The 135345-nt window shown below is 40.9% G+C and overlaps 9 protein-coding genes across 16 annotated transcripts; 5 read left to right on the top strand and 4 right to left on the bottom strand.

The window, feature by feature from the left end:
• Positions 1-7599: 7599 nt before the first annotated feature.
• On the top strand, positions 7600-14285 carry LOC116314310 (GRB2-related adaptor protein 2-like). 3 transcript variants are annotated; one of them, XM_031732287.2, is made up of 7 exons: positions 7600-7696; positions 7807-7868; positions 9533-9645; positions 10850-10941; positions 11275-11394; positions 12153-12345; positions 13827-14285. In XM_031732287.2, the coding sequence occupies exons 3-7, from the start codon at positions 9568-9570 to the stop codon at positions 14004-14006; spliced, it is 663 nt and encodes a 220-aa protein (XP_031588147.1). In that variant the 5' UTR covers positions 7600-7696; positions 7807-7868; positions 9533-9567; the 3' UTR covers positions 14007-14285. The 3 variants fall into 3 exon arrangements, with proteins under 3 accessions (XP_031588147.1, XP_031588146.1, XP_039466569.1); XM_031732286.2 differs by having other exon boundaries at positions 7605-7730; XM_039610635.1 differs by having other exon boundaries at positions 7611-7696; positions 7779-7868.
• A 15530-nt stretch (positions 14286-29815) lies between these two features.
• Positions 29816-51975, top strand: unm_sa1261 (un-named sa1261). Its single transcript, XM_031732206.2, has 4 exons — positions 29816-29952; positions 43400-43627; positions 48057-48259; positions 49549-51975. Exons 2-4 carry the CDS (start codon positions 43456-43458, stop codon positions 50368-50370), a joined length of 1197 nt encoding a protein of 398 aa, XP_031588066.1. The 5' UTR covers positions 29816-29952; positions 43400-43455; the 3' UTR covers positions 50371-51975.
• Positions 51976-57163: 5188 nt separating this feature from the next.
• Positions 57164-64842, bottom strand: LOC116314243. Of its 3 annotated transcripts, XR_004199011.2 has the most exons (7): positions 64436-64842; positions 61494-63379; positions 60932-61025; positions 60805-60854; positions 59954-60022; positions 59556-59678; positions 57164-59462 (listed from the first exon to the last, which is right to left on the bottom strand). XR_004199011.2 is itself a non-coding variant. In XM_031732207.2 (6 exons), exons 2-5 carry the CDS (start codon positions 63375-63377, stop codon positions 59981-59983), a joined length of 2070 nt encoding a protein of 689 aa, XP_031588067.1. In that variant the 5' UTR covers positions 63378-63379; positions 64436-64842; the 3' UTR covers positions 57164-59678; positions 59954-59980. The 3 variants fall into 3 exon arrangements, 2 of the variants coding, with proteins under 2 accessions (XP_031588067.1, XP_039466552.1); XM_031732207.2 differs by having other exon boundaries at positions 57164-59678; XM_039610618.1 differs by lacking the exon at positions 64436-64842 and having other exon boundaries at positions 57164-59678; positions 61494-63495.
• Positions 64843-66263: 1421 nt separating this feature from the next.
• Positions 66264-90847, bottom strand: LOC116314282 (myosin phosphatase Rho-interacting protein-like). 3 transcript variants are annotated; one of them, XM_031732260.2, is made up of 22 exons: positions 90539-90847; positions 87253-87330; positions 87104-87169; positions 86575-86726; positions 85487-85571; positions 84465-84636; positions 81491-81686; positions 80335-80428; positions 75542-75640; positions 74215-74271; positions 74046-74114; positions 73867-73956; positions 73678-73787; positions 72991-73486; positions 72620-72712; positions 69882-71906; positions 69649-69796; positions 69285-69402; positions 68387-68546; positions 67677-67778; positions 67077-67163; positions 66264-66704 (listed from the first exon to the last, which is right to left on the bottom strand). In XM_031732260.2, exons 1-22 carry the CDS (start codon positions 90665-90667, stop codon positions 66564-66566), a joined length of 4767 nt encoding a protein of 1588 aa, XP_031588120.1. In that variant the 5' UTR covers positions 90668-90847; the 3' UTR covers positions 66264-66563. The 3 variants fall into 3 exon arrangements, with proteins under 3 accessions (XP_031588120.1, XP_039466549.1, XP_039466548.1); XM_039610615.1 differs by lacking the exons at positions 80335-80428; positions 81491-81686; positions 84465-84636; ... (3 more) ...; positions 87253-87330; positions 90539-90847 and adding exons at positions 77335-77435; positions 77871-77996 and having other exon boundaries at positions 66268-66704; XM_039610614.1 differs by lacking the exons at positions 80335-80428; positions 81491-81686; positions 84465-84636; ... (3 more) ...; positions 87253-87330; positions 90539-90847 and adding an exon at positions 77335-77854 and having other exon boundaries at positions 66268-66704.
• A 1536-nt stretch (positions 90848-92383) lies between these two features.
• LOC116314244 (splicing factor U2AF 65 kDa subunit-like) lies at positions 92384-106914 on the bottom strand. Its single transcript, XM_031732208.2, has 11 exons — positions 106791-106914; positions 103841-104015; positions 103252-103355; positions 102013-102164; positions 101817-101933; positions 101143-101281; positions 100024-100103; positions 95946-96068; positions 95786-95872; positions 95391-95633; positions 92384-95257 (listed from the first exon to the last, which is right to left on the bottom strand). Exons 1-11 carry the CDS (start codon positions 106837-106839, stop codon positions 95126-95128), a joined length of 1401 nt encoding a protein of 466 aa, XP_031588068.1. The 5' UTR covers positions 106840-106914; the 3' UTR covers positions 92384-95125.
• A 9-nt stretch (positions 106915-106923) lies between these two features.
• Positions 106924-114981, top strand: LOC116314308 (dehydrogenase/reductase SDR family member 7C-B-like). 2 transcript variants are annotated; one of them, XM_039610627.1, is made up of 7 exons: positions 106924-106957; positions 110536-110701; positions 110853-110965; positions 112385-112595; positions 112664-112756; positions 112973-113122; positions 113214-114981. In XM_039610627.1, exons 2-7 carry the CDS (start codon positions 110539-110541, stop codon positions 113417-113419), a joined length of 936 nt encoding a protein of 311 aa, XP_039466561.1. In that variant the 5' UTR covers positions 106924-106957; positions 110536-110538; the 3' UTR covers positions 113420-114981. The 2 variants fall into 2 exon arrangements, with proteins under 2 accessions (XP_039466561.1, XP_031588144.1); XM_031732284.2 differs by lacking the exon at positions 106924-106957 and adding an exon at positions 108403-108503.
• Positions 114982-115211: 230 nt separating this feature from the next.
• Positions 115212-116900, top strand: LOC116314295 (protein NATD1-like). Its single transcript, XM_031732273.2, has 3 exons — positions 115212-115443; positions 116130-116248; positions 116336-116900. The coding sequence occupies exons 1-3, from the start codon at positions 115290-115292 to the stop codon at positions 116450-116452; spliced, it is 390 nt and encodes a 129-aa protein (XP_031588133.1). The 5' UTR covers positions 115212-115289; the 3' UTR covers positions 116453-116900.
• A 1461-nt stretch (positions 116901-118361) lies between these two features.
• Positions 118362-127132, bottom strand: LOC116314283 (germ cell-specific gene 1-like protein). The gene is made up of 5 exons (XM_031732262.2): positions 126413-127132; positions 124731-124778; positions 123779-123931; positions 120901-121012; positions 118362-119232 (listed from the first exon to the last, which is right to left on the bottom strand). The coding sequence occupies exons 1-5, from the start codon at positions 126714-126716 to the stop codon at positions 118929-118931; spliced, it is 921 nt and encodes a 306-aa protein (XP_031588122.1). The 5' UTR covers positions 126717-127132; the 3' UTR covers positions 118362-118928.
• Positions 127133-128130: 998 nt separating this feature from the next.
• On the top strand, positions 128131-134835 carry rcvrna (recoverin a). Its single transcript, XM_031732289.2, has 5 exons — positions 128131-128186; positions 131204-131292; positions 133057-133587; positions 133859-133970; positions 134066-134835. The coding sequence occupies exons 3-5, from the start codon at positions 133207-133209 to the stop codon at positions 134182-134184; spliced, it is 612 nt and encodes a 203-aa protein (XP_031588149.1). The 5' UTR covers positions 128131-128186; positions 131204-131292; positions 133057-133206; the 3' UTR covers positions 134185-134835.
• Positions 134836-135345: the final 510 nt, after the last annotated feature.

The raw sequence follows: 135345 nt of genomic DNA, 5'->3' as shown, positions 1-135345 counted from the left end.
CTCAGACTTGAAGCAGCTCTGTATTTGTTGTATAAGAAGTTTGATCATGAATATTCAGAACCAGCAGCAGAGAAACATCGGTGGAAATGTTAGAAATGAGTCACAGCTTCTCAGCTTTTTTTTAAATGTCCACATCGTTTTGTAAAAGCACTCTCTGCAGGTCTCGTTGGAGAGGTTTGTGTTCTGCTTTCTTCTGTGATTCTCTCTCTGTCAGGACGTCACGCTGGACAAGGACGCACAAAACTCTCATCTGAGCTTCCTGATCATTCACTGGAAATTCACTGAGGAAGTTGCACATCATGGATTAATGTGGAAGTTTAAAATAGATGCAAAGATTTTAAATTATAAGGCTACCTCGACCTCCTCCTCTCTAGCGGTAACCTCCACCCACTCAGCTTCACATCCTCACTTCTCTGCCCTGATCAGCTGTTACCTCTGAAAGACTCTCTGAAGCACAGGCTCAGTCAGTTTGGCCAGAAAGCCCTAATGCCTTAATAAATAATGTCTTAATACATTTAAAATAAACTTTCTGCATCTGACATTTTAGTTTATCCATCGCTGATGTAGTTTTCTTGCATAAAAAAGGTCTCTCCTCATAAAGTATAAAAGAGTAAAAGTAATGATAGAAAGGAGAAAAAAATGTATAAAAACGAATAAATAAAATTTTCCCACACAGAGTCATTTCAATGTGATAACATAAGCTTTAAACATATCAATAACAATAACTTCACACCGTTACGCTCCCTTAGCTGTAGTCACCTGGCCGTGGCGTATTCTGCAACCTGTAGATCCACCACACAGATCCAGCTGCCATCCATCATCTGGATCTCAGTGATCCTGAGATCCAGATGATGGATGGCAGCTCTCCTCCACACGTCTCATCCAGATCTGGCCAAGTGTCTGATTCAGCAAAAGAGTCGAGGTTTGTGCCGGCAGACAGGTGACGTATTTGGAAAAGAGCTGTGGGGAGTGGCGGCAGGTCCACGTGCCGCAAACCGTGCAAGGTGAAGGTGATGGAGAGGCGATGATGTCAGAGGACAGAGAGAGCAGGTGTGCTCTTACACTGTGTGTTGATCTGCACACAGTTATTGTTACATATGTGTGCATGTTTATTCATTTTCATGACATCTTACTATCATATCATCTGTTTCACATTAACAGCAACACTTTTATGGAACTTCTTCTCCTGCTTTGCTCTTGTTTTTTCATCCTAATGATGCTTTAATCCATTAGCCTACTTTTTTATGTAATACACTCTTACTCAACATATTATGAAATTATTGCTTGCATATTTTTACATAACTCTGCTTCCTTCTTTTCTGCTCATTTTTGCCTGTTATTAATACTAATTTCATGCTGTGACAGTTTCGTTTTCCTTCTTCTCCTCGATGGATTAATTAAAGATTCAAATGAAGTCATCTCTACGCTGATTAGATGAAACTGAACTGAATTGAAGCCACCAGGGTTTAGATCTTCATAGCTGAAACTGTCAGTTTAAATTCTTAAACAATAGTCTGAAAATGGTTCTAACTGGACTACATTTAACATGTGGGCATGAAAACAATCATAACTCTGCTAAATAAAGATGAGGGAGTCTTTTACGGTGCTGAAACACTGTAAGTGCTGTGTTGTTGCTTCCCGTCTTCTCCTCTGAGACTCGTTTGTATTCCCCTTCGGTCTGACGGTGCGGTCGTCTTCCTGTCCGTCCGTGGCTGGCCTTTTGAGCCACTGACTGCTGATGTCATCCCCCAGACTTCCTGTATCAACCACGCTCCTTATCCCAAGTCTTTTCTACCACCTTATTTTACAACATGAGGTTTGTTTGCGTGGCTGTTTCTGGGTCTTTTTCATTGTCACACATGATTCTTCTGTATTGATATCATGTTCTTTTAGTGCTTAAGGACACATATGTGAATTTTAACTGAATTTAAATGTGGATACTGAGTTTCCTCATTTGTGTCCTTGTACTAGAGTACAGAAATAGCTCCACAACTTTTTATGATTATTAGTTTGGCTTAAATAAAAGCCTAAAATGGGCAACACAGGTACCAGTGTAATTTTCCATAAAAACATCTTATTTGGTTGTCCTGCCTTTAGCGAGAAAGACTAAAGAAACTGACCTCATTAATCTGATTTTACTCCTTGTGAAATTCCAGATCAGTAAATGCAATTTTTCATGAGGGAAACACAACATGTGGCTACAAGCTGCTCTTTGCATAGAAATAAAGCTTTAAAAGGGGTTATTATTTGCATTGTTTTTAATGTCTTTATTTAATGTCACTGTAACTCTCGCATCTTTTTTTTAATGTCATGTTTGCATCTGTTATGATCTGTTTATTTTGTACACTGTCATTTTAAGAGCTGTTTTTTGTATTCAGTGCCTCTTTTTATAAAATTAAGGAGAAAAAATAAGGAAATGCATTCACTTTTGGAGTCTGCCTCCAGTGGCCATTAAGGGAACTGCAGTTTGTGGCTTCATTTTTCAGATTTGGAGGATAATGCTTGAAAACATCTACAAATCTCCTTTTTTCAGATGCTCATATTTCTTATTTATAATTGTAATTGTTCATTTTTTATACTACACTGTAAATATTGTTCTTGCTTTTGTATTTATGTTGTTCTTGATGTGTGTTATTGTTGGTCTTCACCGAGGTTTAAGTGCCGGATGTGCAGCAATGATAATAAAAACCCTTGAATCCTTAGGGGTCACGTCCATCTCATCCTATGTCACACCAACCCTCTGCATGTCCTCCTTAACTTCTTCCATGAGTCTTCTCTGAGGTCTTCCTCTTTTCCAGCTGCTGATATAGTCTTCTCGAGTCATGTCATCCCCATCTCTTTTATCTTTTATCCAGAATAATCTGCAGGTAAATTAAAACCTCATGTCGGACTGTCTTTGGCCCTTTTTGCCAGTAATGTAAATTGATGGAAATGCGTTCCTGTTGTTTGTTGTCTCTGGAAGCATCCGGTGTATTTCATGAGTCCATTATGCTCCGGCATGAATTAGTGCCAGCAGCTGCTGAGCAGCAGGACCACAATAAAAGGCTGAATTATTCCTGACAGTGAGACTAATGGCAGCATTTTTCTTGCCTCACAAATTCAGTATAACTAAATTTCACTTACAGAGATGGATTAGCTGTTTGTTTACTGAGGCTTGAAGTGCAGCAGCTCCCGCAGAGCGGTGATCAGTCCACTAATCAAGTAGATAAATTAATAAACATCTAAGTTTCTGTTTCTGCTGAACTTCACTGGAGGAAAATATCAAAGCTGGCCTTGGCAAACGCACATGATGGCAGGCTGACGTGGCACAGAGAGGGCGACGTGTGCAGAGTTTTACCTTAAATAGAACAAAATCCTCTAGTTTGGTGCCAGAAAACAGCACTTGGCACACTGAGTTAACCAAAAAGGCAAAAAAGGCTGCAGACTGATCACTGAGAGCAGCTTTTACTAAACAGTAACAGCCAGATTTGGATATGTAGAAGTGATTCGAAGTAGAAGTACAGGTGACACGTCCCATTCTCTACCCAAATATTTCCAAAAGCATCAGATATATGTTTACAGCTCATAACCCTATATCATATTTGATTTGTGAGTTTTTGTGAGTTTTTCAGACTTCTACATTGTCAGTGTGATTTATGCACCTGTGCTGAGAAAGGCAGACTCATCCTGCGTACATGATGTCAGTCAAGACCATGATACCCATAGAAAACTGCAGATTTGGGTCCTGTTTGGATCACACACCCATTGCTATCTGGAATAATGCTCAGTAAACGACTATATTGAAAGTGGGATATCTGCTCTTGTGAGGTAATTATATAATACCTCATAACTTTGTAAAAAAGTTTACAAAGTGGACATAAGAAATTATTTTTGTTGGCGACTGGCAAATAACAAAATGGTGCATTAGCGCCACCAGCTGGTATGGAAAAGGTCCTGTTTGCAATCAGCACACCTGCTTTATAATTGTTTGGCTAGACCAAATAACACATGAGGGGTAAACACACTAAAAAAGATAATGACTAAATAGACAACTAAGCCAACTAAACCCAAAATCACCCCCATGACATGCAGCACATGGTTTAACCCAATAAGGTGGCTTCAGGATTTAAGGGGTCTCAGGCAGCTCACAGGTGTTCCCTTTGTGCTGTTTAGGAGAGTCTGCACCTCCAGTCACTTCTGCAAACACTGTGGTAAGTTTTTAAAAAGTGGGTTGTTTGTGTGAATCTGTGAATGTGATTTCTATTGTTTGGGAGGTGGGCTTACTACAAGTCAAATTTTCTAACTGCTTAAATGTCTGATTGCAAATGAAGTGCACCTGTGTAGGTAGATGAGGTGTTGGGCTTCATTTGTTCTCATGAGCATGTGTGGCTATAAATTATAGTTTTCTGGTTAAGTTATGAGCAGTCATATCTGACTCTTTTATCCCTGCAGGCAAAGCACTTCATGGAGGATTCTCTCCCTGACGGCACCTCTTCTCGTCGCTGTCTTTAACCTTTCTGATGCTTGATTGGCTCGCAGATAAAACCAGAGGGGGACATGGTTTTACACTGTAAATGATGAGCTCAGCTTCAAAAAGGGTGAGGCACTGAATGTCAGTGTATAAATCAGGGAGTTGCTGCTGTTATATCTGAGTCTTTGTGCTTCTATACAGACTCCAAGCCCTGAAGACGGTTGGTGTAAAATGGACGAAGAGACGAGAAAGATTTCTACTACAGTGAAATGCAGACTCCAGCGTAAGAGGCTAAATGCTGATTATCAAGTAGAAATGTACTGGCTGTAAACTGTGTGTTAGAGGCTATGAGGCTTGTGATTATGTGTTCAGGTGGTTCACAGAACAGCAGCTGCAGCGCTGCAGAGGAGCTCCTGAAGACCAAACATGGGAGAGTTTGCTCTGAGGATGCTGGAACTTCACTGGAAACTTCTGCATTTGTCAAGTGAGTTTAAAAACTAAAGCCTCAATGGTTTGACAGATCCTGGTTTGATACATCACTCTGTGGTTTCTTTCCACAGATGGCGTCCATGGTGCAGGCGATGGACTAGCACATCAAGGTGGCTTATAGCAGGACAAGGCCCCAGTGATGCTTTTACAACACCTACATATGACTCTACAGGTGCACTGGCTCTCAAGTGTCCACAGCCAGCAGGCTATTGTCTGCACTGCATGTCAGACTTCCCCAGAAGACTGGGTCAGTGCGTCTTCCATTTACAAAGGAGCAGAGATGGGAGCTTCCTGAACCTCCCACACAGGAACCGCAGTGTTATCATTCAGGGTGCCGTCATGGGGTTTTATCAGATGATCGCATGTTACATACAAGGTGGTTTCTGGTATCGGTAACTTGAAGTACCTTCCTCAGCCAGGAGACGAGGTTTGGAGCTCGAAGTTTAGCACTTAGTACTCTCCAACTACTCTGTGGTTGGTTTCAGGCACTTACCGAGTCCTCTTAGGTTAGGATTAGGCTCTTATTCCTCTTTGGTTAGGATATATTTTAGCACTACAAATCTCTCTAGGTTGGGTTAGTCTAGACTCTTCCTTTATTCAACATAGGCACTTACCGAGTCCTCTTTGATTAGGATTAGGCTCTTATTCCTCTTTGGTTAGGATTTAGGCACTTAACCAGATCCTTAGGATTTGGCTCTCCAGACCCCTCCTTGGCTGGCATGAGGAACTCCAGATTCCTCCATGGTTGGGTTTGTTACTCTGCTGCTACAAGACACTTTGTGTGTAACTGAAATACCAGCGGCTTTAAAACTGCTTTGACTCTCCAGAAAGGGACCATGCTAGAAATTCCAGACCTGTCTCAAAGCTTGTTGGAATCATTTGTGGCCATGTTGCTGATGAATGGACTGTCCATGTTTTGACTAATAAATAATTTTACACCTCTAATGTGCTTTCTTGTGATTCCTGGAGTTTACTAAGGTGACTGGTTCTTAAATGACTAAATCGTAAATCAGTCCAGCTCAACTTCTAGAACTTGTGGCTCTATTACATAGATGCATGTCAGAGCTGGGTCTGTTACCTGTTGAAACTTAAACCTGCTTAACTGGTCCACTGCCACCAGGGTTTGCTTGGTCAGATTTCTGCTGCTCTCCTTTAAGGGATCATAGTCAAACTATGAGAACCTTTAATGATGGTGAACTGCATTTACACTCAACATAGACAGTTGTAGTGAACTTGGCAAACTAAACTGGCTCAGCTCCAAATCAAAAGGGTTTTTATATATTCAGCTGGTGCAAGAGTGCATAAATTTTCACTGTACACAGTCTTGAGCTGAAGTCAAAGCTGAGTGCACATATGTAAGGCTAATGCACAGCCTCACCACTGGTGTAGTTGTGTTCTTGGTGAGCTGTTGTGACAGTCTTAAACTAAAAGTAATGCTTTGGTAGTTGCTTCCAATAAGTTTGTCTGTTAGTGGTGCTTTTTGAGGTATTGTACCATTTACAATACTCAGGTTATCTTTTCCTCTAAAGGAGTCTAAAATGTTTAGACATTAGGTCAATGTGCTACTAAAAAGGAAATCTGCCCTAAAATATCTGAAGCTGTAATCTACAAGTAAGCAGAGTAGAGGAACAAAAACAGGTGAGTTATTTTGGGTTGAAGTTGTAAGACTGAAGTTTTCTCAGATTGGCCTGGTGCTTCTAAACTAATGTTAAATTAAACGGTTTTGATTTCAGTCTCTTTTGACTCAAATGACATTTAGTTTTAATCATCTAGACATCTAAATGCTTTTAGATTTCAACTACATCTAAAGGTAATTCAAATATAAAGTGTAAACGTCTGTACTTGGGAGGCTTCCCCTTAAAGCATCTTGCATAACATTAAATGCAAAATATGTCCATGTGTCTATTCTTTATGAGACACCGGAAGCTAGTTGTACAGTTTCCCAGGGACAGATCAAATCTAACCTTACTGCACAAGGAGCTTACTCCTGATTGGATTACTTCCAAACTTATCCCGCCTTTCTACACCCTTAATTAACTCTAATAGGGTCTCACCCCTATATTTTCATCTCATTTTTATTTGCTGACTGAAGTGTCAGGACATTTTTTAGTTATCGTCTTGTTTTCGTCAGCAGAAAAAAGCCATTGATGAAAACTATAACGAAAATGATTGGTCAGCAAAACTTACATTGCTCTGTACTTCCTGTTTTTGTTCGTTCTGGTCCTTTCAACATTAAACAGAAGCTTCAGAAAAAACATCTAAATTCAGTCCGAGGCTGCTGAGCTATGAGGCTTGGGCTGTGGGTGAATAGTCCAAATAGTCACTTTACAATACACAGCAGATGTTATTCATGACTTTTTTGTTTTTTGCTATGAAATTGTCCATAGTGTAATAATATATCTTCAGAGTTCAGATGTGGGTTTACAGCCTGATGTTCAATGAACAATGAACAGAAGATATCCTTTTTTCATCTGAAGGTTGTGAAATTCTTTCATTACAGCAGTAAACAAAAGTAAACAAAAAAACGAATTAAATGAATAAAGGGGGATGTGGTTCAGTTATATGAAACACAATGTTACCAAACAAACATAAAGAAACCTACTTAACTGATCCTGCAGCCTTCCTTATACACATACTTCAGGTACCTCGCATCCTTTGCACCCACACTCCCCACAAGCAGGTGGTGGTAATACACCCAACTGCCAAAGGGAAGAGGAGGAGAAGAAGCAGCCACACCCTTTGATGCCACCTGGAAAGGTCTTTATCCCTACCATGACCTCACACCTCACTGGTAACTCACAGAAACAAAGAATGTAATAATTTCTGTGTAACCCTGCAGGCTGAAAGTGTGTGCCTCATCTAAACAGGTTAAAAGCATGATGGTAAAACTTGGACTTTGAGTGGCTGCAAATGAAATGAACCTGTGCAGGTAGGTGACCATGTGTGGCTGCCGCCATGACAGTCAGTGACTTTTGTCTGTTTAACTGATTCTTCATGCGGACTGTTTGAGCTATGGTATTTTTCTTTTAACTGTCATTTCCATTTTAAGCTCCCAACTAAGTTTGTCCACTCATGTTTTTGTTTTTTTAAATTAATCTGCCCACTGGTTTGGGTTAATGGTTTAATTTACAAAGATTTAGCCCCCATTTAACCTCTAAACCTTAATGAAAAAGCAGAGACAGCTGGAAAAAAAAGTTTTAGACTTGCAGGGATTGAAGCAGGAGTGTGAAGAGCATTTTACAACTCTGCTAATTACTGAATTTAAAGGCTAAGATATCTTTTTTTTTTTTTTTTTTTAGGTTTTCATTGGAGATTTTTCCTCTAATAACAGACTTGTCTACCTTGTGCTGACCACCATGCCAACCTCTAATCAGTGAATTTTTAAAACGCACAAAACTTTTTACATTTTTCCATTCAAATGTCTTAATTATTTACATTAGGTCTCCCAGACATGGATAAATGGGAAATGCGAGGAAACATATGTGAACACACAGTATATGAAGCAAAAATTGTTTATATATTTTAATGAGTTTGGAAGTCAATATTTGGTTTGACCACCATTGTTCTTCAGCACGGCCTGAACTCTGCTGGGCAGCCTTCTGGTAATTTCTTTTTCATGTGTGGTTCTCCAGGCTTCTTGAAGGACATTCAAAGCTCTTCTTTGGATGTTTCTGCCTTTTCTTCAGGTCTCTGTCAATGATGTTGATGTCTGTGGAGGCCGATCCATGACTGATCACTGTCACGCTGATGCTTCCCAGCTGGTATTATAAAGTGGATCAAAATCTGATAGAACTTTTCTGCATTCATAATTCCACCAATCTTGACTTTTTGCCACTTTTTTTCTCCATCTATTCAATTTCATCAAATTTATTTAAGGCCACACCGCACACAATGCTGAGATATGCTTTTAGGAATCACTTGTTCAATTCAATTCAAAGAATTGAGAGACAAAAGCCAACAATTAAATGACTCTAAGCACTATGTGGTAATGAGAAATTAAAACAGGAAGAAACCTCTGGCAGAACCAGGCTCATGGAAGGGCAGCGATCTGCCTCAACCGGTTGGGGGATAAGGGAGAAGAAAGCGAAGCGAGAGCCAGGTGTGAAAATATTGTTTTATGCCTGTCAAACTGTGTTAACGGATTCAGCTTAAAAAAAAAAAAAAAAAAAAAAAGGGAACAAATTGTGCTTTTTCCGACGGGCTGCTGGTAACAAAGTTCCTAAAGATGTAATTTAAAATTGGTTCCTTGCTAGGTTTTCTGTTAGTTGTAGACACAACACTGGTTAACCTCTTGAGTTAGGAGGCTTTTTATACTTGAATGATTCATAGGTTAGCATTAAGTGGCTTAGCAAACAATACAACTTTCCTTTGAAACTGGTAAAAGAAAGGACTGGAAGTGAGTGTAAAAGCAGCCAATGTCAAAAGACAAACTTTGAAAAGCCTGAGGAACTATTTCTCAAGACCACTTTAACAATTATAAGAAAGTCTGACTGCTTTGAAGACAATGTAAAGAAATGCAGCTGGGTTGAGACTTTCATTGAGGGCTGTTTATTGGAGCCCTTTCTCTGATTGAGCCGCTTCTTCTGTTCGCAGTCTTTTAAACCTTTCAGACGCTTGAGCCCCTCCCAATGGAAGCCAGAGGAAAGTTTGACTTTACAGCAGTAACAGATGACGAGCTGGGCTTCAAACAGGGCGACCTAGTCAAGGTCAGTGTGTAACATGAACCAGCTGTGCACAGTTTTGATTAGTGAAGTCCTGTTGTTCTTGTCTTCATAGTAAAAGCTGTGCCTCAGCACTACAAGCAACACATTTAACAGGGGCAGCTTTTACTTTGAAGGCAAACTCTCTCCTTTACTAGTTTGTGTGGCACTCTTCAGTTTCACAGCTGCTTCGTGAGTAGTTGGTGAGTATTTGCAGGTAAGTTGGCACCTCCATTGCAACCTGTGGGTTACTACAGCAACCTGCTAGCAACCAAAGCAACTCAGTGAAGAACTCTAGACCTCTTTGTGACCAATTCCACCCAGTGACTAAAAACAAACACTGGTCAGTATGTACGACCCGTTTTTTTTAGGGTTCTCCATTAGCTAGTAGTACCTACTCAGCCAGGGTTCCAAGTGAGGTGAGTTGAGCTGAAAATGCAAACTGCATGCCACTGATTGGTCAGAGAGTGACATCACTGGATGAGCCATGAAAGCACCATATTCACAAGAAACTTTTGAACCCCCATCCATCCATCCTGACATCCAACTATACTTTTGAAACCCGGCAATGAAAATGGCTGCACACAATCAACAGGTACACCATCTCATGGTACGTACGATGTCATGGGAATTTTGGGCCGGGTTGCTATAACAACACCACCAACACAGAGGTGGTAATTTAACTGTAATGGAAAATGACCAAATGCTAAGTTGAGGTGAGTAGGTGCAAGTGGAAAAGAGGCATTAAATTCTAACTCAGCATTCCTCCCATCTTTTATATACAGTCGATGTATGTTGCATGTTTGAAACCATGGCAATCGCCACCTGCTGGCCAATAAAGAGAGTTCAGGTGACTTTCATTTCTAGAGGATACCTCCAGTCTGTCCCAGCTTCTCAGTCTAAACTGTGGCTTTGTTTCTTTTCCTGTGTGTTATTTTTCATCATGTTCTGTTCTGCTTAGCTTATGACTTAGTGGTGACTCACAGTTTCCCCTTTATTGCAGTTGATGATAATAACCGCTTTCCCTGCTTTCATCACAGCAATCGGACTTCACTCCCACAGATGTCCTACTGTGTTAAATTTAAAAACTGTCTGGGATGTTGTCTCAATAAGTGGGTTGCTGGACGGGAGGTTAAAATGCGATGCAGTCCAATATAAGTAAGAAATCTGATACTCCTGTATGAAGTTTTATCTTTTCGCATCTGGACAGATTATACATTATGACAACATCTGGTGTAAAGCAGAGATGAATGGAGAGGAGGGTCTTGTGCCACGTAACTTCCTCGACATTCATTTTCCAAGGTAAGAAACAGATGAACATTAATCCGCTGCAAAAGCAGAAATCCTTTTCATTCTGTGTACAAACCATTTAAAATGACTACAAAGCAGGAATGAAGATGCCCAAACGTCAGGTGCATATTTTCCTTCAGTAACAGGAATGTACCTGAAAAGTCTCTATTTACTTTTGAGCTTAGATTTTTATTTAAGGTCTTAAAAAAGCCCAAATTTAGATTTTAAGATTGTACAGGAAAGGCCCAAAGGCAGGATAGTTTTTCTTTTACAACACTGACTGGTAGGTGTGTGTACTCGCATGTTTGCATCAGATAGTCATGAGCACAGGACCTGTTTCTGCAGATGGTTTCGGGAGGATGCCACTCGTGGAGATGCAGTGGAGTTCCTGATGAACAAACACGTGGGAGAGTTTGTGATCCGAGGGTGTCGGACCAGCCCAGGAAACTTCTGCATTTCTGTCAAGTGAGTCAAGTGTGTCTCTCAACTAAGTATTACACACACTACATTGTACCTGATCATTTAGACCTTTTTTTTTTTTTTTTTTATTGCCGTAAAAGGGAGAAATAAATAATAAGAAAGTTGAGAAGGTCACACTGGGGAAAATGGTGGTAATAAAGAAAATGATTCTGTTTGTTATGAACTGCCACTCGCAGTTTCCATCTTCAAATTCATTTTTGATACATCAAGACGGTGTTAAAATGGAAATAAAACTGAGTCAGTCTGCTATTAGTCTGCAATTGAATGGGGTCAAATTGGCCATTGTGTGCAATCTGGTTGATATAATATGGTGAATAACTGTGATAAACTGGCAAAAATCTCACATCTGTTGCAGTCTGCACACACAACCCCAACTTTAACTACTTACATTCAGTGTCCAGCCAGAGCTCTCTAATAAGGATGTATAATTTTAAAATGTGGTTTTAATGTTGTGAGACAGACTTAAAGTTCATACATTCTCAATTTTTTTATTTTCAGTTCAGTTCAAAGACATTTGTTTGTTTCAGTTGTTCTAAAGCAGTTATGCAGTCAAATGTCAACCATTCACCCAAGCACCAACGAGCCATTTCCTGTATTTTTTCCTCTTAGCATTTTACTAAGCATCATTTTTATTCGCGTCTCTGTCACTTAACATTATTTCAAACCTAGTTTTAGTTAAGTATAATAAACTTGGTGTGAGTGATGTACAGTAAAGTTATTCTGACTCTTAAATCTATTCTCAGGTATGAGCAGGGCATGATGCATTACAGATTGCTGAGGGACAAGAGAGGTCATTACTTCCTGTGGAGGGAAAAATTCACCTCTCTGAACAAACTGGTGGACTTCTACAAAACCAACTCCATCTCCAAAAGCAGGATAATCTACCTCAACATCAATGGGATCCTGGACCAAGGCGGCCCCTCCGATGCTCAGCCAGTGAGACATGATTGCTTTTATTGAAAACCTCAGATTAAAGAGCAGTTTATCACAACAAGCAAGTTACGAGGCATTTCAGTCAGTTTCACCTGTATAGTCCCAGAACATCAGTTGTCTCAAGGTGCTTTACATTTTAAGGTAAAGACCAGTCGATATCCTATGAGGAGCACTTACAGGATGGAAGAACTCCCTTTAGATAGGAAGTGACATCCAACAAAGGCACGTTCAGGGAGGGACCGCCGTCTAATGTGACCAACCAGCCAGTAACTGAGGGAAGACTCTCACAAGTTTCAGGCATCTCTCTCACTTCTTTCACTCAACAGGATGATGTTGCATGTTGGTTGTTTTGTTTGCGCAGTGGAAAGTTAAAATGGTGCCAGCATATCACATCTCATTTATTCATATATTCCAGTGTTGCAGCTGTCAAGTCAATTCACTTTATGGAATTAACCTGAGAGGACAAGAGACTGTCTGTGCACTTTCAAACTCGGTTAGCTTGCCTTTTGATTAATTAGATATTTTGGATGAGGTGATCACACCAGCAAACATTACAACTTTAAACATCTGGAACACCATCCTGGTGTAGATGCAGCACAGAAGGACTGATCGGGATGACCTCATCCAGCCTAAACTGTGCAAGCCTCATCAAGAAGAAAAGTTTCTGGGTGCTGGTTCCAGCAGAGAGGGGTCTGAAAGCTGAAGGCTCTGCCTCTCATTCGACTTTTAAATATCCTATGAACCACAAGTAAACCTGCAGTGTGACAGTAAAGAGCTCTAATGGGGTGATACTGTACTATAAGGTCTTCAAGATAAGATGGGGCCTGATTATTCAAGACCTTGTATGTGAGGTACAGGATTTAAAATGTGATGCTGGATTTAACAGGGAGTAAGCATCTGGTTAGATACCATGTTGCTAAGATTTTTCAGGACAGAGAACAATAACCTTTGTCTCTAAGACATTTCTGCAGTTTAACTACTTGGTGTGTATCATCTGGCTTCATGGATAGAGCTGGGTATCATCTGCATAGCAATGAAATGTGTGCTATGTATGCTACCTGAAGTCTTTGCCTCCCATTCTACTTTTGAAAAGTCTGGGTATCAAATTTAAATGTATACTTGTGCATTAAGCAGCACAGCATACGGCGTAGCCTACACAACTGGCTGACTCTCATCTGCATCTTCATTTGTAACAGTAGTTGTTTTGGTCCATTCTCTTCCAGCTCATTTGAAAATGTGTAAATATAAATGGTCTTGTACCTGTTTAATGTCTTTTGGTGATATCAAATTCTAGTGTGACCAGTTCACCACAGGAACAAGATCAGTTAGTTTGGTTAAGTTTTAAGATTTTCTTCCTTCTTGATGATTTCATTGTGAAAATCAGTCACATTGGAAACATTTAATTCCTAAGGCTACATTTTGAAAGGGCTTCATTCATCAGTTGTCTGTCAGGTATTGATCAGTGTTTGTTTTTCCTCCCACAGACTACGTCTTGTTTTCAAGTGATGGCGGTGTGCGACTTCCCTGCTATACAAGATGACGAACTTGGTTTCAACGCAGGAGACGTCATTGAGGTGCTGGATATGTCTCATCCTTTTTGGTGGAAAGGGAAGCTGAAAGGAATTACTGGACTATTTCCTGTAAATGCTACAAGACCACTGTGAGGAAATCCGCAACTGATGCTGTTACTACACCTGCTTACGTTCGGACTCGGCCTGCAGGTGCACCTGCCCTCGATTAAGAGTTTCTAAACCTTAATGAGAAGCTGGCTTTTAGATAACGCTGCACATCAGCCTTCAACCAGAGGAGTGAGTCAGTACAGCTTTTTATCTAAAGGAGCAGAATAACGATGAATGTCTGCTCATGTTTTAACACATGGATGTATGCCCTACACACACATTTTTTTACCTTTTTAAATAAAAAAATTTATGACCAAGATTAAATCTGAACTCATTATGAGGGGAGAGTTTATTCAGTTTTCTTATTACAAAGTTGATCCCCATCAAATCTATTCTGTGATATTCCCTGTTACTCATTTCCTCCGACTTCTGTAGTTGTATCCAGCTGATAGACTGTACATTGAAGATGGAAATGGTTGGTCTGAAAAGCCTAAAGCTGCATTCTTTCTAATAGCCACCAGGAGGCAACACCTGTGTTTGGGGAAAAACAAACCTCTGGCTGTATTCTTTCTTCTGCCCCATCCATGTTTTCATGGTGGAAACAAAAACACAAAGGTTGCAATATGCTTGTTAAGTGATGATGTAACAGCCCTGTATTTATAGGTCCAAGCATCTCCTTCACTGAACAATGGCCTCGTCTTTTAAACACATTGAGAGGCTAAAGAGAGAGTAATGTGTATCTGCAACCAATCATGTCCCAGGCACCACAGAAAATATTCTGTCTCTGTTAAGGAGCTGAAGTTTGCAGATGTAGGTGCAGAGCTTGCTGCTTGTTTGTTTAGTTTTCTAGCAGATAAGCAATTTGATTTTACTTGATATATTTTTTTGTTAGCAAGATTATACCAAAAACATAAACCCAGCTAGGTCAGTGTTATAAAAGTGTTGTTGAGGTGAAGTATGGACAAACAAAAGAACCCATTTGATGTGATTCAAAGTCACTTTACTTAAAAATCAGCAGGGGGGGGCATTTACATAAGTGGAAGTTCTCTACAGGCTTTTAGTTACTATTGGGCCCAAGAGAAAACAACACATGCTGTCAAAATGAATTAGTAATACCACTTCTAGTGCTACCAACGGCTGTTGTTATTGCCTTTTGATTAGTTTTCGGAAACAAAATAGGCCACAAAATACTCAGAATTTCAATTTTTAAAAGTTATGGCGCGTATAAGGAAAACAAAATACTAAATGGAAACATGAAGGTTTTAACCTTGTAATTTAAACATGTTGCTTTATTTCATATCTTACTGTAAACTATATGTGCATTTTTGCATGGTATTAACCATCCTCACTCCAGTGGAAACATTTTTGAGAGCTGTGGCGTTTCTGGTTCCCTCGGACAGAATCGTGCAGATGCAAACTTCTCTCTTCCAAAAACTGTCATCACTTTCTCTGCTTCACCTGGAGGTAAACTCTTTTCTAATATACAGAAATTTGAGGTGGTAGTATGAAGACTGCACAAGTCTGTTGGTTCAGAATGCTCTGATATGATATTCACAGTGGTAAGAACAAAATAGACTAGTGCGCACGCCTTATAAATCTAATGGGAATTTCACGCCCACACTAACCAGGATGCTGCAGAAGAATATGTGATGGCCAACCACAAACCAGTTTCTCTTTAAAAAAAAGTATTTCTTCTGGCCCATTCTGCATTTATTATCGTGGTCGTTTCTATTATTTTAGTTCTATCCAGAATAAGCGAGCCTGAGGTTGGCTTTAAAAAGTAAAAATGGAAATTGACCCGCGATCTTGGGACAACCAAACTCTTGAAAAGGTGACTATGAAAATGTTCCTTAGAAGTTTCTTCAAAGTAAAGGTTAATTCAGTGCTTACCTCGCAGTGGATATAAATAAATAAGAATATGAAGAAAGAGGCCGACGGCAGCTTTTAATCCACTGCTTTGATTCTGCAGCTGAAGATGGATAAATGTCAAACTGTGAAGCTAACAGCTGAGGAGCACCATGACCTTACCTGACTGCCTTGTGGAAGTGTAGCTATATATAAAAGAAGTGTTTATTTAAAAGGTTACAATGAACCTGCAAACATACGTGAATTAATTTTCATTCTCATGTTCAGTTATTTCAGATATATCCATAGATAAACAGTGAAGGTACTTAAATATTGTAATTTAAAATTATAGAAGAAAAAATAAACCATGTAAAAGGGCTGAAAACTCATCTTTGCGGTTATTTAAAGGTTCAACAAATGGAAGAAGAAAATATTTTATTTTCATTCTTTTATGTAAAAATGGTAAGATTGATTCATTTCAAGATAAAATAAAAATATGTAGTTTATCGTTTATGTTTAAATTTAGGTTTTTAATTTGTTTTGTTAACCTGTGGCCTGACCACTTTTCTCATACATACACTGACCATTGTACATTTAAAAAGGTAAATATTAGTAATCTAATTAGATTAGTAATCTAATAATTGTATTTTTCCTGTCCATCCAGTCCCTGCTCTCTTGGAGCCTTACATCCTCTCTCAGGAGATTTTAAAGCCCACCCTCTTTATTTTTATGTTTGGCGCTGACTGACTCTCACCCTCCTCCACCTGGAGTGTCCTCAGGGACGGAGGCAATTAGGACAGGAATCTCTATAACAACATGTCTTCCATGAGGCTAAACCAAGGCCAAGTAATAGAGCTTCCCACTCACTCCCTCACCTGACCCTGTCCATTTGCAGTCCTGAAGGAAATCCTTCACCATGGCAGCTCAACAGAAACGGCAACAAAGAACATTTTAGCAAATGTAAGTTTATTAAACATTAATATTTTATATATGGTTTTCTTATAGTCCCAGAAGGCTGACCTACACATGCAGCTCCAGGTTCTCCAGAGTCGAAGGACAGGAGCACATGTCAATTACGTTAATGTCTGAATGCAAATGTAGGAAAACTGGCAATGTTCCCCAGCAGGACACACAGCATCTGACAGAAATTATTATAGCTGGATGCCCTATTTAGGGTTTAAAAAAGAAGAAGAAGAAAACCAGCAGGGGTACTACAGGCTGATTAATTATAATAGGCTCTGCAAAGGAAGAGAACTAATTAAACGCCACACTGGCTGAATTCTTGGCCCTGGTGAAAAGGTAATGTTCACCTCTGAGTGTAATGAACTCAACAGTCTGCGCTCCACTCAAACAAAATGGCACGTTGGAGTATTTTTTGCTTAATAATGCCAAACAAAATCAGGTGAATTAGCAAACATTGCAAAATGAAAGTAGCTATATGTGCTGAATCCTGATGTCTGAGTTTGAAAGTGACATCTGTGTGAAAACAAAGCAGGCTCCACTGCTTGGGGTTCATTTGTATGTAGTGTAAGCAGCAATGTTATGTAACCTCCATGATGTCTGTAAGACATAAAAAACAAGATGCTCAAAAACCAGATGTGCGTTTAACTTACTGTGAACATCAGACCTGTTTATGTTCAGTCTGTTGTGAATCTTACCAGAATATTCAGTCCTTAAACCTCATTAAAAACAACATATTTTATTAAAATCCAACCGTCTGTATTTCTCTGCTTGTAACATTTCTAGAAATCTGACTCATTTCCCCGTTACAGCACCAGACTAGACCACAGATTAGTTTTCGAGCTGCTGTACTCTCTTATTTTTGAAATAATGTGAGTGGCCTTTCACTTCATAAAACTGCATTGTGACTCACCGCCTACAGCACAAAGCTCCTCTTATTATTTATCAGTCTTTGAATAAAGCTGGTGGCCATCCTCTGGACTTCAGCTCAGCTCGGGCGTTTGTACTTTTTGTCTCCTACGTGAAACTTTCAAGGTATTCCTGAGGGTTAGATTTGATTTTCTATCTGAATGCATGTTCATTCAGCAGGGGAGACTGTGCCAGGTTTGTCTCATCCACACAAATATGTCTTTAATTTGACTGGCCGTGAGGATGAAAGAACCTGGAGCCGTCCTTTTTAGAAATGTAAATCTGTTTGCAAGGTCATGGTTGAAGGAGAGAAACAGAGCTGCTTGTAGTTAGCTCTTACTCGGGACAAAGCAGCCACTTAAATTTCATCCATCAAATGAAACAAAATTGTGGAATAATGTAAGAATTTGTAACAACAAGGTCTGAAGCTCTCTAGGTTTTATAAGCTGCAGAAAATTATGTCATAATATTGCTTGTTTCACTTAATTAAAAGCTCCTGCTATAACCATAATGAAACTGTAACTTTGATAGAAATTCAAATAAAAACCTCTCAGGACTCATAGATAAACTGAGCCGCTGAGAATAGTTCAGTAAACTCCAAACTGCTTTGAATAACACCAAAATATTGAATTGTGATAGATCAATAGAACTCTGAAACACATACAGTCCATCAGTAGTTGTTATATCATCATGACAGAGAAAAATATCAACCATAAAGCCTTCTTGTATCCTTAAAGGTGACCTGCTCTCAAAGGAACAGGGCTGGTTTTTTATGACTGGTTTATAAACCAATCATAAATCCTTTTTAAGAAGAAGAGACCACAGCCAGAACATATCTAGGAGAGTCTTTCCACTTTCTGTTAACCCCATTGTGCAGAAAATTGAATCATTTCAGCCAGAAATGCTCACAAGATAGTTTCCAATGAGTTGGAGTGAATGGAGCTAAATGGCTAAAACAATCTGGTTCTAGTTTTTCTTCTAGGTTCTCAGTCGCAGTCGTTCACAGCCGTCTCTAAAGCTTGAAAACAGAAAACAACTGGACTTCTTTAAGTCTGTGAGGTCGTTTTACCTCTTATCCAAGGGGCTTCTTCAGCTCCAGCTCACTGGTAGAGATGAACTATGTTGCCAAAAGTATTTACTCACCCGTGAATTCAGGTGTTTTAAACACTTCCATGACCACAGGTATATAAATTGGATCATCCCCCCAAACTATTCCCACAAAGCTGGGAGCATGAAAGTGTCCAAAATGTCCTGGTATGTTGAAGCATTAAGAGTTCTTTCACTGGAACTAAGGGCTGACTCCAACTCCTGGAAACAACCCCACGCCATAACCCCGCCTCCACCAAACTTTACACTTGGCACAGTGCAGTCAGAGACGTATCGTTCTCCTGGCAAACACCAAACTCAGACTTCTCCATTGGGTTGCCAGACGGAGAAGCGTGATTCACCACTCGTCTCCACTGCTCTACAGTCCATTGGTAGCCTGCTTTACACCACAGCATCCGACGCCAGTGATGTAAGGCTTGGATGCAGCTGCTCGGCCATGGAAACCCACACCATGAAGCTCTCCACACACTGTTCTTGAGCTTAATCTGAAGGTCACATGAAGTCTGGAGGTCTGTAGCTACTGATTCTGCAGAAGGTTGGTGACCTCTGACCTTGCTCTGTGATTTTACATGGTCTACCTTTTGTGGACAAGTTGCAATCATTTCCAATCGCTTCCACTTTGTTATAATATCACTGACAGCTGACTGTGGAATATTAGGTATTGAGGAAATTTTGTTTCTTCACAGTTACACGCTGGAATTCACTGAGCTCCTGGGAGCGACCTGTTCTTTGTAGAAGCCGTCTGAATGCCTAGGTGCTAGATTATACCTGTGGCTATGATGTGATTGGAGCGATTTGGATGGGTTACTGAACACTTTTGGCAATATAGTGTATGAGTCATTAGTGCTTTGAAATCCTAAAATCAAACAGAGGAAAATAGTTAGTGCTAAATGAACTTGTGGCCTTTTCTATTTGAATAAACAAGCCCGTTTTATCCACTTACATGAAGCTTTTACTGTTCAAACCACAAACGGAGAGAAGCATGACATAAAGCAGAGTTGTTTACCACAGCGTGTGACGGTGAATCGTTCTGTCTCTGCAGTCTGCTGATAATCAGACGGTGTTAATATTCTGAGCAGTGAGCTGCAGGGTCAGGAGGAGCTGCCATCCCCGCTGCTGTGAACACCCTGAATATCCTGTTCTGCACGCCTGACCAAACTTATGAGATTCTGCGTGTTTGAGAGGAAAATAACACGAGCATGTCCGTGCACTCACATTCGTTAATTATATACCGGCACTTAAAAAAGGATGTGCTGAATTATACTCATGAAGAAAAGCAGGTATTAGCTTTTCAGCCATGTGATGTGCATCACAGAGAAAACAGCTTTTTCTCAAATTTTGTCATAAAATTTGTGTGCCACAGCAGGACCGTGCCAGGAAACCAATCAATTTAAATGAACTATGAGGCCAGAATTTGGCTTTACTCAAACCTGTTCCAGTAGAGTTCAAAAATGGAAATATAGAGCTTAACAATAGACTGTAAATTATTTAAAGTGATGACATTAAATGGCTTAAATCTACATTCTTTCTAATGTCCAGCAGGGCTGACTCATTTACAGGCACAGCCTCAGACACTTACTTTAAGTTAAAATAGTTACCTCACTTTTAATTTACTTTTTACTGTAATAACATTTCCAATTACTGTATTTAAAAAACTGCCATACTTTTTTGGTTTCTAGTGTTTATTTTAATGTGGAGCATCCTGTCAGGTGGATTTTGAAAGGTTAATTAAAATAGGAAGAATAAAATGCTAATCCATATAGCTGGACTTGTGTGTGAACATCCCGGCAAATCATTTAATGCAGATTTACTTCAATCCATCACCTCCCTGCACAGATACGAGCGCAGCGCCTGATACTGTTTATAGCCTCAGGATGCTGCGGTGTGTTTCAGCCAAGAGGATTTTAATCATTTTAATCCTCCTCCTCTCTGGATTGTTAACACGAGAACAAGCTAGAATATTTATGTTATTGTTCTTTGCGAATTTAATGATTATCATAAACCACTTCAATTAACAGGACGGTTTAGGATGGAGGCAGCGGCAGGAGAGCCTCGGAGGATGGGGAGGCGATGAAAATAAATATTCTCCCTCTACGCAGCGATGTCATCAAGGAGCCGCTCGGGAAAAAGAGCCAGAGAGAAATTAACGCCAAGCGAGAGCGGTGTCAGAGAGCAGTTTATCTTCCTTCAGTGCACGTGTCCACGCCGTGTTGTGTCTGCTGCACGAGCTGCTCTCATTCGCTGGTGTGTTTTGGCCTGTGTGGTGGGGGCGCTGCTGTCTGCGCTGGTGAAAAGAGCACATGGCAGATGTTCGGTGTGGCACATCCCACCACCCTTCACCTGCTCTTACTTCTGTCCTCTGCACATGTGCAACAACGGGAAGCAGGGAGGGGATGAAGGATGGAGAGTTCTCTCCAGCTTTTTGTTCCATTATCCCACGATGTTTGTAACATGTTAGCGAGGATGTTCTGAATATGAAAGTCAGAGCTGGGGATTTAAAAAATAATAATCTGTGGATTAGTATCTGAAAACTGTGTCTAATTGAAGAGCTGCAGAGAAGGAACACTTTGCAAACATTTGATCAGACAATTTGTCGTAACACAGTGCTGTGAAAAAGCATTTGCCTCCTTCCTGACTTCTCATTTTTTGATATTTGTCACACTTTAATGTCTCAGACCCTCAGAAATTTGAATGTTAGACAAAGATAACCTTCCTGAATATAAAAGGCAGTTTTAAATGATGATTTCCAGGAGAGGTCGTCCTCCCAAAATTACTGCAAGGGTGCATCAACGACTCATTCAGGAGGTCACAAAAGAACCCAGAACATCTAAAGAACTGCAGGTCTCACTTGGCTCAGTTAAGGTTCATTATTAAACAGTAAGAAAGAGACTGGGCAAAAATGGCATCCATGGGAGAGGTCAAAGGAGGAAACCACTGCTGACCAAAAAGAACACAAAGATTTGTTTTTCTTTTGCCAAAAAACATCTGGATGATCCTCAAGACGTTTGGGAAATACTCTGTGGACTGACAAGACAAAAGCTGAAATTTTTTGGAAGGTTGGACTTCAGTTACACCGCATTTCATGAAAGAACATCATATCAACAGTCAAACATGGCGGTGGTAGGCTGATAGTCTGGGGCTGGTTTGCTGCTTTAGGATCTGGGCGACTTCCCATAACTGATGAAACCATGAATGGTTTGTGAACTAAGGACCAACTGCACTTGGGCTATTTGATTCTGTTCATTGTTGTCAGTGTTTGAGTTGTGATGGACATTGTGGACATCAATGGTCACCACTTCATGCATAATGCACCTTCTATGTGTATGGAGGTGTGCAGGTATATGTGTATGTATATGTATACATATGTATATTTAGTATGTACATGTGTGTGTGCATGTACATGTCTATACATAGGAATAGTAGTGGTAGAATAGTTATGTTAAGCTATATAGTTTATGTCTGGCATATACTGTGTATGCTACCGTTGTATATAGTGTATTATCTTAATTATTTTTTATTTGTTTGTATTTTATTTGTATTTTTTGTATTTTCCTTCTGATATCTGTACCTGAGCTGAGGTAACGCAAACATTTCCCCGTCGTGGGATCAATAAAGTCTTATCTTATCTTATCTTATCTTATCTTATCATCTTATCTTAAAAAACTTACATATTAACAATTATGAAACTGAGCTCATGCCTTATTGTTAGTCAATGATATGAAATTAAATGCTAGTTTAGGTTTGGGAGACGTGCAGCTGCTGAGACTGAAGAAGTCACTTGGCCGAGTGAGGAAATGTTTCTCCTACTGAAAACTCCAGAAAGTCCAGATGAACAGAATCATCTTTCCGGGATTTCCTTATTTCAATCATTGGGCATGCACCAAGACACACCAGCCATCCCACCTCTGAATGGCTAAAAAACAAAAGGTTTTGGAGTGGCCTAGTGAAAGTCTGGACTTAAATCCACCTGAAATTATTTCGAATGACCTTATATGGGCCGTTTATACTCAAAACCCACCAATGAAGCCAAATTAAAATCATTTTACTAACAGTAGGCCAGTTATCACAAACAGCTGATTGCAGTTCTCGCTCCCAAGGGTGGCAGTGTTAGCTTTAGGTGGCAATTACTTTTCACACAGGGTCAGGTAGGTTTGGATAGCTTTTACTCTGGTTATGTTTGGGTAATATTAAATCTATCTGATGGTCTGAAACGTGGCTAATATGCAAAAAACAAGAAATCAAAATAGAGAGCACTGTACACACATGTTTTGGACATAACTGTTGTTTCATCACATTCCCATGATGGCTGTAGTTAACATAGGATTTATTAATAGGTCTTTAAAAATGTGGTGACTAATTACCACACACATAGCTGAAGTTTTATAGTAATTTTTCTGTAATCAGTCTTCACATCCTCCCAACAACAAATCACTTCTGCAGCACAAGACGGCAGCGTTGTAGCTAATTTATGCAAACGCAGCATTTCCAGTAATTACACAACAGCAGCAATCTTCCACCTGATCTTTGCCTCGGCCTGCCGCACTCACACAGATTGCCATCAGACTGGGAAATTGAGTCTGGTTATCTGAGGAGAAGCTCGAACAGACAGGCCGGCGAGCGACTCCCCTGCGTCTGACTCCTGGTGAGATTAAAACTGCTGGACGTCAGCCCACAGGGGATTCAGGGTGCTCCGTGGCATTCTGGGAGATTGCTACCGTAACCTTTACTGAAGGAATCCCAGTGTTTAGAGGATTTTTATTTTGCCCAGCAGTAGCCAGAGCAGTTCGGGTGAGGTCAAACGTGAGGCACAAATCCCTCTGGGATAAATGAATGCTGTTTTTCTGCATGCAAATGTAATCCACAGCGCTCAGGTTTGATTCACCTGCTGACAGATGGCGTGTTTGTTTCTGCTGCATGCAATGTGGAGCAGCAACTTCCTCCCAGCTCTGGGATCTCATTATTCCTGCCCAGGGAGAATTGATCAAACAACGCAGTCAAACACGCCGCTGCAATAATGAGCCAACAGCAAGCTAATTATCTGCTCTTAGACCTCCTGCAGGAAAATCACCTCAGCGTGCCCAGAGCTGCTCCTGAGTGCCCTCCAGAACAGTCTGGGCTTCACTGTCAGCCAGCAGGAGCTTTAAAGCAGCTACAGTCCAAAGGAAAGGGACGGATCACCTTCAGGATGACAAGGGGACAGCGTGACAGCTGGAAACCAAGAACAGAAACTTCTAACGTGTTATACCAGAGAAATGTTTCATTTTTGACTTGAAATCCAAACAGCAGTGCTTCCAGTTGTCACGGCTGATTAATGCACCTTTTAATGGAACTGAAACGCTTTAACACTTGGAGGCCTGTGCTATGAAGCAGGATTTGGGGCTGAGTATCAGGTTTAATCCTGGATTTTCTGTCTTATGGAGGGAGTTCACTTACTGGGCTACGTACATAGTGACTTATCCCGCAGACCTAACCAAAGTACAGATACACTGACTGATCAATGATTCGTGTTAAATAGAGGGACCAGTTTCATAATCCACGTTTCAGGTTTTAGGACCAAACATATAAATATACTCATCCATTTTCTGCATCCCTAACATGCATATTCACATGACTTTGCACTGCTGTAAATTTACTGCACGCAAAGTCATGTGGTGGTAAATTGTATAATGTATAAAACGTATCTCTACAGCAGAGAATCTGTGTAGCGCCTGAAACATACCATAAATTAGCTTATAAAGGTGTTTAAGGTGCCATATAATCTAGACAGGTAAAAAGAGTCCAACCATCCAACCTTAAACTCAGTATTCCTGGCTAACCATTAATCTTTCTTTAGAGTGTTTGAGATAAGAAATCACCACCTACTGACCAATCAATTCCCCAATAATTAGCACCACCGTTACTAGAAGTTCCCTCGGACGGTCGGCAGTACTTAAAGTGTTGTACTCCTTTAAATAGAGTCTGTTTGACACCACCAGAAGCAAACTCACAATTAGACCTCTTAAAACATTAATTTCAGGTGTGGAACCTGCATAACATGCCAACACACTGAAAACATCAACCACTCATTAACCACCCAGTCAATGGCTTCCTCACCTGTCAAACCCCCCCCCAAAAAAAATAATGAATTAAGAGTTGGAGAAATCTGTTTATATTTCATGTCTCAAAAATTTTTTATAGTGTAAAATGGAAATTTTAAAACACCAAAAATTGGTCTTGTTGCTAAAAATGCTATAGCAGTCAGGAAATGGACCAAATAAGCCATTTTTTCTATTTGGCACTTCATGTGTAAGTTGGATATTTATGACCGGTTGATTTATATCTTTTTACTCTATATCAAAATAATAAAGTTCTTCTGTCAAAAGCTTTAAGCTCTACAAGCTGTAGTAATTTTATCCAGTGTAAATCATAAAATAACAATATAAACTTAAAAACGGGCTGCTAGGCTGTGTGTTGTTTCCTACTTATTGGTGTGATTTCTGTTTTTACACCATTTTTGTAACTGCAGTGGAAAGATGAGAAACAACATATCGGTTTACAGGAATACGTTTGAATTCATGCAGACGCTGTTATGGAAGAGTCCAACTCAGAATTACATTTAAATTAGTAGGAATAGGATTTCATTTTATCCTCTATTTGCTCTTCATGATGCTGCCAATAAATGAGAGAATTAATATTTATCCAGGCTATAGCAAAAATAGATGTTATATTACGATGATATGGTATTAAGACTGTTCATGTTGTCGGTATTGGAAAGACTGTTTGGATTCAGTGTGGCTGCTGCTGGACAGAGCGTGTAGGAGGTAGGACACAGGACGCCCACTCGCTCACTCTGAATGCACCAGACAATGACATGTGGGCTCAGTCGGACATCACGTGGACTTCATGCTGCAGAGCTGGCAGGTTAAAGACTTGAAGTATTTGTCAGTAATGACAAATAACCCTACCTGTTTACCCTTTGCTTTGCAGAAAAGCATTGTTTGAGGAAAAATGTAAATTATTTTTTAGGCTGGGTCGCTTTTAGTGCTCAAATTGCCAAGACATTAGAGAATATTTTTTTGAAACTTAAATTAAACAGTTTGAGTAAGGGTTAGCATCACTCAGCACTTTTCCAGCTCTTATATATTTATTCCCGTACTACACTGGAGTACCTTTGGTTAAGTCACAGTTCAAAATAATCTGTATTCATCTAATGGGACCTTGGTGCAGCCCCAAGCTGTTGCTCCTCCCCCTTTAAGACAAATTTCTTAGGTTTAAACAGCAGGTGGGTGGGGCTTCTGTGCATGAATAACCATACTCAGATTAACCTCTCTTTATGACCTCACAGAGAGCACCAAGTAGAATAAACTGTCAGAAACCGAGTGTTTAGAGCTATTTGAAGCCTGAGCTTTTGACTCACAGGGATTACATGTTCATATGCTGCCCTCATTATTTAAAAATCTGGCCATGTTTAATGGGAATCCACCATTTTAACAATCAAAACAGCATTAGGGATCCACTTTGTGATGGAAAAGTAGCTCCTGAAATGCTGTACTATACCTTTAATGTTGTAATGGACCCTGTCTTTGAACGTGTCCTCACACCTTCACACTTCTGAGATTACTTACTGTGAGGACACAGCGGTCCATGGAGAAATTTCCTCTCCTCTTCCCCTCCTCGTCTTCAGGGATTTGTCGTCTGATTTAAAGCATCGTCAGCTTGTCAGTTTTTACAACCGTTCCCATCCCGGGGAGCGAGGAGAGCAGCTAGTTTTTCTCATATAGCAAGATTTAAAAAGTGAGGGGTAAATTTAAGACATGGGCTGCTAAGAGAAGCTGTTGGATACACAGCACTGACATGTTGACGGCTGAATAATCAGTTCTGGGATTATCTCAGCAGTGACAGCACAGTGCAAAAGAAAAGGAAAAAAAAAATCAATGTTCTTTTCCATCAACACTGTTGTTGTTTTTGCTTCTCCCTGGCTTTCGAGTCACCCGTCTCCCCCCAGAGACTATTCCCTCTGCCTGCAGAATAGCAATCTGCTGTGGTGACACAGCCGATGAGTCAGGAGGCCGTGAATTAAAATTATCGTCTGACTTCATCTCACCCAGCGAGCGTGCCGTCACAGGTGAGAGCGGTCGTGGTGATGCTCTTAAAGCTTTCGTTCGTGTCCAAATGGAGACGTCTGACATTGAGGAATAATTATAGTTTCCTGATGTTTTGAGGGTCACTCCAAAAATCAATCAGTCCCTCCCACCTGACCGCCTCAGAACTGCAGCTTCCATCCAATGATGTCATGCAAAAATGTGACCTTTGTTCCAGGACTCATTTCTGAGTTACACGCCCTCAAAGTACACTGGGTGGGTTGAAATTTGGTGCTTTTTATCACACTTTGTATCAAGAAAAGAAATCCACGTGACCTTTACAGGGCTAAAAAGTACATTTAAGCTCCGATGATCAGTTAAGCTCCAACTTAAAGAGACACAATCTGAAGCAAGATTCTTTTTTTATCAGCAGACAAATTTTTAGCATCAGTATCATGGGCCCTATATCATAGGCCATGTCTACATATACATGGGTATTTTGCAAAATGTAGATTTAAATGCATTTTGATTACATGAAAACAGAGCTTTTACCACAACTTATGCCAGTGTTTAACTCAGTGTTTAAAATCTGAGATTTTGTCTCCCAACGTCAACGTGATGACCATTATTTTCATTTTTATGTCAGACTGTGTGCGGTTTTTGTTTGTTGGCATTTGGTTGTCCAACATTTCTTCACAGTTAGTTTTTTTCTTTGCATTTTTTGTGTGAACTGAGATATTTTTACTAAACAATCCCACTTTTAATAAAGTCCCGTGTACGTGTGACCATGGTTTCAATAATGTCCTTGATGTAGAGGAACAACAACAAGCATTGGTTTTCCCATAACTGATTGGAGACAACTTCAAAAAGTGCATTATGTCATCATGTGGGGTAGGAAGATGGTCAAAACACATTACGTGTAGCATATGAAAGATTTTGATAGCAGCCTCGTCTTCTAACCCCACAGTTTTATAATATAGTCATGTTTAGTGAGTTTAGCCTGTGATATCACCTTGAATCACTTTTTGAGACCAGCTTCTTTGGTTGATTTTGAACATAATCTTCAAATTTGGAGTTTTTCAAATTGCTTTAAGGACACATTGAAGGAATAAACCTTTGAATCAAAGAGCACATGGAAGCCATGTTTTCTCCTGTTGTGTTAATGTAAGTACATGTCAGTACATGTCATTTAGGGATTAAGTAGGCCTTAATTCACCCTGGAGTAATTTGCTTTTTTTACTGTCACGTTTTTCTTATACACGTGTGATTACATTTACAAAGCGGTCTTCCTCTAACACACTTAACAACATCATGCAAAGGACTGTGATGAATATTACTGCTTCCTGATAGACAGCATCAAGGTTCTGTGGTGATTGATTATGGATTCTAAAAACAGTTTAGTTTTGTCAGCATTTTGAATATTTTTTTTATATCCTTCATTTACCCTGTACTGCACTAACAGCTGACTGTAGTCTACAGAGAGCCTGGTCAGGTCAAGAGTAGATGTTTTTACAGCCCTTATCACAGCAAACTAAAGCAAAATTTCCATGATCATTCACTTACGTTTCCCACTGCAGGAATACAACAACTAAACACCATCAATGAGTCATTACTTTTTTAAAAGCACACTTAAGTTTAGCTGATATCTTCTCGACAGGCTGTTTTCTTTAACCTTTGTCTGTCAACAGGAAACAATAAAAAGCACAAGCTGATACTCACACCTATTCATTCCCTCATTAATTTCAAACTGCATCTGAGCCACAGCTGCACGTTTCTTCGTGCTCACGCCTGCTCTGCTTTCCTTTCGTGCTGCATTCATGGACGTGGGATAAACTGGGAGCCAGTTTTTGAGCGTTTAAATTCGATTTTTTTTTTAATAAGTATTCATCTCAACTCATTTTTGTAGCTAAAACTGATGTGTTACGTGCCACGGTTATAGCGCCCTCTGGTGGAAACATAATGTTTAATTAGTCGTTGTTGTCCGAGGCTTGATTTAGACTTCTGTGGGGAGTCTTTGCTGAGCTACAAGGTAATCTATGAAAGTGGCTGAGGTTGTCGCGGAATTTATACACATAGATTTCCCGCTCAGGAAATTGCACAGGAAGTGCTATATTTATCCAACAATCAATTAGAATCCAGTGTTTAAGTCTTCCACATGCACAAAGGTGTTAAGGTATGACTATTTCTGTTGAATAGAAGTGGGCAGATCAAATCAAATCTTAATGCTATCGATTCGATACCAAAGTTGATATGGGTATAAGATTGATACAAGCACAATAGGATGTATAGTCTAAGGAGCTCGGAAAGAAAAGCATCTGGACTTCTTTAAGTTTTTTGAAGACGTTTCACCTCTCATCTGAGAAGCTTCTTTAGTTCTAAGACCAATTGATGGAGAGTCCCAGATTTTTAAGCCCTATTGGGAGTGTCCCTAAGAGGGCCGTGGACCCCTTGTTGTTCCTCTACCTAACCACACGAGCCAAGGTGTGAAAACGGGTGTGGGTCACAATCAGCCAAGGTTTCAGGTGAACCGATTGTGAGACCTGGCCCACCCTATCATGTGACTTACTAAGATCAAATCTCAAAACTGGATTATAGATGGCAGACAGTCGGTCTCGTAAGCCGCCCCCTCTGTTCAAAGTAATAAATCATTTTAAATAAAAATATAGCTTAAACATGCACTATAAAAATGTCTGAACCTTTATGTGCTGCCCACCATATTTATTTTATTTATAGCTAATAGCGCATTTCATTCATATTGGCAATATTGGCGCTGTATATACTTGGTATCGGATTAATACAAAAATCTGCAGTATCGTACAACACTACAGTTTTACATCAAAATTTTAATTCGGTCTAAAGTATAAATTCCTGCAATCCTGGAAGGCGTCACTGACGCTCTGTGCTCTGATTGGAGGTCAGAGGCGGTGGGCGGGTCCGCCGGCCGAGTGCGGAGACAATAGAGAGCGGCTCGGGAGACAGACCACGGCGGATGCACGGTGACAGACAGCAGCCGGTCCCCGCAGAGCCTTCACTCCCAGGCGGTCTCCTGAGTCGCTGAAGGATCCGAGCGTTGTCTGAATGGACTGACAGCTTCCAGCACTTTGTCAACGGTAGGAGAAGATCTCATTTTTCTCCCAGTAAAACCAGTTAACAGCTCACGAAACGCTGCTCGGTGTGTCTTTTCAAGCATTTAAAGCTCAGATTCTGCTTGAAAGTGATGCCTCACTGCTCTGAGGCAAAAGCACAACAGTCCACGGCTGTTGTGTTTCTATGCACGGGCACTATGTTGGGCTTTGCACCCTTAGAATGTATTCTAAATATACAGCTGTAAATCTAAAACAAAGTTCACCCAACCTGAGCAGAACAATAGAGCTGCTGTGAAGCTATTGTCTCAGAGCTACAATCTCTGGTATTGACTTTCCTCCCTCTACATTTACAGAGCATATTTCTCGCCACAGACATGCTCATGTGCTGCATGCTGTTATGGATATAATGCATGCTTTGTGTCTGCAGATCACATCCATAGTTGATCTCTTTGTGCTGCAGTTTTTATGTCTGAGTGTCTGTAAACAGTGTTACTGACTCCAGATCTGCATCAAGGATACAGACATGGGGATTTATGGTGTTAATGGAAGGTGATTAATCGATTAATCATCAGACGTGGTTCTGGTTCTGACATTTTTGGGTTTTTCTTCATGCAAAAATTGGACAGATTTGCTAAACACTAAGAATTCAGCATCTCTGATGACAAAGGTTCACCAGTGTGTTGACTTTGATGTAGATGCTTATCAGTATTTTTCTCCAAAGTTTATTCTTTGTCTGCATCCTCCCTGCTGAGGGCTCTTTCATCGCCTCACTCTGACTCCTATAAATCCATCGAGTTTAGAGGAATCTGAAACTTTGTGGGGTTAATAGCCACGTCTTGTTAGAAGTAGTGGATATATAATTGGCTGCAGATCAACAGGAGATGCTCACGAGACGCCAAACTGCTGAAAAAATAATTTACACCTGCTTTCACAAGAATAGCCTCAATCATATGTCCAAATATAAGCAAAGCGACACCTTTAGTGAAGCTGATTTTACCTGTGAAACGGTGGCATGCTGCTAACTCAAGCTGATTGGTCGGTTAAAGGTTTACAGGACACGCTCCCTCACCTTTTGCAAACGACACAACAAACACTGAAGCGGCTGGATGCGGCACTTGGAGATGATTGAAATGGAAGTAGCTGTGATTCGCAGTGCTGTCGCAGGAAGGAATTTTGCTACAATCGAATCCCTAAAATTGTCTCTTTTGTCTCAGCTCCTTCTATCCAAAGCACAATGAAAGCTTTCAGGAGAGAAAAATGCTTAAATTTATCTCATGAGCGCCCCCTGTGGAACCTAAAGTCCACAGCACAGGAGTTCTTGAGTGCCAGTTTCACACCTTCATCCACTCGTGGGCTACGAGCTGCTTCTTTCATGTTGCTGTTGGCTTCTTTGTTGGATTTCCTCGTTCTGGTTTTGTTTGTATGTTTGTACAGACAAACACAACCAACACCCTTATTCAGGGGGTTATTAAACCTCTTATGGGTATTGATAAAACCCATTGACGAATTAGCCCCACGTGCATGAGCCTTGAGTGTTTGTGTTGTTACAACATGGACTTTAAAACATGGATGTAGTCACTACCATGGATTTTTGGACTTCACACTTATTTGGAGCCAGAATATTTAGATAAGAGTGCAGAGTGCGTTCGTCAGCTAAACCTGGTGAGCTTTCATAGCAAACTGCAACCATAAACCTGAGCGCTAGCCTTCAGACACAGATAGCTGCTAATTAGTGCTAACTGAATAAAACACTAGATTTTCTTTTCACAGAAACTGCAGCATAAACTTCCTGGATGGCCTGTACCACACAGCAGCCCATAATATTGTATTTCACAGAAACATTTGTTAGTTCAGCCCTGCAGAGGAGACGTGCATGGTTTTATTTTCACATCTCCTCGGCAGGCAGGAGGAAGACGGTTAGAGAATATGAGATTAAATCAGACAAAGAGTGTACCGCTGCCTTCTGTTGCGTGGAGATCACAGCAGCCGAAATGCTTTGGCATTAAAGGAGAGCGCCCAGTGATGCGCCGCTGAGCGCGCAGGGACAAAGCGTCAGTGTTCGCAGGCGATGTAGGTCGAGCCGGTTAAAGCCGGCTGCTTTGATGTGCTGCACAGCTCCGTGAGCGCTGTGGGAGTGGACGGCCGAGCCTCGCCGGAGGCCGCCGCACAGGAGGACGCTGAACTCCAGCGCTGTGACGGCTGGCGTGATGCAGTCTGACTTCTGCAAACATTTCCAGAGGAACGAGCTGCTCACAGGGCAGAAGTAATCTCTCCGGTTTTGTTGCTTCTCAGTGAGCAGATTTAAAGAACAACAGTTCACACGTTAACATTAGATCAGTGGCAGTGAGCTGAATGACTGAGGATGGAGCTGAAAGGCCAACAACAACCAGCACAGAGAGGGGAAGAGTCAGCGTTTTCCAGGGCTGATAAAGGGATAAGTCCTAGGGAGGATGAAAACTCTTTAGCTTTAGTAATATTTCTGTATGAATTCAAACTGATCGACCCATGCTTTTTGGGACATCACTGAAGTAGACATCTGGTCTTTACCGATGAATGAAGGTGCCTGGGATGTGGTTTGTACGTCTTTCAGTCAGTAGGTACTCCTGTCTTCCAAATGACTCTTTTCTCGTTGTGTAAAATGTAGCAGACCTGGACATGTGCAATTGTTATGAGATGATCAGTGCTGTTTGGAGTTTTAGCCAAGAGGCAAGAAAATCTGCAGTTTCACTAGCAACCACTTGAGGCTGCTCTAAAAGTGAGTCAATCCCCACAGACCCCACGTAAATGTCCAAAATGTTCCATGTTATTATGGTTATCAACAATGGAGGTGGCCAAAGAGCAAAATGCAGAGTCCAGAAGCCAATTAGTGATAACCACAGTGGTTACATCTGTCTTTTATAAATAATGTGTGGTTCTAGCTCATAGCTGTCAGGTGTGGGTCTTTATAATATTTCTTTTTTCATAATCAAAAGCCAAAAATCTAAAAGCTGAAATGATTATTTCAGTATTTTATATACAACAAAAGAAATGTAGTAAATCCTCAGATTACAGGAACTGAAACCAGGTGATAAGTTGACATTTTTAGAAGCAGTGTCAGTTATTAGTCATGTAAGTGGTTGGTCATCTTTTCAGTAATTATGATCTATATTAGGGCGGGGCAATATGGCCAAAAACATTTATCACAATATATTTTTGAAAATTTGCGATAACGATATAACTGATGATATAATGCATGCGAGACAAAATACTTTATAACTCCACAACTTTATTAGTTCAAAGAAAAAACCCATCAATGTATTTTCACTTAATCAAGCAGCTGTTTTTTTTATGTGCATTAAAGCTATATAAAAATTTAACAGTGCAAATTCAAATTCCTCACTGACAGTTTAACCAAAAGGCATTTCCAGTGGAAATTGGCCGACAAATCCTCAGCATAACCATGTATAATATCCACAATACTTAAAAAGAGGTTATACACACACAATACGGTAATTCTAGGTTGAAGCACAGTACGTATCACTCCGCCAGGCTCCTGACTACGGTAGCCGTGATGCTCTGACAACCCATCAAGCCGTGCGGCTTCGTAGCTTAGCAAAGTCGTACTAAAACATTTTTTGACAGATGTTTAAGCGCCGTGTACCACATAAAATCGGTTCGGTAATAAAGGTAATAGCGACGGCCCGCTAGCATGCTCTACCAAAAAATGTGCTTTGATGTGTGTCTGATGGACGAAAGCCAAACCAGTTCCACACCACTGAAGTTGCAGCATTTTTACAAACCAGTTCTGGGTCATCTGTTTCATTCAACAATCCGCTTTGCCCCTTCTCATTCTCTGTCGCCGCCATGCGCGTTTTCCGCCATGTGCGTATGAAAACAAAGGCACTGCGCATGCACATTTTACTCATATTCTATCGTGACATTTGATTTTCTTATAATTGCCTAACATCATACTGGTATTACCGTGAACGGTATGATATGGCCCAGCCCTAATCTATATAGTAGCAAGAACCCACTCTACACGTGGTTTTTGCCATGCCTGCAGGGCTTGTTTGCTGTGCTTATGTATTCAAAAAATTAATTTATCACGTTATTCTTTATATCTTCAATATAGAATCAGATGGCAAAAATGTCTGTTTACAAATGAAATTTGTTCTTAGATTTTTGACTTGTGTTAGAGCAAATCATGACACTCTGTAATGGGAAGTTGTGATGGGTATTTTTGTTTGAGCTGCAAATAACCTGACAATCACTTCCTTATTTAAATGATCAGTTATTGTCACGTTAAAAGTGTTTTTATGAAGTGTTGTTCATCATCTGCCCTGGTGAGATCTTCTCTGGGTGGAATAGGTGATAATGAAACCGTCATTCTTCTGCTCTAAACAGAAGAATTGGGATTTTTGAAAGCTGTGACATTCACAGTGTCTCACAGCAATAATTCATGTTTATCTTTTGTTACCAAAAGCCCAAACTCCCAGATTACTCCATTTACAGTCATACCTGACAGAAGCAAGTCGACATGTTTAGCGTGAATCACCAAATGTTTGGCATTTGTTCTTAAAAAATGACATAAAAATAGTATATTTATGGCAACAAAAAGCTTACAGGTAGTGAACTGAGAGGAAGTGTCATCAATAATGGCAAAAAGTCACCATTTTCTTTCACTGATTGGCTGTTTTTTATTTGATTGATTGGACCTGTCGGTTCACAGAGTTCAGTGGACTCAGCTTGACAGACAATGACTGATGACCAACAGCAACCAGAAGACATTTCAGCCCATTAGAGCTCAAACTGAAGCCTTTTTGTAGCATTAATAAAATATACGGTAAACACAAGAAAAGCCCGAGGCTGCTGCTAATGATTGCTTACGTTATTGATCACTGTAAAGACTTTATTTTAGTTATTCTGTCTGTTGATGAAAAGCTCAAGGAGACGGCCTAAAATGTATTTTCAAAAATTTATTTTGGTCACTTAAACCCCAAACATACTCGGGTCACCGTGAAATAGTTATAGGCAGTGACAGAAAAGCAAAAAAACTAAACCCTGTTGCTTTTTTCTAAATGGCACATTATTAATCACTTTCTTCTTAAGTGAAGCCATTATTCTCTTCATGGAAAACTATCGGGAAGGCTTTTTATGTCTGTTTTAAGTACATTAGCTCAGGCAGTTAAGCTGCCAGACTGTCGCATCTCAAATCCCAAATGTGTTTCGTCTGGGCCCGGATTCTGAACATTGCAAGACCAAAATTACTCAGTCATTCTGTCAGGGGTCATGCTCTCTACTTGTGCTGGTACCTTTAATAAATACCAAACATTTAGTTTTGAGAACTTAATTTTGTCGTCAGATTGTCCTCCATTTGTTTTTGTCTTTAAAATGGAACAAGGTCCTCCATTAAAAAAGCTTGGAGGTCTTAAAAAGCAGATCATTTGGTATCTTTGTTTTTGTTATTAATGTTTTTTTGATCTCTCTCCAAACAAAGAATAAAACTATAAAAATACTGACATATGCTATCCCTCAGCCTCCTAGTAGATGCACCTATCCTATAAATTTGAAAATCTGTGGTGATGTTTAAAAAGAAATTGACCTTGACCTTGGCTTTGAGGTTGAGGTCACTGATATTTGAGCGTGTCCAAGATTATTAGTAGCTGCATCTACGGTATGAATTTCAAAATCCTACATCATCTGGGTCCCGAGTTATGGCATCGACAAACTTGGGTTTCCACGCTGCCTGAAAGATGGTCAAGGGCTTCAGAACTGGGCACTTTCATCAGAACAAACCAAAATAAAGAAAATACACCTCTAAATCTATTCAGAAATCTTTGAAAAGAGAACGCCTGGTATCAGACTGAGGCAGCCTCTGGTGTGCTGTTGAGACTGTTTCCTAAGTCATCACCAAAGAATCCACCAGGGATGGGCTTCGCCAATCACTAATTAACCAACCAGTCATCCAACTTTATTATAGGCCTCTGTAGCATCAGTTATATCGGAAGTGGAGAATATCTCATGACTGAAAGAAAAGTGAAGAACTGAAGGCTTTTTAAAATTTTTCTCTCGAGTGGCTTCAGCGAGACTTTGCTTTATCGCTTAGTTGTGGTTATTTTATCTGATTGTTTGTTAGCCTATGACAAACAATCAGATCAAGTATTTTTCCAAAGTATTTTTTTCTTGTTTCTTAGTATTTTTAAAAAATGTCTACCTCTTTTTCCAATAAGATTCCAAGATTAATTCCACCAGATGGTTGTGAGTAACAAACATCTGCTGCGACATATTAATGAGCTACATGATGGTATTGCAGATTTAATTTCTTCCTGTCGCCATATTAGTGGCTAAGACCTGCTCATTGGTGCTTCTGTCAGATCTTTTTTCTTCTTCCATTTTCTCATTTTTTTAGATCCACTTTTAAAAACTCATGGTGGGATTTCGATTGGGATTATTTTATGAATTGTTACTTTGAAAGCAGTCAGGATCCCTCACATGCTCTCCAGATAGGATTAAAGTCACTGACTGTAGCAGGAAATATTAAAATCCCCCTCTAGCATAAATCCCATACACTTTTATGCTCCACTTAGGCAAAGAGTATTCTAGAGATAAAGGTTAACATCAAACCTGTAACATACCCACTGTGCTAAGTGGGTTAATGTTCTGTACTTTTAACTGCCTTATTTAGCACATTAGCATGCTAACGTTTATTGCTATAACGTGCACGTGGGGCTGATGTGAGTCTTAATAGAACTGCAGGCTTTTTCTTCAATAGATTAGAATTATTCAAACTTCCAAAAACTGAATAGTTTGTACAACAAAGTTTAGAAGAATAAGACAAAATCTTTATTTATTCATTTATTACATTTACTATAGTAGTACAGTTCAAAGGCCCTGAGTAATGGTGAAGGATAACATTTGGAGTACGTCTTACAAAACTAAGAAATGATCACCAAAAGTTCTTGTTTTATGCTCTCAACCTTCAGAGTTGGAGGAGTAACCAATAGGCATTTATCCATTTACGTTGGAGTGACGTAAATTTCAGCACCACAGCGGGAGCACAAGGTGGACATCGATAGGCCTGGCAGTTTTTGGCATCCAATCACACCTCACCCACAACCGACCGCGGCAAATGGCCGCCCCTCCCTGTTCCTGGTTATGCCAGAGGTTTCTCCGTGCCACTTTCGCCAAAGTGCTGTCTCATAGGTCTGTTGAGGCAACTGTTGTTGTTATTTGGTGCTAGATAAATAAAACTGTATTGCATTGAACTTTGCAGACTTATGAAAACGAATCTCTGTTCAGATGAACATTATGTAAAACTGCAGGGTATCCAACTAGAAGGAAAAATCTGTTTGATAAGGATATAAATTGTAATCTAGTGGAGCTCAAAGTAAAGCAAAAACAAAAAACCTAAGAGGTCCTAAAGGTTAATAACTGTAGATATAGTGGTGCGCTTTCAAAATTTTCTCTTGCTCTTTTGAGTGTACTGGGTATAAAAAGAAAATCATTGTGGTGGTTTATGTTATAGTGGTTAGTAAATGCCTTGAAATCTTTAAATGTATAAGAAATAATCGAGTTTTCAGACTGTGAAGGAGGTCATGTGAAGCTCAGGAGTCTTTTCAAATGTTTGGTCTGTTTGTTTAGTGTGTTTGAGCACAAATGTTAACCTTATGTGACCAGTCAACAGCTCAGCAAAGGCATTAGGATTCATCCTATAGACATCCTGGATATGTGCACCAAATTTCATTCCAGCCCATCAATAGCTGGAGAAATCTAGAGTCATGCTGCTGCTGTGTCATTTTGCAGACATTCACGAAGCAGACATCAATTCTTCTTTTGTCTTTTATGTCCAAATCATCCCTGAATAGGTCATTTTTCCCCCTCTTGTTTTTGGAAACCCTCTGAGGTATGAAAGATTTTTGTCGGGAGGCAGGCATAGTATAAGATGGCAGCCTTTGTTCATTAAATATTTTTTCAGCCTGGTGACGCATTGATTTCACATTACAAATGATTAATTGGGTGCCGATGTTTTACAAGTCGATGCTGGCCTGAACACAAACGAGGTGGCAGAGGCTGTTTTTCCTGCGGCACCGGGAGACCATTACTCAGCACTTCTGTCGAGTTTGTCAGGTTTACTCATCGTCACAGCGGCAATACTATTCTTCTTGTAAGTGATCAGTGGTCTCCTCGGATTACTCTTTAGATTACACCTTGGAAAACACAGAAGGAAGCTTCTGACTTTGTCTTTGGCTCAGGTTTTGTGGATCTATGAGTTCAGGAACAAATCCTAAAACGAAGAAGAAATTTCAGCTTTAAATCTGTCCTTAAACGAACTAGATATACCTACAGGGACTCAAACATCAACCATGTGTCCCAGTTAAAACTCTGGCACTCTCTACAAGCTCCAGCATTCCCAGCATTGAAACCAGACCCTTCAATAAATGTAGTCGGTTTGTTTTACTGTGACCAAGACATTATTAGAAACAAGAGTGTGACATTTTGGCAGTCCAAGAGAAGCTCGAGTTCTGCAGGGAACCGCTGGAAACACAAAGCATCATCAGGCTGTAGCCATGGCAGCTGTGCCACCTCGCTGCTGCTGTTGCTGCAGGAAAATCAAAGGTCATTAAAACTCACAGCTTTCTGACTCTGTGCCACTCCAGCTTTCCATCAACAGGCGCTCTCACCGTTGGACTGCACCCACCTGCCGAGCGGCGCAAAAGACAGGTAACCTTATCAGGGCATAACAGACGTAAAGCAGACTGGTTGAATTCCAGCCGGGCTTTGTTTACTGACCAAAAGAATGACGGGAAGGCGGTCTCGCGCCGCTCGTCACGGAGGCAGCCGTGGCTCCTTGATGCCCTTGGGGGAGCAGTTACCCCGAGTGGAGCGCCGGGAGCTGCAGCTAAAAGACGTTACACCTAATTAGCGGTGGTTGTGACTCCTTTCATCTCCGGGCTGTTTGATATGACTTCAGTGTGAGAGCACGTGAGGAAGTGTTCACGCTCGGATGGCAGGAAGACACTGAGGGTGAAACATAATTAATGCATATATGTCAAAGTTGGTATGGTTAGGTAAACGTAATGATAGAAAGTAAATGGATGGTGAGTTCCCTGCTTGATCTGACAACAAAAATGCGTCTTTTGTAGAAGACCAGCATTCATGTTTGGTTATTTGTTGACATCATTCGACTTGTTGTTGCCAGGTTTTAGTTTTCTAAATTCTCACAAAGTTTCTAGAAAATCAGCAGAAGTGTCAGTGTTCAATTAATATTTCTGAATTAATGAATCATTGAGCCCAGAAATCAAGTACGTGATTTAATTTTTTTTTTTTCATTTTCTGATGACTAATACCCAAATTAAGTGACTAAACCCTAAACCACAATATTCAGATTTTTTTTTTTCTTCTTAAATTTTAGTGGGGTAGTTGTAATTTTCTTTCTAGTAGATGTACCCTTTTTATCCCATAATTTTTTTCAGGGTTTTTTTTTCTTTTATAGAATTTTATTTATTTATTTATTTATTTTGGGGGAGGGTAATTTTGCTTCCTTTTTTTTATAATAAATTGATAAAATGTAGTTGGTTTTTTTTATCCTGTATCTTTTTCCCCCCCCCCCCATTGTCTTTCTAGTAAATTGGCCTTTTTTATCCTACATTAATTGACTTTTTTTCTCTGAAGGTTCAGTAGTGCGGGTTCATGTGGTCAGTTGGGGGGATGCTGGCATGAATCTTTAGTGAAAATACAAAGGAGGTGACTTTAATGTTTGTTGCTAGTATTGCTCCCATGAGCAGTACTAGCTAACAGTATAATGGAGGATTATGGATAATGGAGTCCAGTAATTTAAAGTCAAGACAAAGTCCAAAAAAGGACAAAAACTAACAGTATAAAGCATAGATAAGAGCAGTTATCCCAAAAATTAGGAGATTACTGTGGTGGGTTTTTGTTGTTGTTGTTTTGTTTTGTTTTTTGTCTGATGCAAGGTTGTACATGGAGTACTTGCTATTAAAATGATGATTTGGTTTCACATAATAGCAGCAGTGTCAGTAATAACAATGGTTTTCTGGGCTCCTTTAATGCTCCAAATGAAAGTCTGAAACAGAACAGGTGTATGGAAACACATTTACTGTCCTTTAACAAAAGGTCTCTGCAGTGTCTCTTTGTGCTGTGAAAATGTGTTTGACACATGAACAAAGAAGGGAGGTGCAAAGTGCTCCTCCTGGCATTATTTGATCATCCTGAAAGCAGAGGTGAGACGCTTCGTTCTCTTTGTGCATCTGGTCTCGTGTTCATTTACTGGGCCCTCGCTCTGACACTGTGAACTGTGCTGCTGGCTGAGCAGAAAAACTGTGCAAGAAAACAGTCATTATTTTGAAAAGGGCTCGAATTTTAATTAAAAATCTACCTACGTATCTAGCGTGTAAAATTGAGATGCCTGAGCGTGTCTGTTTGCAGCTCTAAACACTCTCTGGCTGTCTCATCCTTTCTGTGCTTTATTGACCTTGTCAGAGGGATGCTGAGTGGACCGGTGATAGACAGCCAGTTGGCTCCTTTGGGTTCAGCTGAGTCCTCATTTTTATCAGCTTGTCGTACTTTAATGCTCAGCACATACTGTTTATTTCGAGGGCCATTTCCATCCTCCGCTGTCACTCAGACACAGCCGAGCTCACGGCTTCCTTTCACTGTTTTTTATCGCAGTGTTTTCAGCATGTCAGGGTTTCAGTTTTGAACATGTCAGTCCTGCTTTATTTAGCATTAACAGAGGTTCTGAAGTAACAACAAGCACAGTTAAATACTACATTTTGTTTACAGCACAGCCAAACAGACTTATACTGTTAGCTTAAAAATGATTCATGATGACATTCATCACTGATGTCAGTTTGAGTTTTTTTTGTGTGTAACAGATTGATGCATTACTAATATTTGGAGGCAAAGACATAAAATGCAACTGTGTAAGATGTAGGCTATGAAATATGTCTGTGAAGGTTCTCAGTCATCCAGGTCATCGTAGTCTAAGGAGCTTGGAGAGAAAAGCGTCTGGACTTCTTTGAGTTGCTTGAAGACGTTTAACCCCTCATCCGAGAAGCTTCTTCAGTTCTAAGGGTCAATTGGTGGGGAGTCCCAGATTTAAACCCAGTGGGAGTTTCCCCCCCAAAGAGGGACAAAGGACCCCCTGATGATCCTCTACCTAATCACATGAGCCAAGGTGTGAAAGCGGGTGGGGGTCCTAATCAGCCAGGGTTTCGGGTGAGCTCATTGTGAAACCTGGCCCCACCCTATCATGTGATTTCCTGAGGTCAGATGACTCCCCACCTGCTGCTCAACCCACAGTCATGGGTTGAGCAGCAGAGTTGAGTATGTGGGTTGAGCCCATGGAAAAACTTGCCAGAAATCTTGATCTATTCTCAATTCTTGTTTGGTGTCGTTTATTTGATTGGATGATTGAAGTCTGAAGAAACGAGACACATTAGCAAATGAACAGTTTTATTCATTTAACAAACGGGGAACTCGGTAGCACGTGGAAGAACCCGACTTGTCTACAAACACTTGACGTGTATGCTGATCTGTCAGTGCAAACTGGAAACGGAGACCTTCAAAGTAAAAGTTGCGCCTTTTTGAAACATGCTCACGGTGCGATTTTTACTTTGAAGGTAAATGGTCTGTTTTTACAGTTTGACTACCACTTGGTGAGCGGTTGCAGACAAGTCAGCATCTCTTATTGTGGGGGGAAGCCACCCTGTGAAGCAGCAGGAAGTGTTGGGTTAATAAAGGCTGTTGTTTAATCCAGCTTGAGTACGCTGTAAACACTGAAGCTGAGATCAGTGACATTAAAAAATAAACATCCCGGTTTACGTGCTGCATTTGTTTCAGTACAGTAAATCTGCATTAATAGGCTTTTATTTACTCAAATCACAGTTTTACTCTCACTGTGCTTTTTCCAAGCGGCCCATACTCTATGTTGTTGTTTGGGTTCATTGTTTTCACACGCGTTACTTGAGTTTCGTGTACACATTTCCCCATCGTGCACACTCGCACTGTAGACGGGAGCCAAGCGGGGACAGATGGACCCGAAGCACAGGATGTGGCTAGCATCCCGTCTCCTTCAACACTTTCTCATCCCTGTTAATGAGACATGGTGCAATTCTGCTGGGCCATCAGGGCTGTGAAGTCTCCGCAGTCATTCAGAGATCTGAAGTGTTGCTTGGCTCCTCTCGGCAGCAGAAGGAGCCGGAAGGCGAGACAGATTTGCTGAGAGTGAATGGCAGCAGGCGCAACGGAGAAGAAACACGTCAGTTCGGAATTAGACGTTCGTTAATGTGGAAAGATCGTTAATCAGCTGCAGAGGATCAGCTCTGCAAATAGCAACACTTCTCTGCTCTCAGGGATTGACTCGTTCAATTAATTTTCTTCATTTTCTTTCATCAGTCAGCATCAGGATGTTGAGCCGGGGTTATATCGCCTATCGCACCCAAAGCTATTCAACTTGGATGTCTTTGCACAAGGTTAACAAAAGAGGTTGCTGCTCGGAGACTGAAGTTCTATTTGTGTTTAATAAAACTAGAATAAAGTAGAAACAGGACTCAGGTGCAGGGAGATTTTCTGTTTTAACCCTGTGGCTGTAGTAATGACACATGGTGCTTTTTCCATTATCAGTTTTATTTATACAAAGCCAGTTATGTAAGAGTTATCTCTAAACCTTTTATAATCTAAAGCAAATGTCCTAAAATATTATTAGAGAACCCAATAATTACATTATTTTTTGTAAACAAACACTTGGCAACTAAGAACTACCTTTTAAGAGGAAGAAGAGCTTTTTTTTTTTCTTTTGATAGAGTAACTTGATTGGTTTTTGAAACCCCAAATTATTCACTCTAAACAGCTAAAGAGAGGCTAGCTTCTAAGACAATACAAAGAAATGTATTTCAATATAAAAGTGACATTTGATCATACCTACTGATCTGTCCTCAAATTACATCAATAAGCTTATCATCTATTTGAACATTTTAATCTTGCAAGGATGCTAATTTACCTCCATTTGCCAAACTTACATCATTTTTTGTCTTTTGTATACTGAATGTAATACAACATGAATTTGTCTGATGCATTATTTGTGCCAATTTTAGTTTCTGTTTAGACTTTGAAGCTAACTGAGCTGTGAGAATAAAGAACCTCTAATGTCTGAATCTGCGTATATTAAATGGGCTTTGATGGAAAAATTCCCACCTTTTGTTCTTCGATTATGCTCTTTGTTGCTATGAGGAGCTGTGATCTTAGAAACTATATTTTCTCAAAGTAAGAACACGGTGTAAAGATTACATAATGGTTCACTGGCCTGGACTCAAAGCGTTCTCACTTTCCCTTGATACCAGTACAGTACACACATGCAGTACACCTTCAGTACAAGATATGCTTTGTAAAGCAGTGGTGTATAGTTTAGGAATGCAGACATGGGCGGATACGTTCCCTCACAGTAAACCTCGTCTTCCTTCCTGCTCTCCAGGAAAATCCATCTCCAGACCAGCCCTCGGCCCCACTTGCCCCGTCCCTTTAACCAACATGAACTCCTTGCCTCACGGCTCCCGTGCCTCCATCGACATCCTGGAGGAGCTCCAGCTGATTGCTGCGCAGAATCTGGAAAAACTGGACATCAACAAGTACTACGAGATCATCCGTGAGCTGGGAAAGGGCACCTATGGAAAGGTGGACCTGGTCATCCACAAAATCAGAGGTATTAACTGTGGCTGCTGCTGTAAAGAACAAAAAATGTATTAATATCTACAGACCAAACGAAAATAAACAACTGGTTGATGTAAGTTTGCCACATTTCAAACAAGACAAACATAAAATCCTGGTAGCTATAAATATGAAATATTAAAACTAAAGTCATTTGTTTAAAATTTTAAAGAAATAACTTTAAATATAATTTTAACCAATAAATGTTTCCGTTTTTTATATATTAAGTACAGTTTTGCATTTTTACCATATAACACTACCATATTAGTAGTAACAGTAAAATATGGAAGAAGAGGTTGTTTTTTGTTTTTGTTTTTTTTCATGTCAACAGACTCTAAATGGTAAAGTGTCCTAATTTTCATTTATTTTTTCCAAAATGCAAATTGCACAGAGCACAAGGAAAAGCTTTTAATTGGTGTAGCCATGTTGGTAATCTCTGGGCAACTACCTGTAGTGATCAAGTAACTCAGTGTCATTTTAAAACAAATCCATTTACCATTTAATTGAAATTAAATATGTAGTTTTAACTTTTTAAATAGATGATTAATGTTGGTTGTTTTGTTGGAAACTGTTGACTTGGAAAGCTGGCACCCTCCAATAAAATGTATTAGTTATGAAAAAAATAAGTGTTTTCTAATGTAAGTCAAACTATAATAATTTCTGCTTTAATATTTAGCTAACATGCTACATGTTAGCTTATTATTTACAATATTTATAAGACACATTAATAATGTATAAGTTTATTTTTTGTTTTCTTGCTCTTGGGGGAAGAAATGACTAATTAATATTCAAGTTGTATTTACATTTATTAACTTTTTGGTATTTTTGTCTAAATTTTATTGGACAAAAATATCAAAAGATTTTCAATAAATAAAAATAACAAAACAGTAAATAGAATATACTTGAATTTGAATTTCCTAATTCAAATGGCTTTTTAGTTTGGGACCTGCATTAGCATTAACTTCATGATGAAGCGTCAATTAAATAAATCTATCATTAGTTTCATTGGCTAGCTAGCTGCAGCTAATAAATGATGGTTGTTTTAGGCCAGAAAGATGGCAATGATCTTTTTTCCATGTAATTAAATTTCCACCTTTTTTTTCACATCTGTTTCATCCTCATATTGCATAAGAGAAGCTAAAGCCCATGAAGACAGTTTTCTTTTTGAAATTCAGATCCATTGCTTCTTGTGGGGAGAGGAGATTTTCTGAGATTCACCTCCAGAAACTCCTTTGCCCACAAAATAAGCAGATCTGCAGGGTTGCAGTTGCAGGAAATGAGATGTTGTCCTCATTTGTGGCCCTGTTTTGTGACTCAGAGTAATAACACAGTCTAATATGAAAGCAGCTCTCGAGTCAGAAATGACGGCGTGTTTGTGAAGGTAAAGTACTTCTGTTCACCACTGAAGTGTTTACTTTCAGAAAGCCAAATTGGAGGTAGTGGCGGTCGCTTTCATGCAGGGATTTTTAGCACAGGTCGAGATCCAAACTGCCTCAATTCACCACTTAACTGACTGAAAATCTGTTTAACCTTTTCACATTAAAATCCAAATTGTTGCCCATCTGTTCTCAGCCTCTTAATAGTCTTTTTTTATGGAGTCACAAAGCCTCTGCTTCACTGCCTATTTCAAGTATCAGCAGACTCTTAGAGTGACAAATGGTGACCTTTTCAAGCCATTTGAGGTGTGCCGTTAATGGATTTATAAAAAATCGTATATACCTTTGGTTTCATAATTTGGTACTGAACCGCCAGCTTCTTCCCAGAGCCGTTAATAAGTGTAGCTTAACTTATCTGACCTTCAGTGTGGAGCAGGAAATCAGGTTACCTGTGGAAATGGATGGACTGAAGGTGTAAGATTTAACCTTTTTAATCAGAATTTATTTTCATTTTTTTTAAATGAACAAACTCAAGTGTTTGATCCCCAGATGTTTACATGTGTACAACTTTTTATCCCTTTAGCGACATTTTGAGTCACATGCAGTTTGAAATGCATTTCGTATTTTAAAGTTAAAACTCAATTAAAACCTTAAAAGGTTGTTTTCACAATATCTTATTAATTCGATTCAACTGTCTGTTTCTCTTTGTTATCTTTTTTGGTGAAATTTGAATATGTCAATCATTGTTTTTATTTTTCTGTATTTTGTATGTATAAGTACTGATGCTGTAAATGAATCTTTGATATGTAGAAGCTTGTTAATTTAATCTTATCACAATAGCAAAGTTCTGACAGTTTAGAAGGTTTTATGAACCGATGTGGATCGTTAAAATTTGTATTATTAATTTATTTTTATTTTTTTAATCAAACTTTCAGCGGTCAAAATCAAATGAGATAAAAATACTGGTAACACAGCTAATCAGAGTAAGCTAATTGGCCGTAAAGTTGGATTTAAGAGGCAGCTAAAGTGGTTGATTTCAGAGAAAGGATGAAGTGATGGCCGCACAAAGAAAAGTATAAAATAAATAAGGATTATTATGAACTGGATGTATCTGGAAAGGAGTGTAACTGATGCCTGCTATGAATTATTAACTTATCATTTTAATGACAGTTAAATAAATAACATTAGATATAATAAAAAAACATTTTTTTAAGGCTTTATTAGGCTATCAGTGGTTTGAGATATGAATAATATGGCAAATTCTATTAACATTATTTTCCATCTATATATTATTATAATATTTATTTTTGAAAATGTCCACCATTCGCCATATTAAAATGACTCACATACATACTTACATACTATTTAATCTATGTAAGCAGAGATTCAAAATGAGAAGGTATATAAAATAATCCAGATCAGTGTGTCACTATAAAACTACAAACTTAGATTAAGTTATAAAACATCAGTTTTTAAATCACAAACCTATTGTTTTGGGAATTGGTATTTACATGAGCAGTATATGTGCCTGATAGTTCAAGAGTGGAGGAATCTCAATTTGTTGTTATGTAAAACTGTAAGTAAGTCACGGTTTCACAGGAAAACAACAGGGACTGTTCAGCGGGGTAGATTTATTTATTTCCCCCTAAATATAGGTTATATTTAGTTTCTGCTCTAAAACGCTCAATTGTAGCTCAACAGGAGTCAGCCGAGTCTCCCTGAACAGATGTTGTTTATTTTTGCAGCTTAGCCAGCAGGATCTTTTACAAAGCAACTAAATTTCCATATAAACATGATGAAACTCCTGCAGAAGACCTGCTGTTGTTGGAATCGGTGCAAATCAGACATGTTGGCGCTGCACAGCCAGGAAGCTGCATTTATTATACTTTAGTCCTGTAGTAATGTTACTAGACAACCTGCTGGTTATTGGGTTTGATGTTCACTGCAATTAAACATCTGCAAACCCATTTAAAGTGAATAAAAAAAATATTACCCTTTTTATAAGTCTAGTAACATTTTCTCTTATGAAAGTAATGAAATAATACACTGCAAACGAGAACACATTTTTATGTTTAAGCTAGCACTTTATCATATGGAACTGCTGTTTGAGTCCTTATCAATTCATTTACTTCCCTCAAATGCATCAGGATAAAGCTGAGGTTCTAGTTATTGGGTTGGCAGAGTAAAAGGATGGACGGTGCTTGTAAAAGACCTCCAGTGGACGTCTTTGTAGATGGGACTCCTTAAACTATTTTAGATATGATGGAAAAACCTTTGAGAGAATGAACATTTTCTCAAACTAGTATCAAATAGCTGTTTCATCGATCATGACAATCTCACGAACTGTCGTTAGATTCTGTTGACTGTACAGTCTGTGGTGGCACAAAGTGTTGCTACCAAGAATGCCTTTTAATTTATTTCTTTTTAAAACTGTGTCACCGACTAACAGAAAATCCCCCTCGACCTTTCTAAAGTGGCTGGATGCTGTAAGAAGCACAAAGCACTTTAGGAGAGCTGATCCGGTGGTATTGGAGGAGTCTCTGCTGACACCCTGCCTGTTGGAGGGGAAATTATAAGCAGACATGGCAGCTGTCCAGGTTATTGTCTGGGGGGTTTTCCCCTCGGCGTTCAGATTATCAGATTAGTCCTGGGAATTCATGTCCCCTCGGTGCTTCTCTTGTTCTCGGCCACTGAGCGGAGGTGAGGCGGCTGAAGAAAATGTGCTGTTGTGCAAGTTTTACATCACGTTTCCATCTGTAAACAACGCTTTCTGCAAAACTCTAACCATGAAAGCAGGTCAGCGTCATCCTGCTCACACAGTGCAAATATAACTAGTGCAGCAGAGGATTTTAAATACTTCATCATCTTAATCATCAGGATTTGACTCTGTCGAGATTTTAATTATTCATCAAATTGTTTTAATTAAGTTTCTTGGAAGCAATTAGACAGCTGTGAAATAAATCCCTAAACACTTTAATGGGGTGGAAAAGAAGAAGAAAGGAGGAGTGAGACTGGAGGTTATGTAACCGGTCCTGTCCTCGTTTTCAGGCACGAAAATGGCGCTAAAGTTTCTGAAGAAAAAGACCACCAAGCTGAAGAGCTTCCTGAGAGAGTACAGCATCTCCCTCTACCTGTCGCCCTGCCCGTTCATCATCAACATGTACGGGATCGCCTTCGAAACTGACGACTACTACATCTTTGCTCAGGAGTACGCGCAGGCGGGAGATCTGTTTGACATCATCCCTCCACAGGTGAGAGCTTAGCCATTCCTGTAGTTTAACAAATAAGCTGCTCCAAATCCTAAGGAGCCAGGTCAGGCGTTTCAGACATGCCGCGCAGACCCAAGTTGTATTGAGAACACCTCAATATTCCCCTGGAACAGCGAGAAGCACAGCAGGGGCGGCCGTGACTGCTGCCGTCACGATCCAGACCTGGATAAGAAATGCGAGTGGATGGATGGTTTCTATATTTGATGTAGGTTTTTTAAAGTAATCCAGATGATTATCTCTTAATCCTCCTTGAAACTGAAAAGCCCCAGCTGCATACATGCTGCAAATTACACATCCAGTCCCGACAGCGCTCGGAGGGTCCTGCTTTTGTGCCAAAACACGAAAATTCATGGACTTTTTAAACTGTGAAGCATTATTAAAATAAAAGGCCGTCAGAGGCACCTGGTGGTTTTGGAAGGTTTCTCAAGTCTGACAGGTTTTCCTTCTGCTTTGTGTTAAAATGACATTTTCGAAATATTTTATGTGTTTGCTAAAGAGGTTTTTATAGTGCCAAGACCTAAATGAGAGGACCTTAAAAAGACTTTGTGTAAATTCCCGTCTATAGTTAACAAACCTTACAACCTACAAACAGAATCCAGTGAATCCATCAGTATGACTTTATGTCCACAATATCTGCTTTGTTTTGAAAACTGATGGTAAAAACTGGCCAGTCTGTACTTTATGCTGGTCTATTGTGTCCCGGGAAATGGTGTAAAAGATGGACGTAGCTGCAGTGACGTCATGTTTTGCCTCAAAATGAGGCAAAACGCCGTCAGCAGCCAGCACTCTGCTTCCTGTTTACACTGGCCAAACATGAGCCCAGTGTAAAAGGTCACTATGATGAGCATTTACATAGATGTGTTTGTTTAAAGGGAGATTATATCTACAACTGTGTTAAAGTGCTTTTACCACAGTTAATGGGGATATAATCTAAAATGCCCGTGGCTCTAATCAGCTGTGGCCTACTATTAATATAGTAGATCACAGGAAGTGCAGATGTTATCTTGGGGGGAAAAGGAAACACAAGCGCCACCTTTTATTGTGTCCTCTACAACTGGTTTCATGTTTTTCTATGAGTTATGTAATGTTCAGTTCCCAAAACACTTACAATGTGTGCAGCTCCTCAGGAAGCATGGCACCAGTACGAAAGTGGGAAGTATGAAGTTTGATAAAGCAAGATTCAGATCCTCTGAACTTTTTCCCTTTTATTTGTACCTAAACTTCAGTTTCGTGTACATGACCTACTCTTCCTCCTCTTGTTCTCTGTTCAGGTGGGACTTCCTGAGGCGGTGGCGAAGCGCTGCGTGCACCAGGTGGCCATTGCTCTTGACTACCTGCACTGCAAGAAGCTGGTGCATCGTGACATCAAACCCGAGAACGTCCTCATTTTTGACCGAGAGTGCAGAAAGGTTAAGCTGTCAGACTTTGGCATGACACGACGCGCCGGATCGCCAGTGAAGCGCGTGAGCGGAACCATCCCGTACACGGCCCCGGAGCTGTGCGACACCTCCCGACACGAGGGGTTCTGCGTGGATTACAGCACAGACGTGTGGGCATTCGGGGTGCTGCTCTTCTGCATGCTGACAGGAAACTTCCCCTGGGAGAAGGCCATGCCCAACGATGCCTTCTACGAGGAGTTTGTCCGTTGGCAACGCCGTCGGACGGCCGCCGTGCCATCGCAGTGGCGCCGCTTCACCGATGAAGCCTTGCGAATGTTTCGTAGGCTCCTCTCCATCGAGCAGGATCGCCGCTGCTCTGTCAAAGAAGTCTTCAGTTACTTTAACCAGTGCTGGATGCTGGATACTGAGAACGGGAACTGTAATAGCAGCAGCGGGGCTTTGGCGAGTAGTGCGCCTCCTCTGGACATCAGCTCGTCATCATCAGAGGAGGATGTACTTGTGGACAGACTGAAGCAACAGAGCCTGTCGCCTGCCTGCGTGGCGGCAAAGGGAGGGGTCATGATGGACACCCAGTACTCCTCCATGTCCACCAACAGCTCGCCGTCCTCCACCGGCAGCTACGAGCGAGTCAACAGAGAAAACAACGAAAGAGGGCGCATCCTGGTGACCACGCCCATTGAGATCTGCGTGTAGAGACGGCGCAGCGCTGCCTTCGTGCTACCTGCTCACGCGTGTGTGCTGACAAAAAAGATTTCTCCAAGTGGGAGAAAGAAGTGCGGCGAGCGATGTTTGGCATCGGGAAACGAATGACAGTCTGACGTATGTTGTAGCTTTGTCGTGGATTTATTCATTTCTGATGAAGATGAACTCTGAGGAAATGACCCGCGACACTCACACAGCTGTAGCTTCCTGTGTGTGGTTTCAGTTAAAGGATTTAAAAAAGCAACCAAGAAAAGCTGAGGACAGGAAAACAAAGAAAAGAACATAATCCTCAAGCAATAGGTTAAAAAAAATAATAATAAAGAAAAGAAAAGAGAAACTGAAGAAGACGACGAACATGGTTTGTGTGTAACGAGACCGTGACTTTGTGTTTAACGTGTTAGTTATGTTCACATTTGGTAGATTTGTTCATGTAAAGCGTTTTTATTTGAAGTTAATTTATTTATTTATATCACACAAATTTATTTAGTATTTATTTTATCAAGTGGGACCACAGAGCTGAAGATTGTGAGGGTTTTTTTTTTTTTTGTTCTTTTTTTCCCTTTGAGAAATAAAAAAAAAAAAAATTCAGCTACTACAAAAAGAAGAATTGTAGAAGCAGGTGAATTTTCCCTTCACATAGGTACACATTTCTTTGAAGGTACTTTTTGTAGAAATCTCTGCGAAAGTCAATGAAAACGTTCACCACAAGGTGGCAATGTTTTTGCATTTTATTTATGTTTTTTATTTTTTTATTTTGTATTTCTCTGAAAGATGACTTCAAATCAAAACTTTTCTTGTTTTGAGTCTTTTTTTTTTTCCCCCAAACACAAATGAGCTAAGACTAGCTTAACATTGAAATAGCTTGTGTTGGCAGGATGCTACACTGACTTACTGCATCACTTTGTGGTTCAAAGTGGTATTACATTAAAGTACTGCTTTGTTTAAACAGTACAAAGACGGCTTCGACATTATGCCGTAGCTGTTTTTGTGTTCTTCCAGATTTATTTTTTTAGTTTTAATTTTAGAAGCTTTTAAGGTGTTTCTACAAAAATTACCTTAAAGTGGCCATGATGTTGTGACCTCTTAAAAAAAATTTAATTCTTTTTTTTTTTTTTTTTGGTTTTCCCATGATGCCCAACAAGCTGTACAGTAGTAGTCAACTTTAGCCTACCCCCATTATAGGGAAGTAATCTAAATGCACAGTTTTTATGGTCTGTCAAAATTTATCTGCTAATATTATCAAATAACTACTAAAAATATTCAAAACAGTTTTTCTAGTTGCATGGTGCAAAAATGAAAAACTGTACCCTTTTATTGAACAGTTAGTTATTCTCCGATATGTTTGGACTTTTTTTGTGGGGGGGGAATAAGATGTCACCAAAATTGTTCAAGTAAAAGAGCAGATTTGGTATTTGGTGATACTATAAGTTGTCTTCTTTTTTTAGTATTTGTTTAATTTAAAATAAAACTGTAAACGCTGAAAATGTGACAGGAGAGACACGAAATGCTTCTGATATCCCTTTTTTCTTTTGTAAAGTATTGCATGGAGTAACATTACTGTGGTGAAAATTTGCTAAAATAAAACTCTGAATTAAACGACTTGTAATTATTAAATACATTTATAATCAGTAACCAGCAGATCTTGCCCAAGGCAAACTGATCCCAGTGAGAGGATAGACTAAGCTTTTTGAGACGTTACTGAAATGATTGAGCAGCACAATCCCACCTGGAAAAGGGGCCCCAGGTACCTTCCTGGAGCCAAACCTGGAAGGGGAACTTCTGGGTCAAGCCTTAGCCCATGGATCCACCAACCAATAGGGGACCCACTTTGCTTTATAACAAGTCAGGGAGCCAAAGGCAAAAAAATGGGCTTGATAGAACCTGCTTCCCATGTGTAGACTGGTCTGAGGAGTCTGGCACTTCTCATCTGTGGTAGGAAAGGAGCCCAAGCTGGTTCAGTAGATGGAGTGCTGCCAACTAGATACCACTGTACAGCAAGGGTATTCCTTGGAGTCTCCTGGAGTCTCAAGGTCCTGGATAGAGAGCTCTATAATTGTCATAGGGGACAACACCACCTGAACAGCTCCTTTGGAAACAAGACTGTCCAATGCTGCTGCTGCTGCTTCCCCCCCCCCCCCATTTTGGGGTGTCTAGACCAAAATACCAAATTTTGCTCTACAAGGGCCTGATATCCACTTACAAGGACATTATACTGCCACTGTTCTATCGAAATTTAAAACGATTGTCCTCATATGTGGATCTCAATTTTCTCAGAAACACAAATCAGGTATATGTATAAAAAAAAAAATCAGATAATTCTTTGGGGTCTGATGAATGTAAAAACAATCAGCCATGCAATAAAAGAGTTCGGGTCTTAGGAGGTTAAAGGGAGTTTTTCCTTGCCACTGTCGCCAAAGCACTTGCTCATACAGGGCCATATGATTGTTAGTTTTATCTTTATTATTGTAGGGCCTTTACTTTGCAATATAAATATAAATTTTCTGAATAAGATTGAATTGAAAAAGAAGGCTCTACTCTGAGGTGTTTACAGATGGCTGAACTCCAACTAGCACTAAAGTTGCAATCCGAGACCACACTTATGCAATCACTGGTGACCAACAGTTGGCTACAACACAATGCAGGATGAGTGCATCACATTGATTTACGTAAATTAATCAAAGCCCAGCTGCCCCACAGAACAAAGTCCTTTTGGCTATTTCTATCAGTGACCTTGACCTTAACCTGTTGTCATGTAATCTGGGTAAGGTAGGAACACCGACCAACCGGTCAACCAGTTCACCTCTTCACCACGAGTGTCTAGTACATGTCCCTTTTCTCTCCACCATTGAGGGTTTAATCCCAAACTTTCGGACTATAAAATGTCAGGTCTGATTTACCAATGACAGCAGGAAGTCTTTCTGTGTTTTAATGTGATGTCTGTGGTGTTTTAGTCAGTGGATGAAACCTTGTGCAGTGATTCCAGCTCATACTCTCTCCTCTCTGATCATTAAAAATGAAAACGGTCAATCAGAGTTGGCGCTGGATTTTTCTCTGCTCGGCTTTGAAGCAGGGAACAACTGCAAACTGTCATGTCATTTGATCAAACTGTGGCTGTATCAGCACACGTATTCCTGCTTCAGTGGTTGAAAGCACGCTACAGTTTTATTTTTAAGCCTTAGATCAAGCTTTGCTATAAGTCGGTCACATAATTATGCCCCAATTAACTCATAACGCCCTGCGAAGCTGTAAAAGCGCTGAGGCATGTTTGAGGCTTGGCTGTAATGAGCAGTGACTGCCTTCAAAACCTGGCTGAAGAAAAAAATTACATAACCCTCCTACCTCTGATACAATGTTATCCATACATCAACCACAGAGCTACAAAAACCTACAGAGGCTATAAACCTAAAGCAGCTGAGCAGGACATTTAAACCGAAGCATTTTACAGGCTGATGAGAACGAGCAGGGTGAAGCGAGCCTTTCTGATGCCAGTCCGATAAAACAATCTGTCTGAATACAAAGGAGAAGGGAAGCTGAGCTGGAAAGCAAATCATTAGGCATGTGCAGCATAGTAATTACAGCAGAGGCCTGCACTTACTGATCTCAGTTTCTCCCACCGGCGTGTTTACATATTCAGCAACGCCAGGGAGGCGTTTGCTTGTTTAGTTTTATCAAGACACAAAAAGAAAAATACCCGAGGACTGAAGGTCACGAGGGTTACGCCGCTTCCTTTAATCTGCCTTTGTAGTTTGGACCTCAGGCCCTTTGTAAAAGCTCAGAAAACAAAGATTTTATTACAGTTTCTCATATCTGCCAAGACACATTTATAGAATCCATCCTTTTCTCATATCTGAACACAAAACCTTTTACAGCAAAAAACCTCACGAACCTGTCAAACAGCTTCATCTGTTCAACACCAAACAAAGGTTTCAAATCAAGAAAGCAAGCACTCGAAATAATGCCACTGAGCATTTCACATGTCGAAATATTTAAATGGTGTATATATAGCAGCTGGTTTAGCGTAGTGGTAAGACTACACGCCTTTGAAGCGGGAGTCGCAAGTTTGATTCCCAGCTGGGACATCTGTATCCCGTAAGGGTGCTGGGCTAGAACACCCCCCCCCCCCCCATGCTAACTGAGCCTACTGAGATAATTATAAGGTTGTACTGTAACCCTGGGCTACTACTGGAACAAGAAAGAATTGGTGGGCAATTGGTGGAATGCTACTGAACAGGATGAGGGACCATTGATGGTGAAACAACTAGTAGCTCAGTGTTCCAACATTTGGAAGAAGGGACTGCTTTCACGGATTGACGAGGTACAGCACACATGCTACCGGCAAGGGGGAGCCACAACAGGTTAGCGGGGAGAGATCATCCCCCACCCAAGACTTGGTACCAAGCCCTAATTGCGATCATGATATCGGCTATGGACATAGTGTCTGCTGTTTGGGAAGATGAAGCCCAAGCTGGGCTCTTGCTAGAACCTCAAGCTCTTTATTCACAAACCAATTGTAGCTCAGGAAGTAAAGCATAGAGGATAGTTTGATTTGATTTCCAACACAGGATGCAGAGATGTTACACACACTCCTCAGGAATAGTTGAGGAAAAATGTGAGCAGAGTTTTTGTAGCATACAGTATTTGGAAAATTTGTCCCAGACCCAGCGTTTGGAATTGTAGATGAAATCAAGGCACCACCTTCATCAACCACCAAAAAAAAGGATTTGATTTAAATGTCTCTCTTAATGCTCATTTTAAAAAAAAGTAAAGCTTTATGGGCTTTTGTTGCCTCTATGTTCTGCTGTGCTCCTACATTACGTAACAGAGCGTTGCTCCGAGCGTCGTTCACGTGTTTGGTTCGTCTCGGTGTCAGCAGCAGTTTGTGCTGAGCTGCAGAGACGGAGAGGAGGGCTGTGCTCAGCCATAAAACAAGAGATCAGCTCGAGCAAAGCGTGGCTTGTCCTGAGGCAGGAAGTGAAAAGACGGACTGAAGAGGAGGAGGAGGAGGAGTAAAAGATAGTTTGAAGTGTAAAGAGGCAAATGTCAGGCTGCTGTGTCTTTATAATTTGGTTTAAAATGACATTTTTACATTAAAAATTGTTTAAACCCAACAAAGCATTGGGGTTTAAAAAAATTCTTACCCATTTTTGACTTTTCTGACTCTGACCTTGTCCTTTTGTTGGAAGGAACTTAATATGGAAAAGTTAAACAAGTAAATCATCGAAAGATCAAAATGAACCAATGAAAATGCAAAAGAAATGCTCATGTGATGATCACAGCTGTCACTAAAGGTCTGGTTACCATTTCTTTCACTGGAACATCCAAACAGTCCAACTGAAGTTCAACGTTCGGATTTCTCAGACCATTTGAAGGAGATGGAGTTTACGCACCTGGATCTGTCATACTAACAGTCTCTTCTGATTAAATGCTGAAAACTTCCATTTTCTCATATTCAAATGGCCTGAAACAGCACAGCTGCACATGCAAAAATAACGCCATCGCTATGCCACTACCGCCGCCACCGTCTCCGACTGCCAGGCTTTTTGAGCAGGTGAGAACAGCAGCCCGATGATGATGATGTGACGAAGCAGAGGTGTAAAAAACTCCCAAATATAGACGCCATCTCTGTGACACGAAGGCTATTTCTATCGAAATGAGTCAAACGGAGCTTCAGATATAAACTGTTGAACATAAGCGATGCAGCAGCTCGCGGCCCACATGTCCTCTACCACCAAGGAACAACAACTGAGACGATCAGTGCAGGTCTATAAAAATCAAAGCCTTACCTGATTTAAGTTTGGCCCGGCTCACCTTCAGGGTCACCTTCTCAGGGCTTACTGGACATTTTTAGATCATTCCCTGGAAGACCTGTTCAGAAAGCTGTCAATGGTAAACATCAACATTTGGTTGAAACTGAAGAAGCTGACATGGCTTTCATGTGGAGGATCCTCTCTGGTGATGAGAGCCGCGTCTTCAGCTATAATTGAGTCGGTTTGAGCAGCTTTGAAGCCAGATTTGATTCCGTTTGAGTTCATCTTCTTCCCGAAAATGAAAATCAAGCCCATCGCAAGTTAACTAGTGATGACAATGGGACTTCTGAGAATAGCAGCCATGCTAAGAAACCACAAACAGAGACCACCAGATTTGACCCAGCCTTACGATGCAAGCTCAACTTTTGGATTTGGTTATCTGGCGTCACTTTAACATCTGGAGTCAGGCTAAGCAGTCATAGAAAGGTGGTTATTATCTTGACAAGAGTCTGTTCACATGAAAGCAACCGCACCAGCAGCATCTGACCAATCAGACACATGGACAGGTAGCAGCAGAGCCACTGATCAGCGCTTTAGACTGTGTAAAAACTGTAGTCCTGCCTTCACACTGATGCCCACAAAGAAAAAGAAAGATGTTACAATAAAGAAGTTAACATTACTGAAATTAAACTCGCATCTTACTTATTGGTTACAAATACTTTTTAAGACTTGGAGTGAAATAATCTCCTAGGATCCTCTTCTATTAAAGAAAGTTTGTCTGATTTGGATAAGAGTTTCTGATCATTAAACTTCAGATACCAGCAGCTAAATGTTTTCAGTTGTTTATCAGCCGAATGACTTAAAGTCTGAGAATAAAGCTCTTCAGATGGTAATTTGCCAAACTCACTACCTGCCCTGCAGCATGAACCATTTTGCTCCTGCAGGAGCAGGAATGAAATTTCGGCACAAATGACATTATTAAACTTGGTGAAGCTGAAAATCATTCATGCATTTCCAGTTCAAAACAAAGACGAGGCTTCAGTTTAACAGACTTTTATTATATAACTTTAACGATTTAGTAATTAATTAAGAGGAAGTGCAGGCATGAAACCAAACAGACCGTTTCCTTAAAAGCTTTTTAAACATTTCAGTCCAGTAACAACAAACACAGACGGACAGTCAAAGCTGCACTAGGCCACTCCAGCACTGCTAAAGGGTCAATTCACACAAATCACAACTTATTATTAATAATTTTAATATTATTTATTATTATTCTCATTATTGAGGACAATGCATAGACCTTGGCAAAACTTAAATCAGGTTTTTGACTTTTTTGGACCCATGCGCAATTTTTATATGCACCAAAACCTCCTCAGGCTGCCTGTTTTGGAAATTCCAACCTTTTCTCTTAGATTTTAAAAATTTGTTGTATATTTTAATTCTTTTTATTTTCATTGCTGTTTAATATAGCTTTCATTGTATTGCAAAGGCTGAATACAATGGCTGAAATAAACTGTAATTGCCCTTTAGCTTTCCAAATTCATCATTATACAAACCACTGAACTGTTTTTTTTCTGGGCTCAGCACCAGCATCGGTGGTATAGAGTTAGCTAGTGGTGCTATAAATATTTCCAAATATTTTTCCTGAAATGTAAAAATATTCTTGTGCTCAAAGACGTTCTGGTCAAAATTAAAATCACCAGGACTGACAAAACTATTCAAACCAATTTTTAAAGGTCAAGTTTCTTATGCTTAAGACACAAAACACTTTCGTTTATCACTTAGCCTTAAATATCAGGAAATTGAAAGAAGTAAGTCAGCACTGACTAACTGCCGTTTACTGGGCTACATAGCCCGACTGAATCACCAGTAGGCTGACAAATGATCATTTTTAAAAGTAAAGAAGAAATGGAAAGAACACAGCCCACCCTTGTTATGAGTGTTGATGTTGCATAGTTTGTCCACCAGAGGGCACTCTGCAACGTCCCTGCTGGCAACACGTGTTTGGAAAGCTACAAACAAGAACCAGCTGATCCAAACAGAGCTGAGTGTGACTGAGTTAATAACTAAACAAATTTGATAACTTAATTTAAAAAAATTAAGTTGTATGACTACTATTGCCAGCAGGTGGTGCTAATGAATTGACAATTGAAAAAAGTAGACCTTAAAAAAAAAAGACTTTTGAAAGTTGATGACAGGGGGCTGGCAAGGAAGCAATAAAAGTGGTGGGAAATTCTTTTAGACTTAAGTCAGAAAAAAATACAAACTTTAAGAATTTAAATGTAAATTTCTTCCCAAATATACATTACAATGAGATATGATGACATCCCTAGATTAAAGGAAATTGTAAATGTGCCTTTTTTATATAAATTTGTCAAGTTTTTGACTGGCAAAATTTACATAAATCTGCCATCTGCATTTCTGATGAAACTCATGTTTGGGATGTAAATTTTCCTTTACTACCATAAATATTGTAGATTTTTTAAAATAAATGTATTAATAGGGTGTTTTCTCAATTGCAAGGGTTTTGCCTTTTGTAAAACTCCCAGCATTAAAAAGTAAAATCAACCCCCTCAGCTATGCCATTTAATCCCCTCCCCTCTTCAGTGGTCCTAATATCCTATCACGTATCCCAGAAGCTTTATATTTATAGCTTAGTTCAGCATTTTCCCGTCACCTGATTTTCAAAACTCTAAATAAATGTGTGATTTGGTTGAACTGACCCTTTAACTTTCCTTTATTTATATTATTATTTATTTTTTTAAATCCTTCTATAATGTGACATAAACACTGATAAACATCTTTTTAATCGGTTGAACCTTTTCCTTTATTTGGAGAAAAACAAACTCCTGACACCGCTGAATGAAATGTGCTTGACTCTGGTGAATGTGCAGCTTGTTATCTCCATCAGCGAGGACAGGACGCCCTCGTTTCTAACTGTGAATCTCAGCTTAGTGCAGCTTCATATTAAATTTAAATAATTTAAGTAGAAAAGGGAAGAACAGACGGACATAAATAACAGCTGAGTAATAACTAGTAAAATTAGACTATAAAGTGCATCATAGCAAACAGCCGTGCATGCAACTGGAGGAAAATAAATTATGTTATGACTGAACAGGAATAGAAAAGTAGTACAAAAACAGTAGAAAAAAGTGGCCTCATATAAAGATATTATACTCTATACCATACATCAATAAAGCTTATTTAAACTCTAACGTAATGTTCAAATTATAAACTATCTTTGTGGCTAGTCCAAGTGTGGATCTCCAAGAGGAGGAATAAATAAACACAAACCATCTCAGCTCAGTCCAGTTGGGGTAAGTGCCCGTTAAAGACCTACAGAAAAAGAACCAAAGACACTTCTTACTGAAAATAAACCCAAAGTGGCCGCCTGCTTCCATCTCTCTGCCGTGATGGGTGAAACCTTACCAGAAGGTTTGTTCTTCTGCTCGAGCACACACGTACTTTAATTAGTGTTTGCAAAACAAGGGGAAAAAGAAAGATTAACAGCTGAGGTGAAGTCAGGCAGCTCCCGTCACACCCTGAGGAGATCTGAGGACACAAACACAGGAGGACGACGTCAGGCCAGGACACAATTTTTGTCCTTTTTAACGCTCTGAATTCACCTTATTTGGATACGTGACACAACTTAAGGTCCTAAATAAGCTTTTCAAAGTCCCCAGATTCCATTTATCAATTTAAAATGCATTAATAAACAGTATTAGCACTGCTGCATCACATCCAGCCCACACACCTACAAAAAAGGACTCTTAAACCAAAGTTTCATGTCCTGGTTTAAAATAAAAGTAAAGATCAACAGTACACACCTCCAGTGCCCTCACGTGTCCTCTGTGTCACCTCTTCTGCTGTCTGGTTGCACTTATGAACAGTTTGTTCTGTTGGGAGACAAACAAACATCAGCTGCAAATAAAATGTCAAGAACAGGACATTCACAAAAACAGCTCAGAAAAACAAACAGAAGAGCAAATGTTTAACTCGTGCTGAGCTTTTAGACAGCATCAGCTACGAGGCTAATGCTGATGGAGTCAAAAGCTGCAGTTCCTCTAACGTCCACTTGAGGCTCCAACAGCGAGCCAGTCCCCAGGGTCCAGTTTTGACCTCTGGTTTCATCCTACAGCAGGTGGACTTTGCTTTCTAACTCAGTTGAGGCTAAAATTCCAGATGTGGCTGCTGCGACTGACACACTTAGACTCAAACTCCAGCGCCTCAGACTGCAGCTGGCATCGGCAGTGCTTGTTCTGCTCTGTAGATCTTCTGCAGGCTCGAGGGCCTCATGAAGCAGGTGGGGCAGAACAAAGTCTTCTGCCGCCAGCTGCAGTTACAAGACGATGGAGTTTGGGAAGAAATCCACTAGAGAGACAGCCGTTTAAATGAATCAAAGTACGACCTCTTTATTAACTGAACCATTTAATAACACATTTAAGGAAAAGACACTGGACATGCACTTTTGATTTTAATTCATCTCTTTAAAAAAAAAAAAAAACAGATTAAAATGTTTTAATATCTAGTTAAACTGCTTCTTTGGCCTCGCTGTGTGTAGCATGTGGAAACGTCCCTCTACTTTCACACACGCCTTTAAACATCTGCAAAAAGCTGCAACAGTGACCCCTGCAGGCCAAGCAGCTCCTCACACTCCACCTCATTGCTATGTTTTTACCTTGTGCTCTGGACATCTCATTGAGAAGTTCTCCTCATTGAGGACACAGCCTGGAAAAACAAAAGCAGGACATGAAATAACCAAAGGAAAGTCAGTACTGAGCGTCACCGAAGCGCTGAACTCGTACCCGACTGGATGGCACATCTGTAGTGATAATTCCTGGGGCAGCCCTTCTGGAAACAGCCCATTATTGCGCCTGTTTGCTGGCAGGTGGAACAAATCTAAAAAAAAACAAAAAAGAAAAAAAATATTTATATATTTATTCTGGCTCTCTAATAGAGTAGCTTTGCATGATTAACAGTTCAGAATAATGCATATTTGTCAGTGCTGGCTCTCAGTTCATCCTCTGTCTGAAACAGACATCTCATCTCCTCCCCACTTTAAGCCAGCTTTCTTCTGATTGGCTGTGTGTCGGGGATGACCCCATGAGGGATATCCACTCTTTATGACATCACACAGAGCCATGAGCAGAAAAAAAAAAAATGTCTCTACCTCAGTGTTTGGGCTTTAAGGGGCTACTTGCTCATACACTGACCTCATAATGTGAAACTGAATGTTCATAAGAAACACGACCATCCTTGGGACGTTCAATAGATTAAAAAAAGAAACTGGTGTGATAAGGATCATATGTTCTCAGAGCGACACCTCTGTGTTCTACAGCATTCATCCCAGCTCTAGCTCTAACTCACCGTTTCCTGTGCGAGCCGCGCTGCCTCCTCCAACCCGTACAGCTTTCCTCGGATAAGGAAGACGCCGGCAGACCAGATGCCGCAGTCCTCGTGGATCCAGCACTCATCCAGGTGAAGAGGCACCTTTGGAGAGGCGTTGCCATCAGCAGCTCTGCTGTCGTCTGAGGGATTTACCCCTCGGCTTTTAGAGAGTCCATTTAGCTCCTCCTTCTGGGCATCCACGCTGGGATAGTAGGGGCCGTGAAGGTCCCCAAGGCCCATGATGTTGGCGGTGTGGCCGCACAGGCAGCAGAACAGCGATGACTCGCACCGGCTGTCTGAGCTGAGCCGACCCGGCTGAAAACAGGAAGTGTTGGGGACGAACCCAGACAGAGACTTGCAAGCAGCCCGCCGGCCTCCTCCGCTGCTCCGAACAGTTGCCTCCTCCTCCCGGTAGTTGACCACGGTGCACGCTCGCCGCTCCAGGTGAACAAACGGGGAGAAACCGTCCGATTTCTTCTCCTTTTTGTCCTCTTTAGTGTTCACATATTTGAGCTTGATCTCAGGCTCTCTCGGAGAAAACAGAGACGAAGGCCCAGTCTGACGGTGGCATTTCCTCCGCCACCTTGCGACAGTTTTTTTGTTTGCCACCGCACTCCTACAGGCTGAAGCATTCGGGTGTGGTGACGACGATGGTGGCGGGATCCTACGGCTCTGTTTTGTTCTTCTTAACTTCTTTGTTTTAGGAACCGCAAGCGGCTTCTTTCGTTTGTGATTGACGGTTTTTGCATTTGAAGCTTCGCGCTGATGCTGATGCTGCGTCTCAATCTGCGGGGACTTCCTGTCTGTCCCAACATCTGCGTCAGACTCCTCTGAGTGGCTTCTTGCTCTTTGTGGCGACTTCACCGCCAACTCGTCTGAGCTAGACACCCTCAAGACGTAGTCCATCACGTCATCAGAGTCGCAGCTCTCGTTGTATATACCCACAGCGTCGTGTTTGACTCGCCTGCTCAAGCTATGGCGAGATACGTTACAGGTGAGCGGTGGTATTTCCGAGGCCGGCTTTCGTATCCTAGCGCTGCGGCGGACTTCGCTTTGCGGCACTTTTTCGCTCTCACTCTGAGGAGGAGGAGTCTTTTGGTAGCATTTATTTTTCTTCTTCTGATCAGTGACAGAAACTTCAACAACGTCGCTGTCATCACTGGAAATGTCGACCGCAGATTCAGCGGTGTTGCCGTAAACGGCACCGAGGTCTGACAGGAGGACGACGGGCCGGGTGTGATGTACAGGAATGTCCACCGAGCTGTCCGAGGAATCTTCCGAGTACGAGCTGTCAGGGCTGGGTGAGCTCAGAGGCTGAGGTAGGTGGTAGCACCCTCGCTCTTCGTCGAGCGAGGATGCAGCGGGGGACAGGGGCTCCACCATGTGTGTCACACCTTCCTGCATGAAAGAACCGCATAGGAGCGGCTCCTTCGCAGAGGACACGAGGAAGATGACATCAGAGCCGCTGTCACTCTCCTCTCCGCCGCTGCTTTCAGGAACGGGGCCGCCGCTCTGCTCGGGTCCATAGAAACCCCGGTGCCACAGCCCGCCGTGGACTCCGTCGTGGTACAGATCCAGCCCTGGACCAAGCGTCGAGTTCATGTAGCCCCCCAAAGACTCTGGGCCGTCCTCCATGTCCCTGCAGCGCACGGGTGCTCCTGGCTGTGTGGAGAGTGAGCTGTAGGAGGAGGAAGAGGCTCTGGATCTGTACGAGGAGGGGAGATCTGTGCTCACTGGGCGTCTGTGGTACCACTCGGGCTTCTTGGCCAGGTCCATGGCTTCGGCGTGGCTGCGGGTCAGCGGGTTGTAGCTCTTTGACAGGTCCATCGCCATGAGAGGAGGATCCTGGGAGGACACATCCATCACTGCAACACACAGACGAGTGAAACCTTGTGATCCAGTTAGCACAGCCTCCCAGTGATTAAAAAAAACAACAACAACCCAAAACACACACTGAAAACTGAAAACAGTCACCAGAAAACCAGAGCAACTGAAACTTTATGAGCTGTTGTTACTGGGTAACAAATATGTTAACATTTAAAGCCGTGCACGCAACTTAAAGAATATTTATGGAACAGACAAAAACAATCAGTTAGGGTCACATGACCTGTTTATTGTTAATATGAGCTTACAGGTAAATGGTATAATAAATTAAAACTCAAAAAAATTGTAGAATAACAACCTAAAAATGTATCAGAAAATATACAAACGCAGATATGCATAGACCTTTACGGCATGAACACATTACGATAAATCGATGAAAAATTATTTTATTTTTTAAAATTTCTGATGTCAGTCTCCTGGATTATCAACAATAATGATTGGTCCACAGTGACACTGTAATCCATCATGCAATTACACTATTCTTCTTTTTGCCTTTGTACAGCTATGACTGATTACAGACTGAGCTTGATGCATTTGTGTTTTGAATTTTTGAATCATTTCCCCCCAAAAGCCACGCAATCAATGAAGTTAGACATGAAGTATCATTCCTTTTTTTCTTAAATTTGCATTTTGTTCATTTTTTTTTTTTACCCGTGATAATCGTGACATGAAAACAAGCTCCTATCCAAGAAATATAAGACGATAAAGGATTTAGTTTCACAGTATCGTCCTTTCTAATCAAATTTCGATCAAGCTGTAGATGTAGCTTACTATTATTTTATTTATTTAGCCGGACAAGCAGTAAAATATAAGCTACTTTTAAATAATACACAGGAAAAAATGTTAATATCACAATAATTTATATCTGATGATTAAGAATATGACTTGAGTGACTGGTGGATGAGAATAAGCCCCAACTAATTAATCGATAAGTTGTGTCAGCTTTTCCTCTAACAGGTAGGCCCGTTCGCTCAGATGCCTCCTAAAATCTGCCTGTTACATATGTTTTGCTGTTGTCAAACAGCTGGGGATCTTACCCCTGAGGTGTCGGCGGTTGGGGCGGACCTCCCCGATCCTGACACTGCGGACTTTAGGGTGACACCTTCCCCGGAGCAGCGCGAGTAGCGCGGTTAGCTAACGCAGCTCTCCAGGCCCATGGCCCGGACGGGATGTAAACAGCAGCGACGCCAGCCCCAGCTCATGCTAGCCGGACAGCAAGCCGACGTCGGCCCGCTACGCTGCTCCGAAACGCAGCCGATACTTGACGCGACGATGACCCGTGAACATTTCCGTGGAGGTGAAATCCACCAGGTAAACCCCGACCTGCTGCTACCATCGGTATTTTAAAGTTGTCATCATGGACGCCTCTTCCCTCCTTAGTCAAGCCACCGCGAAATACAGCGGAAGAGAAGGCGGCGTCTTCAAAATAAGAGCTTCAGGAAACCGTCAACATCTGTTTGTATTTCAACGCCCGACTTTCGACTTTGTGTCACCTCTGCAGTCACAGCGAGCTCAGCACTTCTGTTTTGTTTGATTGAAAACTTTGTTTGTAATCGTGACTTCACCAAAATATGTGTCACTTTTGTTGTTTTGATCATTTTCTTTTTTAGTATACTTATACTGAAGACTCATTTCACACTGACTTTACCAAACTACTATCCCATATCACCCAGAACACCTTAGCCTATAGAAATTCATGAACATCCCCCAAAAAAACTAAAAATGTGCAGCTCTATGGGAGATTGTTTCTGCCACTTTTGTGGTGAAAACTTTTGTGGAAAAAAATGTGCTGGAAACAAATTTTCCTAAAGTATAGAATTTTACATATTTTTAATTTATTGACTGCATTCTTTTCAATAGTACTATGTAAAATGATGTTCATGGTTCACAAATGGGGCTTTTATTGTGAAATATTCACTTGGAAATCACCTTTAACTTTCAAGTATCTTCACTCGCTACTTCTAGCATTCACGTTCTGAACTAGATTCTTATTTACTGCTGCATCTTCACAAGATGTCAGAATAACTTAATGAAAAAAAAAAACTGTTACATTTTTATCGATTTATTTTTGATACAAATTATTGCCGGTTTTTATTTTAATTAGAGGCTAAATAACAAAACATGTAGCTCCATGATACGGAGGACCACAACTGCCAAAATAAAAGTAAATGAGTTGATAAAAACTTCTTATATACCGTGGTCCCTCTCTATAACGTGGTTCACCTTTCGCGGCCTCGCTGTTTCGCAGATTTTTTTTGTGCATTTTGCATGCTTTCTTTTTTTTCTTTTTTCTTTTTTTTTTTACAGCGCATTGTGTTCTGCGTCCTGATTGGCTGTAGACCATTGTCAATCAATCTCGTGCCGTGTCTCCTGTCCAGTCTAGAATGCGTTCAGCTTGTCAAATTTACTTTACTTCTTCGATTGCTAGTAGTGTGACTCTGAAGTGCTGTACTGTATGTTTGTAAGTTTTCTCCCCAACAAACACAACGATGTTGACGAAACGTTTTGCACCGCCAAAAGTAGCAGCAGGAGCCTTTGGTTTCATTCTATAATACTGGACTTATTTTTCTACGAAGGTTTGAACTTTGAGAGTGTTTAAACAAGAGAGAAAAGTGAAAATCTTCATGCCTGAGTAAAGGGTATAAAGTGTGTAGTGAGGGGTTTTACAGCCTTAAAACATCTATAATAATTGTAAAAATAAAGTTGGCTACTTTGTGGATTTCACCTATCGCAAGTTATTTTTAGAACATAACTCCCGAGATAGCCGAGGGACCACTGTATAGGAACCCAGGGCAATAATGAAAAGCATTTCACCTTTAGCACAATGGAAGACAACATCGCTGGTTCAATGAGACAAATTCATTTAATAAAAATAATAATTTTACAATAAAAACACTGCAGTGTTAAAGCCTGAATACAAATATAAATTACAGTGCAGCTGTATCAGCCAGAAAAGGAGTTTAATTTAAAATATTTCTTTAATATGACAAACAACAAAACAAATATTTTACAGTTGTTTTTATGGTAATAGTCAGTGAATGCAAACGCATCACAGATTCAGTGTCAGAAAGGTTAAAGCAGTAAAAACGTCTTTATCTCTATAAAAATCTGAAGTAAACTGCGGGGTGAGGTGGCATATAACGAGGAAATAAAACTGACAAGTCGTCATGGCGACGTTCGTCCCAGCGCCTGATAAGCCAGCCTCAGGTTTTCTCTCAGCTCGTCCGCCTCTCGCTCCGTTTTTGCCCGCACGATGCTCAGCTCTGTGTACATGTCCTTGTACTTCTTTGTCGCGTTCCTCTTGTCCTGTCACACCAAAAAAACCAAAATCTGGTTTATTTAGCTGTTTTGTCCACTCGATTTGATCGACTCCAGGCATGGATCACCCTCAGTCCTAATTAACACGCACTCGAACCCTGCAAGTAAGTCACCTGTACACAGAGCGTGACTACAGCTAATGTTTGGAAGCCCCGCCCTGGTAGAAGCAACATTATCTGCTTATTTCGTCTGATAGTATGAGCTGTTCAGGCTCAAGCACTCCTTCAGTTCTCAAAATCAAACACTGATGTTTAAAAACTGATGAAGCTCTGCAGCATGGATTGGTTAACTAGCAGATTACAGTATTATTAGTAGTAATATTTGTATTATTAGTGCAGCTGCTGTGCGTGAAACTCTCACCCTTTGAGCCGACTGCAGCTCGTCCTTCAGAGACGTGATCTCCTGCTTCAGACACTGGACCTCAGACTCCTTCACTCGCAGCGTGATCTGAAATGAAATGTGTTTTTAACCTTTGAGTCGGCTCACGAGCACATTTACATAGTTTACATATTGTACGTGTGAGTCGATCATGAAAAACCATCATCATTCTTTATGTGGAATCACCAGAGTGGGTGTAATTTCAGTTTTTACTGCAGTTTGTGTTGATGGAGCCAGAGGGCATCACATGCTGAAAGTTGACACCAGCTCCAGAGTAGCTTTGCATGACTCACAGTTCAAAATAATCCTTCGTTATCTGATCCTGGGCCTTGGTGCAGCCTCAGGTTCATCCTCTCTCTGAGCTCCTCTTTCTTTGAAAGCCACCCACCTTTATGCAAGCCTTCTTTTGATTGGCTGCCCCTCTATTTGGACAGCAAAATAGAGGGTGGGACTTCTTCTTACTCAGTGCTTTTTAATAACTTCAAATGCTGGAAATAAAGCCGTGATGGCTTTGTTTGTGGTGGAATAGAATGTTAGAATCCCCTAAAATCCTCTCGATGACCATGCAGTAGCCAAACTCACCTCCATCTCGTACACGTCCATCCCCTGACTGAGCGGCAGAGCGTCCTGTTTGGCGAGTGTGCAGAGTCTGGTGATCTCTGCTGCCAGGTGGCCGCTCAGCTCCTGACCAGGTAAAAGTGAAAAACAGGAGAAACGATCAAGCTTCTTTACGTCTGACCTCAAAAACACTTTTTAAAAGTATTTGGAAACACGTTTAAACCCCCACAGCGACAGTCAAGCTCGCACCTCTGGTCTCACTGGAGTCTGTGAATATCTTTCGCCTGTTTTTTGAGTCCTGCAGCTCTTATTCACAGTGAACAACAGCTCAGCTTTTTAATGTGCGTGCATGAAAAGATTTTAAAGCCACAAACACTCAAACAATGAATGATTTCTGACATGATCCAAGTACAAAAGTCCATGAATCTACTTAGGAACAGAAAAAACACTGAATTATCCTGATTAGTGTTTCACCAAAGTGTAAACAAAGGCTGCATAAATGGAGCTAAGTTTCAGCAAAGCTTCTTCCTGTTTACAGGAAAAAGCAAACAGAGAACAATCGTCATGTGGAGATTTTTACGATGACGGCGGCAGACTTAGACGCTAAATCAGAAAGCTGCAGAGGAAAATGAGTGATCTGAACTGAGCTGTAATCACATCAACAGTCTTCATAACTATCTTAAAATTTCAGGATCTCAGAAGAAGCCGTTAACACCCTGCAGTCTGCGTCTCACCTGGTTTCTGGTCCTCAGGTCCTGGTTTTCCTGCTGGCACTGGCACAGGGCCTTCCTCTCGGCGTCCAGAGCCTGGACCAGATGTCCGTTCTCCAGACACTTCAGAGAAAACTGCTGCGATAAAACCTCGAGCTCCCGCTGGCAGGAGGCCAGCTCCTCACTGCAAAGACACACACTGAGAGTCACAACTTATCCGCATTTTCTCTGTTCAGCTCTCCTTGTCGGCACACTGAGGTGTTCCCAAACCAGCTGACAGACTCGATCTGTCCAGCATGGGTCTGCACCGGGCCCCAAACCCCTCACTGGCATCCTGATCACATGCCTGAAACACCTCAGCTGGCTCCTTTTGATGCAGAGGAGCAGATGGAGGTGCCAATTCTCATCACTGCTGCTTCCCACTCAACTGCAGCGGTTATGACAGGGTGCTGGTTGCCAGTCTGGATCCAATTTCACTCATTTCCACCAGAAAATAGACTCATTTAGAAAACTGCTGTGAGTACGAGAGCCTGCTGTGATTTACAAGTTATGTTCTCTGGTATGTACGAGCACCTCCTACCTGCCTTCACAGAGGAGGGCAGGTAGGATTTTTTCGGGCTCTGATTGTTAAAGAAAATATCATGGGATTTAAAACATTTGCCAGAATTTGCCAGCCAGTTCAGTTCAGGCTCTGCACCGGCACCGTGTTGGTGGGGAAAAGGTTTCCTGTGGATTCTGGCACAGAGCTCTGAGCTGCAGGTGCTTTTGTTCTTCCTGTAAAAAACGTCTTTGACCACCAGAATCAACAGTCTGCTCTTTGTCCCGACGCCGGCCCGCGGTGATGATTTTTCCAGAATGACATTTTGGTTTAACTCCAGTGTTTCCCTCCTGTTTTGTAAAACCTGCTGGGATGCTCACGTACCTGTGCTGCCTGTGGACATCCTCCAGGTGTGAGAGCCCATTGCTGTTCTCGATCTCACATCTCTTCTGCACCTCCCTCTGCAGCTCCAGGCGGTGAGCGTTTTTGATGGCTTCGATCGCTGAGAGGAAGAAGAGGAGGTCTGAATATTTGAAACTCAAACTCTTTATAATGTTTTTAATTTCTCACATTAAAAAAAAATGTCTGGATGGATCCAGGACTCATCTACAGGTGAGGAACGTTAGCAACTGCTGAATCTCCGCAAACCACAGGCATTCATCAGGAGGCTGATCTGAGTCTAAAATTTTAATCTACTTTTAATCGATTTTGGACAACGCCTCATCTCTTACTGGGCGGTTTCCCTCACCTGTTGCAGTAGCAGCGCTCTCCTCCTCTAACAGTCTGTCCCTCTCCACCAGGAGGCGCTCCACTTCCTGTTTGTGTCGACGCTGCAGCTCCTCAACCACCTTCAGGTGAGCTTCCTCCATGGAGGCGAGTCCACGCTCGCAGGTGACCTGCAGGCACAGCGGACGCTCACACGGGTCACACACAAAGCTCGTGACAGGAAGTCAAACAAAAGTGGATGAAAGCAGCGCCTACCTTCAGCTTCTCCGTCTCTTTCTCGTGTTGTAGCTGCCTCAACCTCATTTTGTCCTCGGAGACCATCAGCTGCTCCTCCAGCTCCTCCACCTTTCTTCTCAGAGATGAAATCAGTTCCACGTTTCCATCTGGTTCATCGCTCTCCTCTAAGCTTTCATCTGAGACCTTCTGTGGGATTTCCATCTCATCTATCAATTCCTCCTCCTCCTCTTCTTCACTCTCCTGTGCGCTCTGAAGCTCCGCGTCCTGGAGGTAAATCTCATCAGTCTGGCAGCCTGCGCTCATCTTCGACGTGCGTTGTTGTTCAAGGTTTGAAAGTTTTGCTTTGAGGTCCTCGTTCTCCTCCCGGAGTTCGGCGCATTTTGAGCAGTTGGCGTATTTAGCCCAAAGCCTGCACAAACGATGGCGGTAAAGTGCTTCGGACGCCGCGGAGTGAATGAACGACGCTATCCAGGGATGATCTGAAGAGTGAAACTCATACAGTCTGTCTGCTGTTGGCTGGAGTTCCTCGTGCACGGCGGCGCTGAGGGAGGTGGCGAGCTGGTCCAGCAGTGAGATTTTAATCTGTGTGATGACTTTGAAACGCTCACAGTCACTCACATCAAAGATGCCGCTCTCCTCCTCAGTCTTCGTGGTTTCCAATGCTATATCGTTAGCCTCGCCCTCGTGTCTGCCCTCTCTGCCTTCCTGCGCCGCCTGCTTGGTCTGAAGCAGACGGTGGCCTATGAGCAGCATTCGTGTCTCCAGCATCATCTGTTCTGCCGCCTCGCCGACCCGCACATCTGCAGGCTCGATCAGCTTGGACGGATCCTCCTTCAGTTCGTTCAGCAGCAAACTCCAAAAAGCTTCCTCCCACTCCAGCTGACTCACCACAGCAGGACTCCCCTCCCCCTCCCCCACCTCCGCCTCACCTGCTTTATCCAACCTGTCGATCGCCTCTAAAAGTCTCCCCAAAGCGCTCAGCCTTGCGACCATCCCCTCGATCACCTTCTGGGTCTTTTCCTCAGCAGAAACACTTCTGTCTCCTTTCAGCCTCTCCTTCTCTAACTCCTCATTCAGCCTCCTGATGTCAGCCTCCGCCTCTGCCACTCGTTGGCGGGAAAGTTTCTCCGCTTCCTGCAGCTCCCTGCAGTTCAGCTCTGATTGGTCGAGCTGTTTTTCCAGCTCTGTCAGCTTGGCCTCGGTTGCTTCGAAACACCGCAGCAGGTATCCCTCTGGTTTCTCGGCCCTCTTCTTGTTTTCATCCTCTCCTACCGGGTCGCTCAGCTGCAGCAGCACCTCCGTCTCCCTCAGGTTCTCCTCCAGGGAGCTGATCAGCGTCTGGGCCTCCTGGAGCTCCTGGTTCTTCAAGTTCAGCTCCATCTCCAGATCTTCCACCCTGGTCTTCCCCTCCTGCTCCACCTCAGGGAGGTCACGGGGCTCTGAGTACCTGCTGTTGAGCTCCACCTTCAGCCTTTCGATCTCGCGGTCTGCCTCCGTCAGCTGGTTCAGCATCTCCTGGTTGCGCTGGTTCAGAGCGTCGTTCTGGCTCGTGAGCAGCTCCACCTCCAAGGAAAGCTTCCTCAGGGTCACCTGATCAGGAGTCACCTGCTTCAGCTGGGACTCGTCTCCCTCTGCGGGCTCATGGGCCCATGAGCCGAACTTATCCACCTGTGTCTCCGAGACAGGAAACAGCTGACGGGCGTCTGCGTCCAGCTGGTCCTGGAGGTCGGCTGTCCTGTCATCAAAGCTCATTCCCTCACTCTGAGAGCGCTGGCTGTCTGATGCAGGTGACAGTAAAGGTGAGGCCGCTGTCTCAGATAATAAATCCTCCAGTTCTTGCAGCTCGCCCCCCGTATCGTGCAGCCAGATGCTGGGCAGCTGTGGTGTTGGTGAAGGTGTTTCCTGGCCGAGCTGCTCCTTCATGTTCTGTCTGATGACATTCTGCTGCTGCAGGAGCTCCTTTAGGCTCTTCGTCGGGTCTTTGAGTGGCTCTTTCATATCTAATGGGTAGAAATCAGCTTCAGGACTGACGGGAGAATCCATCTGAAAAAAAAAAAAAAGGTCATAAAACTACAGAAACCCGACTGAAACGATCAAAGTCAGTCAAACACACCAAAGAGTGTCTGAGGCTACGTCCACACTAGCCCGGATAAATTTGAAAATGGCGTTTTTGCCTGAAAACGCTCCGCGTCCACACTATCGTTTTCAGTCGTTTTCACAGAGTTGTGCGTCCACATTGAAACGGGCGAAAACGCTTACGTTCCAGTCCTGCGCATGCGTGAAACGCAAGACGATTCGACCTGCCTCATTTCTGTCTGCCGTTTATTTACTTTCCGGCTCTTTGAAACGTCTCTTTGAGTTTTTTAAATGGACTAACAATGAGGTGGAGTTGTTGCTGAGTGAACACAAAAGTACAAAGTTGCAAAAGCGATTGAGAATTAAAGAATTTTTTAATCTTTAATAGGGCTGTCAAAATTGAGCGCAAACAAAACAACTGCTGTATAATGCCCTCCGCTATCTTGGTTGAAGTGGTCACACGGCTGCATCACATGACTAACATGTGTCTCCGTTTTCGCTGTCCACACTGGGACGCGAAAGCACCGTTTTCAAATGTATGCGTTTTCGAGAGCATTTTCAAAATGCTGCATTTTCCTTGAGACAAAACGCCGTTTCAGTGTGGACGGGAGGCCAAAATGGAGAGAAAATGATGCGTTTTAGTGTGGACGTAGCCTGAGATAAAAGCTGCTTTCTCACACCTGCTGATGTTGAAATCTTTCTACGCTGAGCTGAGCTTCCAGTTCCAGTCGGCGACGCTCCGACTCCTCCAACTGAACCTTCAGATCTTCCACCTCCAATAACATAAAGTACACAAAGAGTTAATCTACACAACAAACACCGTCACATCCTCCATCAGGTGAACCTTACTTTTACACCTGTATAGAAAAGAAACAGACAAACAGATTGTAGTTTCCCTGTGAGCAAACACAAAAGAATCAACTGTGTCAATTAAAGATATACTTCCAATAATTTCTGGCCTTCAAAAATTTGCATAATTACCTGTTTTTATGGTTAAATTTACACATCAACAGACTCTGAGACTCTTCTTTAAAACTGAAAATCCACTCACCGCCTTCCTGTAGCTCTGCAGCACCTTCTCCATCTCCTCTGCATCTCTCCCATCAGAAAACAGCGGGACCGTCCTCTCCAGTCTGAACATCGTCTTCTCCACCTGCTTCCAGCACTCCTCCATCTCCTCCTCCATTCTCTGCTGCGATTTCGGACTCAGCGCTCGGATGGTGCCGTCCTTTTCTAGCAGAGAGAAGCCCAGCATCTTCTCATACCTCCTCCTCCTCTCCTCGCGCCGCTTCCTTCGCTCCAGGTCGCCCAGCTCCAGCGAGCAGGGGGATTTCTGTGGATCGGCGTCCACCACCGGCTCGCTCTCAGGCTTAAATTCAGCCCAGTCGAAGGTTCTGTAGCGGCCTTCGTGCCGCCTTTCCGTCACGCTGCTGGCTTTGGGGTGAGGGTCACTCTCCAAGGAGATGTCGGCCGAGGGAGAGTCCTGAGTCACATCTGGTTTGGGGAGGACCTCAGATGGGCTGCAGGGAATGTGCTGGCCAGGTAAACTGAGAACAAGATGATTTAAAAATGAAAAAGAATAATCATTTATTATCATTTCAGTGCTTTTAGTATGTCAACGTTTTATTTTAGCTTCACCTTATTTGTCATCTCCTTTTATCTCATCTTTAAATCACCTGTAAACACTTTAAACTGCACAACCTGCACAAAACCTGTTTGATTTGTTTGAATTGATCACCTGGCCACATCAGGGGCGTTGGCCGGATGGACGTTCTTCATCAGCGCCTGGATCCAGTTCTTTCGTATCCCCGCAGTCATCGCTGAAAGCGTGACGACGCCCTTCAGAGTCTGCAACATAAAAACATGTGACTAACCTCCATCTTTAGAGCAGAACATGAAGTGATGACGTGCAGAAGCGAAGACTTACGTGGATCTGAAAGCCGTAGTTTCTTTGCACCTGGTACTCAGACACATTGTAACACTTCGTTAGGTTGATCTCTCCTTCCAGATCTGAGGCCTGTGAGGAGACGAAAGAAAACGTCATGAAGATCTGGAAATGCACAAAAACTGTTTATATTCTACTTTATGAAGCCGGGTTTAAAGTACCTCCTCAGCCATCGAGTCCTTGTAGTATCTCAGACTGTCAGTCGACAACACAAACCAATATTTCTTCCACTAGAGGGAAGCAAAGCACATTTCACACAGGCTGGTAAGATCCTTTAAATCATCATCACAACCTGAAACAGCCAGATTTGGATTACTTTAAAATGTTTACCTGGTCATTTTCATCCAGTTTGACCATCCAGCCTTTCTTGAAGTTTAACAAGTCTGGCTGTACAGAAGATAAAAAATACAAAGTTTAAATAAAACACACAGAAAAGGGAAGAGCTGTTCGCTGAGACTGTTTGTTGCTTCCATCATTTTTGACCAGTAGTTTACTTATGTGATACATTTTAATACAAGACAAAGACAAACCGAGTAAATACAAAATGCAGTTTTTAAATGATTTGAAAAGCTGACTTCAATTTCATGAGCCACACTCGGCCACACTGTCAGATCGGCTGGATCAAGAAATCACTTAAATAAACCTGTCTGACAAAAAGCAGCACATTAAGCCGCGAACTAAAGAAACAACTGAGAAACATAGTCACTGACATCGATCAGTCTTAAAGGGTTACAAAGCCATGTCTAAGGCTGTGGGACTCCAGTGAACCACGGTGAGAGACAAAACTTGGAACAGTGGTGAACGTTCCCAGGATTGGCCGGCCTATCAAAAATATTCCAAGAGACAAAAGCATCCATAACAACATTTAAAGGACTGCAGGCCTCACATGGCTCAGTTAAGGTCAGAGTTCATGATTCAACAGTAAGAAAGAAACTGGGCAAAAATAGCATCCATGGGAGAGTTCAAAGGAGGAAACCACTGCTGACCAAAAAGAAACAAAGGTTTGTTTTTCTTTCGCCCAAAAACGTCTGGATGACCCCCAAGACTTTTGGGAAAAATTCTGTGGACTAACGAGTTGAGTTGACTGCCGTTACGTCTGGCGTGAAGCTAACACAACATTCAGCACCAACAGCCAAACATGGTGGTGGTAGTGTGATGGTCTGGGGCTGTTTTGCTCCTTCAGGACCTGGATGACTTGCCATCGTGCTCAAAAAAACAAAACAAAGAAATGGAGTACTGTAGTATTTGCATTTGCAAAACTGAGGGCTGGGTAGGAGGGGGGAGCTCCACACCATCTGATGTTTGAATCAGATATCAGTCTGAGCCTGACTGATCTGTGGGACTGTGTTTATTATGCCACCGGTCAGCAGAGTAGAGTTTCAGCAGTTGGAGGTATGTCACACCTGCTCCACCAACAGCTTCTCTCTGTGTTTGCAAACGTTTTTGGTCAAAGCGAGTTTTAACGTGCCTGAAAAGGTCAGAACAAACGATGCATCCCCTGATGTTTCCTTACAGGTAAGAGGATGGTCTCTACTCAGCTTTCTGCTGGGATCAGATCAGTAACCAGTATCGGGTATCAGTAAAAAGTTGTGCTAGCGTGCTTAGAGTCACTTCTGGAAGCTTCGAGGCTGAAACTGCCCTTGGATCAGTGGCTCACCGTCATGGCTGTGTCTGACGTCCTGCGGTCCAGAGACTTGGCTCTTCTCTGGGGAGGGGGGGCAACGAGACAGGACGAATCTCCACACGACTGCAGTTTCTACAGAAGGAAAAAAAAGAAGCCCAAATTAAACCATAAACTTATAGGAACTTCCCTCACAGGAAGGCTTTCACTGATGAGAAGACGTGACACGTTTCCTCAATCAGGACGGAGGCTGTTTGCATGTGCTGCCTGCATTCCACCAACCAGAGTAACCGATAGTCTGGACGCTTGGCACAGACGTCAGCTGTGAGGATTAGGCCCGCTGCGGAGCACCGCGGGGAGCCCGGCGGGCTTTTCTCCACTGCCTGTTAAACTCTCACTTGCTGAAGCGGGTCTGACCGTGGAATGCATGAAAAAGGTTTTACAGGATAAATAATCCCCGGGACTCTGCAGCTTTTGTCTTACCTTTCAAAATGATGCTCCGAAACTGAGAGTGAAATTGCCGCACGCCTGTTATGATCAGATTTCATGCCGGCTCTAACAGCACGTATCAGACTCTGGATTACACCGCATTAAGTGAAACAAGGGTCCCCTTTTTTTGTTTACTTGAGCCTCCACTGTTCAAAAGATTCATTCTTCTTCCTTATATAACCACTTTAAAGGGGAAAAATGTCCAGTTTAATCACAACAAAACATTCTTTGTGTTTTTTTTTTCTGGCATTTATATTGAAAAGTATCCAAAGCTCCGACACACAGAGGAGCGCAGCGCTCTGACTGCAGACAGAGCTGCTCCTCTGTTTCCTGAAGGCCTCCCAAAGCCGAGGGGGAGGAAGTGAGGAAGAAGAAGAAGAAGAGGCTGACTTGGGAATCTCCAGACAGGCTCTTTTGACCTTCTCCTGGCTAGAAAAACAAACGCACCCAAAGACACATAAATGAACGCGTGGGCCTAAATATTCTGCTGCTGCTGCTGTATTTAAAAAGTAAATCCTCTGGAAAAGGAGAGTGTGTTTAATCAAAGATTAACCGCGGCCACTGAGACGACCAATCTCTGATTTAACAATGTTTCTGCAGCAACTCCGGCTGCTGAAAACGAGGATTTACTGTGAAAGGAGCGAACAAACTAAAATAAAGAGCTGAAGGAAGCAGACTAATGTAATGCACTCACACTGTTTACTCACACTGCCACTCACTGTACATGACCAATTTAAAAAGATCACCAGCTAATCCAACGTGTAAATCTTTGAGCTGCAACAGGAAGTCGGACTAGCCGGAGACAGCCCAAACAGGCCTCGGGGGAACACGCAAACTTCACAAAGAAGTTCCCAAACTTGAGTGTCCATGCCACCTCCCCACCAGCCCAGCAGGGTGACAACCAAACCCATCAGTCTTTTACAGCTGAGGGATAAAAAAAAAAAACCTGCCCGGAGACGGCAGTCTGAGGTTTTAACGGTTTGACAGGGATGTTGATTAAACACTGACTGTGATTAGCACCACTGTTATAAAATCCATTCATCTGTTTTTTTAAAACTGGTTCAGAGACACCTGTCCCAGGTCGGTTGGGGGGCGGGGTGGGGTGGCAGTGAACCCGCTTAGAAATGTGAAGCCATGTCTGACCATTTTCGGATGTGAGGATGGAGAGGTAAGTTGTCAGCTAAACTGTATGTGTGCAATGCACAAACACAGACTTCTTGCACAGTCAGCACACAAAGCGAGCCATGTTATGAGTCATAAATACATTTACAGGCACCAACAACACAAACACAGTTGACTTGAATTAGACACCAGTGAGCTCCGGTGCCGGTGTAACTCACTGGGTAAAGCAGGGATCTCATGTGCCGTAAGGCTAATGCCTCAGGTGGACATGAGGAGGGCCAGCTTTTGGCTGAAGGTTGCTGCTTGGTCCTTGGTCCCTCTGTGAAACAGCGAGTTAATCTCATGTGTGCTGCACAACACGCTGCCCACAGGCCTCTCATGTAATGGATTCTCCTTTAAATCTGCTTCTCTGGCTCATCTGGAGGAATCTGAACTACTAAACCCTCCTTTCAGAAACAGAAAATCCTGAAAACATTTCTCAGTTTAACAGGTGATCTCGCTTTAAGTATCATCCGTGGGAATGCTTGTGTTTTGCTGTCACACAGACTCCTGCTGGGGTTTGCTCACCTCCTTAATCACTGGGGTCTAGCCCTGACACACTGACTAGCATTCACAAACAGATGTGCGCCTAGAAACCGGGAGGCGCTCATTCCTCCGAGTTTATCAGTAAATACATGACATCATGTGTTTCTTCAGCCTGTCAGCAGCACTTCGAGAGACTCGCGAAGAATCCCCGAGCGCCTCGGGTCCTCACATTTAATTGGTTTATTCCGAATCCCTGGAAAATATAGAGGAACGCCGTCTGAACTGCTTCAGGGCATCAAAACCAGTTCTGCTCACAGTGAATCACCAGCCTGCCTCCCACCTGCCGACACATGCGCTCACTCACGCTGGAAGAAAGTCATGCCCGGACACGGCCCGGCCGGCTCGTCCACGCGTTTCACGCCACGCTCTCATCACCGGCTTAGACCGAATGAGCGCTCTGAAGACCTGAACAGGTCCTCGGGTTGTTTACACCCACACTGACAGACCGAAGCAAACAGCCTCGGACTGTAATTTGGGAGATTTCCTAACTCTCCGTCTAACTCTGGGCAGCGTTTGATCAGGTCGGAGCTTCGGCCTCAGAGTGACGTCTTTCATGGATAACACCTGGCTGCTGCCTGAGTCATGTTCAAACCAGTCCAACCTCCTGGCCCGGCCCGGTGCGGCCTGAGCACAGCTGGATACGACGGCTGGTCTGAATCACGGCAAACCCACGCTAGGATTAATCATTACCTGTTCACGGTTAGCCAACGACCACAGGCAGGAAGCAGGTTTTAAATTGTTGGATGCCGGCGTTGAAGGACTTAAAATTTTATTTTCTCGATCACGTTTTTATTATAAGCTCTCGCTCCTGCGCAGCCTCACCACAATAAACGATTTCACCGAGAATTGTTCTCATCTTGTTGTTTATTGTTCGCTCTGGGCTCTTTTCTCACCGGGTTAAAAATAGGCCGGCCTCTTTTGTAATAATGTGAAACCAACCTCCCAGTTACACATTACATAACAACAATGTCTCTGCGTTTGTTCTTATCTTTAGTTTTCTCATTTTTGGACGTTTCCGTCTGTCTGTGCCGTCACCAGTTCACAGCGCTCTCTGTCTGTATACTGACTCTTGCTGTGGTCAGCGGTCAGTACGGCTGCCCGCTCATGGCAAAAACATCATTTATTTACCACAATTATTAAAGAACAGCATCTTTTTTGTTTTTAAAGGGGCGTTCCTTTAACTTTAAACATGGTTCAAATGAAAAACATTTGTTTGAATTGTTAAAAAGAAAATGTGTTTTGCTCGGTCATAAAGCAGAGACCAGAGCTCAGCGGTGTTTCAACATGAAGCCCCCCACAAAGAAATCTCTGAACTGAACGCAGTGAGAAGTCCTCTTTCCTCGATTCCACTAATCACATCTTATTCCGTCACACCTCACAGGAAGAAGGTTGTGGGTTTGAATCCAGTGGCTGGCTGGCTGTATGGTTTTTTTTTCCTGTGTGGCGTTTGTGTCCACACAGGACTATGAGTGTTTCACTCTCTTATCCCTGTGATACTGACGACCTGTTCAGGTCTGCCTTCTCCAATAATAACTGGATAGACCAGGTTCTAAATATCTTCGCCCAGTTTGACGAGAAAGAAAGAAAACCTCACTCAGATATTTTTAACTGAATCTTTCTCTTTGCCTCCCAAAGTCCTGAAGTTTCGCAGGAAGGCCACGAGATAAATACGTCCAATTATCTATTAAAAAACTACACGGTAAAACTAGTTTTAAAGAATGATCTGTGTATGTAAACCAGGGTTGTTATGATACTAGATTTTCAATACCAGGAAAACCCTTGAAGTGTGATGCCATTTTCAGTTCCACGGGTGAAAAGCATGGTATAAAATTAAGAGACAAATGTATTACAAACATATTAAATAACATCAATGATGACACGATCTTTAAACTGTAAACCAAACACCCCACAGGCACGGTCAGCACGGTGGTGGAGGGATGACGATTTGGGCATCTTGGAACCGCTCAGTCGATAATGAGCTCCTCTTTATAATCAGAGTCAGATGTGACTCAGCAGCAAATCTACAGCAGACTGGCTGAAAAGGAAAAGAATGGAGGTGCTGCAGTGTCCCGGTCAAAGTCCAGACCTCACTCTGCCTGAAATGCTGTGGCAGGAAGAAGAGCGGGCCAAAATGCCTCCACAGCGATGTTAAAGACTGTTATTTGAAGTTACTCCTGCTAAAGGTGACTGCACAAGCTACTGAACACTGGGATGTACTTTGTTTGTCTCAGGACTTGCGTTTTTTCCAGAGTCCTGGGAAAACTTTCTTTTTCACATGACTGCATGATATTGAGTACTGTTTCATAAATGCATGAACATGCAGCAACCTGCAGAAACTGAACAACACGCCCCATTAATCACTGACTTTAAAGAGGGCTTCTCACAGAAAACCTGAAACATGCTGGAAGGATTTCACCTTCCAATAAAAATATTTCCTATAAGAATTTAGAGGATATTTGACATGACCTGAAAACGCTTTATGAAACTCAGCACGCTTGAAGATGAAGATGGGGTAAAAGAAGCTGGACGTCGCTGATTTCACACTGACCACTCATTTAAAGAGAAAGGAAAACAGATGCAGGTTCTGTGTCACAGCCGTTAATCTTAAGTTTGAAGCAGTTTTTACATCTCACCTCTCGTTTGTTGGTACGAGTCTCGCTCCTGCCCGTCCTCGACACGGATGCTCCCGTTTCCTGCTCTTTCCTGGTGGCCTCCGATCTGTTTTTGCTGGAAAACAGGAAGAGCTGATTAGATTCTCCTTCCACTCAGGTACAAGGACCTTAACGGGAACCTATACTAGTCTGTGGATGCTCCCCTGCTCACATTCATCCTCCGGGATTTCAGAAAGGTCAAAAATGGCATTTTTCTATGAAATCGGGGCAAAAGTCACCAAACAGAAAAACTTTAAAACAGAAACCCAAGACTTGTGTGATTGATATAAAGATAAGGAGACTTGAGGCTGTGTCACCTTTATTGTGAGGTAACATTTTTGGGGGGTGGTTAAAAATTGCTAAAAAGGCTGAAACAGCTCCTCTGGTCCATCTGTACGTCACAGTGAGCGTTACAGAGGGTCGATAGTGTGCCCCCGCCAGCCTGGTTGAACCCACTAAGGTAAGATTTGGGGCAGAAGCCTTGAATCTTAATAAGAAAGTAAACCTGGATGAGCCTGAAATGAACTGAGTGTTTCTTCTTGTCATTTCCAGCACACTGTGGGGGCTTTTGGTGGGCTCAGACACCTCTGTGCCCTCAAACTGAGGTTCGTTCCCTGACTGGCAGGCAGACTGTCAGTGTTGAGGTCCTGAGAAACAATGCCGAGGATATCTAATTACACCAGCGTTTTGGAATTTCTGACCTTATTTGGGGGGGAGGGATAAGGATTTTGTGTTTTCGTTTCCCAAAAAGGCAACAAGAGCGAAGAGCTGACATGATTTCTCCTCACGTGACCCGTTCGCATGCTGCTGGGGCACAAACTGGGAGGGTTTCTCTTGGCTAAATATAAAAATGCAGCAGTCAGATCTCTAATGGAGGGGTAGAGCGTGAGGCTTTGATCTGCCGTTTAGCGGTGTGTGATGCCTGTTCGGCTTTATGCTGGGGGAGGCATTGGATGTCCTTTGTGCTAATTGCTTGCACATTTCTCCTCTGCCAGTGCACTTTAAATGGCTCTGATGAGTTACCCACACATTACACACAAACATAAATAAGAAAAGAAAAAGCTGCTTGCTCCAAAACACGAAAATTTATGTAATCATAAGATGTTTAAAATGAGCAGGAAGCTGCTTCGCTTCTAACCTCCCGTCCTGCCTCTGGTTCTTGTTGTTTGCTGATGTTTGGATGTCGTTGTGTTCAGCCAGCCGGTTGTTTCTGCCGGTGTCGGCGCTTTCAGAGGCCGCCAAGTCTGAAGAACCGACTGAGCCGCCGAAGCCGGCGGTGCCGTCTGAGGTCAGAGAGCCCCTGGGGTCCAGGCACAGGTAGGAGGAGGCGTTGCCTGGAGATAAAACGCAACACAAAAAAGTTTCAGACTGTTAGATCATCAGAGAGCAGGAACATCAAACCACAGCTTGGTGTAAGTCCACAAAATTAGGCATCCCTTTGCCATAAAACCTCAGCCAAGAAGCTGCTTTAATCACAAACCACAAATCATTTCACTCAACCTTCTCCTGCCGGCTTTAAAGGAAACACCAACACGTCAGTGTTTTACCTCATTCAGCACCATTTAAAATAACAAAAATCACAGCTTTTTACCCCTCTGATAAAAAGAACAATGTCAAGCTGATGCTTTATATTCAGACTTTTATCAGCTTGTCATCACTACATCAGTTCAACAGTGCGATAAGCCATACAACACAGGGTGAAAGGAAAATCACTGCCCCTTAAAATCAGCTGATTTTCGCTCTACAGTAGCTTTAGCCGATCTGATGAAGCCATGCAAGATTTTACCATCACACTACAGTTACAGGCCCTCAAATACACAAATCTGTCACTTTCTTCTCTTCAACTTTTTCAGCTGCTTCACATGCAAGCCACTTTGCAACCCACTTCCACCCCAGCTCCACCTTTTCTTGCTGTTTCTGTAATAATTTGTGTCAGTAAGGCGACTCTGCATATGGAAATAACCTTCCTTTGGCTGCGTCTGAATGAAATTATTTTTATTTTTTTCGCAATGAGCAAATGAATTAGGCAGAAAGTTAAATCTGATCATTCTGTGTCTATTTTTTATGACTTTAAATCAGCTTCTCTTGGGAAAAACACGCAAAAACAGTCATGCAGATGGTTCAGGTGCCTTCACTTTCTCCCCATTGTGAAGAGGATAATCCCACATTCAGAGTTAATACTGTAAAGTTGCTATGGTAGCATCAACAGAGAAGTACTCTGTTTACTGTATGACAGCCTATTAATCATTTTGTTTTGGCTGCTACGATACAAAGAAACCGTTAACACTGACAACACTGTGAAAGCGCAAAAATAAAAGCAGAGCCCGACTAAAGGAGCAGAAAAGACAGATTTCAAAGATTTCCCATCGAGTTTAAGTCAGTAAATTTTCTCTAATGTGCAGGTCTTAATTTAAGTATTCAACTTAGGAAGCTTTGTGAGGATATATGTTAACCCTTCCAACACTGAATGAGTATCAGGCCCTTTCTAAAAATCCATCATTCGACAGTGAGAAAGATTCACAGGTGGAAAACATTCAAGACACTTTGCAATTTTTCCCAGGAGTGGACGTCCCAGCAAATTCACCCCAAGGTCAGACAATACTCAGGGAAACTGTAAAAGACCCAAGAGCTCCATCTCAGACTCTGCAGGTCTCTGTTAGCATGTTAAAGGTTAAAGTTCATGAGAGTCCAATTAGAAAAGAGCTGTGCATACATTAAGGACTGCAAACTTCCATAAACTGAAGCCACACTGCAAAGAAGAGTGGACCAAAGTTCACGTTTTCTGCCAAGACTGATAAAGTTGTACAGAAAACGATTGTTTTGTTGCTGGTCAAGCTGTTTCTACAGGCCGCCAAATCACGAGGTGCACTTTTTTCACAGGACTGCACATTCAAACCTTTCAACTTTTTATATATATTATATTAATTTTTTTACAGACCACTCTGTAAAAAAACAAAAAACTTTGACATGTCAACAATATGAAACAACAAGTTTGAACTGAGGTTCATCTGATTTCTGTTTGCCTAGTCTGGAAACACAGAAATCAGCAGCATGTACTGATAAGTATACTTTTTGAACATTTATTGACAGGCAAAACAATCAAGCCACAAGCCATCATCACCATAACTGATATCTGTTCAGTGCAAAGGTAGAAGACTCCCTTTTAAGCTGATGTAAGAATAAGTGGATCCATTATGATTTTACGGTTGCTGCTAACCCTTATTTGTAGCAACAAGTCTGCTGACTATTTATTTAATTATTCCCTGAATCTGCACAACTAACGGTCAAGTTTTACGATCTCTTATTTTTGTCTCAAAAAACATAAAAACTGATTGAGAGCCTCTGTAGAGCCATTTAAAAAGTATTTGTTTCTAAAAAAGCAGAGCTTTTAAACTGGAAGGTTAAAGAATCAGCTGATGTGTTTGTTGGATTTGAGTATGTGTTTGTTTCAGTAAACATTAGAAATCTCCAAATGTTGAAAACTTAATGAAATGGGATGAATGTGCAAAAGAAATTAAAAACCTGGATGAGTTCCCCGGAGGAGAGCCTGTTAAGCAGGGGAATCCTGACAGAGGGAGCTTTGTGTTTAGCCTCCATCTCTCTAATGAAGCAGCCTGTAGTCAGAGTCAGCAGGAGTTAATCCAGACCTTCATTATGGGACCTTTCCAGACTATGCAATAAGCCTGATGCCAGATGGGCACTCGTGTCCATTTTGTCGCAGCCTGAAGCTCCAGCAGGGAAAAATACCTGCCCTGTGCCGAACATCAAGCCCATTAGGACTTGTTTAAGAGGCCTTGGAGGGCTCATGTCTGCTGTTTGGCTTTTATGATGCCTGAAGGTCAGAGGCACAGGATTTCCTGCACATCTCTCCAAGTAACTCCACTTCCTGTTAAAATAGAAACTCATCCAGCCCGTTCCTACGACTGCCCACGAGTGAGCGCTCAGCCGGCACGCCTGGTTAGAGGAGGGTTAAATGAAATGGACAAATAAAAATCTGCGAGTGTGCGAACATCTGCAGGACGTTAGGATGGTGCGAGAGGACAGGAAACGGCTGTGATTGGCTGATAGACATGAAAGCTGTGTGTGTGTTTGTTTGGTTTCCTCCGCTGCACCTGCAGGGGTCCGCTCAGGGCCCGGAGGCTCGGCGTCCGTGACAGTCCAGATGGGAGTCACATCTGGTCCCCCGTCCCGCTGGTCTTCCTGCCACCGGCCGGGCTCTGGGCGGTCCCTCCCCGAGGATGGAAAACTCAGATCGGTTGCTACCATTTTTGCTGGACTGGGCTCCTGAAGTTTGTTAGAGAGACAAAGAAAATTCACACTTTTAACATTAAATTAATACAGGTACAATAATGTGGCTGTAAATTAACAGTTCATTCATGTTTGAAAACACACAAAAAATCTAGCATATACTGGGTTTTTTCTAATAAATCCCTGCGCCTCTCAGCAGCAAACACACAGACTCTGTACAATAACAGACACTTTAAACGTTCTCATATGCTTCATTCTTCATTCTGCTCTAAACACAAATTTTTTAGACACTGTTTTCTACTCTTGCCACTGTGTCTCTGTGATGTCATGGAGGGGGGATATCCCTAATTTCTGACCACAGATCCACAAACCACCTGCTGTTTAGGAGGGGCAGCCAATTGGAGGAAAGCTGGCTTAAAGAGGGAGGAGCTAAAACACATTATTTTAGAGTATTTTCAAAAAGAGGATGAACTGAGGGGCTGCACTGAGGCTAAGAGTCAGATAAATAAGGATTATTTTGAGGTGTGAATCATGCAAAGCTGGTTTACTGTTACAGTTACATATTTTAAAAAGTCACCATGAAGTCCTCTGATTTCACTCAGAGTTCTCTAAACTCTCTAAACTCTTTTTTTCTGTCTTCATTTGGAAATTAAGTTGAAACTTTCAGAGGTATCAGAAAGTTTCTTCCTTGGTGTTTCTTTCAGTTTTTCACTGAGGAAATATCCTCCAAATGTCTCCTGACAGGTGATTATTTACTGGCACATTTGTGGTTTTTACCTTAATAAGACCAGTCTTGATTCTTTGGTATAAACTTGTCTGAAACAAGCCTCGTAATCAGTATGTCCACATGCGTGAACACAAAAACTTTAACACATGAGCACAATACCTGATTGGCCACAGGCTCAACTTTGCGTTTCTTCTTCTGATTCTGTTTGTGAGTTTGCAGATAAACTGCCAGCTGCTCACTCCACCTGGAGACAAAACATGACACAAACAGGGAACTAAATCTTTATACTCACCCATTAATGATTAAGAAACATACCACAATTAGTCTCATAATATTACAATTTTCAAAACAAAAGCCCTCTTATGCCTCAAAACATGTAATTTCTCAAATAAAACCAGCCAGTTAGTTTTAAAAGGTTATCATGATAAATACAGCTATGTTCAGTTTGTACAGGAAGCCACCATGACGCCTCTAAATGTAATTCATTTCAAAATAAAAGCCTCCAAGAAGGTACAGAAAGCTATCAGGATGACAAGAGGTATGTGAGAGTTTCATAGTGAGAAGCCCTATAGAGCAGGGTTGTCACGCTCATTTGATCTTGAGGAATGAAACTGACCTTTCTCTCATTTTAATAAAGTTTAACTACACATTTCATCTTAATATAATAATAAGCAGAGTAATTTCAAAAATGTATTTCAGTTTTTGTACATGATAAAAAAATTCTTTTGTAGTAAATGAAAGAAATATGTCAGCATGACTCTTGACTTAAATTGTCAAAAAAAAAAAAAAACTACAGAAAAAAAGGGAAAAAAACAGGAACTTATTAAATGTATGAAAATGCAGGTAAATGTCTGGGGGGCTACCATAGCCATCCAGTGGGCCAGATTGTAGTTTTTACTGGGCACATTTCTGGTCCCTGAGTCTTATGTTTGACATAAGATATAAGACCTGAGTTAGACGAATTTATCAAAATGCACTTATATGTCCAGTTTTCAAAATAAACGACTGTAGTTAGATACTGGAAGCAATGAAGATGCTGCAAGGCTGTCAGATTTTCAGAATAAAAGCCTTTAGTTAGTCATAGTAATTTACCACTGGGCTTTAACATGCCAACTTTTCAAAAGTAAGGCTTTCTATATTTTTTTTCAACTTGTGTTTTCAAGAAAGCTTCTCCCTTTTTGCTCATTTGTGCCCACACATGTCAGCGATCTCTTTTTTTAATGCTACTCTGAGGTCTTTATACCGACCCATTAATGATGTCTTTATTGTCACCACGGATGAATACTTCCTGCTCTGGGGTGACGATGCAGAGGGCGTTCTTCTGGCCCGTCCTGGGCTCTGCATCGAAGATGTCTGTGCACACGTTCACGTTCAGCGTCCCCTGTGGCAAAGTGCTGGGCTGCAGGAGAATCAGAACATCCAAATTATTCCTCCAGGGGTCAAAGAGCGAGTTAAGACATCATGTTTACTAAAACTTCAGATTCATGGCCACTAAACAGAAAGCAGTTTGTGGTGTGAAGTGTGGAATGAAAGGGAACGGGATTTAAGGGGATCACAGAGAAACAGAGAGGGGGGATGTGTGCATTAAAGGACGGGCTAAGCCCACATCATCTGCTGTGGTTGTGTGCACAACATCTGGCTTAAAGATGCCTTCTTGATCCCAACAAAACATACAGTAGATGCAGATGCATGCACAGGCTGGGGCTTACTGTACACTCCACGTTATGTTTTATATTTGCATTTGTTTGTAATTTTAGTATCTGTGCTGTTTCTCACCAGCTCATCCAGAGCGAAGCTCAGGCTGCCGTCCTCGTACAGGATAAAGAAGCGCCGCTGCCATCTCTGACAATGAAGGACAGGAAACTAAAATCACCACAGGATCACACTAATGCGAGACTCTTACGTTTTTTTAAAAGTTGACCTACCCTCGACCTCTGCATCGGGTTGTTAAAATCTGTCCCCTCTGGAGCCAAACACAGCCAGCCGGCATAGATGGGTTTGGCCTGGAAGGACACAGGACAGTGATGTCATATAATAGTCCGTGTTTTGAACTGTGGATTTGATGCCTGTTGTTATTGTTGTGGGATTTGAACTGGTCATCTGACAACAGAAACGTGTACAAATCTGCCAATGTTGCTAATTTTCTGATTGATTTCAGAGTGACAGTACATCCATGATTCAGCACTTTGTAGAACCACCTTTAGCAGCAATAACATGATGCACGGGTAGCCTCAAAACTGTATCACAATATTTCAAGAAAATGTGTAATAATGATATTTATGAACATTAATGAAGACACTGGCAGCGCTCAGTGGTACCCCTCAGAGTCCTGATATATACACCTATGGTATTAAGCAGGGGAACTCCTATGTCGCTTCACTCTCGAGTTATCGCATTCACAAACTTGGGTTTCCACTTTACCCACCTGCCCGCCCTGCTGGCACGGTGGCGACAATATCAGTCTTTTACATCTGACAGATAAAAAGTACCTAACAGTGTTTTATCAGAGACTGCAGCTCACAGGTAGCAGAGCAAAACAAAGGGCATTTTCAGTCACTGTTCTCTAATGAGACAGAATAACTCATTCAGCAGCATTATAGTGCAATAACAGTGGTACAGCATAAGTCAAATGTAAGCAAGTAAAAGTATAGAATAACTTATTCAGACTTTGGTTTAAAGTTACTAAAATAACCTTGTAACTCTTCAAGAGCTGCACAAAATCCTCACAATAAAACAGAATCACACATATCTCAGACTTGCATGGTTGTGGAAGCCGTCTGGCCCACTCTTCTTTATGACATCACTTCAGTTAATTGAGGTTTGCAGCACTGCTTTACGTTCAGCTGTCTGCAGGTCCGACCACAGCATCTCAGTCAGGTTGAGGTCTGGACTTTGAGTTATTCCACCACCTTGAGTCTTTTCTTTTTCAGCTGTTCTGTTGCAGATATCTTGGTGTGCTTGGGATCCTTTTCCTGCTCAATCACCCAGATGGCCTCACATCTGACTCTAGAACACTTTGGTATACCGAGCAGTTCATAGTCTACTGAATGAATGCAAGGTGCCCGAATCGTCATCCTTCCACTACTGTGCTGACAGTTAGTATGAGCCATTCATGTTGATATGCTAAGTCTGGTTTCGTGCATTGTGGTCAAACATCTCCACTTTACTCTCATCAGTCTAAAAACATTGTTCCAGAAAGCTTTGCGAACATAAGCCCTCCGGCTATTTTCATTTATCCTGGCCCTCTTCCAAACCATTCACACTTGTTCAGTCTTTTTCTAATTTTACACTCATAAACTTGAACATTTATCCTGCTAGCTGAGGCCTGTAGAGACTGAGACGGAGTTCTTGGGTCTGAGCATTGATCAGTAGCACCTGGCTGCTGTTTGCCCTATGAAACAGTGAGGTTGTACTTAGTTTTTCACATTTAAATCATGCCGTGGTTTACACATTTCGCCTAACGAGCGAAAGATCCCTGGTTTTGATTCCATGGGGACACACAAATCCCTTTAGGATCGAGTCAGGAAGGACATCCGGCCAAAAGAAAAAAAAATCTGCCGTATCAAACATGTTGAGCTACCCGCTGTGGTGACCCCGAAAGTATTAAATAAACACATTTATACTCTTTGTGCTTCCTCCTGTCTCAGACACATGGGTTTTTTTGTTTTTGGAGTCATTTTAAATGTTAAAATGCTGAGAAAAAAGTGCCACAATTACAGCAAAACAAGCAGGTTTTCTCTGAGCCTGCAGCGTCACTGGAAAACCATGTGTGGTGTTTGCAGGTTTGATGAACGGTGTTGAAATTACAGGGCCCGGCAAGAGCAGGCGGGAGGGGGACACAAAGTGATGGCATATTTGAACAATGTGAGGCATGTAGGAAGCTGTCACGATCGCCTCCTTACATCACCTCGCCTTCATAAGCGTGTTTTCAGTCCTGACATGTTTTACTCAGCACTAAGTACACAGGGCTGAAGCAGGCCTGGTAGAAAGATGATGTAATTTATTTTTTCCTCAGGCTTTTTGAGACAGATTGATGCATTTAAAAAATCAACGAGTAACAGGAAACCAATGAAAACCCAGTCTTTTCTTCATGAACAGAATTAAATGAAACTACATTTCACGGGTGAAGGCATCTTTTATTCCACTAGATTTGATTAGTAACTATTTATTGATCCCAAAATACAAAGCACCAACCCTAACAGCACACCTTTAACTGGAATAACAGTTACAGAATTAACAGTAAACACTACCTGTGCATTGACGCATCAGTTTTAATCACATCATGTAATTTAATCAGGGTTTGTTTACATATTCAGGTTTCCAAAGACTACTACTCTACAGAACAATGGGATAAGAGACTGCAGGGAGGTTACTGTAGTGGGACTGGGTGGTGAAATCACAGAATTAGTCATGACTTTTAATCTATTCTGGGTGCAGAGTTTCAAATTTGTTTTCTCCCTTGTCCTAGGAAACTCATTTTCAAGCCCTATTTTTGCGTTCCTGAATCATAGCTGTGGAAGCATTTTTCACATAATAAAACAAACCCGATCCCTTACCACCTACCTTAGTTATTAATTTGGACACAGCCCCTAACCTTGATGAAATGGTTTAAAAATAAACTCAAAACTTAAAGTCAACATTTCTTTTTAACTTTTTTACATTTGTAATCTTTTAGGCTATATAGAATTATACCATATAATCTAAAAGTAAAGAAATATAAAACAATAATGTTAAAATAAATAAATAAAATATGTTACATAATAAATTTAGAAATTCATTAATTTAAAACGTAATAAAAAAATAAACCGCTATTTTGGTAAAATGAAGATTAAATAACTTTAAAAGTCTGATTTTTATGCGGAAGACCACGGAAAAAAAAGTTTTATTTATAGTTTATAGTTTTATTGTGGACATTTCGACTTAAAGGGAGGCTGATGTGGGACTTTTATATATTCTGGGAGGGACACTTTGAATATAGAGACTCCCGGAAAGTTTCAGAAATAAAATAAAACAAAATAGAACCTTTTCTGATTCTTTTACTGATCAACCAAAATGATTTCTTAAAGTTAGCATTTTCATATTTTAAATTTGCATGTTTTTAGACTAAAACTGGCGATTTAATGATAACATTTGTATCTAGAAAGCTCACTAATTCCGAACAAAAGTGGCTAAACGTTATGACAGGAGCACCTGAGGTGTTCGTGAACTCACCTGCTCCAGGTCGTGGTCGTTGAGCGGATGGAGCTCGCGGGACTTGAAGCAGTTCTGACATTTGCTCTTATTAAAAATATTCGCCTGGAACTTGCTGCAGGGAGTCGCCGCCGCCTTTTCCCCGGACATGTTTCGGTGAGCGCCGCTTCTCCTCCGCGGGGACAGATCCAGACAGGGCCCGCTCTCCTCCTCCTCTTCTTCGTCTCCCAGTTTAGTAAAGCGGTGTCTCCTCAAACAACATCTGTCACACTGAGCCGCGCGCTCTTGTCGTCATGGTCATGGCCTCTGACGTGATACCGCCGCTCCGCTTCCGATCGCAACCTTCAAAATAAAGCTGATTTTTAGCGGTTTAAGATACAAAGAAAAAAACCCACACATACAGCTGCCACACATCTATTAAACAGTAATGTGTTATAAATAAGAGAAAAGTAGAGTTTACAGCGTCATCTACTTCTCTCACAGCGGTTTAAGCCCTCAACTTCCGGCTTACACCTACAAAGTAAAATCGATTATTAACGGGATTTCCTTCCTTAATTCCGTAATTAGTACAGAAATGAATATAAATTAACTAATAATAATGAATTAATAATTAATTATGTTTAAAACAACATATATTTGAGCAAAGTTGAGGATAAAGTTTTTAAAAGAGAGGCGAAATCACCTCACTTTCCGGTCACACCTACAAAATAAAACTCATTATTATCGTTTTGGGTTTTTTTCCTTTTTTTCTTTTCTGCGTGGATGCGTCGTTTTTTTTCTCTCATTTTTTAAAATTAATTTTTTAAAATTAATTCACTTCCAAACACACACACACACACACACACCTAACAAATTAAGTAAATAAAAATATTAACTCTTGAATAAAATTTGTGAAATCTGACTTTGTTTTGTACCAAAATATAACATCTGCACAGAACCTACAAAATTATTACTTCCTTATAAATGAGACACATCCTCTAAAAAAATACATCAGAAATACATTATAATAAACTGCTGTTTTCATGACATCTCAACAAAAGTACAACATACAAATTTTTTATTCTTAATAACACTGAAACTGCTTCTTCTTTATAAAATTACCAGAAGATCCAGTATGCTAATAATAACAAAATCAGTTTTAAATCATATTCATGTGGGAGGTTCCACTATTACACATAAGTCTGATCAAGATGAAAAAAAACCCATATAAAATAAAAAAAATACTAAATATTGTTTTCATTTACTTCTCTAATTGTGAAATTTTGCTGAAACAATAAAGATTTTAAACACATTTATTCTGAAATTCAGAAAAGCATTTGACAGGTATCCTATAATATCAGTACGTCATACCTGCATTGACAAGAGTCAGACGCTGCATATTTATTTATACTTCTTAACAATATTCTTCCCCATGAACACAGCGCCGTAACGGGCTTTATTTATTTTGACAGTATAAACAGGAAATGAAAGGACACATTACATCTAGTTTGAATAGATAAACTGACCTTCAGAGCAAAACGTGTTGTTCTTACTAACACTGATAATGTGCATACTAACACTATACACAAGTTCATAACAGCAGTGTGATGCCATCACATTAACTTAAATCTTTCAATATAAAAGACTGCTTTCTAAAGCTCTATCTGTAATGTTTACAGCACTTAGAATCAGAGGGAGAGCAGCTGGACATAACATTTATCTCATGAAAATAAAGGAGGTGAAGGATCACACAGTAATTAACACCACATACATTAAGCCGACATTATGATCAGTGAAACACAGCAGGTGCTCATAAAAGAGTGACCTCTGGTCCCTCCATCCATCTATAAAGGGTTAACATTATGGACAAACTAATTAACATCTCAATAATCTTATCATTCATCTTTATTTAATGAGTATTTTCAGTTACATCTGATCTGTCCTGGTCACAGATAATTCAGAAATAAAAACATCACAGCAGCAGCCAGGCGATGGATGCAAGCATTTATTTGAGGCGATGGCGTGGAAGGATGGGGGGATCGTACAAACTAAACATGTTTTAAACCTTTGAACCATTCAAAACTGTAGAAAATACAGCAGTGTGTTTATCACCATCTGATGTGTTCTGCTTATTACAATAAAATACACTTTTGCCTACTTGGAAACAGAACATTGCTGTATGTGCAAATACGGGCTTTTCCTCCAGTCTCTGGTGTCTTAGTTCATATTTGTGCCTGCACTTTCTAAGCAGATTAAAGATTTTTCAGAATAAATTAATTTCATACATTTTCTTCAACAGATGCAAAACAGCAGCACACAAACAATAAAGCTTAAAAAAATGCTCAGTTTGCTATCTACACAACTTAAAGGTGCTTTTCTCAGCATGTGTTCATCTGCTTTGTAGTTTTAATTAAGACCGTGGTTACTTTGTCTGATTTTGAAAATTAATTTCTGAATATTTATGGTTAGACAGACACAGTCGACCTTTTGTTAAACCCTTGCACCCTTTTTTCCAGTCAGTATATCAGGTTATTCACAAAAATAAAGCAGGAAAGCGACATGATGTGTGGAAACTGATTAAAACCAACAATGGAAAAAGCGAAAATTACTTTTTTAAATTTTAACTTCTAGTCCCAACATCCTGGACTTCCTGTTTAATAGAAAGCTTACATAAACAAACCCAATCAAGCAGCAGAAGGTGAAGATTTTATGAGCCGAATCTGCCTCCCTGTAAGAAAAACAAACCACTTAAATGAGGATATTTTATCAATACTAGGTACTAACTAATACTAAAACTAAGATACAATGTAAACATTTTTATTAGCCGTTTGGCTCCATTCATTACAGTTCATTGAAAAAGTGACACTCAGCCCCCTGTTGGTCTTCTGGATGAACTACAGCCACCTTTGTGAATAACAGGAAGCGGACTGGCTCTCTAATAAATGTAGAAAACGTGTTAAAATGTATTTAAAAATCTTATTTAAAGGTCTGAAACACTACTGCATCCCCTCTGAAGGCAGCAATGTATAAAATATTTCTGTATCTGATTTTTAGTAAAACAGCTAGCTTTCATGACTGATCATGAGCTCTGATCTTTACCCAATGTCAAGGTTATCAGTAATCAATAATAAATCAAGCTGAAAAGTGCTGCAAATAATGATGGAGCTACACAGCTTGGCCAGAAGGGGGCGTTTTTGTTTTTAACAGGTAACCTGACAAAGTAATGTAACAAAGTATCACAACAGCCAAATACACGTTTGTTGCTCTAAAGTCCCTCTAAAAATAGCCTCACACCTCGGCAGACATCCCGAAACTGCTCTGGGCAATTTTTTTATGAGGCATTATCAAAATTTTCTTTAATTTCAATGATGAGTGGCACACAAAAACTGCCTGTGGAGAATCACAAATCGAATCTGATAAAAAAAAACAAAACTTTTCCCCAGATGCTGTCTGCACTTCTCACATTGTATTTTTTAAAAGCTGTGACAGTTTTTTGCAGTTCTCCCGTTCGTAGTGAACACTGGCGTGACTGCCTTCTACGTTCCAGCCAACTTTTCAACCAATCAGTGTTTGACCCACGCGTGGGGTCATCTACATACATACAGAAACAGCACAGGCCATACAGCTCACAAAGCTAGCTAGGTCCTGCCCCTCAGCAGGCTTCCCAAAGTTGGCCAATCACAATAAGGTAAGCTTTTTGGGAAGGAGGGGGGGGCTTAAAGACGCAGGATCTAAAATGGTGTGTTTCACAGAAAGGATGAAAGTGAATAAGAGTGTTTTTGAACAGAATCATGCAGAGCTGCTTTAGTCGAGTCTCACAATAAAGGTGCAGAGTTAGAAATGAGAATCACATACAGCCCTCAGGTGGAGGGTTTAACCATCGGTCAACTGTCCCTTTGTCTGATCAAAAGTTTCCAGCTCAAACATTTCAAATTTGGTTTTGATTACTCTTGAATTAAAGCAGCTTTTAGTGTTTCGCCAATCGAACGTATCTCTGATAGTATTTACAAAGTCGCCATTCAGGCTTTACTGACATGAAACAAGTCAACATTTGGTCTATGTAAGCAGTACACAGCACTGTATGTGTTTAAGGAACATTAACATGTGACATATATAGCAGGAAATCTTACTCTCGAAAAATAAATAAATAAATAAATGAACACCGTTCTTTTCCTCAAAGCCACGGAAGAAACATTACGATGGCTTTTTTTAAACCCGAAATGAACGTTTGTGCTCAGGAAGAAAATCCAAACATCTGACAGTTGGTTTTTTTTTCTCGTACAGTGCATACTTGATAGATAGCTACTCTGAAATTGTCAGGCAGTATTAGTGTAGGTAAGATACATGTCACATTCATTCTACAGCAAATGTTATGTATACTAGAGTATCTTTTAAGTTCAGAATGAGTTCAGTCACAGTCTGGGTGTTAGGCTAAAGCTGGACGTTATTCCGTACTGAACACACACACACACACACACACACACACACGCACACACACACTGCAGTCCAGCAATAAAACTGCTCCGGCTCTGGTCTCTAAAGGTCACGATCACGACGATCAGAGGAAGGGAAGCAGACTGACGCCCAGCCCACAAACAGAAAACGAGGATGAGGGATGTGTCTGTGCTTTCAGAACTCGTGTCTGTGGTACATGTCGGGGTCGTAGTATTTGGTGACCACCACTCTGTTGGCAAACTTGCGTCCAGTGAGGGCTTGCATGGCTTTCTGACAGTCTGCAGCAGAGACGTACTCGACGAAGATCTGAAATGAAAAAGCGCCGGTGAGTCCCGAAGAATCGATGCTACTTACGTTTTATAATATATTTTCTGACTATAAATCCAATCCCCCCCTCGATGGCAGCTCACTGGACATGTACAGAGTGTATAAACATCACCTTCCCGCAGCCGGGTACTTCCACGCCATCGACAGGCCGGGGGATCTCGATGGAGCGGACAGTGCCGTACTTGCAGCACTCCTCGCGGATGTCCTCGAGGATCTCCTCGTAGTCCTCGTCGTCCACCAGCTCCTCGGGCATCACCATGTTGAGAAGGCACAGCACCTCTGTGGGCATGCCAGAGTTCTGGAGCCTCTGAAGCCCAGGCACCTGCAACGTCACCGGCGTCTCTATGATGGAGGTCTGCAGTGCACACACAGCATAAAAACGCTAAAGCTGAGGCCTCAGAGTGCAGAATCCAAAACCAGTGACTGGCAACATTCCTCTTTTATACACAGACTATGAACGTGATGCAAAAAATGAGACGACAGGTTCACGTTGCCACTTGTACTCACAGGATTGGCGTTTTTAGCTCCCACGCTCGCCCTCTGGACGATCAGCTTTTTGTCGCCCAGCTGCATCCCATTGAGCCCGGCTACAGCCTGATGAAGAGCAAACAGACCTGTACCAAACAGCACAGCTCAAGATCCCACCAAAACACTTCATCAGCGTTACCTGATCGGTGGCGCTGATGTCTACGTATTCACAAAAGGCGTAACCTTTCGACAGTGACGTGGCACTGTCCTTCACCAGGTTGAACGCTTTGAGCGGCCCGAACGACGTCAGGAGCTCCTTAACCTGCAAACAAGAGTCCGGGAGCGAGATCTGAGCTGGAGAACTCACCGCTGAATGTGTTTGTCTACTCAGTGAATTCTAAATGTCCATTTGAGACTCGAAAGCAGTTTAACACCACGACACATAGAAGCAGAATGTGAGTCACTCGTAAGGTGCTGGGCTGATCTGTACACACTGCTGGAGCATTTTACACTGTAAAGATTTCTCACTACTACGCTGCTTCCTGGGAAAACACAGGAACAACACCAGCACATAAAACTGTTCAAAGTCCTGAGAATGATCAATAACCCTGATCAATAACCCTGCAGCTTATTTCACTTTGTCGGTTAATCAATTAAATACCGGCTTTGTGTCATTTCCCCATTTTGTTGAAACAGTGTTTCCCACACATGGAATTTCCTTTGTGCTGGCCAGTTTTATCTTGTGATTGATTTAATAGTGCTGCTTATATTTTCAAAATTTAGTTGCTGCTGCCTGGCTTGATGTGCAGGAAGCTGTGATGGCGGTCTTTCACGTCATTCAGCTGCTCACAGGAAGTGACAATTCCTCGCTTCCTAGTCATAATCTATGAATAAACGATACATCCAAGCAGGGTGGCGTTTTGGCAGATGAGCCACGGAGTCGCCCCCTCCTCATTTACATTAATTATTTGGGCTACTTTATGCAAATCAAGCTGATCTGGTTATATGACTCCTCTGAAAACTAGAATAAACACAGAGATGCATGGCTTGTTTCTCACCTCAGATGTGTTCATTTTTCTGTGTTTTAGTAACCTGCAAGAAAGCCTCCAAGCAAGCTGCCATGCTGGTTTTGTTGTACATCAGTACAGTAGGCTAAAGGAGAGGCGCAGCACGGGCCAATCACTGATGTCTTTTTCTAATGACTCTTGAAAAAAGGTTGTACCAGGAGTTTCTCATCCTGCAGTCCAATGGACTCCAACTCCAACTGCACTGCAACTATCCCTGGCAGCACTGGTCCTTCTCCTGCTCTGAAGAACCTACTGTGAGGTTGGAGAGCAGGATGAGGACAACCATCACCAGCTGCAGTTCAAGGTGGTGGAGTCAGAGTCTGTTGTGCTATTGGATGACAGACTCCCTGGAGAGGCAACCACCAAGTACTACATAATCCTTTTTCTGATTCTTTCCATGACCATAATTTACTAAACGTTCTATAAGACCTGAAATTAGTGACCGAGGCCATAAAGTCATTAGGAAAATGTTGCTGAGGTATACAGTCGACACTCTCCTGTCCAAACAAAGGAGGAGAGTGGAGTCACCCCCTGGAGGCTGTTACGAAGAAGGCATGCTTAAAGGTAAAATCTCACCAATAGGTGTCAGTAAACTGCAGATCTCAGGCTGCTGAATTCTGCTTTCTTACCTGTGCAAATTAAAATGTATAATCGTAACTATGGCAACCGCTGTACAACGTAATTACACAATAATCAATGCATATTTATGAGTATAACAACCTTTTTTCTAATAAACCAAAACAAAATAACTGAATGTACCTTTAAGGCATGTCTTTGCCCTGTCTTCCTCCCCTCACCCCCAACTGGTCATGGCAGATGGCTGCCCCTCTCTGAGCCTGAAGTTTCTTCCTGCTAAAAGGGAGTTTTTCCTTCCCACAGTCACCAAAGCACTTGCTCATAGGGAGTGTGTGTGATTCTTGGGGTTTTCTCTGTTTCCTCTGTTATATTGTAGGGTCTTTACCTTACAATAGAAAACACTTTGAGGAAACTGTTGTTGTGATTTGGCCTAACATTAATAAAACTGAACTGAATTCTACATTGGCTTTCAGATCAATAGGCTACATCCATGTTTTATACCATCTGTGTCTGTAACTTTGTACTGATTATTCATAACCTTAAGTGCGTGTGTGGCTCCTCCTGAGTGAAACCACTACAAACTGAATTCAGATCTGTGGGAAACACTGTAAAATATGGAGTATATGGATAATTTAGAGGCTGGAATGACTTAATTTTGTGGTATTTTAGCTTCAAAACAGACAATCGACTGAGGAGCTCAAACACGGTCAAATATATAAGCAGATACGCATATAATAGTAATTCCATATTCAGTAGATGGTGTTAAAAGATTACTAAACTCCACCAACACAAGCCCCAAACCTCAATGATCAAACCCTGGATCTTAAACGCGCTCCAAAAGCATGATGGGAGAAAGAAAGTAGCCTGTAAGCGACCTGCGGACTCGGAGTGTATCCGTGTGAGGACCAGAATGTCTTACTTGCCTTGTGTTACATGTTGGCATGGCAGCAGTAGATGAGTACTACTGAACAAATTATGAGCGCAGACTTAACGATCTTACAGGCCCCTAGCTGGGGACAAAGTGGGGGAACAAAAATGAAAGAGCTGTGAGTATCAACGCAGTGGCAGTGACTGCAAGTATTAAGAAAAAATAAGTCAGAGAATCACAGACATCAGGCTGCATGTGCTCTGCAAACTAACTGAGGCTAAATGAGACAGAATGGACAGTTAGAATTAAGTTTCTCTGCGTAAAAGTGCACAAAACAAACTGTTTTTTCAGTCTTTAACAAAGAGAAAGGCCACCTTTTGTTTTAGCTGCTGAAGCATTTCTGGAGTTGTTTACTGACTTTCTATGTCCTTTCGTGAGTATGTAGCCAGGCACTGAATTTCCAGTGGGGCAATTAAAGGTACTTTTGTAATTACCCTTATTTTAATGAATTAATACTTTCATTCAGGGAAATTCTAATATTATTTCAAGATTTGGCTTTCCCATGATGCCACTGTAAATAACAATGTTCTTATCATTCAAGTATTTGAATGGGGTGTTTTATGAATCCTTCTGTATATCTATGAGTCTCACTGTTCCAAAACTGAGGGGTCCTGATTGAAAAACCACTTTACTCCACCAGCCAGGCCTCAGCTGACACTCTGAGGCTGCGAGCTGGCTCATAAGAGTTCAACGTTTCATATTAAAGTAAAACTTTAACATCTGAAACATGCAGGAAGCCAGTGCAGAGATGCCCTATTTGATGAACTGCTTCAGTATGAGGCTAAATTGATATATAAATGTTACATTTTAAATTGACAAACTGCACCATCTGGTGGTAAAAATTAGTACTGCACTAAAGTACGCCCAGCTGTAGCTCAATTTCAGTCGATATCACCTCAACATTCAGAGAAGTTCTCCATATAAACTTATATATAGGACATATACATGAGTATATATAGTATTTATATATATTAGTGCTGTCAGCGTTAATCTCGTTAAAATGACGTTAACGCCATAACCGCATTAATGCGGCAAATCTCCGTTAGCGAGTTAACACGGATTGCCCCGTGCAAGGGCTGCATGGCGTCAACGCGTTAGCGAGTTAACACGTTAGCGCCATGCAGCTATATATATATATATATATATACATATATGTATATATAAATCCATAAAAGCACCTACCAATCAACAAACAACAGAAAAATCCAGAAAGGCAAAGAATTTTTTTAACCTCTTAAGGTGGACTTTTTCTTTGATAATGACCCACTGGAATAAATACCACAAAGAAGTAACTTCATGTCACTTTATCAGCCTGCTGTTTAAATATACTGGACTTTGCTTACCTGTCTTAAATCAGTATGCTTAGCATGAGAAAGGTGTAAGGAGTTTACTTATATTTAATGATTAATGTAAAATCAGAGATTCACCAAAATAAAAGCTGTGACATTACGGAACACAGGCACAAGCACTGTATGTTGTGTTGTTTTCTGTTTTGTGCTTTTACACCATGCGGTCCCTTCAGCTATTTTGACTTCCATCGGAAGCCTTGTTACTCGAGACTAACCATATATTTTTATATTTCTCACGACACAAAGAAATGTGAAACGTAAAACATACTACGCATGTTTCAGGGTGACAAAAACCTCATGTGAGCGTAAAGTGAGGAAAGCTGAGTGCAGCTGTTCGGCCTGCGCTCAGATAAATACCTGGTCGTCATTAAGGTAGTTGGGGAGGCCTCCTATGAACAGTTTATGAGGGGAATCGGGAACAACAGTGGAGACAACGCCTACACAAACCACGAGAAGAGAAAACAAACAAATCACAAAACAAATATGAGCTTACAAAGCACAAATGATCCACGAAGTAAAATCTAAGCTGCTCATTTCCAGCTAGTAGAGTAGCTTTGCATGACTCACAGTTCAACAAGCTCCTGCTCCTTTAAGCCACCTTTCTTCTGATTGGATTTCAATCAAAAGAATGTGTGGGGATGCTAAGGCTGTGTGATTAGTCAATAACGATAATCTTGATTATTTAACACGATTATTTATTAACCTATCATGCTTCATGCCTTCTGAGCATCACATGTAATTCAAACACAAATAAAGGTGGTGTAGAATACAGGCTTGTTCAGAAGGGGAGGTGGGGTCTGATTGGGGGGGTGTTCTTGACCCTAAAGCCCATCTCACAAGGTCATCCCAGGACGTCCAGGCAGCAGGACTAACATGCTTTGGGAGTCCTGTGACAAAGAAAAATGGGCCGAGACCCTGAGACTTCCTTTAACCACATGCTCATTCGGCCTCATGAAATCCCAGGTGTTGTCAGATATAGATGGGAAATTGTACTTGACTGGTTTGAGCTGAAGTGATATTTTTGTCATGTACTGCTGTCACTGCACTCTGTCTCAAATCTAAACTGAACTAAATCAGATCTGAACTGGATTTCTTGGATAAAGCTGTGATGTCTCGATTATAATATTTAGTTTATTCATCTCCGTCCATTTTTATCAGTCATTGTTTCATCCCAACTACTCTACTCCCAAAATCAATACTGAAACCAAAATCTGATTGATCTCACAGCCAGAGGAGTGGCCACAGCAGAGATAGAAGCTCACTGTGATGTCCTGCAGAGGTCTTAGCTCACATATATGATCTCATTATTAAGACCTCGGTCCTGCCTAACATGAACATCTGCCATTAAGAGCTTGTATATGTCAGGAAATAAGGCTTCATGTAAAAACAGGTCATTTTAACTCTAACTAAATTTAATGAGGTTAAATGAAACTGGATAACTCCAAAGAGAAGAAGAAAAAAGCATCGGAGTCAAACCTGGGACGTGGAAGGCCGGCTGCTCTGAGATTCCGGGTAACGGCCGATAGTCGTGAGGTCGTCTGATCTTGAGCGACTGACCCTGGAAAATGATCCCATCGAAGGCCATGGCCTGCGTCGTCTCATCCACAGACCGAAACTAGGAAAGAAAGTCACAGTGAGTCACAGCGCCAACAAGGAACAATTATAATAACACCTACTAACACGACTGCTTCAGCAGGAATCTGATAAATCCTACAGTGAGCTGTTACTGAGGGTGAGATTTAACCTTCGGCTCGTCTGTGAAGAATCGCAGCAGAAGCCAAAACTCTGCAGACACCACGCACATGTATGCAGCAGGCGTGAGAGCCTGCAGCAAGTCAGCAGGCCGGTGCTCCTCACGTTAACTAGTGCTAAACAGCAGCTCAGACCTCTGCTAAACTGAGAAAAGCTGCTTGTGCTCAGAACTGAACATTACGTAATGTTACTGTGAGAAGGATGGGTGATTTCAACGGTCAATAAAAAATAAACAAATGAAAATGTAGATAAATAATAAGCACATAACAAGTATTCTTAAAAAAGGTTAATTATCTACCAACAGAAAATAATTTGTTAAAAGTAGTTAAAATAATAAATATATAAATGTTATTTATATATTCTTTACCAACCTAAAACACTGAACAGTAATACCTCACCTCTAGGAAAGCAAAGTTCTTATCCTGGTTAATCTGCACGGCGAGAACGGGGTTACTCGGGGCTTGTGAGAGTCCCGCGAGGCGCATCTGGGCGTTAAAGAACTCGGCCATGGACTCCTGAGGAGACAGAAATCAAACCTGAGGCGCCGCACCAGCAGGTCTGTTTGGTACAAATCTACGGCAACCACGAGCGTACCTCAGTCACTCCAAACGGGATGTTGCCAACGTAGAGGCGCCTGGCTTGTCTCGTCATCTGACTGCCAACTATGGGCACTTGTGTCGGGGCTGCAGCTACTCCAGTAGTGGTGGACGTTGCCAGCAGAGCTATTGTTGGAATCTGGCCGGCCGCTGAGGAAACACGAAGGAGGGACAGTGTTTGCTGCCAAATAGCTGCACACAGACGCCACTATTAATGTGTTTCAGGGAAAACTACCCACAGTCAGACTGCAGAGTAACAAACACGTAGTTTTATGAAGCACAGCGAGTATTTAAAGGTGTCAGTGTGGTTCAGAGCTCATCACAGAACTAACAAGAGCGTAGATTCAGTCAAATCTGATTAAAAACTACAAAAAACATCAAATAATTTGCTCTAAATTATTTGATGTATACAGAAACGCAAGCATCTCTGGATTCTCCAATCAGAGTGCTGACCAGAGACCATGTTAATAGGTTATAGAATGAGGTGATATGCTCATATGTTTCCTGGTTTGGCTGCTGATTGGCTCTTTGGAGCAGGGACAGCACTACCACCATCAAAGAGCGCCATGGCTCTCTCACAACGTCCCTGCATTAGATAATAACAGCAGACATCTCCATCGGCCTTCCCAGATCCAACCTTCACACCTACTTCACGCTGTCGCTGACCAGCTGTGCAGAAAAGAGGAAGGAGCCAAGCACTGCCTGTTCAGACCAAGCAAAGCAGAACGAGAAGCACAGACTGACAGTTTTCATTGTTTTTTAAGCTCCAGTTACAAAGAAGCTCTTTGTGCATTTTAACCTGTCTTCTCTGCAGCTGAAGGATCAACAACAGCACAAACACAAACCAGAGTAGCCGATTCCTTTATTTTCTTTTTACACTGGACCCTGGTGGCGGTGAACAGCAAAAACATGCAGACAGCGCTGTAAACACGACTGTTTCAGCTGGTTCAGGATTTACGGCAGGCTGTCTGACTTCCCCAGCCCACATGTAAAGTAGCCATAGGTAAGAGATACTTAAATCACCTCCATCAGGGGTTAATTTGATAGTTAAAACAGTTTTCAGTGTAAAAAGTGCTTCAGTGATGTCGTGACTGCTGTGAAGCTCAGATCGGGGTTCAGTGTTGGAGAATAGATGAGTTAGAGAGCTGGGGAGCACGAAGCCGCGAAGCAGAAACTCACTGCAGCTCTGCTGTAGTCTGATTTAGAGGCTAAAGAGGCAAAGAGAGCATGCCGGTACCTTGCATAGCTTTATATTGCATTGGTGTGATGTGTTCAAAGCCAGGAGGAGGCACGTCCCAATATTTGCAGGTCCTTTTCTTCCTCGTTCGTCTCGGAGAGTGGCTGCACGCAGAAAACAGACACAACATTTCAGTGGTTACATGACCGCAGAAAAACCAGCAGAAATATCTTAATAATGATGTCATCACAGAAAATATTGTTCATCTTTTGAAGCGTTTGCTTTTTTTTTTTACAATTGAGTTGTTTTTAACTGTTGAATTTCCTGAACTAATTTATCTTTAAAGCCAAAGTGTTAATTTTAGTTCTTTGGGTTTAAATTGTGATAAATAAATGTGTAAAATTACAGAAAAAGTTCTGGTAGCTCATTGCCCAGGCGGTCCTGAGCCTTATGTTTGACACCCCTGTGTTTAATGTTTTGGCTACAGGAATATCCAAATCTCTGGGCTAAATAAAGAGCATCTTATCTTTATGTGACAGTGATTGGAATGACATCTTTTGCTGCTTTCACTTTGTTTATGCTCTGAGGATCTACAACCAAACTTGGTGTACACGGACTCATCCTTCCCAGGAAGGCATGCACTTTCCACCTGTGCTTCTTGTGGTCTCGGGAGGAGCTGCGGCGATCCCGGCTCTTCCTGTCCCGGCTACGGCTGCGTTTCTCCCGGCTGCGGCTACCTCGGTCTTTGCTCCAGCTGCGATGCTTGTCACCTCGTCCAGGAGATCCGCTGCGACTCCTCTTCTTGTGCCGCTCCCTCTCTCGCTCTGTGAGGTCAGGAAAAACACAGGATGACAAACACGACAGAGCAGCGGCGCTTCTTTTTTGAGCAATAAAACGAAATGTTTTCGGACTGTACTGACACCGCTTTACTCTGAGAGAGGTTCAGGTACACTCCGAATGATTTTACTGATCCACCTCACCTGAGATCCGCCTGGTGCCCTGGAAATAAAACTAACTTGACATCTCTAGTTTCACAGGAGTTGGCCCGGAATATTGAAACGCTCCAATAAACTCAGAGTTCAACATAAAAATTTTCCGCAGTGAGCGTCCAGGCCAGTAGATCAGAGTTTTACTGGCCTCTTTTACTTACTGGCAGCTTAATCTCTAAGAATATTACATAATTTATCAGCACATTTAGGGGATAATATAAAAGTATAACAGAGGAAAAACATCAGCTAAAGTAGTGCTAGAGCAAATACTGAGGCCGGTGGCTGGATTTAAAGATACAGACAGTTTTCATTTCTTCCTCATTCAGTTGGCTGTTGTGTCATTGCCATCAGTGACCAACCTGCTGCTCTGGAGACGGACAATAAGGAGCTTATTACGGACAAATTCTAAACAGATGTGGATGCATGCCAGTCAGAATTATTATTTCTTTTGTACCTTAAAGACTTGAGAGAAAAAAACTTTACACATATTCAGACAGCACAGTGTTAGGGTCATTGCTGATGAAGTCCTGAACATCAGAGGGTTAATGATGTCTGGTGGTTTAATGGCCTTTTAATGTGAAAATACTGACTCTAAGAAGAAAGTAGCCATTAGTGAAGGTTCATTTTGATCGGTGGAAACAGCGTCACTTGCTCGAACAGGTCAGCGGCTCATAACCCTGGTGTGGTCGTTTTTTAACCTCACAGGCTGTGATTTCGCTGTAATTTTCTATCTGTAGCAGCACAATTTACTACTGTGGACGTGACCATGCAAACAGCTCTGCTGGAGAGGAGTGGGGGTGTTAGCCTCTTTTTGCAGAAAGATTACAAAAAACCCCATAAGTATTTCATAATATGTGTCATAAATACAGTAAAGCAATTACATACAGTTGTAAAAAATACAGTTATAATTTTTACACCTTTATTTGAAGTCACACTCTAAATGTAACATCTTCTATTCCTGGTAAAAAAAAAAAAAACAACCTCTAAATATTGTTTATAAGGTCAGCTGGTAGAAGAACAAAACTCTCACGTTCTTCTAAAAGTTGATTATTTTCATGTCATTCGATAAACTCTTTAATCATTTGAGTTCTACAGATAATTGCTTCATAATTATCATGTAAATATTTAATAGATCCACCCCTTTTCACCACTACTGATAATTAAAAAAATTCTCCTTTCTGTAGTACCTGCAGGGTCTGACACCCTTGGATATGTTGCTGATCATATTTCTCTGAGAAAAGTGACAGTTTAATGTGGCCTTTCTTCTTGGCTCTACAGTTCTTAAGACCTTTTAACAAATCAATAAGAGGTATTCTTGTTTTCTGTGTGGATCTGATCCACCTGTACCGGAGCTCTTTGATTAAATGTCAGGCTGTGGACGTGGTCTGTTTGACTTTTTATTCTTTCTTTGTGACTGGAAACCTTCTGTAACTTCGCTTTATTCGAGTTCATGGCATGTTTTCATTATTGCAGGTATATTGCACATTATAAGAGATTAATAACACCTAAATGAATGAATAGCAAATATTCACTGGAGAAGCTGAGAAAAAGTTAAAAAGATTCAAAATTGATATTGGGTGTAAGTCTGACTGCTGTGACATCATTCAAAGATGTTAGTGATCGCTGCATAAAGTTATCCCAAAGTTATCCCAATCCCCAATCCTGTCCCAACAAATCCTGGCATCATTATCTTGGAATATGCTGACCAAATGAAGGAACATCTGGTCACAAAACAATATTCTACTCTTTTCTTTTTCTTGGATGAATTTTCATTCATCCAAGTAATAAAAAATTGTTTTAGCCAATCAAATATGAAAAAAATTAAAATTTCAATTAAATTTTTAATTATTAAAATGTGTAAAAATAAAATGACATTTTGACAGAACTTCAAAACAGATGATAATAAAAATAAAAATAAATAATAAATAAAATAGGCTTTAAAATAGTATTAAAAATAATAAACTAGTGTAGGGATTACATATGCAGATACACGCAGACATAAATATAAAGTGATGATTAAGTATAAGTTAAGCTCAGCTCCAACTCCTCATTATTACTGAACCATTTACAAATAAACTGTTTCCTTCATTTTTTGTCCTTTTCTAATTTCTTCCCTAGTGATGCTGATCGATCCATCACCCAAAAATGATTTTTAAATTAATTTGTTAATAACGCGTTGCAATACTTATTAATGGATGCCGAATTCAAAAACAGTACCAAATGATTCAGAAAGTGCCGTGTTACTACATTTCTGCCCGCAGGTGTCTTCACGGTGCAGGAGAAAACTATAAAGAGGTGCGCGATTTTCCTGGAGTTTGGCCTCCTGCTGCCTCAGGTAAAATTGACTGTGCGCTCTTACCGGCACTCAGACTGCGTCCAAGGCTGTGTGACAGATTTAGCAGCTTCAGAAGCAGGCTGAAGTCTAATCAAAATATTATCGCACAGATAAGGCAAAGGAGCTGAGTCATATAGAGGAAAAGTACGCGCTGAAGTTGCTGTCAGGTCGCGATATTCATTCATAAAACCAACTGAGCGAGCTAACGGTCCGCACCGGCGCTACGCTGCTAGCTTGCAGACCGAACTGGGGCACAGACGGACGGCAGCACTCACCCTGTCGATTCTCGCTCAGCTGTTTCTCAAACTCCTCGAAATCCGACATGATGTGTGTCACGCTGCTGTGAAAAGAAAAATACGGCGGCTCCGATGTGTCTGACGGGAAAGATGAAGCGACCTGTCCGCTCTGTCAGCGCAAAATCCGAGAGCTCCTCAGTGTCAAGGTAGACTCGCAGCATCCGGCAAGCCCTTCAAAATAAAACCAAGCGGAAGTTTAAAATTGCTTTATTAAATTAACATATACATTTAGAGGTCATATGCAAGAGAAGAAATTTAAATCCTAAAACAAAAAACAAGAAAATGATTGGATTTTATTGTGTTGGTTGTTTTAAATCTTCCCCATTATCAGTATTACTTTATTATTTTAAATTATTTACCTGCTGTTTTATTTATAGCTGGAATTTAGGCCTTTCAGCTTAAGCATGTCACACAGTGTTAGAACTCTTGAATTTTTTAACGTTTTTCAAACATGTTACACATATCTATGTTTTGGAATGACTTTTAGGAATTTCGTACATAGCTTACCTGGCGTGGACTTCTTAAGAAGTCGTGGACTTTTTAAGATAATGAAAATGGTGTTGCTTAATTTTTTATCCCTGGAAGTGGTGTGATTGTGGGGTTATGGTGGGATAATATGTTTATCATATATAATTGCAGTAGCCTATATTAACTCATCACTCATAGTATTTTTTGAAGGAAATATTAAGTAATTTCTTATCTTCATGTTTTCTTTTGGGTGGACAAATATTTATGGCCTCTGCTTCAGTCTGTCAGTACCAGGATTGTGGTTCAAAACTTGACTCAGTATCTTTAAAATAGCACATCAGGTTATCAGATTTCATCTCTGTTAGAGCTTGTGTCATACTAAAGACCCATAGGCCAATTCATTTCTGGTCCACCCACTGACCTTAGTTTCACTAAACACTAACTCAAAGTTAATTTGGGATTTGTAGGTTTTCACATCAGATGGCGAGGCCGTACGGTACACACAAACTACAAGATCAAAGGTTTTTTAGTTGCACCTGTTTTACTAATGTTTCCCACAAGCTTTTTAGATAAAATGTGATAAACAACATCAAAGATTGATGATTTTGCCTTTACGTAACAACTACTACAGCAGTAGAGGCTGAGCTTGTGCTTAGCTGTTACTCGTTAAAATTTTGCTGATTCATTGATTTGTTGAGGCCTTACTGTGACCCAGTGTAGGTGATAAGGCCATATTCATCATGATTAAACATGATATTTTAAGTTTTATTATTTATTTATGGATACCAATATAACACACCTGGGGCTCTTGATCCCAGCTTCAGTGTAAGTTGTAGTAAAATTGAATTTGACTCCTTTGTCTCAGGTAAAATGCAACTTGCGAGATAAGAACCACAGACCTCGGGACGCTTATACTTACAGTATGTGTGCTGTTTTATGCAGAAATGCATAATTATCTATGGACCACAGAAGAGGGGGCAGCCTCCTGCAGCTAGTAGGAGCCCCATCTCCTCCCCACCTGTCATTCTAAACATACCATGTTGACAACATACATGGAAAATAACTGACTCAGCTGTGCTGCTATTAAAAGAGCTCAAATCCCAAAGTATTGCAATGCCTGGCCGGTTGGGCTGCTGTCATGTCACAGGAGCTGTGCTGAGGAGAGCAGCTACAGCTCCTCAGGAGAGGAATTAAACTTGACTACCTGCAGAGGCCCAGGAAGCGGTAAGCGGTGGCTGCTAATTTAATTCCTTGCAAATGTCGAGGTTGGGTGGCTCAGCCACTCAGAAATGAGCTGCTCATTATAATCTAGCTGTGAGTTATGCAAAGTGCAGAGACCCTGTGAGAGCGGTGGGGAAACTTTGCTTTAATGTAAAATTTGACCGCAGACTCAGAAGGCAGAGGCACTGAGAAGTGCTCCGTTATTTCCCGACTTTGTTTTGGAATAATTTGGCGAGTCCAGGGTGACACTGAGCCTTTGTGAGGGCCACAGCATCTATTTTTAGTGCAGTGTATTTTTAGAAACCTCTTCTTGGACAAACAGCCAGTGCTTGGCATGGTGAGCCTTAACTGAAAGGTTATCCTCAAATTCCTGGTTGGGTACAACATGCAAGTGTGTGTCTTCACTGTCAGATAAGAAATGTGTAGAGTTAATGGTGGTATGAGGTGGCCAGTGGACTAAACACCAAGTAACTTTACACTGAAGTCATTTTGTATCTTTTTGTTGCTGCTTTTTGTGCATTTGTGGTAGTTTCAATTTCAGTCACCAAGGACTGAGTACAGAGTAATCCAGACTCACACTGGACCTGTTGTCATTTTGTTTCTTTTCACAGCTGTTTGCTTTTTTGGTATTTGTGATTGTTTTTCATCTTTATTGTCATTTTTTCTCTCTGTTTAAACTAATTTTGTGTCTCTCTGTTGTTATATGTTTTCATTTTGCAGTTGCTTTTTGTGTGCGTTGGTTGGATAAATCTCTGTTTCTTTGTTATTTTTCTCTTTTCCTGCAACTTTGTCTTTTTATTGCTAGTTTTGTTCATTTGCCTTCCCCTATTGTGAATTTTTGTGTGTTTTGTGTTCTAGTGTTTACTGTCATTTTTGTCTCTTATTGCAGGGTTGGTTTTTTTGCACATTTGTTTTAGTTTTCTCTGTCTTTGTAGTAACTTTTTGTGTCTTTTTGTTGCCATTTTCATGTTTTTTACTACATAAACAGTATAAATGATGGCTCTAGCTAGAGTGACGTCATCCACTGGTTTCTGAGGTTGTGTTTTTAATCCTCGAGATGAGCGTTTTCTCCGTTGCCATCTTGGTTTAAAAAAAGTGGATGTGATGAGGAGGAGCAGGTCCACCTGTCAGAGGGTCACTGGCTAGTGGTTAGCCACTGAGCGTATCACAGATATGGTAACCCATCCAGGGATCTGGTATATTTCCTAATGCCAAACTCTAACCCTAAGATTCATAAGGCAGATTTGATTAAAGACTTTCAATTACAGTATGAAAAGCTGGACTTGATATCAAGTAGTTGTTCAGAACTTCAGACATTTTTAAATCATGAAACCCTGAATGTGTATAAATATTAACATATCCAAGTATACTATCTGTACATCCAGAAGAAAGACATCAATGATCTCTCATTTGTCTTTATTTTGATTACTGGTGTAAGAACGTGGTTTAAAAAGTCTTCTCTGTTTTTGTTTCAGAGTCATAAGAACACATAGTTAGACTTAAAATGGTTGTAAAGGGTGAGATGGATTCCAATGTAACAGAGCCGGAGAGCTTCTGGGTATGAAACGCATGTAATGACTCACTTCCATCCCATCTCATCTGCATCAGTAAAATTCAAATAATATTCAATTTAAAACATAAATGTTTCATGTTTCAGCCTTGAAACATGCTTTTTGTGCCTAACCACGATTTAAAGAACATTTGTGGCTGTAAATGAGCACCTAGCAGCACCTGTACAGCTCACACAGGAGCTGGAGTCCCATTGTTGTTGCTAAGACGCAGAACAGAAACCTGACAAAAAGGCAGAATTACACTTTTACACTTTGGTAATTGTACTGACTGCCAACCGAGGTCGTTAGAGGACTGATTTTAGTCTCGGCTAGACTAACAGTTTCCCACGCTCTGTTAGAGGTGTGTCTGTGTTTCCTCTTCCTTTTGTTAACAAAATGTCAAACTTTTGACATTTTGTGAAAATATCTAGAAAGAATTATCCTTTAATTTCATTCCTAGATGTTAAAACGAAAACATTTTTCAGGAGATGGACTCGGCGTGGACCACCACTGTGCTCCTGGTGCCCTGTGTGGTCCTGCTAACAGCTGGATTTTTCTACCTCTATGGTGTAATCATGGGACTGTTGTCCAACAAGTCTGTACGCAACAAGGTGGTGGTTATAACTGATGCTTTATCTGGGCTTGGAAAAGGTAACACACACACACACACACACACACACACACACACACACACACACACACACACACACACACACACACACTTTGGTAATTTTAGGTGAACCTTTTCACAGCATCTTTAAACTGAACTTGGTTTCTTAGCAGTTCTGTATGTTGTGTGAAGAGTGTGCAGGCGTGTTTCACAAAGGAGGCGCGAGGCTGATCCTCTGTGGGAAAAACTGGGAGAAACTCGAAGAACTGGCTGATGATTTGGCAAATGCTTCGGATCCAACAGTGGTAAGTCTAAAAGCACTGAAACTAGAGATGATAACAGCTCATAGACTGAAGGACCGGTGACGAAGTACTCAGTGAAGTACATTATATTGCCAAAAGTATTCATTCACCCATCCAAACCATTGAATTCAGGTGTTCCGAACCTTGTGGAAAGCCGTCCCAGAAGAGTTGAAGCTGTTATGGCTGCAAAGACTGGGCCAACATCACACTAAACTCTATGGATTAAGAATGGGATGTCGGACGAGAAAAATCCATTTGGCAATATATTGAATCAGTACTGTCAAAGATGTCATTACTAATAATGTGCAGTAAAGCAATCCTTTTGACTGGCATTTATTATCAGGCTGCATTTCTTGCTGGTGGAGCTGCTCTTTAGGTCTTTGCTGGATTGTAAATGTCAAAGTAATTAAATAAATGTAGAAGTGAAAATTTACATTTTCTTCCCTTTTAAGTTGATGAGACATTTTTTTTAATTAACTTGAACCACCTTTTCAGAATTTCTAAGCTCCACAGAAAAAAAGTAATTTCAGAGTACTTACTGCTGCTGTTCAGTATAATCAGAGTTTGCAGTGTGAAATGATGTCATAGGAACACACAACTAAAGACAGACGGCACAAAGACTACCAAAATAAAACAGGAAGTAAAACAGAGAATAAACACGTCACAGGGGCACAGTGGAGGCAGGATAAGCAGAAACTCGAGTAATTACATAAAAACAAAACCACAACCAAGAAGAGAACAAAACTCAAACATGTGAATATAAACATAAAAAAACCAACCAGGAAACCAGGAAATACCTTATAAGAATAAAAATCTCAAAATTAAAATAAAAAATCAGGCACAAAATCCTGACATGACATTTTCAGCTCAAAGAATAATAATATGAAGCCAACACATCAGTGCATTTTGTCAACAAGAAAAAGAATTCTTCCACTTACACAACAGGAATTAAGAAGACTCGAATATAAATTTACCTCCACTCCTATTGGCTGTTGTTCTGCTAGTCGCATCACTTCCTGTGACCACTATTTGGCTTTATAGAACAGCCACTAATGTTGCTGCAGGTCACGTAGAGCCCACCGTGCAAATGTCACACATATGATGCCACACTGAAATTCACCGTAGCGCCACGTCCGTCAAGAAAAACTTAAAACCTTCCACATTTGGTCTTCTAAAGACTTTTGTGTATGAAACCCAAACAATGAATTATATTATTTCTATCTCTGGACATTTATGTAAATTCTGTGTTTTTCAGTATGTTAGCTATTATTACTGCTATTACTATTACTACTAATAATAAGCAGATTTTAATTGCTCAAATCATATGTACTGCATTACAAGTGAAAGTAAATGAGATGTAGTCACCATACAGCACTTTGCTGCCATGCAGACCTCCTCTTCTATGCTGTTTCTCCTCTTCAGACGTTTCCTCCTAAGCTGGTGCTGCTGGATTTTGCAGATATGGACAGCATGCCTGAGGCAATCGCAGAGATCCTGGACTGTTATGGCTGCCTGGATATTATTATCTTTAACAGCAGCATGAAGGTGAAAGCTCCGGCACAGACTCTGTCTCTGGAGGTGGACAAACTGCTGATGGACAACAACTACTTTGGGCCCGTCACTCTGGCTAAAGGTAGATGATGGGAACATTAACTTTGACCTTCTAAGGGTGAGATGATGAAGGCTGAATTTCTCTTTCAGGTGTGCTGCCCTCCATGATCTCCAGGAGAAGTGGTCACCTGCTGCTGGTTAACAGCATCCAAGGGAGACTAGCTGTGCCTTTTCGCAGTACCTGTGAGTTGAGTGTTTAAATTCCCTTTTTCATTAAACTTCAGATAACTTCAATCTGCTGCAATCTGTTTTAAAAATGACTTAAAACAATACATTATCAAAGTTTTCAGACTCCTTCAAAGACCATATTTAAAAATTTGAATGTAAACATTTTAAAATTCCAGTACAGAGTTTAGATTATTCAGAGAAGATGATGACAGGTTTCACTCTGTATCTTAGACGCAGCCTCTAAACACGCTGTTCAGGCCTTCTTTGACTGCCTGAGAGCGGAGGTGGAGGAGTACGGCATCTCCGTCAGCACCATCAGCCACAACTTCATCAGCTGCTCTGCGTCTGGAGCCCCAGTCACCTCCAAGTCCCTGTGGTCATGTGAGTAAACTCCGAGGAGGCGAGACAGATGTTCAAACACTTCTTTTATTGTTGAAAATACTGAGTGTTATTTCCTGTCTGCTCGCTGCAGTGTTGTACACTAAGAAGCCCCTCGGCGTTTCTCCTGATGAAGCTGCCGCGGAGATTGTGAAGACTTTAAACAATAAGAGGAAAGAGGTGGTGATTGCTCCCTCGCTCCCTAAGATGGCCATTTACGCCAGGTCCTTCTTCCCAAATGTGTTCTTTGCTGTGATTGGTGCAGGGGTGAAGAACGCTGCCATCGCCGCTGAGATGTAGCTACTGCCTCAGCACCAGGATGATGAGACACATGACACGAGGTTTTTAACAAATCAGTGGAAGTCAAAGATATTTTATTGATTATCTGATGTTCGTGGCTAGTTAGCTGGAAAAAAAAGGCCCAACAGTCCCAGATTTAATCCACATCACATTATCTGTTGCTGTTGGTTTAATTGAATTGTGGGAAAATCAGCTATGTGATTTTCATGAATCATGAAGCTGCCACACAGAGTGGGGTCCAACAACAGATGTTTGCCTCTGAGCTCCTAAGTGGGTAAATCCAGCCTGTGTGGATTAGTGTTTTGTCTTATACTCAGATTTGTGTGTAAAATATTGATTTTCTTCATTTTAATAAACAGAGTTTCCTTAAAACTCAACAATCAGGAGTTACAGGACTTATAGGACTTACTCATATTTATAAATGTTAACTTCTTTAGTTTTCATAGTATTTCTATCAAAAAGTGAGGTATTAAAGAGATTTTGCATCTTTTGCTGAATTTGTGGAACTATTGCTGTAGGTTTTTTTTTTAATTTTTTTTAAATTTTTTTTTAAAAAGCTTGTTAACATACTATTGTTGGCACCGAGATCAGATGTAAGACTATGGACAAATGTTATTTTACAGGTTTCTAATTATAACCTGATCTTAGAAAGAATTTCCTGAAAATGACCACATAATTTAGTACTTATTATAGCGACAATGGGATTTTTATTCTATTTAAACTATAATCAAAGTATTATGAACTAAGTACTCATTATTCATTCATCATGAAATGTGTCATTTACTGTATGAGTCATGGTTTGAAGTGTAATAATTACTTTCACTACTGCCACTGAAAATAAATACATGTATATTTATAAATAAATAATACAAATAACAAGCTTGCACAAAGCTAAAAATTTCAAATTATTTCTGAATAAGCTGACATTTCAAGAAACTAACCTGAAATTTGTAACTTAAGTGTGGCGTTTTTTTTTCAAGAAGAAGAAACGAGCTTCCATACCTCACTGACTAAACCTCACAGAGAAATGAAAAAAAAAATAAAAAATAAAAAAATAAATACTATATCTATACATTTTACTGCTCTATAATTTACGGCACATTTTTTGGAAATGTTTGTATTTACTTGACTCGAATTAACAGATACATTTACAAACAGCTTTTTATATGGATGATGTCCGGTGTTATTGATGCTCAGCTTTAACAGAATGCTTGGAAATAAGATACAAATATTTTCATAATTGGGTTCATGTTTATGATCTGCTTGGCTGCCCCACATAAACATCAGGAAATAGTTAGGGATGTTTCAAGGTCATGAAATTTATGACTGTGAAGAAACACACAAGCTATATATATATATCCTAGCTGCTTTTGTCCGAGGTGCTCTTTGAAATAAAATCACTGGATTAAATAAATCAATCATATTGAAACACCTCTGGGCTCTTACTTGAACAGTTATTTTGAAGCAAAATCTAAATTAATTTCAACTTAAATTTCAATGGTGGGACATAAAAACTGCATGCATGGAATGATTATTCTTAAAAATCATTTTATAAACTCTGTTTCCAAACACAAATGTCAACTTGTGGTTCTTTCAGTGCCATATTTCTCTCTTATAATGTCTCTCAGTAGAGAGTTACAGAAATGGAACAAATAATTATAAAAATACTAGGATTACTACCAATAAACTGTTCTGATATTACAGTTTTCAATTAAATGAATATCCTATTAATCCCATTATTTTGTTTTGAAGGTCAAAGGAATTTAATGATTAACTCCTGCCTCATGGCGCCCTCTGGCGGATAGGTCAGAGAAGACCTGTTCGTCGACGCGCTGTCGTGTTTTAGCTGTTTATTTAATTTTTTAAATAAATGGCTTTTAGAATACTTTCCAGAGTCTGCACACTGAGTCACGGACTCAAATCCTCTCAGACCGCCTTCAGTGCGTTAAGCTCCGCCGGCAGTTTAAAGGTTGAACATGACCGACATAATCAGCGCTTCACGGTCACCGCAGGCAGCAGCACTGGTAAGCACACAGCCGGAGTTGAAGCTCCGCTTCTTGCGTAGAGCCTCTAAGAGAGCCCGAGGTTAAGTCGCGGCCTGATGGAGGACATTTGAGATGATTAAATATTTAATTTTGAATTTAATATTAAGATTTGTTTCTCTTCCAGCTGTTTATTTGGATTCCTCACATAAATTCACACATAAATGTTTTGTGTGTAGCAAGCCAAGCGCCCAGCAAAATTCCATTTAAAAATGTGTGTTTTAAAGGTTTCTTTGGTTAAAGTCAGCTTCTTTTTAACCAATATCAATGTCATGTATTTTATAGGATTCAGTGCCCCTTAGCTCAGCGTTCGGCATACTTGTCTGTACTAATGTATGTACTAATGTACTATCTGTACTAATGTATTTTGGTGAAATCTTGGCTAAGTCAAGACCTAGCACAACAAGTTGCAGGGGAGAGGTTGGGATCTAAATGAAGGTATTTTTGATGGGAATTTGGTATTTTCTGTTCCAACTGATTTAATTTTCCTGAAAGTTTCAGAAGTTCCCCCATTTGAAAGAAAAGAAGCTGTATTGCTTTCTATGAAATAGCATGAGATCATTTAATCTAGGAAATACAAAAATCATGGTGATTTTTAATTTTTTTTCTTCCTATAAGCATCTGCTTAAAATTATTGTAATAAGGAGCCATTACTGTCCTCTTTCTAGCGGACAATGAATGTGCGGTTCTGAAATATAGATTCACTGGGGAGAAGGAGGTGGACCTGATGTCGACCTTCGTACCCGAGACATACAGGGGGCATGGTGTTGCAGCTCTGCTGTCAAGGGTAAAACTCCAGGTGTCAGTCAACTCGTTTCGGGTCATACGTGATTTTTTTCTGAGTAGTTTTAATGTTTGTTTTGTTTGTTCACAGGCTGCGCTGGACTTTGTGGTTGAAGAGAACTTAAAGGCTCATGTCTCCTGCTGGTACATAAAGAAGTACATGAAAGAACAACCACAGCAGAAATATAAAGACTTTGTCATCACCTGACTGCAGCTTGTATGGCACCTACATGCTGTATGTCTGTGAAGGTTCTCAGTCATCCAGGTCATTGTAGTCTAAGGAGTCCAGACGCTTTTCTTTCCAAGCTCCTTAGACTACATACTGTAATTCTACCTCTAATTAACTACACGTGAGAAATATCGTATCAGTGTAATTCTACCTCTAATTAACCACACTCGTACAGTGTGCATTGTACAAGTGAGAAATCTCACATCAGTGTAATTCAATGTAGATTTAAACAATTTCAAATGCAATATGAACTATATTTGGATAAAATAGCCAAAAATATAATTAAAGCAATGGGTTGAAGGTGATATTTGTATTATAATCTGAATTTTATAACGGTTTAACAGTTAAATTGTGATTTTTATTTTAAATATCAGACTGTATCCATGAATGACTGAATTTTCTACCAATAAAATTCATTAAAATCTAAGTAAGAATCCTTGTTATGCTATACAAGTGTATCCTTTTATTATACATGCAGAATTATGTAGTTGATATGTAGAGTAAATAATACAACTATGTTATTTTTATATTAAAAAGCTTATATAAAGGGACATCTGCTCATTTCCACATATATTTTTATTCCTGGACCCCACTACAGTAGCTTTGTATGAGTCATAGTTCAAAATAAGTTTTATTTATCTCATACTAGGCTTTAGTGTAACCCCTGACTTCATCCTCTGCTTGAAAGAAGCTTTCTGATGATTGGCTGCCCCACATCAGGTGTGTGGGGCTTCAGGTCTGATTGACCATAAAGTGGATATCCCCACTGTATGACATCATACAGAGGCAAGCGTGGAGAAAAAACCAAAATAAACTAGAAGGGTCTGAGATTTAACTCACAGGAATTATATACACTGACCTCATAATTTGACACTATGGCCAGAGACTTTATGTATTTCTGTCTGTATATTAAGAAGGCAGTGTAGGTCCTAATCTGCAGTTAACAGACGTGGACTAAAGCTAATTAGTGCAGTTGATTTAATTTTTCCTGGCTGATCAATCCAGCTTTAGACTGAGAGATTGCTTGTAATTAGCATAAATAGTAACTAATCACAGAATCATACAGAGGTATGATTGTAAACCTTAGTGTTGAAAGTACCCTATCTCACAGGTGTTACTCGTACATACTTTGACCTCTTTGGTTGAAACTTTGGCCATGTGTAATATGAACCATATGGAACTAAGATGCAGTGTAATGTAGAAGCTTGTTTAGGTATCCGTATTAGCAGTAATATAACTCTGTTTTAGTGAGCCCACGTTAATAAATGCAGCAGAATAAATCACAAAAAGAAAGAATGTGGGAAAAATGGTCTCCGGGGTTACCACGAGCCTTGAATCAAAGATGAAATCAGCGTGTTTGGCGAGCACAGCTGGATTCTCGCCAGCTGATGAGATTAATTCCCCCACAGCAACAGCAGCAGCAGCATGACAAGAGATTGGCCACAATCGAGCGTTTAATTGGGTTTGCTTGGTAGTTTTTAGAAGAGCAACAAAGTCAGTGAAAAGCACAGCTGTATTTTATTTCATCTTCATTACATCCTCAGTGACAGAAACTGTGAGCTCGAGAGATATTCTGCTTTTTTATGGTCTGCTTTTGTTCCAACAGATGTCAGTCTTACTCCTGTAAACATGTTTTCCTGCACTCCTGTGTCGGCCTGATGCTGTCAGCGTTTGAGTTACAGCATGTCTCACATCAAAAGCAACAGATAAAGCATAAAGACAGCAGGTGTTTCAGGGGAGATGACAGAAAAGGCAAATTCCTGATGTAAAATCTTATCAAGAGATATTCTTTTAAAGAAAAAAAATCCTGAATAGTCAGTCGTGGAGAATATCTACAAACTCTGCAGCATGTGTAACCGTTGCAACACATTGGCTGTCTTGGGTTTTTTCATTGTTTGAGTGGCTGTTTTGTGGTTGTTTCACAGGTTCAGTGGTTGTTTTGTATGTCTTGGCAGGTATTTGTGTCCCTGTTTGCTATTTGACATTAATTTGTTGTCTTTTTTAAGTCTTTTATAGTTGACTGACTGTCCAACATTAGATGTTACTGGACACTTCATACAGAGTGTGGTCTGTGCAGGCAGACCTGCGGTGATTCGGCGATACGTCCCTGATGGTACAGAATGAGGTAATTTTCTCTTCCTCTTGCTAAGCAGATCATTGAGCCTCGTTCTTCAGAGGACAGTCTGATCAAACCTAAACGAAACAGGCTGGCTCAGCAGAAGCTAAAGCAGAAATTAAGGATCAGTCTTTCCTCAGGAGCATGTGGATCCAGTTTAGAGTGAAATGTAGCCCCTTTCCCCTTCCCTGCTTCTCACATTATTTTTCTTTAAAGAACCAGACACATCTGATGTGTGGAGAGGAAAAAAATATACAAAAAGTCCTGAAGTAAATATTTAAATCCAAGAACAAGAGTCAGTGTAGGTCCAGGAAATCAACCCCAGAAACGTTTCCATCTTTAACAGTACGCCTCTCCTTGTGGTTCTGGTACATTGTCCATTTCGACCTCGTACGCCGTTCCTGTGGATGGCTTGTGGCCATTGACCGGCAGTTCTAGAGGCGCCTCGGCATCAACCGGCACAGTAGTCAGGTACATGTCCCACATCTGCTCGGGGACGTTCATCTCCATCATGTTCTGCTTAATCATCAGGCTCTTCTCGATGTTCCGCCGTTTGTATTTAAACTCGATGATTGTCTTTGTGTAGCGGTTCAGTGCCGTCACTGCAGACCCCATGCAGGTGCCAAAAGAGCCCCATGCTAATCTGTGGAGAGGGTTAAAAAGAGGGTTAGCCTACTGCTGAGCTGCAGATGTAAGAACCCCAACAATAAACACGGCTCTACACAGATGTACCAGCAGTGTTGTTTGTGCTGTGTGCTATTTTAGTTTACAATCAAGAACTGGTAAAATCTAATCCCATTCCCAGGGCTTCTGTTGCCTTCCAACTCACTATTGTAGCTGTATCCAGTCCTACGGATATAACCAATCATGTCAGCTACCTTGACAGCCGAGAGACAGACCTTTGCACTGAGGATTTTTCAGTAACAGGTACTCAGCTAATGAACGTACCCTGGATAATCCTCTTCCTCTGACTCTAATACTGATTATAATCTTCAACTGTTTTTAGTATAAAGTTAGTGATTGGGCCAATAAACTCACCAGAAAAGCATTTCCTGAGCCTTTATTGTGAATAACTGGAATACATGCAACCACACACTGCATTCATAATATAAACCCATCTGTCAACAAAGATAAAAACACAAATGGCAAAACTAAAACTCCCTGATCTTTGGGCAGGTATGCAACACTGCACAGTGTAGCAACAGACACGCCAAATCCTTCTCTTTAAACATGCCCAGTACCCTTCATCTTCATTGTTCAGTCAGTGCCATCTCTTCTAAACATAATTGTATAGTTTTGGTGCAGTTAATGAAAGCAAACTGAACAATCTGGCAGTACTGTAAGACCACCCTCACTGTTTCCAGGTGCTGCTAATCAAATGTACCGATTAAAATGATCAACAAGTGTCAGCATTTTTATTAAAGCTGACGTTTTGGAAGTTTTTCATTCATGTGAAATACGTAAGTAATGCCACAACCTTTGCAGGTATGGGCATCCCAGCAAATTCATCCCATGGTTAGACCGTGCAATGCTCAGAAAAACTGCAAAGATCTACAGAGCTACAACTCACTTAAAGTTCATGACAGCAAAATTAGAAACATTGTGAACGACTGTTGTTTGCAAAGGATGCCAGCAGAAAGCATCTTCTCTCTAAAAAGAGCATGGCAACATGGCTTAGGATTTCAGAGTTCAATCTGAAATAACCACAAGACTTCTGGAACAATGTCCTGTAGTTGACCATAATGCACAGCGCCACATTTACAGAAAACCAAACACTGCATATCAACACAAACACTCCATACCAACTGTAAGCACAGTGGTGCAGGGATTATGATTTTAACTTGTTTTGACGGGTAAAAATCTTGGCCCGAACTGCACCATACAACAGTTTATTATTTCAAACACAGCAGCAAAACTACAATAGAATGGCTATAAGAAGAAGAATCGAGGTGCTGTACCTGTGCAAAAATGTAAATGGGAAAACATGCCTCACCTCAGAAGTGTGACTCCTGGAATCATAAACTACTGTAACAAACTCAGAAAGAGTCCGGTAGAGTTTGGCTGTGGACAGTAGAACCACTGTCCACCAATGTCGGTTCATCATGGAATTTATGAACTCAATCAAACCCACAATACTGCTGCCTAGCTGACTGATCGAACGCCTGCATACAATACGGTGGCTCTGGATGAGTCTCAAGGCAAAAGATTATTTAGACAATGGAAGCTAGTGAGCCCTCATTTGGGCCGTGATTATTTGATCTAGTGAGTAAAAATGTCAAAACAGCCAGAGATGAAGGTTAAAGTTGCTTACAAATAAGACCAGCTGTAGTCCCATGTTTTGGGCCTCCAATCTTCTGGCCCGGTGGCAACAGCCAGCTGGAATATGGTGGTAAACATCATGTGGGCCACCATCCCACAAAGGCCTGAGAACAAAAAAAGATAAAAAGACACCAAGTCAACAAGTGATTGTTCATTCAAACCACAAAAAAAGACAAAAACAACATTTTATAGAGTTGGACTTGTGAATCTGTGATAACCGAGAGAGGACCATAAGAATGGCTATTTATCTTATAATTTATATTAAGCAATTTATTTGTGTATAAGATTAATATTCGGTTCTTTTACAGCCTTATAGCATAGTGCTAAAGTATGAGTAAAAGATCATCTGTTTTATCTTAGAAGGAGACAAATCCCTGCTTCTTTAAAATTCCAATTTTTCCAGTTTTTATGCTGGATTTTTATAGTTTTCCTGCTAATATTTTTTGTGTTAGTTGTTTTCTATACTTTTTCTCTTTCAGTGTTTTTTTTTTTTATCCTAATGTTAATCTTGTTATGTTAATGTAGTGTTAGCATAACAAATTAAGTGTTTTTAATACTAATATAATATATTTCTATTTTTAATAGAAATACATTGTTTTTCTAAAAATAATTTTTATGAATTAGGAGGAGTAAGAAAATAGTATTTAGTTGACTATGAACTGCACGGGCCCTTAGTTCCAGTTAATGGAACTCTTAATGCTTCAACATACCAAGACAATTTCATGCTCCCAACTTTGTGGGAACAGTTTGGGAATGGCCCTTTCCTGCTCCAACATGACTGCACAGCAGTGCACACAGCGAGCTCAAGAACAGTTTCCTCCCAAAAGCCATAACCACCCTGAACTCACACATGCACTGATAAACACAGTTCCACCCCCCATTACAAGGACTTCCCTCTATAAACCACCACTATGCAATACTTAATTCTATGTGCAATAACTCAAACTATATATACATAACATTATTTATTTACATATTTATTTCCTTTTTTCACCAGATTGTATATTTGTACATTTTATATATATTTTTTTCTAAATATTGTTCATATTTAGTGCATCATAGTGCTGCAGAAACTGTGCATCTCATTGTACATTTGTATAGTGGCAATAAAGGCATTCTATTCTATTCTATTCTATTCTATTCTATTCTATTCTATTCTCTAAGCTCCATGAAGACATGGATGAGTGAGTTTGGTGTGGAAGAACTTGACAGGCCTGCACAGAGTCCTGACCTAAGTAATAGAACACCTTTGGGATGAATTAGAGTGGAGACTGTGAGGCAGGCCTTCCCATCCCACATCAGTGTCTGACCGCACAAATGTGCTTCTGGAAGAATGGTCAAAATTCCCATTAAGTCACTCCTAAACCTTGTGGAAAGCCTTCCTAGAAGAGTTGAAGCTGTTATGGCTGCAAAGAGCGGGCCAACATCATAACAAACCCAGTGGATTAATGGGATGTCACTGAAGTTCATATGCGTGTGAAGCCAGACGAGACAATACTTTTAGCAATATATTGTATTTATGCTTTACATCTTCATGCCATTTTTTATGCAAAACAAAAATTAGATTTTTAAGATATAGTGAAAAGGTTTTATGTAACAGGACAGAATGAAAGGTCACCTGGTCCTGACATATTAAAGGGCAGAATCAGTGTGTGACCTTATTGGATCTGAACTGAAAAACAGAATATCTAACTTTTCACGTGACTGTAAATTTATGTTAACAGTGTTTATGCTGTTTATTATTGAGTATAAATGTAGGTTTCTAAAAAGCCCCTTTCTTCTTTATCCTTTTTCCCCATAAAGAGGACATTTGACGACCTCTACCTTAATCACGCGTTTTGACACATCAGCATATATCAGTAAAGGATGTCTATTGACTATCATTAGAAGAGGATCTGGGTTTTCTTTTTAACTGTATAGGCAGCGATGACTGTTGTGTTATTCACACAGGCCTGAATTATGACTGAAATCAGTCAGTTCATAAAAGGGAAACAAGGCTTATCCCTAGCAGTCGTCTGGGGTGGGGGAATTGTGGAAAAACTATCACATGTAGACATTATAGACCCCAAGTGTGGATGATCCACATTTGTAAAGTATAAAAAGAGTACACTAAAATGACTGTAGTGACCGCTGAAGCCTGAAACATCCCTGTACAACGTATATGTGATTTTCTGACTGACTCTGGGCGAGGTGAACTGGCCTGCCTGATCCAGGCTCTCCCTCAATCAGCAGCCTGCCCCTTCACAGCTGCTTTTCTTGGGATTAACTAATAACAACAGGGGGGGATGGGAGTCGGGGGATGGGGGAGTTGAGGGGGCGGGAGGGTGCTCCTCTGGGCAGGTCTTGGCGCAGTCCAAAACCACAGCCCCGGCTTCAATCCGATTAGTCCAGAAACCAGCAAATCCTCCAAGGCAGCGAGTGGACGCAGAGCAGTTAGCTGCTGCGAGCGCTCGCTCACTGTCAGCCTCACCTCATCCAGCCACCATGACCTGCTGCCCTGCTGCTTTTATTTACCGTCATACAAACTTCACCTATAATTTTTTCTCCATGTTTCCTGTGGATGTTAAAGAATCTATACTTGAAGCTTTCCCTTATTTAGCATTTAAAGATTTAATCACGGGTTTAGGATAAAGTTGATTTAAGCAGTCAGCAACTATAACTCCTCTTATGAGCAACTGTTGGCTTTAATAAACATGTCCCACCAACATCCATTTACAGAACATTTATCAGTCAAAACCAAAAAAGTAATGAAAAGTCTAAATGTTTAACGGTTTAATTAAAAGAAAAGAAGCATAAATGCTGAAGGGGAATTTAAGATGGGAACATGAATGTTTTTATAACCTGCACTGGAGCTCATTATGCAGTGTTACCTGACAGGGCAGTGCACATGGCAGCGAAGGCACTGAGCTTCAGTTTGTTCATGACACTAAAGCAGGGGCACTGCTCCAGAGCCATCAGAGCCCCGCCTGCGAAGAGCAGGGTGAGGTACAGGGTCTCTGCCACGATACACAACCACAGCACTCCTGTGAATACAAAAAACAAACAAAAACAGGGAGGAAGCATAATCCTGCGTGTCTAAAGGCAGACAAGCATGCATGCACAACAGGTCTGCTCATTTTATGTCTGGAGATCTGAATGAGCCTGTCTAGACTGCATGGATTTATAAAATCAGGACAGCAGCTGCTAATTCTAGCTTTTCCTTACAAGCAACACTTGCAAAGGTAAGATTTCTCAGTGTGAGTGTAGTGGAAGGCCCTGGTTACTAACATGTTTTCCCAACCATTTTACTGGACATGCATTAAGTTTTATAGCATTATTAGAAATAATGTTGGGTAACATATTTAGAAAGTCACCAATACTTAGATATCAAGCATGTAAAATACTTTAAATCATCTTGAGGCATTCACGGTACATGTAAGTGGAAGACTGTGTCTTGTTTTAGAGACATAATGTTTGTCGTTGTCGTTGTGAGACTCGAGTGTTTTGTACGCCCCACATCCACCCTGAACTCCTGAGCTGCATTAAATTAACCCAGTTAAAACTGGAATAACAACAGGTCAACAACAAGTCCATGTAATTTACATTGATTTCATTCATGTTAGTTTACAGCAATGTTTTTATTTGAAATCTTCTTTAATACAAAGTCATGTTGCTTTTGTAAATTATTGTCCTGTTAAGCATCAAGCATCATGGGGACTTTGTCCATCTTCTATATACAATCTATGTTATCCTCTTGAGGTCAAAGTACCCATAAGGTAACTCTGATGTGTCTTACAAGTAAACTCTAAGAAAATATATAAAAAATCTAAAAATCTCACTAACCTCTTTCATTTTCAGGTGCAATATCTGAGAATTCTCGACATTCAAACCCTGAAAAAAAGGGGAAAAAGTAAGTTTTCTGAAAGAGAAGAATCCACTTTGACACTAATCACGAAAACACCCTTAAAAGCTGCAATCCCAGCATCAGTTCTGTACGCCAACATTATTCACTGGGTCATTCCAGCTCAAATCAACGTGGCCATTCTGCTCGACCATCTCCCATTTACTGTAAATTTCATTATGCACAGTTTGGACAAATACAAGAAAAAAAGTATTGTACAGATGGAACTAAAATTTCATAGCAGTCATTTTATATGCCCAAACTTTAGACCATAAACTTTTTATGCAAATCGAGATGATCGAGCAGAAAATGTTCTATAAACTTTGCTGATTTAATATGGAATTGTTTTTTTATGTGTACGTGTAAGAAAATCTCACATTCATGGTTATTTGTTCAATCTGCCATGCAAATTCTTGTGATTGTCAATAAAATGAATTAAGTGCACTCAGTAGTACGAAAAATACTAGTATTTTTTTTTACAAGAAGTCATGACTTTTGAATATTATATATTTTTTAAAGTATATTTTGATATAAAGTGAGTCCACAAACACTGACATCTTTCCACCGCAGCTGCAAATATAAACTGATTGTAGCATCTGATGATACTTTTTTGGTGATATGGCACCTTGGTGTTGGAGCTCCTGAGGAATTGACTCTTGTGCTCTGATCATATTGGTGAAAATCTGTAGACAATTTGGCTCTTAGTTGCATGCAAATCCTTATAAAAATGTATTTTTCTGAGATTTATTACCAGAGCTTATGAAACCAACTGGGGCGGCTTGCATGCAACGGCAATGGCTGTAATCTGGAAGCTTTACTGTTTAAACAGTAATAATATCACTTAGTTTATTTTGCTCTGTAACAATGACACTTTCATACACCGTACATATGTCCTGTAATGTGACGCTTTCAATTTTATAGTGAAATTTATTTCTATTTGAAAACTTTTGCACTTTTTCTTCCTCCATACCAGGCAGATTGCTGCTTATCTGTCAGTATAATTCCTGTGGAAACCATGTACACATTTGAAATTAGGTTTTATGTTTCGCTTGATGAGATTTAGCTTTGACCTTAAGTAGAAAGCTGTAGTTATGATGCAACATGAAGGACCTTTTTGCAGTACCTGCATGCAGCATGTCGCAGCATTAATCCTAATCTGTACTTTGTCTTTTTCATTTTCCTCATGCACTACCTCACCCCCTCCACAGGTGTAGCTTTTTCATTCATTATTATTGGTCATAATGACTCAAAATATTACTTAAGAACAATATTGCACTGTTTGAAATGCTATTTCCTTATAAACAGGCATAAAAACAACAGCAAATCTAAATGTCCTGAATTTACACCTAAAGTGAATTTAACCCAGCTTACTCGAGTGCCAAAGCACACTTGCAGCTGTTTATCTCACCTTATCTGTGCATTATACATAAATGACCTTAAATGACTAAAGAGATTGCCTCCAGATGGTGCGATTCCAGTAACTGGGTTGACATTTATAAGCTGTAGATTAACTTGAGAGACTGTCTTGTGCGTTTACAGGAGCCGCTTCCTCCATTAGCTCTTCCTGTTTTTGAACGTCTGCAGCCCCAAAGCTAAAGGGCTGAAGAGCTTAGGGTCATCTTACCGTTCATGTCAGCCGCCTCCTCGCAGGAGAAGAATATCCCCGTGTGGAACTTCCTCATCAGAAACTTCTCCTCCCCCGTCTCAAAGATGTACTGCACTAGGCGGCTGTCGTTGAGGTTGGTGCTGTTGAAGCGGATGCAGTACCACTCCTTCTTGTTCACCGGTGGGCCTGTGCAGAAGGGTTTGGCCACCTTCCTGGTCCCCTCGCACCAGTAGCTGGTGGTCACCGCGGATAAGGCAAAAGCAAACGCCACAAAGTTGAGGGTGAGCGCCAGAGAAGCCCGCCGCCCGCGCTCTAGCCTCATGGTCGAGGCAAGGCCAGAGGAGATGAAATGAAAAGGCAACTAATCCTGTCTTTTGATATGTAGCCACCGTGTTTCGCCTCCCAGCGGATATATCAAATCTTCATAATCTTGTTGCATTTGGGGCTCCTTGGGTGAGAAGTGTGTACATCCCTCTGCCAGCTCTTCTGATGTGCTGCCACCTTGATGAAAGGGTCCATCCTCTGCACTCCCACAGAGACAATAGAAACCCATGGCACTATTTGTTTTCCTTCATTTGAACTCCTAAACTGTCCCCTCTGTGCTGCCACTCCAACCTCCTCGCTCCTCCCCTTCTACAAAGCTCTGCCTGCAACATTATCCATTACAAATGGCAAATTATAGTCCAGACTTCCTTTGAACATATTAGTAAAAAGCAAAGATTACAACAAGCTTAGATTATAATCCAGAACCAGGCTCTTCCCTGAGTTTCCTGCATTTGCAAAGTAATTGCAGCCGCAGGCATAAGATCAAGTCCCTTTTTACAGTTGGTGACCCGTGACATAATGTGGACAGTCTCATATGAAAATCCATTCACTGCGTGTGTGTGTGCAAGCAGGGCAAATCTCTTCTAATAGCCTGCTGATGTAGCACACAAATGAAGACAAACTACTTAGAAGTACAGTATCTGAAGGAGACAGATGGTAGGAGGAAACATCTGCTGCCTTTACTCTCATGCATTTGTCTATAATTTGTTGTAATTTTCTGCAGCTCAAGAGTTTCGCTAACAAATGTGTCATCTTTGCTTTGACCTGTAGGCAAATGACTTTAAAAGCTGACATGCACAGGTGTCGTACATAAGTTCCTCAAGTCTCATCTATTATTAGAGACTTTCTATGGAGAAAGTCGAGTAAATCAAACAGACTTGCGCTACTTAAATGTGCCTTCGGAAACATTTTTCATCTATCACGTTCTTTTAATTTTCAATGTCCCAACAGATTTTGATGTAAACAAAGACTTCTCCCTTCTCTTTTGCCTCTAACAGCAAGTAGGCAGTGCATGAAACATACACTTGGCCCTGTTAAGCTCTCCAAACTTAGCTGATTCCCAGCTGTTAATGGTGTTTTACAGATTGTGAAGCTGGCATTCACAGGTGGTGAACTCCAACATGATCACCATCACAAGAAAACAGCTAACACTGATGTTGTCTATTGTTTTGCTACCATTAAAATTATTGTAAGGGTACAAATAATAACAAGTACAAACTACAGACATTATGCTTTCCTATATTTGCCACTTCAGGCTGATGTTAAAATACAAAAATGGCATTTAGGCATGATAATTAGCATGCTAACTGTGTCGTACAATAAATCACACAGTAGCTTCTATGGACAGTTTCTGTCTTTGTAACAACTGTGCTGTAGTTGAACTTCTTCATAAATCTGACTGACTTGGATACTGCAAAGCCAATCCACCATAACACTTATTCTGGAAAAAAAATCAGTGGCTAACTTTGTAAGTATTTTGGCAGACAAATGTAGTTTTAATTTAGGGATTTAAGAGTACATAATTTTTCTAGTTATGACTTCAGAGTACTCTGAGACATTAGGAATGTCTATTTCAAGTAAAACTACCAAAACAACAACAACAAAAAGATGCCATTTTAGAAGACCTGTTTCTTTATTGTTTTGGTAGTTTTAGCTGTTAGCCTCGATGAAATTAACTGTAATAACCTTGGTGGTCCCTGCATTAGGACAAATCACAAGTGGACCAGAGAGGGTTCTCCGTGGGCAAGCCCAGTATGGGTTGCCCATAGAAAATCATCATGGTGGCCACAAGAGGCAAAACTACTGCAGGGGCTAACTCAATGGGGCAGCCCCCAGAATTCCCACGTGGGGGTCCAAAATGGCAGCCCACAGTTCACCTACACCTACCCACTCTGAGCCCTCATGGGTGTGTTTGCAGGGTTAGCACAGTTAAATGCAACTTGTTAACCAAGCTTCCTAGCTTAGCCGATAACTTCAGTTTAATAAGCTGTATGTATGGAGAAACTAATATTAGCTAACATTAGAAGAAAGCTAGTTTTATGTAATGATGCCCATCTGGGAAAAAGTGGAAAGCTGCCAACAGAGCACTCAATTTTATGGTTTTGGTTTTCAAATATGTCTCTTAGCTGTTATGTTCAATGATTAATGCAAGCAAACACTGACGTCGCTGCTCACACAGGCAAACTGCAAGTTATTGGAAGTTAAACTAAAATACTGTATGAAGTAGATGAGATTGTGTAATTGTTTCTAAATCTTAAGGGTGATTTGGTAAGTTAGGTTGCCAATTAATTATCTCCAGGTTACCTATATCTTAGCTGCTAACGTTTCCCTTGCAAGTTTGCTAGATTACTGTAGATTACTTTGATAACTAAAGTAATTCCAACTTACTTAACTGATTTAGCCATCAACAAATCATGTAATGGCATGAAACAAACATATATAACTAACAGCATGGGGCAGTTAGCCAGTTAGCTGGAGCATGTATTTGACATTTTGCCCAAGTCGTTACAAGTACTGATACTCAGGTATACAGTATATGCACTGGTCTCTCAGTTGTTGCTAAAATGCACGGCATACAGTTCATGCAGTAGTGTGAGCATTGGCAGCTCTGCAGATCATTTAACTGCCCTGGATTTGTAAACTCCTTTAAAGTATCCGAGATCTCGAATTTTCCCTCTCATCATCCTCATCATGTTTTTGGAGTCAAATTGAGTCAAATCCAGAACACACTCAAACGATTCATATAAACTAAAACACAAAAGCTTAAAAAGAAACTGTACTCTGGGATTATTGTGATGAAAATCCACAGTAATGACCACGATAAAACTCATGTAGGGACAATTTGACTTAACCGTGTTACACAATGTCCACTACAGTCCAGTACAGTCATAAGATTTAAAAGACAAGGCCATATTAAAAAGGGTTTTTATCTGGAGTAGACACTGATAGAAAATAAACATTGCTGGCATTTATATGGTAAGTAGGAGTAGGCTTTTAGTGATTCCTCTGAATGCACATAGATTATACTGAACATTAGCTTTCATGTAATAAATTACAACCACAGGATACTTAAGTCCAGCGTTACACTTGATGAAGTGGTAAGCCGGTTGGTACAATGAACAGTTCCCAGGCTCATTGCTTTTTACATAATAATACCTGCCAGTTTACGACTGACAGATGTGAGGTTTGAGCGAATGCCTTTTCCCCTGACGTACGGATGCTCAACATTTTGTGCAATTTTGAACTAAACCTAAATGATTATGTAAAAGTATGCGATGGTATTTTAAATGTGAAATGAATGGCCTGGACTTTACCTAATCTGATTTTGCAAAGGTAGATGCAGATTTACACAGAGACTCTCCCAGATTATGTTTATGCATAAAGGAACATTTAGCATTTCTTTGTCCAACTTTAACTTAATTTAAAATACAGAAAAATCCAAATAAATGTGCACTGGCTTTCATTTCATTCATCAAAGCTGGTACACCTTGCACAGGATGAAACAGGATTATAATCAGCTGTTATGTGTGTCAGCAGTGACCTCTTGGTCCCTGACGCGTGAGAGCTGCCGATAGATTATTGTAGATTAATTCTGATGCTGATCACACTATAGCACAAATACTCTCTCTATGTACATATCAACAGTTGTGGTTAGAAGTTTACATACACTCATCGTTGGCATGAATGTTATCATTTTGGGCTTTTAATGATTTCTTTGAATTGTTCTTTTTCAGGGTGTAATCATTGTACAACATAAATCTTTAACCACTTTTAAAAAACATGAATTTTAGATTTTCTCAAATCCACACAGATTCAAAAGTATACGTACAGGATCAAGTATATACATAGACCCACTTGAATCTTTTAAGAAGTGGTACTGAAGGTTTAACAATGTCTTTAATCTTGATAAAACCCTCAATTGGATTGACCAGTACTGAGGACAATGGGAAACTCAGGGATCTAAGAAGGAAACATGGTGATATACACAAGTTGGAAAGTCTCTGTAGATTTGAAAATTACCGGATAACTGTATTGAAGTACAAGTTATTTGATGTGTGTGCCAGTGTCTGTTATTGTATTGTTTCTTAATGGTTTCTTTAATGGTTAATACACCAGTACGCATAAGCTTTCAATATGATGTTGTTAATGCTAAAACATAATCATTGTTATCTATGATTTTTCCTGTTTTACAAATACGATTATATTAATACTACTTTAAATATTAGTACCTTATAACATTCAGTTGATTAATTGGTATCCTCCAATTCAAAATGCAGTAATGTGCTTTTTGAGTCTTTCGATTTCTCTTAAAATCATTGATATTTTTTTATTTTGCTCCTGGTCAGTTTCATTAATTTTATTCTTTTTGATTATTTTTAAAAAATGGGGCTTTTGTTCCTCATTGGGCTGCAAAGTTATGTTTGCACTAAATTCGGAAAAGGCGTATCATCGGGCCTAAGCATGTTGTCGGCTGTTTGTCCCCAGATAAGATTATCTGCGTCTCCACTATAATAGTCTTGGACTGGATTACAACACAATCTGCTGCAGTGGTGGGAAACCTGCAGTGACTGAAGGTAATTACAAATGGACAGTTTCTGGTGTTTAAGCCTCTGCAGCTCTCTTTAGGGCAACTAAGCTCAAACACTTGGCGACAAATGGCTCAAACCACCCAGTAACATATGATTAATTAACCTCATGTGGTGGCTGGATCATCTCTGACACCTTCATCAGCTGTTTCTTTGTCTTTTTCCTGTCACATGACTTTCAGGCATTTGACCTAACTGACCCATATCATGAAAACAATTTAATATTCAAACTAAGACACTGCTGTTCTTGATGCGTGCTCAATCATGCAGGTAAGTAAATCCCAAAAAATTGATTCTGTTCATCTGGACGTGGCGTTTTCAGTGGGCGAAATGTTTCGTCACTCATCCAAGTGACTTCTTCAGTCTCAGCTGACTGCAGGTTTCCCCAAACTTATAAACAGTACATTTGCACAATGACTGAACTTAGCCCACTGAATAACCAGTGGGCTGTGAGGTCAGTTCACTGATCATAAATATGGAAAATATCATGACCATTGATCAACAGCCACTGATCAATGGCCATGAGTACCATACACAGAGAGTTGGGGAATGGCTGCAATCACAGCATTGTAAGATGGTGAAAGATGTACCCTTAGGCCCACCCCTCGATTCAGAGATGGTCTTTTCCTTGTCAATGAAATGGTCAAAGAAAGAGTGTCCACTGGCTTGTAGGTGTAAATAGACTGCGGAGTCCTGGCCTCCACTTAGCCAGAGGTTTTTGGTTTCCCCGATGTCTGCCACTTTTCATATCCTCCCTGTTGAATTAGATGTTTTGGTCCACCGAGTTAATGTGATCCATGAATTGTGGTCCTGAGATGTATCATCAATGAACTGACCTCACAGCCCGTTTTTCGCTCAGTGGGCTAGTTTCAGTCATTGTGCAAAGGTACTGTTTATAAGGTTGGCAGTCAGCTGAGACTGAACAAGTCACTTGGATGAATAACTAAACATTTCTCCTACTGAAAACGCTAGTTCCAGATGAACAGAATCAACTTTTTGGGCTAACAGACAAATTTTTTTTTTCCCTAAACAGTGATTAGCACGGTTACCAGCAAGAAGATCGTTGAGTCCAAGGTTTTCTGTGTGGCGTTTGCATGTTCTCCCCATGTTTGCATGGCTTCTCTCCGGGTACTCCGGTTTCCTCCCATGGTCCAAAGACATGCAGTTAGTGTGGTTAGGTTAACTGAGGATTCTAAGTTGCCCATAAGTGTGAATGGTTGTCCGTCTCTTTGTTAGCCCAGCGACAGACTGGCGACCTGTCCAGGGTGCCTCTCGCCCTAAGACAGCTGGGATAGGCTCCAGGCTCCCCATGACCCTCAATTGGATAAGCAGAAGAGAATGGATGGATGTATTAATATAAAAATGATTTTGGAAATGACCAATACTGTTAACTTAAGACAGCTGTAGCATAAACCTTACATTGGGTGGTGGTCTAATACATTTGTTTAACACTGTCTGGTTTAGTGTAAGCAAATTCCACCCTAGTGGCAATAATAAAAGATTGCACCAATCTAAGCTCGTCTTTCTTTGGCCCCAAAGTCAGTATTATTATACTTCAACCCTGTAACTAAATATTAGACTGTATTTACACAAATTCTGCTTAAAAAGGCAAATATCCTCCCAGATGTTGAGCTTCTAAGTAACAGCCACCTGCTGCCTTTAATCCGCTGCGCTTGCCTCCTGTATTTAACTCTGTCTTTAATAAAAAGGTGTCATAGCAGTGTGACGCAGTTATCCCCCTTAATCTTCAAGACAGCTGTCTGGATTTAGGCAGTGATGATCATAATCCCATTTGGCACCTTGAGGGGCTCGACAGAGCAAACACAAGACAGAGACACAAGCTCCACAGAAGTTTACCGACCAATCGCAGGAGATACAAGAATTTAAACTTTGTTGATCAGGATGGGGAATACTAAGAGCAGCGCTTTGTCGAAGGAGCTCCTGGAAGAGCTGAAGTCCAACACCAAATACACAGAGGCTGAACTGTGCACCTGGTATCAGTCCTTCCTCAAGGAGTGTCCCAGCGGGAGGATCAGCAAGCAGCAGTTCGAGGGCATCTATGCCAGCTTCTTCCCAGACGCGGACCCCACTGCGTATGCGCGGCATGTTTTCAGGAGTTTTGACACTAATGCAGACGGAACTTTGGACTTTAAGGAGTACATCGTCGCTCTGCACCTCACCTCCGGGGGAAAGACTCTGCAGAAGCTGGAGTGGGCCTTTGGCCTCTATGATGTGGACGGAAATGGAACCATCAGCAAAAATGAAATCCAAGAGATTGTTAGGGTACCTATACTTTATACTGATTTTATCTGTTCTGAATACACTAAAATTACATGAGTAAACTGAATTCGTGTTACATTCATCTATTGATTAATCACGATCCCTACTGTAAATGTGTAAATGGACCTTTGATGATTTCAATTTTAAGCCACAGCCTCCTCCAAATTATTCCACTTATAGTTACTCACAGAAAATGTAATATTCTGACGAATATTTGGTTAAATTCATCATGAATGACTGGTTACACCTATAAATTGTGCTTACTCCCCTGCAGTCAATATTCAACATGATTCCTGCTGAAGCACAGAAGAAGCTCCCCGAGGATGAAAACACGCCGGAGAAAAGGGCTGAAAAAATCTGGGCGTTTTTCGGAAAGAAGGAGAACGGTAAACCACACTTTATTAACTCTCATCTCGTTATCTACTACACCTTCACAAGGCACAAGCATTTTGTTGACGCTTCTTTTTTTGGTTCTTTGCAGATAAAATCTCAGAGGGAGAGTTCATTCAGGGCGTGATGGACAACAAGGATATTCTACGCTTGATACAATACGATGAACCTCAGAAAATCAAAGACAAGCTGAAAGAGAAGAAGCAGTAGAGTACAGGCTAAAAACAGAGCAGAAAAAAAACTCACGTGGTTCTAAGACTGATTTCTGTGACTATATTTTAACCGCTTTAACCACATTTCTCATTTTTTATTGTAATTAATCATGTTCATGTTCTTTCTGGTAAACTAGTTAAAAAGTGTTTCATTTTTTGTCATTGCAAGTAATAAGTAAATAAGGAAATTAGGCACATTTGATAAAATAAAATAAAATAAAATAGAAGCTGAACAATTGTGCAATGGATCCATTTTAAACAGTGTAACCGCACAGGTTAGAACAGGGATGGCAGCGTGAATGTTGATGAATGTTGGGAGTCAAAACAGTGTTGACGTTTAATTAACCAGAATCAATTTCTTCACATTTTTACTTGTGTTGCAATAAATGTTATTAATAACTCCTTTGTGGATTCATATTCACACTTCACAGAGTCATCCATAGGCTGGACTGGACGTTTTTTGGCGTGTCCGTTTTTTTTTAGGAGTTGTACTTTGTGTAAACGAGCTGATTACATGCAGTTAAATATTTAAATCACACAATTTACAATGGTCAGCGCACGAGTTTGTTCCTTATTTTAGTTTGTTCAGGTTTGTTCAAATATGTTTTGTACGTTTTTTTGTGTAGTCGTGGCAGTGAACACATTAACTCATTATTGGTGTAAATGTTCTTTTTTGTGTACGTGAACATGAAAACCTGTCTGTAAAGGTGTACAGGGGAACAACTTGTTTAAGTCATTTCTTGTGTTATGTGTTGTGCTTTTTACACGAGGACGCGGTAATGTCCACCTAGGACACCTCGGCTGTGTCCTCGACTCTGACCTTTTTAACAAGCAGTGTGTTTGAAATATGCATTTTAAACACACTTTCCACTTGGAATTTGTTTTAACTGATATATTTGTAGTGTTTGCAGTTTGAAAGATTCACTAAGCCTCTTTTACACACTGACTGTAGTTTATATACAACTTCATTTTGGATTATCTTTACACATATATTTGCTCTGGTTTGGTTTCCAATTAAACTTAGTTTGGTTTCTGTATTTTAATTCTTAAATGTTTATATTTTAATTACATTTATATTATCTGGATTTTTTATAGGACAATTTATTGAACAGTTGAGGTGGTTCGGGCATCTGACAAGGATGCCCCCTGGGCGCCTCCT

Source organism: Oreochromis aureus, linkage group 4 (assembly GCF_013358895.1).
Source record: "Oreochromis aureus strain Israel breed Guangdong linkage group 4, ZZ_aureus, whole genome shotgun sequence".
Taxonomy (NCBI): domain Eukaryota; kingdom Metazoa; phylum Chordata; class Actinopteri; order Cichliformes; family Cichlidae; genus Oreochromis; species Oreochromis aureus.
This window is presented reverse-complemented; position numbering and strand designations above follow the sequence as displayed.

What these genes read in the sequence shown, in the direction of transcription:
- LOC116314310 (XM_031732287.2), top strand. Translation starts at nt 9,568, where the DNA reads ATGGAAGCCAGAGGAAAGTTTGACTTTACAGCAGTAACAGATGACGAG. An exon ending in CTCGACATTCATTTTCCAAG is followed by an intron (nt 10,942 to 11,274) that starts GTAAGAAACAGA and finishes CTGTTTCTGCAG; the next exon opens with ATGGTTTCGGGAGGATGCCA. An exon ending in GCCCCTCCGATGCTCAGCCA is followed by an intron (nt 12,346 to 13,826) that starts GTGAGACATGAT and finishes TTCCTCCCACAG; the next exon opens with ACTACGTCTTGTTTTCAAGT.
- unm_sa1261 (XM_031732206.2), top strand. Translation starts at nt 43,456, where the DNA reads ATGAACTCCTTGCCTCACGGCTCCCGTGCCTCCATCGACATCCTGGAG. An exon ending in GGTCATCCACAAAATCAGAG is followed by an intron (nt 43,628 to 48,056) that starts GTATTAACTGTG and finishes CCTCGTTTTCAG; the next exon opens with GCACGAAAATGGCGCTAAAG. An exon ending in TTGACATCATCCCTCCACAG is followed by an intron (nt 48,260 to 49,548) that starts GTGAGAGCTTAG and finishes TTCTCTGTTCAG; the next exon opens with GTGGGACTTCCTGAGGCGGT.
- LOC116314243 (XM_031732207.2), bottom strand. Translation starts at nt 63,377, where the DNA reads ATGGATGTGTCCTCCCAGGATCCTCCTCTCATGGCGATGGACCTGTCA. An exon ending in CGCGGCTCGCACAGGAAACG is followed by an intron (nt 61,026 to 61,493) that starts GTGAGTTAGAGC and finishes GTTTTTTTTTAG; the next exon opens with ATTTGTTCCACCTGCCAGCA. An exon ending in TGAGATGTCCAGAGCACAAG is followed by an intron (nt 60,023 to 60,804) that starts GTAAAAACATAG and finishes GTCTCCCAACAG; the next exon opens with AACAAACTGTTCATAAGTGC.
- LOC116314282 (XM_031732260.2), bottom strand. Translation starts at nt 90,667, where the DNA reads ATGTCCGGGGAAAAGGCGGCGGCGACTCCCTGCAGCAAGTTCCAGGCG. An exon ending in ACCCGATGCAGAGGTCGAGG is followed by an intron (nt 87,170 to 87,252) that starts GTAGGTCAACTT and finishes CTTCATTGTCAG; the next exon opens with AGATGGCAGCGGCGCTTCTT. An exon ending in AAAGATTTCAACATCAGCAG is followed by an intron (nt 71,907 to 72,619) that starts GTGTGAGAAAGC and finishes TTTTTTTTTCAG; the next exon opens with ATGGATTCTCCCGTCAGTCC.
- LOC116314244 (XM_031732208.2), bottom strand. Translation starts at nt 106,839, where the DNA reads ATGTCGGATTTCGAGGAGTTTGAGAAACAGCTGAGCGAGAATCGACAG. An exon ending in AGAACTTTGCTTTCCTAGAG is followed by an intron (nt 101,282 to 101,816) that starts GTGAGGTATTAC and finishes TTTCTTTCCTAG; the next exon opens with TTTCGGTCTGTGGATGAGAC. An exon ending in GCCGGCCTTCCACGTCCCAG is followed by an intron (nt 100,104 to 101,142) that starts GTTTGACTCCGA and finishes TGGTTTGTGTAG; the next exon opens with GCGTTGTCTCCACTGTTGTT.
- LOC116314308 (XM_039610627.1), top strand. Translation starts at nt 110,539, where the DNA reads ATGGACTCGGCGTGGACCACCACTGTGCTCCTGGTGCCCTGTGTGGTC. An exon ending in TGTGCCTTTTCGCAGTACCT is followed by an intron (nt 112,757 to 112,972) that starts GTGAGTTGAGTG and finishes TCTGTATCTTAG; the next exon opens with ACGCAGCCTCTAAACACGCT. An exon ending in CTCCAAGTCCCTGTGGTCAT is followed by an intron (nt 113,123 to 113,213) that starts GTGAGTAAACTC and finishes TGCTCGCTGCAG; the next exon opens with TGTTGTACACTAAGAAGCCC.
- LOC116314295 (XM_031732273.2), top strand. Translation starts at nt 115,290, where the DNA reads ATGGCTTTTAGAATACTTTCCAGAGTCTGCACACTGAGTCACGGACTC. An exon ending in CACCGCAGGCAGCAGCACTG is followed by an intron (nt 115,444 to 116,129) that starts GTAAGCACACAG and finishes TCCTCTTTCTAG; the next exon opens with CGGACAATGAATGTGCGGTT. An exon ending in TTGCAGCTCTGCTGTCAAGG is followed by an intron (nt 116,249 to 116,335) that starts GTAAAACTCCAG and finishes GTTTGTTCACAG; the next exon opens with GCTGCGCTGGACTTTGTGGT.
- LOC116314283 (XM_031732262.2), bottom strand. Translation starts at nt 126,716, where the DNA reads ATGAGGCTAGAGCGCGGGCGGCGGGCTTCTCTGGCGCTCACCCTCAAC. An exon ending in GGAGGCGGCTGACATGAACG is followed by an intron (nt 124,779 to 126,412) that starts GTAAGATGACCC and finishes CCTTTTTTTCAG; the next exon opens with GGTTTGAATGTCGAGAATTC. An exon ending in CATGTGCACTGCCCTGTCAG is followed by an intron (nt 121,013 to 123,778) that starts GTAACACTGCAT and finishes TTTTGTTCTCAG; the next exon opens with GCCTTTGTGGGATGGTGGCC.
- rcvrna (XM_031732289.2), top strand. Translation starts at nt 133,207, where the DNA reads ATGGGGAATACTAAGAGCAGCGCTTTGTCGAAGGAGCTCCTGGAAGAG. An exon ending in AAATCCAAGAGATTGTTAGG is followed by an intron (nt 133,588 to 133,858) that starts GTACCTATACTT and finishes ACTCCCCTGCAG; the next exon opens with TCAATATTCAACATGATTCC. An exon ending in TTTCGGAAAGAAGGAGAACG is followed by an intron (nt 133,971 to 134,065) that starts GTAAACCACACT and finishes GGTTCTTTGCAG; the next exon opens with ATAAAATCTCAGAGGGAGAG.